The sequence below is a fragment of the Urtica dioica genome, chromosome 12 (assembly GCF_054948205.1).
Source record: "Urtica dioica subsp. dioica isolate 48M chromosome 12, U.dioica_male_clone48M_v1_H2, whole genome shotgun sequence".
NCBI classification, from domain to species: Eukaryota; Viridiplantae; Streptophyta; class Magnoliopsida; order Rosales; family Urticaceae; genus Urtica; species Urtica dioica.
In genome coordinates, this window is record NC_142767.1 from 16,852,835 (window position 1) to 16,974,447 (window position 121,613).

The 121,613-nt window shown below is 36.0% G+C and overlaps 10 protein-coding genes across 12 annotated transcripts in view; 7 read left to right on the plus strand and 3 right to left on the minus strand.

Annotated features, from left to right (window-relative positions):
- LOC149379657 (zinc finger CCCH domain-containing protein 29-like) overlaps positions 1-2,481 on the plus strand; it is a 2,846-nt gene extending 365 nt beyond the window's left edge. The window contains exon 2 of the mRNA XM_089602536.1: positions 287-2,481. Coding sequence (XP_089458662.1) covers positions 299-2,095 — 1,797 coding nt within the window. The 5' untranslated portion in view covers positions 287-298 and the 3' untranslated portion in view covers positions 2,096-2,481. The remainder of the gene's footprint in view (positions 1-286) is intronic.
- A 9,793-nt stretch (positions 2,482-12,274) lies between these two features.
- Positions 12,275-14,779, minus strand: FAD8 (fatty acid desaturase 8). Its single transcript, XM_089604498.1, has 8 exons — positions 14,115-14,779; positions 13,935-14,024; positions 13,774-13,840; positions 13,586-13,678; positions 13,292-13,477; positions 13,128-13,208; positions 12,863-13,000; positions 12,275-12,750 (listed from the first exon to the last, which is right to left on the minus strand). The coding sequence occupies exons 1-8, from the start codon at positions 14,561-14,563 to the stop codon at positions 12,556-12,558; spliced, it is 1,299 nt and encodes a 432-aa protein (XP_089460624.1). The 5' UTR covers positions 14,564-14,779; the 3' UTR covers positions 12,275-12,555.
- Positions 14,780-34,570: 19,791 nt separating this feature from the next.
- LOC149379659 (2-oxoglutarate (2OG) and Fe(II)-dependent oxygenase superfamily protein) lies at positions 34,571-38,399 on the plus strand. 2 transcript variants are annotated; one of them, XM_089602416.1, is made up of 2 exons: positions 34,571-35,449; positions 37,901-38,399. In XM_089602416.1, the coding sequence occupies exons 1-2, from the start codon at positions 34,748-34,750 to the stop codon at positions 38,252-38,254; spliced, it is 1,056 nt and encodes a 351-aa protein (XP_089458542.1). In that variant the 5' UTR covers positions 34,571-34,747; the 3' UTR covers positions 38,255-38,399. The 2 variants fall into 2 exon arrangements, with proteins under 2 accessions (XP_089458542.1, XP_089458543.1); XM_089602417.1 differs by having other exon boundaries at positions 38,047-38,181.
- A 7,835-nt stretch (positions 38,400-46,234) lies between these two features.
- LOC149379660 (xylan O-acetyltransferase 1-like) lies at positions 46,235-49,629 on the plus strand. Of its 2 annotated transcripts, XM_089603287.1 has the most exons (5): positions 46,235-46,573; positions 46,725-47,159; positions 47,241-47,412; positions 48,336-48,700; positions 49,014-49,629. In XM_089603287.1, the coding sequence occupies exons 2-5, from the start codon at positions 46,768-46,770 to the stop codon at positions 49,360-49,362; spliced, it is 1,278 nt and encodes a 425-aa protein (XP_089459413.1). In that variant the 5' UTR covers positions 46,235-46,573; positions 46,725-46,767; the 3' UTR covers positions 49,363-49,629. The 2 variants fall into 2 exon arrangements, with proteins under 2 accessions (XP_089459413.1, XP_089459412.1); XM_089603286.1 differs by lacking the exon at positions 46,235-46,573 and having other exon boundaries at positions 46,597-47,159.
- Positions 49,630-50,080: 451 nt separating this feature from the next.
- EMB2771 (E3 ubiquitin ligase) lies at positions 50,081-64,565 on the minus strand. Its single transcript, XM_089602712.1, has 37 exons — positions 64,247-64,565; positions 63,927-63,990; positions 63,489-63,573; positions 62,565-62,851; positions 62,363-62,468; positions 62,133-62,293; positions 61,799-61,986; positions 61,618-61,687; positions 60,921-61,088; positions 60,221-60,711; positions 59,533-59,992; positions 58,451-58,789; positions 57,886-57,969; positions 57,607-57,699; positions 57,457-57,516; positions 57,178-57,276; positions 56,720-56,860; positions 56,485-56,565; positions 56,242-56,313; positions 55,873-55,944; positions 55,691-55,784; positions 55,511-55,593; positions 55,313-55,369; positions 55,107-55,187; positions 54,872-54,993; positions 54,618-54,778; positions 54,402-54,478; positions 54,208-54,318; positions 54,017-54,118; positions 53,526-53,666; positions 52,944-53,117; positions 52,552-52,615; positions 52,276-52,415; positions 52,047-52,204; positions 51,691-51,769; positions 51,190-51,288; positions 50,081-50,638 (listed from the first exon to the last, which is right to left on the minus strand). The coding sequence occupies exons 1-37, from the start codon at positions 64,468-64,470 to the stop codon at positions 50,246-50,248; spliced, it is 5,481 nt and encodes a 1,826-aa protein (XP_089458838.1). The 5' UTR covers positions 64,471-64,565; the 3' UTR covers positions 50,081-50,245.
- A 2,094-nt stretch (positions 64,566-66,659) lies between these two features.
- GEA6 (Stress induced protein) lies at positions 66,660-67,578 on the minus strand. The gene is made up of 2 exons (XM_089603232.1): positions 67,352-67,578; positions 66,660-66,988 (listed from the first exon to the last, which is right to left on the minus strand). Exons 1-2 carry the CDS (start codon positions 67,479-67,481, stop codon positions 66,825-66,827), a joined length of 294 nt encoding a protein of 97 aa, XP_089459358.1. The 5' UTR covers positions 67,482-67,578; the 3' UTR covers positions 66,660-66,824.
- Positions 67,579-83,876: 16,298 nt separating this feature from the next.
- On the plus strand, positions 83,877-85,858 carry PP2C5 (phosphatase 2C5). Its single transcript, XM_089603503.1, has 4 exons — positions 83,877-84,372; positions 84,500-84,847; positions 85,190-85,369; positions 85,481-85,858. The coding sequence occupies exons 1-4, from the start codon at positions 83,962-83,964 to the stop codon at positions 85,643-85,645; spliced, it is 1,104 nt and encodes a 367-aa protein (XP_089459629.1). The 5' UTR covers positions 83,877-83,961; the 3' UTR covers positions 85,646-85,858.
- A 12,822-nt stretch (positions 85,859-98,680) lies between these two features.
- On the plus strand, positions 98,681-108,982 carry LOC149379664 (Clathrin, heavy chain). Its single transcript, XM_089602971.1, has 30 exons — positions 98,681-98,961; positions 99,379-99,583; positions 99,923-100,011; positions 100,143-100,221; positions 100,404-100,531; positions 100,890-100,988; positions 101,089-101,197; positions 101,583-101,662; positions 101,739-101,966; positions 102,063-102,128; positions 102,225-102,341; positions 102,972-103,169; positions 103,363-103,479; positions 103,588-103,647; positions 103,779-103,865; positions 103,958-104,041; positions 104,142-104,276; positions 104,403-104,465; positions 104,558-104,662; positions 104,748-104,860; positions 104,946-105,198; positions 105,288-105,424; positions 105,508-105,786; positions 105,875-106,877; positions 106,980-107,465; positions 107,543-107,713; positions 107,819-108,004; positions 108,105-108,227; positions 108,311-108,421; positions 108,524-108,982. The coding sequence occupies exons 1-30, from the start codon at positions 98,917-98,919 to the stop codon at positions 108,671-108,673; spliced, it is 5,106 nt and encodes a 1,701-aa protein (XP_089459097.1). The 5' UTR covers positions 98,681-98,916; the 3' UTR covers positions 108,674-108,982.
- Positions 108,983-109,441: 459 nt separating this feature from the next.
- Positions 109,442-112,346, plus strand: LEW3 (UDP-Glycosyltransferase superfamily protein). The gene is made up of 7 exons (XM_089602206.1): positions 109,442-110,084; positions 110,360-110,646; positions 110,718-110,904; positions 111,164-111,232; positions 111,343-111,536; positions 111,771-111,880; positions 111,980-112,346. The coding sequence occupies exons 1-7, from the start codon at positions 109,788-109,790 to the stop codon at positions 112,228-112,230; spliced, it is 1,395 nt and encodes a 464-aa protein (XP_089458332.1). The 5' UTR covers positions 109,442-109,787; the 3' UTR covers positions 112,231-112,346.
- Positions 112,347-112,405: 59 nt separating this feature from the next.
- LOC149379666 (uncharacterized) lies at positions 112,406-113,718 on the plus strand. The gene is made up of 2 exons (XM_089604335.1): positions 112,406-112,697; positions 113,015-113,718. Exons 1-2 carry the CDS (start codon positions 112,653-112,655, stop codon positions 113,567-113,569), a joined length of 600 nt encoding a protein of 199 aa, XP_089460461.1. The 5' UTR covers positions 112,406-112,652; the 3' UTR covers positions 113,570-113,718.
- Positions 113,719-121,613: the final 7,895 nt, after the last annotated feature.

Consider the following 121,613-nt stretch of genomic DNA (forward strand, 5'->3'; position numbering starts at 1 on the left):
TCTTTAAACAAAGCCCTGTGACGTTTTCCTTTCTTCTCTGTTCGTATTTTTAGTGGATTCTTTCATTTGAGGCTTTTGTAACAACAAATGGATAAATTTAGGGTTTGTTTGTATTTTTTAGTATGAATTTAAGCAAATCTACGATTTTGTTAAAATTAAACCCTGATTTCAACGGAAACATGAAATTATTCTGTTGCTATTTCTGATATTTTTAATTCTAGGTTTTTTTTTTTTTTTTTTTAATTCAGAACTTGGAACTCAATTATTTATTTGTACATAATTTCAGGGAAACTAGGGTATGTGCAGTGGTCCGAAGAGGGAAGCTAAGCCTTCAAAGGAAAACATGGAAACCGAAGCTCAGAAGCAAAGCGACGGGTTTCTCAGTAAGTACTCAATTCTCCTCGAATTCTCTGCCTCCGACGATCTCGAATCCTTCAAGGAAACAGTAGAAGAGACCGGCTTGGACGTGGACGAGGCCGGGTTCTGGTACGGCAGAAGAATCGGGTCCCGAAAGATGGGTTTCGAAGAGAGAACCCCTCTCATGATCGCCTCCATGTACGGAAGCAAGAGAGTCATGAAGTACATCATCGACTCTGGAAAAGCACAAGTCAACAGAGCCACCGGGTCAGACAAGTCCACCGCGCTCCACTGCGCCGCCGCCGGAGGATCTCCCGCGTCACTCGACGCCGTTCGGCTCCTTCTCGAGGCCGCGGCGGATCCGAACCTCGCGAACGCCCACGGTAGCCGCCCCGTGGACCTCCTCGCGGCCCCGAAGAAGAAGTCCGTCGAAACCCTACTCAGAGGCGAGAACGAAGAGTTGGAAGAAGAACTCGCGACGGTGGTCTCCGCGAAGAAGGAATACCCGGTGGACGTGTCGTTGCCGGACATAAACAACGGGGTCTACGGGACCGACGATTTCCGTATGTACAGCTTCAAGATCAAGCCGTGCTCGAGGGCTTACTCGCACGACTGGACCGAGTGCCCGTTCGTCCACCCGGGCGAGAACGCTCGTAGACGCGACCCGAGGAAATACCCGTACAGCTGTGTCCCGTGCCCCGAGTTTCGAAAGGGCTCGTGCTTGAAAGGCGACACGTGCGAGTACGCTCACGGGGTGTTCGAGTCGTGGCTCCACCCGGCTCAGTACCGGACCCGCCTCTGCAAAGACGAGACGGGCTGCGCCAGAAAAGTCTGTTTCTTTGCTCACCGCACCGTCGAGCTCAGGCCAGTCTACGCCGCCACCGGCTCAGCTATGCCTTCCCCGAGACCCACCTCCGATTCGACCCCGCCGATGTCCCCAAAGAAGAACGGCGCCATGTGGCAGAACCAGACTCCGCCGATGCTCCAACTTTCCGGTAGCAGACTGAAATCGGCTCTGAGCGCGAGGGACTTCGACTTGGAGATGGAGCTTCTGGGGCTCGAGGCGAGCCAGGCCGCGGGGCAGAACCAAAAGCTCATGGACGAGATAACCCGACTCTCGTCGCCGTACAACCTGAACCCGACCAACCTCGACGACGTTTTCGGGGCCCACCTGAACTCCCCGACCCAGCTCCGGAGCCAGCTCCGGTCGAGCTATCCGTCGGCGGCGACGGGGCTCTCGTCTTCGCCGCCGATACGGAGCTCGTCCCCGTCCGCCAGCGCTCTGATGAGCTCGCGCGCCGCCGCGTTCAAGCAGCGCAGCCAGAGCTTCGTGGACCGCGGGGCCCACAACCACATGAACAACCTGGGGTTCACGGCGGCGGCGAACTCGGCGATGATGTCATCGCCGTCGATGTTCTCCGACTGGAGCTCTTCGCCGGAGCGGAAGGTGGACTGGGCGGTGCAGGGAGACGAGCTGAGTAAGCTCAGAAAGTCGGCCTCTTTCGGCTTCCGAGGCAACAGCAATAACAATGCCGGGGCTCCGAGGATTTTATCGGAGGAACCGGACGTGTCGTGGGTGAATTCGCTGGTGAAAGACGCCCCGGCTCCGGCGGAGAAGCATCAGCAAAACTACCATCCTCTGAATCAGTATAATCAGATGAACAGAGGAAGTGTTCACGAAGTGCTTCCACCGTGGGTGGAACAACTGTACATAGAGCAAGAGCAATTGGTGGCCTAAACAACTCAACTGCTTCTTCTCTCGTCCAGACGAATACTAAGTTTCAATTTTTTTTTTTTTTTAAATATTTTTATTAGTTACTTACTGGTAATTTATTGATTTTAGGCCATGAAGAAGAACATAAAAAAAAATTATTATTATAATTTTTATTCAAAATTGAAAGCCCGAAAATTGTGTTCTGGGCGCAGGAGGAGGAAGAACGGATGATAATGTATTTTTTTATTATATTATATTTGTTTAATTTTTTTTTTTTTTTTAAACATCCCAAACTTGGGCGGTGCTATTTCATAATTATTGTTTCCTTCTTCCCCCCAAGGGGATGATGATTAGTAAAATTGTATTTTATTTTTCTCCAGCTGATCTGATCAAGTCCGATGTTTTCGTTATGGATTTTTTTATTTATTTTCTGCTGTATTACGTTGACATAATTAAAAAACAAATATAAAATAATAAGACTCCACACAAGACCCGGGATTAGTCTCTCCTGATCCAAAAAAGTGGTTTAAAATTCCCCGATTTTATCATTTGCTTGCTAATAATTTTTAATTTGTGCAGAGAAGAAGTCTTGAGGATGACATAATTCTTTTTGTTTGCTTCTTGGTGTGAACGAGACGTTATTTTCAAGCCCACTGAAAAGAAAAATCTTTGTGTACTGTGTGCGGTTCAAATGCGCAAAAGCTTCTCATCCACAATTAGATGAGAATCTATTCCATTTTTAATACAACCAACCACTTGTCTATTATTTTCCCGGGTCTGTTTATTTTATAGATCATGACTTCAGTTTTTTTTTTTTTTTTTTTTCCGGGTACCTGAAAATAAAGTGTGTATAGAAGACCGACTGTTGGGTCGTTAATCACAAACACAAGCAATCTACAGGAGATTCTATCTTATTCTCTTGCTTTTGTTTTTCTTCAGAGAATTTGGCATCGTTAGTTTAGTTGTGATTGTGCTCTACTGAAAACTACATGAATATGACTTGAGTCGATGATCAAAATATATGGGAGTAGAGGCTCTAATTCAATGGCATCACTTTTTAAAAATTTTATTTTCCATATGACTAATGTTAAAGATGTCAATTGTTCATACTATATTTTAATTGTAACTCGCTTAACATGCCGATTGATGATATACTTGTCAATAAAATAGGTTAGAGTTATAAAAGCTTATCTTGATTATATATTAATTGTTTCTATACACTAGAGGTTGAAGGACTTTGAAATTTCAAACTCAAATCTTTAGCATGAAGCAAGAAATAAAGAATAGGCAGTAGGAACTTGGAGAAGTCAAATATGTCGGCAATTCGTAACCTAAATCCAACCCAATTCATTATTTTTTCCAAGCAATCAAACAAGGCAAGAACTAGCAATTTGATGTATAGGGTTAGGACCATTATGAATCTTGATATTCATTGCACTTATCTGTCGAATACTAAGAGCAAAGTGGCACATAAAAACCATATAGTGGACAAAGATATTATTCAAAGCCTTCCTCTTTCGTTAGTTTTTCATATCATGCAAAAAAAAAAAAAAAAAAAGGGTTAAGAACATAAAGTGGGATAGATAGTGGGCAAGTTTACCAAATTTAATGCTGGGACAGCGAACATCATCATGTAACCTAATTAATTATGATCATAGCCTCCAAATATTAATGGTCGCTGCACTAAATTAATAGTCGCACCATTCCATATTGCTACTTTATCATATCCCTATAATGATTCATTATTTATTTGCATTATAATATAACCTATGTTGTGGCTGATCATCCTTTGGTACATAACAACTCGATTGCATACATGGTCTCATTTGAAATTAATTCTTTATTTTTCTAAGTGGGGTTTTGGACCACATTAAACATAAGAGATGGTCTTTAAATCAAACAAAGTGGAAGAGAATATGTATTCCATTTATATGCCGGAGAATGCTCCATGTAACTTATGGGATTTTATTCAATAGTATCAATGGTGTATTGGTTGTTCATAAAAACACGAGAGAATTGTGTTAATTTCCCTAAATAGTGTTTAAAATTATTCTTTGTATGAATCGTCTCACGAGTAAGGACCACAAGAACAATACATGTCAATATTCTTTTTTTTTTTTTTTTTTTTTTTTTTTTTTTGGGAGTGAGGCAATATTCTAGTCAGAGAATGTTTAGTTAATTTAAATTTTAACCCAACAGCGCGTTATGCTTATATGTTTGGAAGAGCTATATGCATGATAGAATAGAAGTAATATTTATAAATAAATAATAAAAAAAAAACCCAAAAAATGGCACGTATATTCCACTCGCTTGACGCGTGCCTTTCTCTCGTTTGTATTGGTCACTTTTTTTATCCAACTTTTTCCTCGATTATTTTTGGGGTTGAGCCGCCCACGAGATTATTTCTTAGCCAGGCAAATCATATCATTATTATCATAATTAACATTATGTTATTTTTCAGAAATAGATACATGTGTAAACTATAAAGTATAACCAAAATAATACACAACAGGTTTGTCTATGAAAAACTACGGTTTTTATTAAGAATATGTTTGTGATCACTTTTCATCTATCATCTGAGTTTTGAAAAAAAAAATTAGCTGTTTGTAATTTAAGTCTTTTAATTATTTTTATTTATATATTTCTGTTTGAGGCGTCTAGATAACCTCGGGTGTACTTCGAATTAGAGATTAAGCCAAGGATCTTATATTGTATACTTATTTTTACAATTTAAATATAGTTTGTCTCTAAAGCCGTACAAAATCAATCTAAAACAGACAATTAATTCCAATATCAAAAGTCAGGATCTCTAATGTCATATATTGTTTACCAAAAAAAGTGCAATTGATTATTAATATTTTTATTTTAATATTGATATCTCTCTCCTTTGTGTATTATTTTTTAAATGTAGCACAAAACGAATTTTTCTTCGTGTAATTAATTGACAAGAAAGAATACTTTGTATACCAAGTCTTGAGGACCCAGCTGTATTATATGATTGATCCTCAGAGTTCTGTACTCATCTTTTTTTTTTTCTTGGTTGAAAAAAAAACTGATCTCTTATTCATATAAAAAAAACAAATAAATAAACTCTATAATTTTTTTCTTTGTTGTAAACTTATAATAAATATAATTACTCATTCCGTTAATGCTTTCCATAATAACAAGAGTACATACAGGTCCATACATGAGTGAAACTAGGGGTGGCAATTTGGGCCGTACACGATACACGACACGGTTACGACACGGTGTAAATGGGTTTGGGTCGACCTAAAATGGATCTGGGTCCATCCGTGTCGAATACGATTAACACAATTAAATAACGGGTAAACACGACACGAACACGACAACCCATTGGGACCCAATTAGACACGAATATTAAATGAGTTGTTAATGGGTAAACACGATAAAGACCCATAATGACCCAATGGATTGTGTTTGAACTTCTCTTTTGTAGTAAAAATATTATGTTGGTGGCTTAGTTGATTATATGGAGTATTTTTATTAATTACTTATTCTGACTAATTTGTTATTTAATTTTATTTAGAGAATTTCAATATTTTGAAGTAAACATGTCTAAGGGCCTAAACCGATTCGTGTGTTCAAATGTGTTTAGTGGTCTAAATGGGTTCATGGGTTACATGGTCCATTGAGACACGATTAATAAATGGGTCTTAGTGGGTTGGGTTTGGGTTTGACAAAAAAATAGTGGGTCGTGTTTGAGTTTTGCTCCTAAACACGATTAATAAATGGGTCGGGTCTGGGTCTGTCAAAAAATACATAAAAACGAATAAGACACGGCACGAACACGACACGTGACCCGAATTGCCACCCCTAGTTAAAACAAATATCATAAATACCATATTAGGTTTATCTTAAAAGAAAATTAAATATCTTCTTAATTCAAACGAAAATAAATACATAATTAATGGACAGACAAATTCTCATTCTAAAAACTTATTTTCAAAGTGACGAGGAGATGTTGCGACCACTTCAACAATGAATATAATTTCTCAATTAAATTAACAAGTGGAATTATAAAAAGTTATTATTTAAATAATAATTCGCCAAAATTTAGTCGGCATTGCAAAAACAAATGGTGAAAATTTATGACTAAACGAAAACAAGAACAAAAATACTAACAAAATTTTGTGGCATTTTTATTTATTATTTTCATAACAAATAGTGATAGTAATTATAATAACATAATTAAAACAAAAAAAAAAGGTTATTGGATGAAGATGGATGACATGTTTAGGAGGAAAGGACAATTTAGGTATATAAAAATAGTGTAAACTATATTATTTTATAATTACGTAAATTAGCAATATGTTTTACGGGGAAATGACATAAATATTGGTTTTGAATCAAAATTTGAAAAATATTGACTAATTTGTGGAATTCTAAAAATACTGGATTTACAAATATTTTAGACGATTTTGTTTTGTTGTCCGTATTTCATTTATCATGAATTGTTTACGTTTACTGATATTGTTTGTATTTTGACATATTTGAATAATTGCACGCTATAATCTAGGAAAATGTAAAAAAAAATAAAAAAATCAAGTAGTGTAAATATTTTCAAAAACACAAAAAATTAAAAGTATAGAAAGATAACGATACAACATATATAATGTAAAAAATTAAAACCAAAATATGCTATAATAAAAATAGGAAAAGCATGATATTCTGCGAATTAAATTGATTTAGACCGTATTATTGAAATTAATGTTCAAAATTCAGAACTAGGGGTTCTTACTTCATGTTTTATGTGCCTATATTAGGCTTAACTTTTTTGGCCCCCTAATAAAATAACAATTTTTTTTTGCTCATTATCTATTTTATTATTTCAATAAACTCTCACATGTTATATATGAATGTTCATTCTCTTTATAATTTTTAAATTTTTTTTACGACATAACAGTGAATCTATATAATTTAAGAGCGATGTTTGAATCTCTTTTAGAATATATAGTCATTAATTTTGAAATTTAATAATTACTTTTCTAATTCTAAGATATTCTCAAGGCCCAATACAACACATATAATGGGCTTTAAGCATTTTGTCTACACTATCCCTTTTACCAAACGGCTAATTGGAAGTAAAGCTCAAGTGCTCGACGAGGGAATAGAATACAGAGAGTGAACCATTACCTATATTAGTGGTTTTTCTACACATATAACCGGATGTTCCGTCACTGCTTTTGAGGCTTAAACAATCGTGAATACTTTGGGGCGGTTCGTTTTATTATCGTCTTTCATCGAATATTCGATGACATCTCGTTTTTTATTTCGTGAGAAATTGGTGTTGTTTTCGATCTTATCTCGTCTTTCTTTTACACTTATTTTTTTTGCATTTCTAAAGATAACTTACTAAGAAGATCAAGAGAAAAAATTTCTTCAGAAAAATATTAAATCTTAAAGTCTGTTTAAAACCCGAAAAATGTGTGGAAAAAAAAAAGAGAATTTATAATGTTTTTTTAATTTTTTTAATTGAAAAAAATAAGAGAGAAACTTAATTTTCACCACTTCCAAACATAACAAAGTGTTTTAATTTTTTCAAGCATTCTCTCTATCATTTTCATTTTTTTGCAAACTTTTATTTTCTACCACATTTTTTGGGTTTCAAACAGACTCTTAATTGAGAGGAAAAATAAACCGGTCTTTGCTAGATTAAAATGAAGGAGATAGAGGACTTTCATTTTTTGTCCATGTGGAGATTAATATATAAAAAAGAAGAAAACGACCAAGGGAGAGAAGTTAAATTAGACAGAGTGTGATTAAAGAGAAATTTTATTTTGTAGACCTCAAAATTGAGAAAATATTAAGATTAGATCCCTTAGTTGAAAAATATCCAAAATTAGACTTTTGGTCCAAATTCGGATAAAAAAACCTCAAATTTTCGATAATTTCGATGAATTTCATCTGAGTTTATAGGAATTCATTGGAACTCATGGAAAATTAGATGAGCTCCAATGAATTGGGCTAATTTTACAATAACAAAAAAAAAAAAAAAACAGGTCTTTAGACGCCTCTCTATAATAAAGCGACGTTAAATCTCTGTAAAACATAAAATATAAAGATATAGTTGACGTCACTTTCTTAAACAGTGACTTCAAAAGTTAATTATGAATAAAAATTCAATACAAACAAAAACTAAAAATATTATTTCTCCAAATAAAAATATACAAACATCTACATTCATTTTTTTAAAACATATTTAAATAAATATTATAAGTTTTAAATTATTAATGTCATGAAAATAATAAATAGACATATATTTATTAATAAAGTAGATACATTACTATTGATAAAGTAGACACATTTGTTTAAATTATTCAGAATTAAATATTGAGAAATTGTCTAATCTGCCACCAATTTCATAACATTTTCTCACTTTCCACCAAAATGCTAATTTTTCCCAAAATGCCACCATCTATGTCAACATTGTTGACATCTATGTTTTCCATTCACTATTAGATGTCAACATTGTTGACATAGATATCAACATTGTTGACATAGAGGTGGCATTTTGGGAAAAATTAGTCTTTTGGTGGAAAGTGGGAAAATGTTACGAAATTAGTGACAAATTAAGCAATTTCTCTTAACTATTTGAAATCACAAATTTTTCACTTTTTACACTGTTTAGAAATAGTTCTATAAGTATTTGTTTAAGATGCAGTCAATTAAAATTTAGATACATATGTAAGATGTATATGCATAACATTTTATGCAAATGCAATTTATGCATCAATGCATCATGACCCCAAATTGGTGGACTCGTTTCTTTATTTTATCTTGGGTTTGTTTCTATATTTCATAAAATCCGGGCTATAAAATACCCATAGATATACTCTTAAGACCCTCTAGAATTTAACCATACCCTTTAAAAATAGATGGGCATAGATAAGGGTCCAGTGACTATCTAGCCATATGAAAAGTTAGAATTTTGAAATAACCAACGTTTCGTTAATTTTTTGTAAATAGCCATATAAATCTATTTACGCTATAAAAATAAAAATAAAACGCAGAGTAAATTTCTAGTAAATATGGTTATTTACGAAATATTTCCAACATTTTTTTGGCTATTTACGAAACATTTACAAAACGTTGGCTAAAATGCAAACACTTATGTTCATGTGGCTTATATCGCTAAATTTTTGTTTATTTTGTCAAATCCTATCCAGATCCTTCTCATTGACGTTCCTAACACCAATTAATCTCATTGTGGCTATTGAACTGCAATGTTTTGAGATCAGACACATTGGTCATTTTCATGATCACTGAGGGAGGGAAGGCAGCTGAAGGGAAGAGGGGAGCTCAAGCCCTCTCAATTTTTTTGCACTTTTGGCCAATTTTTTAAAAAATTATATTTTTTACCATGAAAATTTACAAATTAGCTCCCCTAAATTTTTTTTCTTCAAATAAGCCCTCCTAGTGAACTTCTCTAGCTTCGTCCATGAGACCACCCCTAAAATATATGTACAACAAAGTCACAGACTTTCCTAATAAACAAAAGGTGTTGCCGAGCGTTGTTGAGATAAAGGGTTTTGATTTGGATGATAAACTAATATGAGATGATAGGGAACCCGAAATCATAGAGAGAAGACTGTATATATGTAGGTCCAAAAGACCTAACTGACCTAAGACTTGAGCAGGGCCTGATTATGGCCAAAAAATGATCTTGAGTCATGTCCCAGTTGTAGCTTGATTGGGCTAGGCTATCCCACGCCTGACTCTATCCCAAGCTGTCGAGCTCAGCACGGGACATCATATGGTGAGCTGAGCTCTTTCCATCTCGATCAAAATAGCACCCTTATTTTGAGGATCGCTTCAACGAGCTCCCCAAATTTCAAGAACTGATGCCGTTCAACCGCATCCTTCTCAACGCCGTCTTCAATTTTGGATCGAGCTGAGAGGAGAAGAATCTCTCAACGGTGTGTCCCCCATAGATAACGTAGCTCGACACAAAATTAAGCGCATACATTTTCATACGCCCACTAGTTATTTTTCGAGCACATTGCTTCTTTATTATTAAAATGTTATTCATGATTTCTTCTATTGTTACTCTTCATATGATAATGCTCATCGTTACTTCTTACAATTTGAAATCGTTTACTTTAATTATTTATAATATTTGGAGCGTTATTGACTCGTGACAAAAATTTGAGGTCGATAAATATATATTAAAATTGATTTTTCTCTACTGAAAGACGGCTATTTTAGGTGAATTCTCATGTCAAAAATATTAATTTCAAATTTTGTATCTTAATAATAAGTATATACATACATGTATTAAAACTTATTTTGTATTATTTGTTTTTTTATAATACGGTTCAACTTATCATTCGTTTTACGGTTCACCCATCCGGTAACAATTTACCCACAAATAGGGGTTAACCTTCTCTTCCAAAGTAACAGTGAAAAATCTCTGCGGTACGAAATTCTTCCGTAAAATATGAGTTCGCGATAGGATAATCGATATTTCAATCTTGCTTCCATTTGATGCGAATTCAACTAGTCGGTATTTGCAATAGGACAAACGAGTTATTTTTGAGATTTTTTTGTTTGCTTGTATCCTTAACGACTTGTTGCTGTTTTTTTTTAACTTATCAATTTTAAGAAAACCAAACCTTGGATCGGACACAAAGGTCAAATGTTAATGTTAGGTCCTCTCTGACCCAGATAAGTTTGGCAAAACAAATTGTAACAATTGTTCAAGTCAAAGCTGCAAGAAGTTGTTCAACCAAGTTCAAGACCTAGGTTACTTCAATCACCTTCCTCGCGCACGAATATAATTGGAATATCTTTTAGTTTCATTTTTTACGGACATATAAATATTGGATATTTGAATTATATTCTAACTGATTAGATTTTGTGCGAGATTAGGGATTGTATCTTATAAAACCCACCAAGGGTTTGTTTTGATCAATTCACTTTTCTGTTTGGTCAAATTCACGCCGACTTTAACCTAGAACCAATCTCTCTGCTAGGAGATCTTCATCGGCAATTGGTTCAAAGAACTTGCTGTTGTTGTGCTTTATTTGTACAGAGTTGGTGAGTGCGTGTTTTGCGTTTATACGCTGGGAAGATCTTCGGGAGAGGATCGTGCGATCTTCGAGAGGAAGAGTCGCGTGAAAAAGAGAGATTCTCTGATCCAAGGGGAGTTCAGATTGTTATCTATTGAAAACGTCAAAGAAGCTAGGCGTTTAATAGGGAGTCTGCAAACCTAAATCTTGTACTTTGATTATTGAGATAATGGATCGTTTTTCATCACTGGACGTATCAGTTTCCCTGGGTAAGTCATCGAACATCGAATATGATTACCGATTTCGTATGTCCATTACTACTTTCCGTCTGATTCATTATTCTATTAGTTTAATTAATTCTGTTAAAATTAATCAGTTATTCAATTAGTAGTTTTACCAATACTTGAACAGCCATCTAATATCACGGTAATTAGTTTAAGTTAATATCAGCGAAAATGATTTGCATGACGCGGAATGACCAGAAGCTTTTTCCACCACCAACAAAAAAATATTGTGGTGCATGAAGAAAAAAAAAAAAAAAACTAATATTTTAATTAATATAGCCAGAAGATTTTTACCGAACAGTATGCTTAGTCGGCCACGCTAAAGAGCCTTACATGGTCCCGCTAATGGTCAGTCAGCATTACATGGACAAGCCACGTCATTTGCTTACATTCTATTTTATAATACACACACATTCAGAAAAGGTCGAAAAGTATGACCGATAACACATTCAATCTAGTTTTAATTTTATCAGTCAAATATTATAAAAATATTACTCATCCGTCAAAAAAAAATGTCTGATAAACTAAGAAAACTGTAGATTTAGTCTGTTGTTGATGGCATGCATATGGCTGCGGCTGCAGTTTTTTTTTTTTTTTTTTTTTTGCGTCTGAATATGGCCATATTGAGTAATTTTTATCCATTACCTGTATTTTAATCCAACAAACGAATCATATTTTTCAAATTTTCGACACCTAATTTGACATGTTGTGGATCATATTTTACCAAATTTCTTTTTTGTATATTGAGAGTACGTCCATAACAATAAATATAAACTACTAGCGAGGAAACAAAGTCTAGTTTCCCATCCTATTTTTTTAATATCAACTTTCAGTCCACTATATTAGACCAGTTTTTATGGACCTTTTCATGTTGTTCTGTGGCTCAGATGAGATAGCCAAAGTTTCCTTCAACAATTGAAAACAGTACACTAACTAGCAGTTCTCATATACTAACATTGACAAGAAGAAGAAAGAAACATTTATCTCATCTATATCTATATATAATATCACCCCCTTTTAGTCCAATATAAGAGAGAAAAGAATGAACAATTCTTCAAGGGCAAGGAAAGGAATTGCCTTTCCTCAAATTTTTTCAATACCAAAATCCGTTAGCGAACACTGCCAAAATTAAAGAGTCAAACCCCGATTTTGACTAAACCTAGAGAGAGACTCACTTAGACGACGCGGTGCTGCTCGGTCCGTAGAGTTTGGGGTCAGTTTGGTAATAAACAATGTCTCCGGTGTCGCTCACGTAATGATCCTTCTTCATGCTCGTCACGAGGCTCCCCAACAAATGGAAAGGAATCGCCCCCGATTTCTTTGGCTCCCGGTAATACTCCCCGAGAACTGGCCTAGCTGCCTCGGTCTGTTTTTTTTTTATATATAAAACAGAACGACGAACATAAATTAAGTAAAAAAGAAAAAAAAAAATTGCTCTCAAAGAAGGGTCGCTGGGTCGGCTGTTTTTATCGACTTACAGCTTCGACAAGGTTATAGTGCGGGATTTGCGGGAAGAGATGGTGGATCACGTGGGTCCCGATATCGTGGTGGATGTTGTTGATCCATCCATAGTCTCGGTCGAGGGTCGTTAGTCCTCCTCTTAAGTAACTCCATTCCTGTTCAAAGATCAACAAAGAAACGTTAAAAGATTAAACTCCTCTGTCGTTTCTGCGACTTAAATCACGTGTGTGTATATATATATATATATATATATATATATATATTTGGGTGACTGAAAATTACCTTGCCGCGGTACCACGGAAGCTTATCTTCGTGGCCGTGATGATGCAAGTAAGTGACCAAGTCCAACCACATAACGAAGACCTGAAGAAGGAAAACGAAAAACATTCGGCGATTAATTACTTTTGAAAAAACGAGGAAAAAAGATAGCAGAAACGAAAGCGTACCGCGTATGGAACGCCATAGAGCTTGAGGACTTGAACGGGGCCGATTACGAAGGAGAGACAGCCGAGGAGAGCGACCATGGCGGTCCAAGAGGCTGTCGAGGTTATGATATCTCTCCTCTCACTCGCCTGAAACAAATCGCTGTTCGGGTCGAAATGAGAACCCTTCTTCCCAGGGCTCCGACCCCACTGCAATATCCAAGTTTTTCCGTGTCAAGAAAGCAAGCAATCGATGAAGAATTTGAAGTAACAACAACAGCAACAAGAAGATAAGGTGTTTTGAAACGACTCACTCACCAAATAAATCGGGTAAGCGAGCATAGGGAAAGGCAGCGTGAACCTCAGCATTTTAGTAGCCATGTCCAAGGACTTGTAAATCTTCTCGGACAACTATATATACGCAGACAAAAAAAAAATAGATTAACTAAACTTTCTCTCTTCTATCTCTCTCTCAAAATAGTTCTACGAAATCGACGAGAACTCACTGGGTGCCACGATTCGTCGTTCTCGACGTGACCGTGGTTCTGATGATGAGTCCTGTGGCTTATTCTCCTGTGACAGAGTTGAATTCATGACACAAAGATATTTATTATTTAACCCTAAAAAAATCAAAAGAAAAGGGAAATCAAACAGCACTAAAACTGACCATCCATGGTAAGGAACAAGGATTGAAGAATGAAGAATATGGCCAACCACGCTGTTCAGCTTGGCGTCGTTAGAGAAGCTTCCATGGCCGCTGAAAAACACACAACCCCAATCCACAAATAAGCACAGCCACCATAAAGACTCGATCTTTATTCCAAAAAAAAATTAGTTAGAAAATTACCAGTCGTGGCCAAGAACGAAGAGAGCCCAGAACATGGTCCCCTGGGCAGCCCAGTAGAGAGGCCAGACGAGCCAGCTGTTGAGGCTCGCGGCGGCGGCGGCGAGGCCGAGGACGACGACGACGTCCCTGAGGACGTAGCTCATGGACCTCCACGGGTTCTTGACCCAGCAGTGCTTGGGAATGGCGGCTCTGACGTCAGCGAGGTTGAACGGCGGCGGAGACCCGGGGTCGAACTCGCTCTCTCTCTCCTTCTCGTCGGAGACTCTCAGAGGAGCGCTCACATTGATCTCCCAATTCCTCGGCTTCAGCGAAACCCCACCAAGATTGCGGCTTTTGGGGTTGAACGACAACGAAGAGACTGTCTTCGAGGAGGCGATAGTGTTTCTGGGTTTGGGATAGATTCTGGGGAGAGTTTTTATTCCACACTCTGATAACACCCAGCTCGCCATTCTGATACTCTCTCTCTCTCTCTGAAGCGGAAATGTGGAGATGTGTGTGAGATTAGGTTGTGCTGTATTAAAGGGTATAAGAGAGAGAGAGAGAGAGGCGGTTTTGTGAGGAGATAACGAAAGGGCTTTTCTCCTCCACTACAACAAGAGATGAAATGAATCACAATTCTCAAGTTGTACCTCTGTTTCTCTTCTTGGCCACTTATCTTCTTCCTTCTATTCTATATATAGTATATAGTATATACATATATATACGTGTTTTTTTGTATTAAATCTTTGGTATTTTAATCTCTGGCTGTGCATTACGTCGTTTCAACGAAACGAGTGAGGATTCTATTCTCCGAACAATTTGGCATAGTCGCATCTTTTACCACTAATCTTTTTATTTATTATTGTGATGTGTACTTGGCAGTTGGCAAAACAAGCACTAGATTTTTCCTTGATCGGAAAAATTTACAAATCAAAGAGTCAAACACGTAATTAGACGAAAACAAACATTGTACCTTATACGTAATTGATTTTAAGCAAATTAGGGGGTTTTTTTTATTTTCTTTTTTCTACTTCAAAGTTAAATATCGTTTTTCAATACCGTTTAAGACCTCCAAATTTATGAAAAAACCAACATGATAACGAAAAATTGTACGAAAAGAAAAAAAAAATCGTAAAAAAACGCAAAAGAAAAAGGAAAAATAATGAAAGTCGACGAACAAGGACGGAGAAACAAAAAAAATGATGCTTTCGATGCCGGTAGTTCACGGAAAACAATTTTTCCATGAAAATTCTACGCAAATCGTTGACATTTAAAACTACAAATTTTAAACTCATTGATTTTTAAAATGACGTATATCGGCGATTGAATCTAAGTTTTTTCTCATATTGATAATTATCAATATTTATGAAAAATTATCAAAAATCTTAAATTCTAGCGACTTTTTTTTTTCTTTTATAAAGATTATTTTTCAAAATTCAATGAAATTTTCATTTCAAAGCTCAATAATTTAAACTATCCGTCAATTATCATCAACCAATATTATAATTCTTGCTTCAAGTTCAAACATAAAATATAATTAAAAGAACTGGAAGCACACATTACAACCCTGGTGCCCTTGTTTCCGGGGTTGTACCGCTTTATATATTTTGATTTTTCATTGGACTATTGGACTAATCTCCAAAACTAATATTGAATCTTTCGCCCATATTCATAGCGGAAAGTCATAATGGGCGCCGCGGCAAACATGCATCTTGGCTCTAATCCCAAATTTTTTGTTCCGCTCTAACAAAACATCCGGTCCTTAATTGCGAGAACCTTACATTCCGTTAAAGACCGTAAGGGACGAGCGTTTGATAATAACAGTTTCGATCGAGCACCCAAATTCATATACAATAGGTTTTTCTTCACCATACATTTGTCGGTTTTTGTCGAATCCATTGCCAACTAGAGATTTTTATTATTATTTGAAGCCATTATCAATATATTCCCGTTGATAAGCCTATTGATAAAAGGTTGTTTTCTATTTATTTACCCACATATTGAATTTCAATTTGTGAAATGGTTAACATTTCAACGTCCTTAATTTTGGTAGTCATATGAACTTAATTTTAATATAATGTCATAATAGTACTTTTATAATGATCAAAGTAAAACTGTTTCTTGATTAATGAAAAATACTTTAGAGACTTTAATAATTATTTGGATAATTTTCAAATAAATATCAAATGATGATTATTTTACAATCTTTAAGTACAATATATGTGACTATATAACTTAATTGAAAATAATAACCAAATTACCTATAGTTTATCGTATCCATACTCAGGTTCCCAAAAATAGTTTCAACAACTAACTCGACAAACATATAATTTCGTTTATCGGTGTTTGATTTTACTATATTTAATTTTAAAAAGCTAGCTAAGAAATTTTCTTCCAAATTTTAAGTCTTCTTTCTTCAACAAATAAATAATTTTCTGCATATAAATTATAAAGCGACGAAGAACAATTTTTTATTTGTAATTAATTGATGAGAATCTAAAAGTAAAGCCTTAGATTAAAAAATGAAAAGAAGAAGAAGAAGATAGAGTTGTTGTGTATTTAAAAGTATAATCTTAAGTGTCCGTCCACTTTAGATAGGCTTTTCAGTTTTTTATGATCACTGAATATTAGTTTCCGTCCAAAATGGAAACTCAACAAGTTTTTTATTTTTATTTTTATTTATTAATCTGGTTTCGCAATTAGATTGCACAAATAAATAAAAAAGGAACGCAAAATCAGAATGCAACTAACGAATAAAGAAAAGCGAAAGAATCTATTTATGCAACTTCTTCTTATTTTTTTAAGAGTTCTTTTTTAAAATACGGGTCCTACTATGATTAGTGTGAAATTGAGACAGCCGAAACTACGTGGTCATATGGAAATAACTGAATTTCAATGGAAAACATGATACTATTTTTTAAAGATGAAGATGTGTTCTTTTAAATTCATAATGGCTTTTCCGACCACTTTTAGAGTTAAAAAATCAGCACCAAAAATAAGGGTTTTCACATTTCTCACGAGTGTTGTGAGCCGCAGATTTTGACAAAGGATAACATTTACAACAACATTAACTATATGGTCAATGTGCATTCTTTAACTAAACATTATAGACTAGTCAACACACGCATTTATAGTCAATATATTCTAAAATAAATTACGTTCTTCCCATATGACACATTATAAAGATATGACCGTCATCTGATATTCACTCAAGAGACATAATCATATCTGTGCGTGTTAGGATTTCTATTATCCAAAGGTTAGATATTTAAAAATAAATAAATAATTAATAACATATCATCTTTAGATGTGAGGTACAGTAATCTCTCCTAATTGTGTACCTTATAGAAGTTATATTTTTAATATGTATCGCCAGTTAAATGAAAAAAAAAAAAAAAAACAATTACAGTTGTATAACTATTTAAGTTAAGAAATACCAAAATATGAAATTGAATTTGGTGATACACTGATACTATCACATTGATCACAGACAAATACTTCGTGAGTCATCACTAATTATGGGTGTTCAGACCGAATTGAAATTCTAATTTTCAATATGGACCGAAATTCTCTGTTGAACCGATAAATTAGGAGAGTCGAATGGGATTAGTTTTCCAATTTCAACGGTCCCAACATTATGGCCAAGCTGAAACGGTACATTATGCTCCAATTAAACCTAACACAAAAATCTATGAATAGTAATAGGTACCGAAGCAATTAGATTCTATTTGGTTCCGGCTGCCCAAGATTAGTGTTGAGTGGTATGTGGTGATTGTCAAATGATTGACATTTTGAATAGTCAATGTATTTAAAATAAACCAATTCACACTTATTATATAGAATGTAATTAGAAATAATAGCAGAATTGTTGGTAGGATAAAATAAGTGAATCATTAATGTAGTTGCTTCCCTATGATTAACTGATAATTTCCTCGTATTTTAGAGAAACAATAAATAAAAAAAAATGTTTATTCACGTTGTACACATGTTAACAAAGGTTTTTTTTTTAATTTATTTGATAAAATGCGCAAAACATTTTAATAGTTTGAATGAGAAAATTATTCAATCATTTATTTGATAAACTACGCATGACTATGTATTAGACTTATAATTAGGGTTTGAACGATAGATTTTCGAAGAAATTGTACCAAAATTGCATTTTAAGGCATCGAACGAAAAATGATAAAATATATATTTTTTTCATATTGTCATTCTCCGAATTTATCATTTTTTTTTATCATGGCCACCTAAGTTATGCGGAATAGTCCAAAGTCAATTCCAAGGACAGTGAACTTTTATAGGGTCTTTATGTCTAGGTGCAGCTAGTTCGCTTCTTCACAGACATATCTATTTCACCGAACCTCTCTCCAAAACAGTACTCAAATCGTTATATCTTTCATTCGGGTGGAACTTACCCGATAAAGAATCTCACTACCTTAGGACCGTTGTAGTTACAACTATTGTTCACCGGTCTTCGGTCGCTGGCTACCCTATCATCAAGTTACAAACTTCCATGACCTTCGGACACTTGGCATGCGTCAACCCTCATACATGGCCTTACGACTTTGCGAAGACCTGTGTTTTTAGTAAACAGTCGCTTGGGCCTGCGACCCCATTTGAGAGGGGGTACCCCTTCTACTAAAGTTACGAAGCTATTTTTCGAGTTCCTTATAGAGAGTTGTCTTGCCCCTAGCTATTCTCTACCTACCCACATGTGTCAATTTAGGTACGATTACCCTTTTGTAGCGTTCGAGTTTTTCATGAGAGTATGACGTTGGTTACTTTAGCACAATGTCGCCTTGGTACTCGAACATTGGCTTGAAAGAAGAGGCAGCGTGCGTCCATGAACCGATAACTACATTTCGGCTAACATAGCCTCCTCCGTCCCTTGGGGGACCAACAAGGGATCTTGGGATCGTACATGAATATTCACCCGTGTCCATCGAATACATCTTTCGGCATGACCTTAGGCCCCGACTCACCCTTCATGGACGAACCTTGCAGAGGAGTTATTAGTTTTTTTTAGGCATTTAATTCTCACCAATGTTTGTGTACCTCAAGATGACATTCTCGCTTTTGTTTCGTCTACCACTACTCTCCAAACAAGACACCCCATACCAATGCTTTTTCACATCCCACAACTTTGGCAAATTTCTTAGGGAGTTCATCTTAGGCGCAAGAGCACACGACCAGTGAGCTATATATATATATATATATATATATATATATATATATATATATATATATATATATAGGTTTTATTATGAACCATAATTTCTTTGGTATGTCCTATTAATGCGATTTCTCGGATAACATTCACAGAACACGCGTCGGGGTGCGAGTTTGCGACGTGTCTCGATCTTGTCTTGTCGGGGTCACGTTTCCTCGGGTCTCGAAAGAGCGGTGAAGGCTTGCTTCCTCTTGAGAGTCTTTTGGATTGGGGATTATGCTCTTCTTGCATTCTTCATTGTTTTATTCGGATTACTCGCATTTTCTTCGTTATCTTCTCTTCGTCTTGACTCCTTCTTCTCTTCTTTCCGTCTTCGGCTTTGTGTTTTTCTTGATTTTTTTCTCCGTCTTCCATTATATGTTTCTTGATCTTTTTTCCGTCTTTTGGGCGTATTGAGAGCGTTTAGAGCTTTGTGGTTCTTTTTCTCTTGAATTTTTTTGGGTGTTTGGAAATAAATCTTTTGCTTTTGTATTGGATTTTTCTATATATATATATATATATATATATATATATATATATAGAGAGAGAGAGAGAGAGAGAGAGAGAGAGAGAGAAATAGAAGTTGTATCTCTTTCCTCTCTTAGACTTTGTTCATTTTCTTCTATATCATGGATAACATTTATAGGGGAAATTGAACTTTGAGTTGTCTCAAATTGTGGTTTCACATTTGTGTGAACATTAGGGGCTCAAAGCTGATAGAGACTCTATTTTCAGAGCTGTTAAAGGCTCTGCCTTCAGAGCCATTTGTGGCTCAACCTTTAGAGCGTTTTGCGACTCAGCATTCAGAGCCGCTTGTGGGAACAATAGAGGCTTAGAGCCGTTAGAGGCTCTGCCTTCAGAGCTATTTGTGGCTCAGCCTCCAGATGCATTTTGCAGATCAGCCTTCAAAGCCGCTTGTAGGAATGTTTAGGGCTCAGAGCCGTTAGAGGCTCTGCTTTCATAGCCATTTGCGGCTCAGCCTCCAGAGCCATTTTGTGGTTCAACCTTAAGAGTCGCTTGGGCCTCACTCCTCTGAGCCATTTTGGGGCTCAACCCTTTGAGCTGTTTGAGTCATTGGACATGTTTCTTGTCGTTTTTTCTCTAGAGATGTCATTTTTGTTTTGTAAAAAATGACAGCATAATATGTCAATCGGCGATTGACTTGTTTTGATCAATTATTTCTATCCGAATTTCTATCTGTTATCGACTTTTCTATGTTTTGGCTACGCCAATTAATAAGAGTTCCGCTTCCGTCGATGTACAGCATTAAAGAAAATAATAAAAATAGATTAACTAAAATAATAATAATAATAATAATAATAATAGTGACGAATATAAATAGATTAAAATTATATTTATGTAAAGTGGTCCTAGAATTATATTTCGGGCTAGCCATTTTGTCGAACTTCTGTGATAAAGCGTGGAAAATATGGATTTACCGACCATGAGTAAGAAGTAATCCGTGTGGGTAAGGACGAGGGAAAATTCAAAGAAGTTTCATTTAAGTAACATCCTTAAAAAAAAAAAAGGAGATACTTTCGTTGTTGATTAGTCTTGTATCCAGCGCTATGAGAATTGACTAGCAAAAAGATGTCCACTTTAAAGTTTTGAATGATAAACGCGATCATACACACCCATGACCCATGGGTAGACAAAAGAATACAACTCATATTATAAAGTGTGTGTGTGTGTGTTTTTTTTTGTTAATATCTATTCACAAGTTTTGCGACCTTAAATATATACGAGGACTCATTTTCTCATAATAACTAATACTTGGTAAATAGTGTCTAAAATCTAATCTACAATCCACGTACCATATTTTATACGCATGCATGTTAGCTTAAATTGAAGTATTGCTGTTTCTTCTTTTGTCCCCAATAATTTTTTACAAACATGGTAATGCATAAATTTATTAATTTATAATCAGTCTTTATTTTGTTTTAAACATTTCTTTATTCATACATGCAGTGACGGAGCCAGTATAGGCCTAGCAGGGGCTTAAACCCCCTCTCAAAAAATTTTTTTGCACTTTTTGCCAATTTTTAAAAAATATTACATTTTTTTCCCTTGAAAATTTATACTTTTGGCCCAATTTTTATAAATTTTTTACAATCAAGCTCCCCTGATTTTTTTTTCAAATTAGCCCCCCATGATGGACTTTTCTGGCTCCGTCACTGCATACATGTATGTCCTGAGTTGACCCAACTCTTACTAACGACTTATATATAATGAAAAAAAAAACTCTTACTAACGCGCTGTCTTTGAAATTGAAACTACTACTATTTTGTTTAAGCATAAATTAATCTCCCAACCTACTGCTAATGTTCTGAACACTCATGTTGTTTTTTTTTTCTTTTTCAATATATTCCTCGTAAACATGCTTTTCAAAATAAGTCGGTGTTGTAAGTGCACACTGGAATTAAGGAAGTGGGTAACTAGCTCAAGTGATAAACACTTTCACTTACATCAATTTAAGTTCATGAGTTCAAGTCGAAGATTTAGGGATTCAGATAAAAAGAGAAAGTCTGAATAATGAATTACATAACAAAAAAAATAGAATAGTTTGAGTATATATAACCATAATACAACAAAAAGGGAAATAAAGAAAAAGGGAAATAATCATATATACAATAATAATAATGACTAATATATATATATATATATATATATATATATATATATATATATGCTAATATCATCACTCAAACTCACGATGCTACAACAATAAGCATTATTGAGAGTTTGTCAACTAAGAAGCGGAAGCGCGAAGTGGAATGAGCCTTCGTGAATAAATCGGCAATCCGAAGAGAAGAGGGAACATATGACAATGTGATTGTACCAAGCTGTAGATGATGGCGCGTGTAATGAAAATCAATCTCAATATGTTTGGTTCGCTCATGAAAGACCGAGTTACGAGCAATCTGAATGGAACTCTGATTATCACAGTATAACGACGTAGGATGATGAAGAGTGACACCCAAATCAGCAAGTAACCAGCGTAACCAAACAATCTCACATGTAGTGATGGAGATTTTCTCAACTAAAGAAAAATTCTACACGACGCAAGCGAACGTGTCGTCAAGTAATAGAGTGCAAAAGCACGGATATCGATCCCACAAGGACTCTAGACTATTTTCGAAGCGAACTCACTAGCTTTCTTTTTCGAGTTATGGAAAATGAAAAATGGGGGTTTTTTTTTATTGTTTTGTGAACAAGATGAAATGTAAATAAAAGTGAAAGCACTATTTAAACACAAGTTAAAAGGAAGGGGTACGATTTTGTTATTTCATCGAGTCGGTCGGTCAAGATACGATTCTAAGCTCGGGTTTAGAGTGTTAAAACTTAGTCTCAATCCCTCCTATAACATTCACTAATCTCTCTCGAGTCTTTAGGAATCTAGCTATGTGTCGAACTTACAGCTCTCGGTTTGGGTTCTATTAAAGCACAAAACCGCATTTAGCCCGGGATTTCAAACAACTACATCTACCCCCTAGTCTTTCTATAGCTCTAGGAAGGTTAATGATGGGACGGGTAGAGCTCACTCGTTTATTACCTCTCGGTGTCTAAACTCGTCTAAGATTCACTAACTAGGTAGCTACTCTAATTAGCGCTAACACACGCCCCATACCCATAGAATTCCACTCTCAACCCAACCATGAAGCACCAATCTAATCCAAATGTTTGACCAACCAACTCAACTACTCAACTACATCGCACCCCAAATCTACTTAGCTACTCATGATTAAGAATAAACAAAGTAAAATTGAAATAAGTAAAAGAAGCAAAACAATAAAGAAACAAGACATTGAATGCTAATCTCAACAACCAAATAAATATATCATAAAACTCAAGCACTACTTCAATATTCCACTTAGATAAAACAATAAACTTATCACAATGCTCAAATGACAAAGGTAATCAACAAAACCCAAATAGAATACTTGAAAGCTTAAAATATGTTCAACAAGCAAAAAGTGGAGTAAATAAGTAAAAAACAATAAATAAAAGAGATAGAGTTTAGAGTGAACAAATGGAGGTGATGAGGATGATGGAGGTTGTCACTTCTCCCTCTTCTTCTTCACTCCCAAGCTCAAGAGCAAAATGGGTGTCAAACCCTAGCTTTCTCTCTCTCACTTTCTCTCTCTAAAGTTTCAAAAACCAAAACAAAAGTGTTCTATTCTAAAGCTTCCCTTTTCCTCTTTGAATAAGTGTATATGAGGGTTTAGGAAAGGTTTTCGGAGCAAATAAGGACCCTTGGATGAGATCCAAGGGCCAAAAATGATCTAAAAGACGAGCTCCAAAAAGTGCTGAAAAAGCAACTGGCGCGGTGCTCCACATAACGGCGCGGTGCGCCACTGGTGAATTTTCTGAAGGCGCGGTGCGCCACATAACGGCGCGGCGCGCCACCCGAGAATTTATGAAGGCGCGCCGCGCCTCTCTTGCGCGTTGCCCGCTCGAGCTCTCGGTGTAAATTTTGGCACCAGGGCGCGGCGCGCCATGTTTTAGGCGCGGCGCACCTCTCGAGAAACGTTGACTCCATTGACCGTCGTTGACCATCGTTGACTTTTGTTGACTTGACTTCAAATGACCATAACTTGCTCGATTTAGCTCCGATTCAGCCCGTTTTCGCACCACAACCTTCTCATACTCTCTCAAACCTGAAAATGCAATAAAAAGTACAAAATAATATCAAAAACATTAAGAACAAGCTTCGATTCTTATCTAAGAGTCATAGATAAGTGTGAATGAATCTCACTTATCATGTAGTCGTAGCCATAACGCGATACTCAGCTTCAGTGGAAGAGCGAGAAATAACATCATGCTTCTTGCTCTTCCAAGAGATGAGTGAATCTCAAAGGAAAACACAGAATCCAGTGGTGGACTTGCGATCCGTAAGACCACCAGCCCAATCGACATCAGAGTAAGCGCGCCACTCTAATGAAGACGAGGAGGGAAACAATAGACTCTGAAACTGAGTACCACGAAGATACCTGAGAATGCATAGAACGGCAGCCCAATGAACTGTGGTAGGAGCAGTGACAAACTGACTGAAAATATGATCACATGCGCAATATCAAGACAAGTATTCGTGAGATAAACAAAGCTTCCAACCACCGTGGGTATAGATTGGGATCGGGCAGAAAGCGTGCTCAAAGAGATCTGATATATACCTTGACTGAGATAGAAGGTAGCCCTTCGGAGAAAAAGCCACCTCTATACCCAGAAAGTAACGCAACGAACCCAGCCAGATCTTTCATAGCAAAGCACTGAGCCAAGTCAGACTTCAATGATTCAATCCCATCATAATCATCGCCGGTAATAATCATGTCATAAACATGCAAAGACAAGAGGTTACGACCTGTACTTGTATGCTTGACGAACAAAGCGGAATCGTGCTGACTATGAATGAAACCAAATGAGGTTATCACAGTAGAGAACTTCTCAAACCAAGCTCGGGGAGCTTGTTTGAGACCATAAAGAGCTTTGCGCAACTTGCACACATGACCGGGCTGATGCGCGACACCAGGAGGGGGTGTCATGTAGACCTCCTCGTGAAGATCATCATACAAGAAGGCATTCTTCACATCCATCTAAGATATCTGCCAACGATGTACAGAAGCCACATCGATCAGAGCGCGGATCATCATCATCGTTGCGACTGGTGCAAAAGTCTCTTCATAATCCATACCATACTCCTAAGAATAGCCTTTAGCAACAAGATGGGCCTTGTACCACTCCACGGACCCATCTGATTTAGTTTTGATCTTATAGACCCAACGAGAACCGATGGGCCGATTCCCTGACGACAATGGTACGAAGTCCCAAGTGTGAGTCTGATGTAGAGCAGTAAGTTCCTCAGCCATAGCAGTCTGTCAAAGGGGGTCAACAACAGCCTCTCTATAGGACAAAAGCTTAGACAAAGAGTGAAGAGACACGAGAAATGAAACAAAAGAGGTAGAGTATGAAGAGTAGGCAAAATCGGGAAGTTTAGTGGACTTACGATGACGAGTGGACTGATGCAGATGAGGATGATCCGCAATCTCAAGTGATGGCTGAGCAGTCGTAGCAGGAGGGGTCGGAGGCGTGTGTGTCTCAGGAACCAAAGTATCAGTGTGTACAACCTCATCGGTGTCACTATCAAAAGGATCAATGCGAATAAGATCATTCTGAGTCATGTTATGAGAACTAGCGGGAACAGAGAAGAAATGAATATGTTGTAGAAACACAACATGACGAGAGTAATACAATTTCTAACTGACCGGATCAAAACAACGATATTCCTTTTGACCAATACCATATCCCAAAAAGACACACAAATCAGATTTAAGAGACAATTTATCGCGCTCGAGGTGAGGTCGAAGCACGAAACAAATGGAACCAAAAACACGCAAAAATGCATAATCAGGGACATTTTCAAACAACTTTTCGAAAGGGGACAAACCTGAATTATAAGAGGTTGGGATTCTGTTTATGACATAGGCAGCGGTATGAATAGCTTCCCCCAAAAAAATACTAGGAACCTCGGCAGACAGGAGAAATGAGCTAGCAGTCTCAACAAGATGACGATGTTTCCTTTCAGCTACACCGTTTTGTTGATGTGTGTCAGTACATGAGGTTTGACGGATAGTCCCATCGGAAGCAAGTAACTAACGAAAATCGTTAGAAGTATATTCACTCTCTAAATCACAATGAAAACATTTAATGATAGCAGAATGTTGTGTTTTTACGAGGGCTCTAAAATCACGATAAATACTCAAAAAATCAGATCTACGCTTCATTAAATAAATCCAAGTGTAACGAGTGAAATCATCAACAAATGAAACGTAGTATCTAGAACTACCCTTAGTAGACACGGGAACAGGTCCCCAAACATCATTATGCACAAGATCAAACGGAGCAAGAGAAGACAAAACACTTTTATGAAAAGGTAAAGCTCAAAATTTTGCAAATTTACAACCACTACAATCAGAAATATCATGGGAGTTCAAATTTCCTAAAACTCCCGTAGAAACCAAAAAACGCAAACGAGACACTGAAACATGAGCCAAACGAGAATGCCACAAATAAAAGTCAGACGGAAAATGACTCAAACGAAAAAAAAGGTAAATCCACACTAGAGGCAGCCACATCCGTTACTTTAAGTTCATCCAAGACATAGAGTCCCCTTACTTACGGCATGTCCCAATCACCATCTGAGATCGCGGATCCTGGACACAACAAGATGAAGAAGAAAAAGTGACTACGAAACCAGAATCGGTCAATTGACTAACAGACACAAGATTTAAAGCAAGACTAGGAATATAGTAGACATTAGGAATGGAAATATGAGATGTAGCAACATAACCAAAACTCTGTGATGGCAATAGGGGTGCTATCGGCGGTCATAATGAGTATGGACGAGTGAGGGGACAAAGACACCAAAGATGAAAAATGAGGTGACATATGGTTGGAGGCACCCGAATCAAGTATCCAAATGGAGAATGGTATACCTGGGGGACGATGAGGACAAACCTTTACAAGAAGAGGCTAACATGGCATGAGGCTGAGATGCAATGAACTGTTGGAACTGCTCAAACATATACGGGTCCACAGATGGGGCAGCAACGTCGTTGGAGGGCGAATGTGTCTGACGAGGTGCCCACAGAGCTGGTGCACGAGGGACCCATGGAGCCGTCGGGCGAGACTAAGGCTGTGGTGGGCGTTGTTGCTGCTGCTGTGCTATGTCCCTACCTAACTTCGGACACTGAGTCTTCCAATGTCCATTCTCTTTACAGAAGGCACATTTATCCAGAGGGAGTGATGACATGGGCGTACTTCCAATAGGAGAACGGTACGGGGCAGCACGGCCAGCAGGTCGTTGACCACAAATTCAATAGAAGGAAGAAGGTTGTGGTGAAGAATCGCACCACGCAATCTCTCAAAGTCGTCATGAAGGGCCATCAGTTCTCATTGGGTATATAAGATCAAGACTAAATCAGATGGGTCCGTGGAACGGTACAAAGCTCATCTTGTTGCTCTTCACGCCGAGAGATGTAAGTCACATGTGGGATCAAGTTTTATATATAGGGAAATGAAGCAAAATAATTAACTTAAGTTTTAATCATTACAAAATAATAGCAGTGGTTTCATTTTTATTATATCGCTAGTCATTCTCACGATGTTCGCACTTTTTTTTTCTTTCATATCCAGGAAGGCAATTTTGCTGTAACCATATTCTACACTTTGACTGTTGGTTAACTTCTTCTTTACATTCATTTTTTAGTTTGTTAAGTTTACATACAAAATCAGTTTACCATTTACTATTTAATTCTTTTAAAGCCGAATTTATATTTTAAATAAAAATAGAAATTGCCAAAAATATTATATTCAATATACCAAGTTTACGCTTTGTAAAAGTAAACACTTCCATTTGTAAGCAAGGAAAACAATAACTGTACTCACTGTTTCCGTTTTCGACAAAAAAAATTATCGTGTCTATAAGTATAAACAAACAAACTAGTTTTGATTAAAGTAACTATAATTTGTAAACACAAAAAAATTATAAAGAAATATTTCCTATTATCCTTCTTGAACTCATTTGAATTTGTTGTTTAAAAAAACAGGAAACGACATGAGCTAAAAAAGAGGAACCAAAATTAATTCAAAATTGAAACTACAAAAAAAATTTCTAAACTATTTTTTAAATTATTATTTACAAAAAAAAAAAAAAAATCAACAAAAACCTTTTTAAATTTTTAGTAATGAAATTCTAAAGAATTTAACAATAATAATAATAATAAATAAAGATAAATTAGTAAAATGTAAAGGTTAAACCTCCCCGACAACGTTTGAATGGTTATTCTATTAAAGAATGAAATTGACTATTTCTTAATTTTCGCTTTACATGTCTTAGATCGAGTGATTTCTCAAAACTATACGTTTCATTACTTTTGAAAAAAAAACTATACCTTCAATAAACTACATGTTAATGCGTTTTTCGATTAACATTCAAGGGCACGTGGCGTGAGCGGACTTGGTCATGCGTGTGTCATGTCTTGATGGGCCCGAAGTCACTTTTTTAAGGCTCGGGATGCTCAAAGAAAATTGTGGTAAGAACTCGAATGATCGAGAGTTCCGAAAGACCTTCGAATCATATGATAAATGAGCATAAATCAACTCCTTTTGAAGCCATAAAAGAGAAAACGCTTTGGGGTCTAAATTAGAAATGTCCCCAATCCATGGTTCTCGAAAGAGATTTAAGTGTGGTGGTAGTGGAGGCTCTTCGCTCGACTTAACACCGGAAGTGAGTTTGCTCTTTACTCTACTTCACACCGAAAATGAGTTCGCTCTTTGCTCAACTTCACGCCGGATGTGAGTTTGCTCGCTCAACTTCACGCCGGAAGTGAGTTCGCTCTTCGCTCGACTTCACTCCAGAAGTGAGTTCGCTCTTCACTCGACTTAATGTCGGAAGTTAGTTCGCCTTCGCTTGACTTCACACCGGAAGTGAGTTCACTATTCGCTCGACTTCACACCAGAAGTAAGTTCATCGTCGAGATTTCCTAATAAAAGAGAAAATGTGAAGTGTGTGGTAGGATATTCCTCTTATTAAGTGAAGAACATGACAATCGATTTCTCAAGCTCTTTGACACTTTTAGAAATATAATATAATTTCGCTTAGTTATCTTTTGTTTGCGAGAGAAAGTGTTTGAGAGAGATTGGATATTTCTTCTCTCATTCTAAAGAGAATAAAAGTAGATTATTCATCTTTTGTGTTTTTGGTCTCAAATATTATTGTGGGAGAAGAATCAAAAGAGAGAAGTGAGAGATAAATTTTGCATGAATTTACCTTGGTTGAGAATTTATTGAGAGATGGTGAGGGGTGGTGGTGTTTATAGAATTTTTGAGTTGGGTTGAGAGATATGAGATATACGTGGTTCCAGCCTAGATTAGCTAAAAAAAAAGGGTCAAAATTGTGTCATGGGCGAGTAGAAAATGCTCTTGGGCGAGTAGAAAAGTCATCTGGGCGGCCAAAAGAGCGAGGAGGCTTCAGGCACGTGCACCCCACGCGTGGAAGGAAATGGAGAAGAGTGGGCTATGCGAGTCTGGGCTTTTAATTATATTGTTTTAGTTTACTACCATTGTTTCAAATATATTGGATTTTTAATGGAAATTGTTTTATGTTCTCGTTGTTTGTTGTTCGCTCGGAATCTAATTTTTATAAATGAATTAAAATTGAAAATTTGATAAAAATATACCTTTCTGTTTTTGTAATATATGGTGAAGATCCTTTATTATCTAGTCGTAAATGGTATTGATTTTGATTTTCAGTCTTTATTTGGCAGGAAGAAAAGAAAATGAACGAATTAAAATAGAATGATTAAATTTGTTTGGTAAAGATGAGGGAAAGCATGATATAAAGATAATGAGGGATTGATTTTTCATGGGGCCAATCTATCCTTTGTAATATGGATGGATATGAAAGTATGGAAACAAAAAATTTGAGTAAATTACAAATATAACATTCATTAATATAATTACTATGTATGGATAATGGTAATATAGTATTTTGGTATGTTAAATATCAATCATTTCTCTCCATTTTCTATTTATACCAAACAACAAAGAGATGAATTATAATATTTTTTTTTTACATTATACTAGTCAGCTTATTAAAAATTTATAATCGATCACTTTCGTTTTTTTTTTTTTAATCCATCCCTCCATTTTTCTCTCATCATTTTGGATGATTATTTTTCTCTCATCAAGACTTTGGGTCAACTTCGCTTAGCCCAAAAACTAATCAGTCCCGGCCTGATTTTGGCCCAAGGGCTGCATAGGCCCGAACGTATTGGTCTTGTATATAAATATAAAAATAAAACCCGTGAAATCTGTAACCAGCACTACCTCCATGACGACAAAAAGCAGCGAAGTGCCAATAAACCTGCAAAAAGGCTTCCGAATATTTTGATGAAATCATGGAATAATAAAATATAACAGAATCTCAGTGTCGCCGCCAGAGGAGGGTAATAAATTAATAATAGAATATTTAATTTGCTTTTGTTTTTTCTTTTCATTTTAATATTTTAAATTTTCGTTTATCAGATCGGTAATAAAGATGGTTGATATGTGATATGTGATATGTGATATGTGATATGTGATGACATGCTTTTTGGGATAATATGTGAATGTAACATATATATATTATCTCCAGTATATATGGCATTTCTGTTCAAATTTATTATGTTTCGGAAATATTGGTGTTAATTCTATCATAGGTATTGTTATGCCGTCGTTTTAACAATGTAAAAACGACACCCCGAGAGCAAAAACGACAAGAATTGACCAAGTTCAAGACCTAACTATCGACGTGTTGAAACCATCGTCATTCAAACCACCCGGCCGCCAAGAAAGTGACCAACCACTCGGCCACCAAAGAAAATGACCAACCACCCGGCCGCCAAGAAAAGTGACCAACCACTCGGCCGCCAAGAAAGTGACCAACCACTCGGCCACCAAAGAAAGTGACCAACCACCCGGCCGCCAAAGAAAATGACCAACCACCCGGCCGCCAAGAAAAGTGACCAACCACTCGGCCGCCAAGAAAGTGACCAACCACTCGGCCACCAAAGAAAGTGACCAACCACCCGGCCGCCAAAGAAAATGACCAACCACCCGGCCGTCAAGGAAGTAACCAATCACTCGGCCACCAAAAGTAAGTGACCAACCACTCGGCCATCTACCACCCATCCGTCACCACCAAACTCATTAACTCCTATAAATAGCCCCCACTACTCACTCTCAAGGGAAGTTGGCTCAACTTGCAAAAACTCTACGCAATACGACTCTCTCTCTAGAAAATGTAGAGACGAACACAAATCGTTCACCAAGAACGAAATACAACACGGCTAATGTTGAGCGTCGGAGCGCGCGCCAGGGGAAACCCTTCCGCGTCCCCCTAGTTCACGTTTCTTGTCCTTTTCAGGCGAAGAACGAGATGAACACGAAGAACGTGAAGAACCCGAAGATCACGAAGAACCTGAAGAACACGATGAACCCGAAGGGCTCGAAGAATTCAACAAACGCGAAGAACCCGAAGACCTTGAGGAACCCGAAGAACACGATGAACCCGCAAGATTCGATGACACGAAGAACGCGTAGAACCCGAAGCTCGCGAATAATCCGAAGAACACGATGAACTCGATGAATACGAAGAACGTGAAGAACTTGAAGATCGCGAAGAACCTAAGAACACGACGAACCCAAAGAATTCGATGAACGCGAAGAACGCGAAAAACACGAAGGTGAACTAATCATAGAGTGACGGGAAACCGGAAACCTCTTTCCGACGAGGCAAATACGACGAGACGAGAAGATTTCACCACACCCAACCTACGTGCGGTCATAGGGTCCGGCCCTAGATCGAACCACGGACGGTTCTAAGTGTTGACCCAAAATCGGCGTTAACAGGTATCAATTAGCCATGAAATAAGATTATAAGCATAAGAATAGTGATATATTTTTCTGTTCTGATATAGGATATAATCACGATGATTTATAAATTATATATTATAATACAAGCCTATCAACTTACTTATCTATATTATGGATGACTTACAAATTTCATCTTGAATTGTGTATCTTGTTTCAATTTGCTCCTTAAAAAAAGTGACTAAATTAGCAGTCTTTAAATATAAATATGTGACTTATTAATTACCCCCTCATATATATATATATATATATATATATATATATATATATATATTAATGAAAAATGAAAATATAAACATAATTCTACCATTAATTATACATATACTATTATATACCCATGAGAAAAAAGAGCTTAAAAAAATCTCTACAAAAAATAAAAAACTTAGATTATAAATTTGTACATTTTAATAGTATTTTGGTAAAAGAGACACATAGTTTAAAAAAAATTAACACTATTGACATAGAAACATAATTTGACCACTAATCACAGCTTAATTGGCATTTATGATTTATATATCAAAAGAAGAAGACTTATTTCTTTTTTTTTTAAAACGAAAACTGTATTATTGATGATTTTAACGAAGATTGAATACAGAATTCAAGCGGAGATAAACTCCTACAAATAGTTGAAACTGTTTAGAGAAAGAGCACGAAGTAATCATAAAAGATAACTAAAACTCTTGAGAGACAAACAGTAACAAAAATGTCCGAAAACATCTGACGGGATTTCTCCCTCGCCCTCCGAAAAGAGAACTAGCTTTTTGGCTGGCCCTCGAAAGAGCCATTTCTTTTGGGGGTTTTTAAACCCGGTGATTCAAAAACCATGACTTCGATAAGGTCGTTGCCGTCCTTGAGGTCTCCATGTTTTCCTTTCGCACCTTTGTATTTCCGCTGAGATCGAGCTAGCTTGCCTTGGCCGGGCTGATTGCAAATCATAACCTCCCTGGACAGCAGTCTGCGTTTTTTTGTGGACGAGTCGACGAGCAGTGGCACGGGCCCAAAAATGGGAGTGGGGCGATGCTGGTCAGTTTCAGAAATTTGGGCTTTTTTCCCTTGGGCTTTTTGTTCAGCAGCAGTAGATGAGTCCTGAGCTGACCCATTTGACCCAAAGTCTAACAAGCCCTCAGGGTTTGATATGGGCTTGTCAAAATTAGGCCCAAAGTCTGACTCTGAATAACGATCTAAAGGAATTGTCGAGCGATTTCCTCGTACGACCTCAACGCCTGGAATTGGGGCCGAGATTTGAGGCGATTTCAATCCCGCTTCAATCGGCGAGATATCTCATGGGGATAGGGGGATTGACGCGCGATCTTCGGGGATTTGGATCGAAGATTTGGGGATGTTGCGATTGAGGCGGATCGCGGAAGAATCTACGGGAACGGGACGCGAAATTCTCGGCGGTGAGGCTTTCGCAGAGGTCGACGCGTCGCGATTGCTTGGAGGCTCAGGCGTGGGTGTTGCAGGTCCGTCGAAGCATGAAACACGCGCGGTCTCTGATCGGAGCCAGGGTCCGAGAGCATGGCGTTGAGTTCCTGTCGAGTCGAGGACGGTGATTGCCGGAGCGGAGCAGGAGAAGACTTATTTCTAATATTAACTTTTAAGAAAATAAATATTTTGATCTCATTGCCATTTTCCAATCACTTTGTCTTCCAATTATTTACATCGAGAAAAATAATTCATGATCTTTTGTGTTATAATAAAAGATCATATAATAATGCTATAGCTTATTATTTATTATTCAATAATATTTAATTTCAAGGTTAATTTGATTTCTAATCATATGATCATATCACACTGATCATATCCTTATGAAAAACTGTTTAAATTTATTAATATTTCATTGAATTGAAGATATTCAGGCTACTATTATTGAATTTCTATTCGCATCATTCGTGTTTTAAATACAAGAGAGGATTCCTCTTTTTCCACCACCACAAAAGAGATAAGATTCAATTATTGCCTAGTCACAGACTCACAGTCACATACATGTGTAGCACACATATACTTTTTTTTCCGCATGAAAATAAAATCACTCTGATTTCATCTGTTCCCTTCTGCCCATATTTTCTTTCACTAATTCACTCGTGAAGATTAATCAGCAGTACTATGTGTGTGAGAGAGAGAGAGAGAGAGAGAGAGAGAGAGAGAGATACAATAAAGTAATTATATGATGATTAAATATTGGCTTATGAACAGTAAAAAAAAAAAAAAAAAAAAAAACACTGGCTCTTAGTATTATTAGAAGATATAGTGTGTGCGTGACATTCAAAAAAGGGCGTAGTTAATCATTCCGGTTATTTGAATTTAGGTTAGTCACGACTGTTTTGAGAATTTTCAGTGCTTTAGGTAAGTCATGAGCATGACCGACCCCACGCAAACTAATTCCCAATAATAGACCATTTTCACCCTTTCATGGAAGCAACTAATCCTCTATAACTGTCTAAAATCACTACAATAATCATATCTTTCGAATATATATATATATATATATATATATATATATATATATAATAAGAACTCCGCAGTACTTACACTTATAGTTAGTAATTAATAAATAGAATGAAATTGTGGTAATTAGGTTTGGTTAAATATGAAGGTGTATATATTTAAAAATTACTTGTATTTTATGTGTTCACACAAAAATATTTCTTAAACTAATTTGAAAAGTATATATGCGTTATCAAATTCTAACAATAGATTTCGAGTAGATGCGTAATTTTTTTGAACATTTATAATGTATTAATTATATTCTATAGAACCCATATATGATTCATCAACTTACGTAATTCATCTCTCTCTCTCTCTCTCTCTCTAGCATGCGTGCGAAGGTAATCAAAACCTAAAGCAGGCACATTACACGTGCACCAACATATTCTTCTTCGATCTTATTATTTCTTACTTACATAATAAATAAACAATATTCCATCAAAACATCCATTTCCACACGAAACACACAAAAATAAAAAATATAAAAAAAATGAGCTCCGCAGCCCAAAGCCCACTCCACGGCGGTGCCACGTCAGCTCCACCGCCAACTCCATCATCTCAGCCCGCCTCCCTCCTCTCCACCGCCGCCGCCGCCGACACCCTCACCCGCCTCCTCCACCGCCTCCCTCCGTCCCTCTCTCTCCCTCGCCGCGCCGCCTCTCCTCAGCCCGCCGCGTGTCCCTCCCTCTCCGGAAACTCCCTCCCCCCGAACCACCACGGCTTCTTCCAACTCGCCGCCGCCCACTCGCGGCGACTCGCCGACTCGGCCGAGTCGGAAGCTCTGTCGCTCTTCGACGACCTCTCTCGGGAGCAAAAGGAGTCTCGCTTCCCGAGAAACGTCTTCCCCTTCGGCTACGACGACGAAGCCGAGTCGTTCTGCGTCGACGCCGCGGCCGAGTCGGCTCTGCCGGCGCTGGGCGAGCTGACTCGGGAGCTGGAGCGAGTCGGGCTGGGGATCGTGGAGCTTCTAGGGTTCGAGAATAAGGATAAGGGCGGGCTGTGTACGCTGACGTGGCTGTCGGAGGAGGGGTCTGGAAAGAAGGAGGTGTGTTCGGGTGGGTTGTACCCTTATGTGGTGGGGTTGCAGTACCAAATCCGCGCCCGGAAGTGCTCGCTATTGGCCGACTCGGGTTGGATCACGGCTCAGCCAGAGATTGACTCGATCTTGGTTACCATTGGTGACATTGCACAAGTAAGCCTTATTATATTATCTCTTTTTTCAAATTTATCTTCATGTTTGGCTATATACTATTTTTTTAATTGCTTTTATTTTTTTAGAGGGATAGTTTTTTTAATTGATAATATTAATGATTGAGATTTTTTTAAAAAAATAGTTTTAATGTTACATTATATTATGCATTAATACATCAATTATGTGTATATACAAGCATATTTAAGCATAAATTATAAACAGAGTAGATCCATAAGACGTAAGTGGTTTTATTTTCTGAATCACATTATAAAGATATGTTATATTAGTCATGGATTGAAATGGAAGCCAATAATTTGGATATAAGCTAAAACTATAGCTTTCAAAGAAAAAGAAGAATAAATATATTTTTTTAAAGTCTTGAGTCTATCTTTAATTAAATAATGATAAATTCTAACTAGCGATTAGCTGGCCCAATAGTGCGCGACATCATCTTAAATTCAAGCAAATTATTGAAACACAGCACTTTAAAAAAAACCGCCCAAATAATTTTGCCAGTGAATATTTGCACTTTGTGTTGGTAGCAAATATAATGGACCCGTTTGATAAGCTTGTTAGTGGAAATTATCATCTGTGATTTGAAACGTTGAAATAATTATAGTCATCTAGAAGTTAAATGAACGTGAAATGTAACTTAGGTTCGTCATTAAACGGAGAGAAAGGGAAATGTATTTGGACACGAATATGGAGAATGTGAAATTTCATTAATTGATCATCAAAGATCTATTGATTTCTTACATTATTTTTATACACTGACCTCTACTAGAAATAGGTTAGTTTAAACTTCTGACAACTCTAAACAGATATAACATATTATCGATGCCACATCACCATCTCTATTAGTCACATATAGTTATGTTACCTTTTTAGATCGTGATTGTGCTGAAAAAACTTAAAATACAATAATAATAATAAAAAAAAAGGTATGAAATTGGTTCGAATGTTTTATATTTGAGAAAAAAAAAATGTTATACAGAATGATTTTTATTAATATAGAAGATGGTATTTTTATGATATTATTAATTTATTATCACTTGTTGAACTAGTAAAATCACAACCGGATATACAAAGTCGTACCTAGGAAAGGCCTGCATTGATTAGTAGCTATCTAGAAAGCGTGCTTGGTAGTTGTTATTTTGAGTCAAATAAAAAATGGACACATAGCCCTAATCTATTGGCATAGTATATGTATGGTAAACTCAATAAAACTTTTCTTCTTTTTTATTATTATTATTTATTAGCAAAGTCCACAAATATCTTATTTGAAGATGTCAATTCTCTAAATTTTCTATTTTCAAATATTTCATTTTTTTAAATATTTTCATATGATTACACTATTATTTCAAATAAATCTATGAACAAACCTGAAATAGTAAATAAATCAATCAAATAAAACTAGAAACATCAAAGAAAGAATTATAAAAAGAGATTTTATGAAAATAAGAATGAGAATTAAAATATTTTTTAAGAATATATATTTTTAAAATGACGCAGCTCGGATATTTCTACTTTCTTATTCATATGACCTAAAATAGATAGTTAGCTAATTATTATTTAGTTTGATTTTGCTATATGGTATTTTTGTAATAATAGGACATCATTGTTTTGACCAAAAACCCTATTTTAAGCCAATTTCAATCATGTAAAACCTATCTTAAATTATCTCCTTCCTTAAAATTTTATTGAATATTGTGGATTAAAATAATGTTTGTTTCGTTACGATACATCATCTGAAAAAACATTATGTTAGCTCCCTAAAATAAATTTCTTACTTAGTCTCTTATATTGCAAGTAGAATTGTGTATACAAAATGTAATTAGTACTTAAAAAACATTGAGAAATATAAGACAAACATAAAGCAATTAGGAGAAGTTAAATTAAAAGTCTTTTAAAAACATATAGTTTTAATCCTGAGTTTCTTCCACTTAATATTGATTCTTAAAATAAACTAGTGAGCAAAATAACATCATACATTTCAACCTCATAGTCATATATAGTGTGAAATAAAAATAAATTAATAAAACAAATACATATTATAGTAATGATAATATATATATATATATATATTATATATGCTATAAGGAGAAGAAAATAAAATAGAATTTTATAGATTAGTGAATGTGCATATATATAATAGCTCCATGAATAAACAGATAGATCTGAAGATGCTCATCGAGATAGTCCAATACCACATCTAGTATCAACATCGAGAAAATAGATACTTTCGACGAAAAATTATCATATATTTTGTGTGAGGTTAATCACGACATAAATAAAACAAAAAAGATGAAAATATTCCATCATCGAAATTTATGGCTCCATCCTTCTCTCTCTCTCTCTCTCTCTCTCTCTCTCTCTCTCTCTCTCTCTCTCTATATATATATATATATATATATATATATATATATATATATGTAATGGGTTGTAATATAGGTTTGGAGCAATGGAAAGCTAAAGAAAGTGAGAGGAAGACCAACTGTATGGTCGGAAAATAATGACGACAACTCTCGAAGCGTATCAATTACAGTTTTAATAACTCTTCCTCTTGATAGTGACACCAATGTTTGTCCTCTTCTTAGTAATATTCCTCTACCAAAGCATCAACACGATGAAGGTTCTTTAGAAATGATCATTGAAGAAGAAGAAGAAGATGATGATGATGATTCGATGAGGAAGAGAGAGAAGAGTATGTTCAACTCGTTTTCGTTTGAGGACTACGCTTGGAGAGTTTATCACGACAGACTGTCGCTCAAAGATCCTCTCGATAGACACCGAATCAGAGTGTAGTAGCTATATATGTATATTACGAACGTTTACATGCATGCCTTTTCAAGTCGATCGATCTATCGTCGATTCACGTAAGAGAGTTTCACACCTTGATTTGTTTTTTTTTTCTTTTCTTTTTCATGTTGATTTATTTCATTTATTTTGCTAGAAATTGGAGCTAGTATATATATATATGGTTTATGAGGTGGTTTGTTGTTGAAACATTTTAATCATTTATTCTGATCCAACTATATAAAACTGGAGCTAGTATATTGTCTTGTATACAAACTACATATTACACCGGTATATATATATATATATATATATATATATATATATAACTATTACTTTTCAGTAGCAATTGGGGTACCTCAAGTCACCCACACTAGTTTGAAGTTGTCAGTTCGTATCACATATCTATGGCCGAGTTCTCCTTAAAAAAAAAAAAAAAAAAAAACTTTATTCAAATAATAAGCCGGTATTGTATTGTATGTATTGTATACGTCCACAGATTTGTTAGATAGAGAAGATAAAAGCCCTTGTTCTTTTTGAAGTCATGCACCTCCACCCACACACTAGTTTAAAGTTGTGTTCGCGTCATATATCTATGACAACGTTTTGCTTAGAAAAACTTAGTACTTTTTCAAATTTCAATAAATAAGCAGGTATTTGTATTGTACATTGTACGTTGGTCTAGTTATAAATTTAACGAGCATTATTGGAAGACTTCCCGGACTCTGAAAAGAACCAATTTCCAGCATTGTGTTCCACGAAAATATAACCAAGGATCCACCACAAGAAGAAAAATACTTCCGGGACATCGTAAATGCACTATTGAAAGCTACTTTAAAATATCGTCGATGTTCTTCAACAACAATTTTAGTGATGCCGGAGCCAGAGAAGCTTATCAAAGGCTAATTTGGTAAAAAAAAAAAAAAAAAAAATTAATGTGGGGTTTGAGCCCACCCTCGGCCTATTATAGCTCCGTCCCTGACGCCGGACATCGACGTTGCTTGTCATAGATAGTCCAAAATTCAACAGCGACATCGCTATATACTCAATTTTATTAGCCATAATAGCTCAACTTGTTAAGGAGAAAAGCTTAGAATCTCATAGTTAGCGTATTTATTAAAAAAAACAAATTAATTTTTTGGTATTTATTAATCCCTAGTAGCACTTATGCCTCTATAATCTTTATTATTTACACAAAACTCCCAAATAACTACAATTTTATTTTGCTTCCAATTTTTTGAACACTTTTGATATTATAAATATCTTTAGCACAAAAAAGGACCCTATTAGCATTTATAACCCAACTATCTACATTGTTTACACAAAACCCCTTAATACCTACAATTTTATTTTTCTTCCAATTTTCATCACTCTCAACTGTTAGTTTATCCAGATTTAAAAAATCTTTATTATTTATAAATTTTTTAGCACAAGAAAAAGCATTTATAACTCCATTATTGTCATTGTTTATTCATATTCCTTAAATACCTACAATTTTCTTCTTCCAATTTTTATCATCTCCACTATATTCACTTACTAGTTTATCGTTACCAAAGCAAGTCTTTTAAATTTGAATATATGTGCATTTTTTATTATCATTTTACATTATTTTAGTTTTTTAATTCATCCGTACACATTATATGTTTGGTGAAAGTCCAAAATTATCTTTTACTTTTTTTATTTTAACAATTAATAATAAATTATGCCTCTATCATTGCAAAATAAAGTTATTATACAACATTTTTAGAATTTCAGAATTCGTCGTCAAATTGTAATATTTTTTACTGAATTAAATAATTTAATTATATATTTTGTAATTTTAATTTTGTTCAAATGTTTTTGTGTACCATCTAAATTAAGTTTTTGCCTCCGTCACGTCACTGTATATAATAAGTCTTTAGAACTAACACTATCTACAAATATCTATCTATCTAGCTAGTATTAGTCCATGCCTTCTTTCATTTCGTCCTCGTCTTGTCTTCATTAGCGGCAGGCTGATAATTAAGGCTGAATGTCGCACTGTTACAAAAGTCGGATCCATGTGATGTATATCAGCGATGACTCTCAACTCATGCATGTGGCAATAGCACTATTTTAAAAACTCTATTTTTAATATATTCTCCTAAATATTTTATCCATACATCGGAGAAAGAAACGTCATGTCGTTTACTTTAACCTCCTTTTTTTTTTTTGGCGAAGTCGGAAATCACGGTATACATTAAGCGTTTATATATCATAAGTTGTGGCCAACTTTCCTCGGTGGCTACTCAATGTTTAAAAGAACTAGTCTTTAAAGTTGCCATTATAAAACATGAGAAATGAAATTATTTGATCCCCACTAGTGCAAATATGATATTATACAACGAAGCTGATACACGGTGACGAGATTTAAAAAAAAAATCGCAACAAACATTACACAATGATACGTGTATCGTTGTAGGAGATCTCGCCGCAGCGAAAATTATACATCGTTGCAGCGAGATTTTATTGTTTATGTTGGATATCTCGCAGCGATGATGTATTATTCCCGCCGCGGCGAGATATCCTACAACGAGTAATCTCCTATAACAGTATAGATATCCGTTGTAGAAGATCTCGTCGCGGCGAGAAAAATACATCGCCACGGCAAGTGTTTCAATATTTGCAAAAGTACTATAACGGTATGCTATTCATTGTAGATGCTTCTACAACGATACACATACTGTTGTAGGAGCCTATCCTTCTACAACGGTACGCGTACCGTTGTAGAAGCCCAAAATTGTAGTAGTATTGTCCGTCTTATATTTTGAGGAAAGTGAGGCTACTCTAATCATAAAATAGGGTATCGAAAATCTAGGAATCAAGTATTTTCACGAGTGTCCCAATTTATGGTTTTGGGACGGGTGTCCCAATTTTTTAATTTTTTTTAATATTTCAACCTAAATGTAGCTTATATAAGTAAAACAAAAATTATAAAATAAAAAACACTAAATGATACTAAATAGGAGTAACGGGAATTCATGTTCCGTCCAACTTCACCAATAATATTGAGACAAGAATATCGGTACCATTTTTCATAATATATATATATACACATTTTTCCCCAATATTCATTATGATACCAATGAAACCGGCCAGCGTTACTCGTCTCAACTATTGAGTGCGACAATTTGATTTTATTTTTCTAAATTTTGTTACTCAGTGAAGTGAAGTATTAATTGAGACATTGTGCCATTGGTTATTGGTTGTGAAATTGATTGATGTTAAAGGCTTATAGTTCTAATTTATAATTTATGCCATTCACTATTTTATTTTGTTTTCTATTTTAATTTTAAATATTGAGCAGCCAAACGCAACTAGGCACATGAAATGGGCAGAAATATATTTCATTTTTCCGCGGATATCGAAAATGGGCACATAGTAGATACTTCCTTAACAAAAATTGTGGGTTAATTTGAAGTTTCATGAGCTATCAATTTATGCTCTCAGTAGATCAATTACTATTTATTTTAATTGTCAAATAATTATAGAGCAATTTGTCCATTTTAGTATTTATGAAAATATAAAATATCACAAATAATTAAAATAAAATCTGAAAAATATTTTGTTTCCTTGACTTGGAATGAAAGCAAAGCTAAACCATCACAAAAGGAGCAAAGTACACAGATGAAGATGATTATTGTTGCCTAGCTTGTTGCCCAATATATAAAGCTTTACTTAGTCTCTACTTTTCTCAAACAAAAAGTGACTAATGATTTGGATCTGTTCTGGATCGTAAAACTACCTATTACAACGATTAAGATCATACTTAATGATGCATCAATATTCAATAATTTTGAGAGGATAGTGTTTCTTTTTCGGGCTGGATTTTGAGAGAGTAGTTGAGGACGGAGAAAGATGAGCCTGTATTCTGCGATATCCTTTATCTCGAGAGTTTTAGCAATTCATCAAATTATTACGAATTTTGACCAACGCTTTTTCCTTCTGGAAAAGAATTTTGACTAACTTAATAACTTCGATATTATGCACGGGAGATAGGACCCATTTTTATTTTTGATAAATGGCTCCTCAAATAGATATATTGATAAAAGTCAAACGCTTAGATTACAAAAATAACGCAAAAAAAATTCAAAAATTTCTATAATAAGAAGATGAAAAGTGGACCACAAACAATTATAAATACAACAAAATAACATGTGAGTTACCCGTCTATACAAGTAACCAGTAATATCAGATTATTACAGGAATCACGAGCGAAAATACCGGTCTTTGACTGTCGCAGATTACAGTTTTAGGAGTCTTGTCCAACTGAGATCCACGTCCGAAGAAAACAATATTTTAGATCTGATATTCAGATATGAAGAAATATTCAAAACCGCTCTGATTAAAGATCCGGCATTACAAAAACCAGATCTAATAAATTTGAATTATTGAAACATAATCAAAAGAAAAAACAAAACATGAAAAAGAAAATAAAGATAAAATGTATATTTCTCTAAGTAGGGAATCCTCAATTGGTCAAGATCACCGGAGTCTCTGTATCCTATAGGAGGTAATGATACCAAAGATTGAAAGCTTAAGTTTTGGTAGCTAGGGTTTGGGATAGGGATGACCCATTAACGACACATATACTTATAGTTATTTTACAATTATTTGAAATATCAATACTTATCAAAATTTTAGACACCAGCATAGGTTGTTTATAAAATAATATAATTAAAATTAATATTTATTATATTCAAATAATACTTATTTGTCATGACCGTGATTGACTTAAAAAAAAAACTCAAATAGAAACATAGGCGGCTAGCCTAATAGTCATAATTTGCAAAAATTATGAAAGAATATTGAGATTAAAAGAAAAGAAAAGGGAGCATATTGAAACTCGCGTTTCAATTTTGTGCGTGCTTGTTGATATTGGGATTCAGCGAATGAGAAGAAAAATAACGATCAACAAACCGAGTGAGAAAAAGGAGAGAGAATAGAGAAGAAAGGGAAAAAAAAGTTAGGATCTGGACACCTTACAAGAGACTCAGTAGTTAAATGTTGTTTGTTTTCGCTCAAATTTGGGAGGAAAAATTCATTGCGTCGTGCTCGTCGTTTCTAGTGGTGTTGACCTTTTCGATTTGCTCTCTAATTACCTGATTTTGGTATTGCACTACTTGATGAGATTGTTCCTCTTTTTGTGTCATCTTTTTCATGATGATGATGTTATTGTTGATGATGATGATGATGATGAACCTCTATGTGTTGAAGGTGACATTGGTGAACCTATTATATTGTTAACGAATGTTTCTTAAGCTTCATACGGGTCCCGTGACTTTTTACTCTCATTTTGAGAGTTTTCTACGCTAAAATTGGTTGTGTTGATTGTGTGTTGTTTATTTACTTCACTTGGTGTTTGGTTTTATTGATTTGCCGTATTGAATTTAATTGTGTAGAACAAAATTAGGAAAAATTATATTTCGCATTATTTTAAGTAATTTTTTCCAACAATTTTATAAAAAGGGCAAATTTTTTTAAATACACGAGGAACAATAAATCATTAAAATTTAATAAATTAGATTTGATTGACTATTATTGTAAAATAAAAGATTGACCAATTATAGTTGAAAACTGATGAAATTGGAAAGACATGGCAAAAAAAAAAAAAAAAACTCTTCGATCTGTTCAACATATATTTTGAAACTCTCACTTTACAATACTCTTCTCACTATTCACTTTACAATACTCTTCTCACTATTCTGCTAGAAAGTTCTAGGCAAAGACGAACCAAAAATTCAAGAAAATACCCAAAAGATATAGGTACGATTATTGTATGTTTGTTTGTTAATATATAGCTCTCACGTGACACGACGAATTCTATAAAGCCGACCATCACAGTTCCAAGTATAAGTTATAACCGCTGAACTTAGACAATTTTTATTGAGTTGCCTCAGCGACACACTCACACTCACATATATAAGTCTTCTCTTTACCAACAAAGTGCAATAATTTCCTTTATTGCTTGATTCTCTCTATTTGTCGAATTTCTATTTAATTATTTTGTAGCACCTCTTGGTTGACACTACAATACAAATTTTCCTACTGTTGATATTAATTCAGTAGTTTTTCCATGACCATGTTTGTAGAAATTTATAATTTATTATGTTTATTTACTGTGATAGTGGTATCCATAAATAAATAAATGCCAGACGTGTTAGTGGTATCCATAAATAAATAAAAAGTGACGTAATTAAATAGTCAATTTAAAATTATGAATTTACAAAATAATCAAAGTTTGTCTTAATTTAGTGAAATAGTCAAAATATGCGTTAATCTGATTTCAAAAAAAAAAAATTGACCTAAAGATTTTTTTTTTTAAAGTGATAAATTATTTATAATAATCGTCAAAATTTTTAATTTTGACTGTAAAAAAATGGCTATTTTGACAATTTTTTCCATAAATAAATACATGACTCAATTCAGCTATCTTATCTCTTCACATATTTTTCAGCCATTGAAATTTCCTAATTGTATACCTTCGGCTGATGCATGCCATTTGTAATTTTACGTTAAGCCTAATTAATTTTCCCTTTTCTTATGTCTGAAACTATCTGGTTGTATATCTTATAATTGTAATTAGTTAATTTATAATTGTGTTATTGGTCCAGATTCACTTAATGCTTTAATACCTCATGAACTATAAATATATAATTTTAGTTCTTTTCAAATTTACAAAAAAATGTATAGGCACTTATATAAGGTCAGCATATAAATAAAATGTATGATATATCGTTCTGAACCATTAGTATTTGTTTTAACTAGGGTGTGTAACTATTTTCTGATGCAAAAATAAATAAATAATATATATTTTCATAGAATAAGCATTAATTTCTCATAAGCTCACAAGCCATTTAGTTATGTTCTCATGACACTATATAGTCAATTGAGCACAAAACTGTCGTTAATATAGAGTAAATAAACGTTTTACCGACAATGTAGCGATTAAAAAAATAAAACCAAATCGCCCTTAGTAATTAATATTATAAATCGTTAAATATCCTTCTTTTTTTAGTTATAGGAGCGTCGTTTTATCAAATTTGTCTCATTATATATACACACAAACAAAACACACGCAGTTGCAGTAAAATAATTAATATATTTTAGTTTAGATTAAGAAATATATAAAAATATGTCAAGAAAAATCTAAGTTTGGAAAAATAATAAAATTTTTTTGAAACATTTTTATCTTATTAATAAAATAAAAAATGATACGAATGAGTAGTATTTATGTCTATGGTCCAATCTCTTATTTTTTTATTTTAAAAAATCACTTTTAATTGAACAGTGTCTAGAAATCAATCATTTACATTACATATAATATAAATTTTATATCTACATTATTAGAAAAATTATACTAAAGTGTCAAGGTTTTGATATTCTTAAGTAATATTTATTTAAAGTTTATAATTTAAAATAAAATACCAACGCATCAATCTACTTATTTTTTAACAACATAGCTAGTTATAATTTTCAGTTTTTTTTTTTTTTTTTACAAAATAATGAAAATTATGCAATATAGTTTTAACTCAAGAAACGGTATAAGAAAAAATGTTTCATAGTTTTGAGTTTTGACTAGAAAAGTAATCTAGTTTATCAATAAACAGTCTTTTGTCTAGAAGGTTTTTTTTTTGTTTTTCTTAAGAAATTGAGTAAAGACAAAGTGATAGTAAATACTAAATATTGTACCAAAATCTGACAAGACAAGAGTACATATTTGGGGAATCAGTCAGAAAGAAAATATTCAATCCACCGCATAGCCTGGAAAAGAAAATAAGAAAAAGACAATCAGCAAAACGACATGTCGTTTTGATGAAAAGTAAGAAGAGCCATTTAACTTTTCTGTCACCTTGGATTATCATAATATGTGATAGAAACAACAGATCTTCCAAGATTGGTGACCAACTATAGCCTTTTGACTCTCATTGAAGATTGAACTATTATTTTAACCTCTCTCTCTCTCTCTAAAGAGAACAAAAACCTTATTCACATGTCACTTCTCACCCATTTTTAAACTTCTCCATCTCCAAGCCTTAGGAGTCACTCCTCTCTCTCTCTCTCTCTCACAGCAAAAAGAGAAGAAGAAGAAGAAGAATATAGTTAGTTAGTTAGCTAGCTAGCAATGAAATGTAGAAAAAGAGAATTGGAGAGAAGAATAAAAAAAGAAGAAAAGATATCCAAGAAGAGATAAAGACAACTCTCCGTCCACCAAATCCCAAAACCGAAACTTGAAGAAAAACCCTTCTCACCAAATATCACATACCCAAACCAAACCAACCTAATTCTACTAACTCACCTCTCTCCCCTGTAAGTCTCTTCTCTTCCCTTAAAACGCCTTTCTTTTGGTTTCATTCCCTTATTTCTCCTCTCTCTCTCTCTCACTGACAAACAAAATCCCAGCGATCTTTTTTTTTTCTTTTTTTTTCTTCTAAAATAGTAACATCATGTCTTCTCGCAGAAAGGGCTCTTCTCTGTTCTCGTCGGAAACAGGGGCGATAACAATGAAGAGCGGTCGGAAGAACAACAACCTCTCGATCTTCGTCGTCGTTTTCTCGATCCTTCTATTCGGAGTCTTCATGTACAACGAGGACGTCAAGTCCATCGCCGAATTTCCCTTCTCTCGCCCCAGAGTCCAAGAACTCAAAAACGACAGCGCCGGGGTTTCTCTCGGAGAGAAGATCGAAGAAGACGACGACGGAGAGGATGTCGTTTTGCCGCCCGAAGACTGTGACTTGTTCGACGGCGAGTGGGTTTTCGATAACGTGACTCACCCGTTGTATAAGGAAGACGAATGCGAGTTTTTGACGGCGCAAGTGACTTGCATGAGAAACGGAAGAAAAGATTCCACTTACCAGAATTGGAAATGGCAACCAAGAGACTGTTCTTTGCCCAAGTAAAAAAAAGAAATCTTTTTTTTTTAACTATCTGATGGGTTGTTTTATCGAATTCGATTTTTTTTTTTCTTTTTGGGTAGGTTCAAGCCAAGATTGTTGCTTGAGAAGCTGAGGAACAAGAGGCTAATGTTTGTTGGGGATTCACTGAATAGAAACCAATGGGAATCAATGGTTTGCTTTGCTCAGTCTGTGGTTCCTCAAGGAAGGAAGAGCTTGAATAAAACTGGCTCTCTTAGTATCTTCAGAATTGAGGTACGTATAGGCATTATGAGTAACAATGGAAATTATTTATAATCTTGATTTTTAATTATGATAAGAAGAAGAAGAAGAAAGAAGAAAAAGAAAAAAAAAAGTCGTTAAGCTCTTTGATTCTTGAAGTGATCTTTAGATCATTTTTACGGAGTAATTGGAGACTTCTATTATTTGCAGGCAATAAACAGTAATGCACCAAATTATTGTGTAATAACAAGTTAAAAAAACTCTCTTCAAAAATAAAATAAAAAAGAATAAGTTAAAAAACTGAAATAAAAATATACATATAGAATGTATTAAAAAAATAATGCTATTACAGCACAATTCCAATGTGTCCAAACATTACACTAGTTTTAACTTTTAATACAAGAATTACACTAGCAGCGTAGATGTTTTTTTTATCACTGTTATCTTTGGTGATCATGAAATGTACGGTAAAAAAAATCGAAATGTAGAGGATCATGTCGTATTGCATGATACGATTGGATACGATATCTATTTTTTTTGTTTATTTCATCGATACCGTACTTATTACCTCGTGACACGTAAGGGGATTTTTAATAGTGTCCTTTAAAGGCCAGGGCTTTTTTTTTTCTTCTTTTATAACCTAAACTAAGTAACCATTTCAAACCATTTGTTTACTTGTTTCCAGGGATGCATACAGTGATCTTTGTCCTTACCTTCATTTTACATATATAAATAAATAATATGACATGGATATGTCATGTGTGGTTTGCATTGTGACCAAGTAAATATTATTATTGCAAAAGCATGGGACAGCATGGCCGTTAGATTGCCGCAAATGACGGCAATCTTGCCTCAAGAATCGAAAAAATAGCCACGTGAACGCATTTTATTACATTTATAGGTTGTAAGCAAATATATACACTTCGTGATTTCCGTTGATTTTTTTTTTTTAATAGGACTACAATGCGACAGTGGAATTTTACTGGGCTCCGTTTTTGGTGGAATCGAATTCGGACGACCCAAAAATGCACAGCATATTGAATCGGATAATCATGCCTGAGTCGATAGAGAAACACGGCGTGAATTGGAAGAGCGTTGACTATCTGGTCTTCAACACGTACATTTGGTGGATGAACACTTTCAGCATGAAAGTGCTGAGACCAGGATTATCGTTCGATGAAGGAGACTCCGACTACGACGAGATCGAACGGCCTGTAGCGTACGCGAGGGTCTTGAGAACTTGGGCCAATTGGGTTGACCAAAATATTGACCCTAATCGTACCACGGTCTTCTTCAGTAGCATGTCTCCTCTTCACATCAAGTAATTCTTTCTCAAAACTTTTGCCCTTTTTTACATTTCCAAATTTTGTTACTATTAATAATTACAACAATTAAGTGGTAGTAGAAACACCCTAAATTGAAAAAGAGAAAAGTATTATTATTAAGTTAATTTTAACCTCTCCTCAACTAATATTGGTGGTTGGAAAGTCAGGCACTCAGGCCAACTTTCTTTTTATAGAATATATGGTAACAAACACCCTAAATTGATTTATCTAACTTGATGGGACAAGTAACATTAATTACGACCCAACTAACTTGATGTTCTATTTTTTTTTTTTTTATATTAATTATAGGAGCTTGGATTGGAACAACCCCGAGGGGATAAAGTGTGCTAAAGAGACGATGCCTGTGACGAACGTGACAATGCCGTTGGAAGTCGGGACTGACCGGAGGCTATTTGTGGTGGCACGCAACGTAACGGAGTCGCTCAAAGTGCCTGTCACCTTTCTCAACATCACCAGGCTGTCAGAGTTGCGCAAGGACGCCCACACCTCGGTTCACACCATCAGGCAAGGGAAGATGTTGACTTTGGAGCAGCAGGCTGACCCTGACACGTATGCGGATTGTATCCACTGGTGCTTGCCTGGACTACCTGACACGTGGAACGAGTTCCTCTACACACGTATCATCTCTCGCTCTTGACAGTTTAGGTCCCTCAAAAAAGTCACTACTCCTAGTGACTGATTTTCTTATTTGATTTTTTTTTACTTCTGTTTTGGTGGTTTTGTTTTTCACGTTTTTCCCAAGTTCTCTTTTGTTACGTTAGATTTGTTCATAGATTGGTGGGGGTGGGGGGTGATAGTTTTTTTTTTTTATTGCATAGGCCAAAATATGGGCAATTTTCACAGTTACTTGAATTGTAATGTTACTAAAAGAAAATTAACAATAAAGCGAAAGCATATAATTGTATGTAAAAGTATACATTTCTCGTTCTCTTTAGAATAATTATATTTTCGATACACGTTTAGGTAAAGTTGAAAAAAAAAGTGTTCATAGTTGCTTTAGTTAGAAGCAAATAGTGCAACTTCTGACTAAAAAAAAAAATTTAGAATTATCTCTTTTTTTGCTCGTTTGTGCGTAAGACTGTCGGTACAAGCATATCTCCTTTTTACATTTAAATTATTATTTTATTTTGCGAAGACTTAACTCATGCACGCTTCTGTGCGTATTTTTGTCTCCTTTCTCGTTTGTTGTCTTTATTAATGGCTATAAATCGGCATTGCCATCATCATGGCATGTATTAAAATGAAAAATATTTTATAGCCCCCACTTTTGATTCTTTGATCGATCACGTAGGACTATAGGAGTATAGGACCAGACACAAAAAAAAAAAAAAAAAACACACACACACACACACATTCAATAATTTAACATAAATTGAGGCCAAATTGCTAGTGGGTGTATTATACATACATACATACATACATACAAGCCCTACAGAAGTGCTTAAAAAAAATAAAAAATAAAAACCCTCAACTTGTAACAAATAATCTATCAGCTGGAACATCAACCTCAGAGTAATACCTCATTCCATGTCGTTTGAAGTCAAGAAAGTGTCAATCTCACCAATAACAGTGATGTCCGTGCTTGGAAATACTAAACGCAAGAGCGGAACAAACGACGACGACTTCTTGTTGATATTCGGTTTTATCTTCTGCACGGCCGACTTGATCGCCGATGGGAATGGCGCGCCAAACCAGTGGAGGTACCAAGAAAGAAGGATCGAGTTTTTGTCAGAACTTTTAGGCCATGCCCCGGATCTCAAGTAGTTACGAAAATCGTGCTGTAATCCGTGACAACTGCTCAGAAGCTCTTCGACTCGTTTCCGGATCGATCCCAGAAAATTGGATTGAACAATCCCGCCTCTCGAGGCAGTCAATCTTCCGCGCAGTAGAGCCTCGTTGTAAGCCATCGCTATCTGCGAGAAGGGATCGAAGACGAATGGAATGTTCTATTACTGAGGTAACAGTGTTGAAAATGTAGGATTGGTGTGGCATTGCTGTCACGGGTAAAAAACACCATAGGGTTTTACATATAAAGTCGGCCCAAAGACAGCCTATAGTTTACTTCAATGTATAGATTGATGATCAATAATTGCAGACAAAACAATACCCCCTGTCAGCTGTTTCCGAGCCTAAACCAATTTAACCAATTTCTATTTATTTTTTTCTTTTTACTGTGATTTAATTTCTTGTTATCTTAGAATGCATACAATAAAAATCAAAGGAATAACAATAGACACATCTTAACTGGTGCGGTCACTGTAATCGTCTCAAAACGGAAGGAAAATTTTCAGTGTAGATTGATCTAAATTTCCCAGACAGATTTCTAGTCATGAGAAACCCTCATAGAAGGCAGATTATTGACTTTTTGTAATTGATTTTTTTTTTTTTTTGGGGTTACTTTCACTATTTGACACGTGCCGACCTGATTGGCACTTAGAAATAGAGCAAAGGTGTGAAAAACTACCTTTAAGTTGGAGATAAAAACAGAGTCGCCCAACAGAACTGTATCACTAGTAAATTGATCTGCCATTGACCCAATTGTCGTGTACAATGACAAATATACCTGCTCAGAGTTCAAATAAGAATGAATTGATTAGATGAATGAAACAAACAAAAGAAACATCCATAGGAAGTAAAAGTAAAAAATAAAATAAAAAACCAATGGAAGCTTTATGAAACAAATAACAAAAACAAAACAAACGAGGATTCAGAAGAAATCGTACCACTGAAATGACCTATCAAATGCAGAGTGCAAACCATATTAAATTACTAGGGACTAAGAAATTTATTGAATCGATTCTTTTTAATGAATAGATCCGATCGCAACTTAGAATACGGGATTCAAGGGGATCAAATAGTAAAAGTTCTAGCAAAGCTTAGATTTATTCACGTAACTCGATGCATTTAAGTACTGTTAAAATCTTTTCGTCGGAAAATAAAAATAAGTAAATCAATGCTGAAGTACCTGTAAGAGAGCAGGCCTGTCTTTGCTCACACACTCGAATAGTACTTGCAAGCAAAATTCTTGAAAATCAGCATCAGTTCTGCACATGGTTCATTTACTTGTTAGAACACATAATCCCAAACTTATTAATCAATACAATACCAAAAGTGCAATATGCATTGAGAACATAGAGTCGTACACAACTAAAGCGATCGTCTTTCAAATGCTTATAACTAAAAAATTCTAAAGCCTGCAATCATTATTCTCTCTTCTGTTTATTAAAGATCTGTATACTAAACCACCCTTGTAGCAAATGAGCTATAGACAGGAAATAAAATTTCAGAACACATCTGAGAAGAGAGCGCAGTAAAACTTGCCTGCTAGTCCAAGAAGAATTGCAGCAGAGTTGCGCAAAAGCAATTAAGCTAGGATCAGATGAGAAAGTACTGACTAGCTGGTCAACTGTAACAGAACCAGGTTCACTGACGCCATTGGTGCTAGGACTGCGGGCTTTCAAACTAGTCAAACCAAAGACCTGTATTGAGAAAGATATTAGAGTTACTATCTATCCAAGTTCAAGGAAATCATGAGGTAACAATTTTTAACCTTGTGCATTGCCCGTGACAGTAGTGATTGGCACCCTACGGGGTCATCAACATATGAACAAGCCCCGACCTTCCGCTTTATGTAGAGAACTCCAGAATTGAATGGGTTATTCTTGTCCCCAATAGTCCACCATGGTTTATCTGTTCCATTGCAAGCAGAGAAGCACAGATATCTTAAAAAATTAATAAATAATGAAATAAAAGACGGAGTCAAGTATCGGTAAGAGATTACACTGACATATGAGATATCCATGAGTTACAAAACAAAATATGATACCTTCGGGAACAAATTCTATCACTTGAGGCCAGTACCGAGGACCACAAACACGTATGGTTTTCAACTGCACACAACAATGTATAATCAACTCGTCACTGGGCAAAAATTATCCCAGTTGTCAGAAACTGGCCTGACTCAAATTAGAACAAAATGATATACTTAAAGTTCAAGGAGGAGGCTAAAGCTTTAGCAATTACATGTACAGAAGAGGCTATTTTGAAAGGGAAAAAAAAAAAAAAAAATATATATATATATATATATATATATATATATATATATTACTGGAGTACATATAAGAAAACTTAACAAGTTGAAGCAATTTAATTGTCAACTCTTTTAAGTAATCAGTCAAATATTTTATTAGATGTTCCTAGATAACTTATGAAACTTACCACAGCCCGTTCTGGCAGGAGGCAAGGGGTAACCTCACAAAAACTTGTTTCTGCGTAATTATCAGTTTCCTTAATAGTAACCTCAAGAGGGGCATACACAGGTAGACCCGTATCTACATCAATAGTCTGAATCCATCGAGCTTCTGTTGCAAGTACATATAAATGCCGGAAAGCCTGAAATATAATACATCAAATCATAAATAGGGAAAAATAAATAGAAATTATAATTGAGATAAAAATAAAATAAAAAATAAAAAATAAAAAATAAAAAAAAAAGTTGTGTTTCAGCCTTTAACGGGAGTAATGTATAGCGCATCACCAGCCAGATTTATCCTACAGAGATTCGATTTGTTTTTATATGAAATCTACAAAGTCTTAAAGACATTATTTGTATTTTCAGGTAGATTTTAAATTGCGGTTCGCCATAGAATAATCAGTTCTGTTAGTCTGCGAAGCATTCCCAAAAATTTAAAGAGAAAAAAGTGAATTAGCACACGCCTAATCTGTGATCATCTCCTATCAATTTATGACTAATTTGTGTGGAAAATAATATGTTCACAAGTCTGCCCCTGTGAATGATACCTGCAGGTGACAGCGATTATCATTTGGTCCTGTTGGCAAGCGCGGGTATAGAGTAATCAGTAACGCAGCAATAGAGCCATTGCTTGTCGAAAATGTTTGCATTCCTCCACCAAGAAACAAGAACCCGATTGCTAAGCTTACCTAAAACCACCAATATTAAAATACACACGTACATAGGTAACATAATACATATATATACATATATATATGTGTGTGTGTGTGCGTGTTGGGTTTGAATTCCATTTTGATGAGATTTTTCTATAGTTCATTTCCAAGCTTCAAATTCATTCTGCATCATTTTCCAAAGATTTCTTATTATAAAGCAGCACACTTGTGGAGCATTGATTTATTAGAGATTCTGGCCATCAGACTACCCTACCTTAAGTAGCAAAGATATTAAGCTAAAGTAACAATCCCACTAATGATCTGGAAACATGGAATGTAACTCACGAAACATAGCGAAGAAAAAACAGGATATTAGAAAAACTCACTGCCATTTGAAGACCATAGTTAACATGCCCTTCTGCGGAGCTTCTGCTCCAGAGAAATCTTAATAGCCTAAAGGTCTGTATATGACCAGAACCAGCCATAACCTGCTCTTGTCAAACACAATAACTATTAATCATTCTATGCAATTGGGAAAAGAAAAGGAAAAGCAAAAGAAAGTTGTGTATACACACACCACTGAAAGGGAAAGAACAGTGAGATGAAGGCACATCTCCAATGTCCCCCGGTCCACATAGCGGGACAATCCCTTTGGAAAAGTTCCACTTGTAGCAGAAACTAATTTGATCTGTAAAATAAAATATCGATTAAAATTTCACCTCTACGGTGATTGTATATGTAAGTTCAGAATCACATCAAGATTTATCAAACCTCATTCATAAAATAGAGAGCAAAGTTATATAGCAACTCTTGCGCATTCCCATCCTTCGTACCAGCAAATCTCAATCCTGAGATGATCAGACGAGAAATTGAAACTAGTTATTAACAAAACTATGGAATCTTGTTAACACTTTTTCATACATCATGTTTAACTTAAGGTAGTTTTCTCATTCATCTAGATACATTTTCTCATGAACAGTATCTTACCAAGCGACATACAAGCTCCAGCTACTATATTTACATACGCTTGTACATATACTTCAGCATCCATATCATCCATATCACTAGTTTCATCCCCAAGCCTTTCAACACCATTTTTTACAATATCAGGTATCTGAGATTGAACCCACTCTAGGGACGCATGAACCCTACAGAAAAACAGATTATTAATAAGATTTTTTTTAATATAGCTATAAAGTTGGAGGCCAACAGTTGGACTTGCTGAAACAAACTAACATTACCTGCTCCACATAATCAAATTCCGAGCAATCACACGGAGCATGATAAAATCAGGCCTCACATATTGCAAGTCAAAACGAGTTTGAGGAATTGAGAGTTTAGACACGATTGTCTGCGATTCAGTCTGTTAAACACATGAAGTTACACATGAAACTCATCAAATCTTCCTGACGTATTTGTCATGAGAATTAGGAATAGAGAATACTGTGTAACCAGCCTATTTGATAATAAAATCACCTTCAAGAACATTAAAGCAAGAGCAATGATCGCTCCAGGGGCAGTGACATCAACATTAACAGCATTATTTCCATCCATAATCTGCAACAGAAAATTAGCACAGCGAGGAAGTAATAGTCAGCTATTAAAGAGCATAAATCCAACAACCCAATTTTTTATATTAAATATAGAGATTGCGTAAGACATAGGAAGTAGCAAAATAACACCTGTGCAGCAGTGCGATTCTGATCATCTACCACAAGCGCTGGGGAAAGATATTTTTCCTGGTGAAGAATAAACAAAACAAGGATCCAATTTCAGCAACAGTTGACGTTCAGTGCATATAGTAAGAACTGAAAGGATAGTGTGAATTTCGAGAATGGACAAGAAATCTTATAAAACAAGGTATAAACTAAGAAACATACATTATATACTTCTTTGCTGCCAGTATAATGAAACAACCTATCAACCATTGCATCCATTGAACCAAGAGCTTCATAGCCCCGACCTTCATTTAAAAAAAAAAAAAAAATAAAAAAAAAAGACACAAATTATTAGTCACAATCAACAAAACAAAACAAGATACAAGTATTAGAAGAACATACCCAATGCAACAAGACCCAATGAAAATCCAGCAGAAACAGCATAACCCTCTCTCTCGAGTACATTATCACCTCCGCTTCTTCGTCCAATTTCAGCCTGTAAATTTGATTGTGTAGAAATTATGCACAAGGCGCAATGCTTTAGGAGGATAATCAATCAGTAAAAATGTCATGTCAAAACGTACCAGCAGTATCTGCATGGTTTTAGGGTGTGCGGATCCTTCGTAAAGAAGGCCAACTGACATTAGAGCTGCTGACTGGTAAACAATACAAATGCAACGTTAGAACAAGATCAGATGCTGCACAACTACACAAATCACTCTAATAAACAAAATAATGAGCAGTTGATGAAACCTCACAAACCATGGAAAACAGAATACTAGCAACTAAGTAGCATTTAAGCTGAAGTTGTAACATTGAAAAAAAAAAAAAAAAAAAAAAAAAAAAAGGAAAACTACACAAACAAGCATGTGTCTGTAATAATTTTAGACAATTTATATACCTTTGAAATTTTAAATGATAAAAATCTATTTTGAGAAAGTGATGATAGATACCTGCAGAAGGGTTGGCAACTCCAGCTCAGGAAAAGAAGATGGATGCCGAGCAGGTACGTGAACAAAGAGACTCTGCAAAAGTACAACATAATAAGTTCTGTTTAACAATGTTCAAGTAATACCCAAATGGTTGATATGGACAAATGCGAAGATAAGGATACATGAGAGAATAAAGATATCGCACCAGAAAGCACATCGATATCAGTTAATTAACAGCTGAAGGTCAAGAAAGTCTTAACTTACTTTTGATAACGAGGGATCCATTGTTCCTCGGTATGAAGCAGTGAGGCCAAGCATCAGTCCCACAGTTGTGCTTTCATGTTCCTAGAAGAATCAAACATAGTATAGTTATTATATTCTCATACAAGTGCAGAAGTGGCATGGTACCAGGAAGAACATCAAAAGAACACCACTGTTATCCATTCCTCTCCGTAAGTCATGAAGATAAAGATATGGAAAGATCTAAAATCCACAAAACCTGAGCATAATACAGATAAATATCTGTAAGATTCAGAACACGCAGGTATCCATGCAACCCTAACGCGAGAAGAAGCCCAGCATGAATAGCATTCGGTTCCGCAGGTTTGTTATATATAATCCAGGTTCTTGACATTTTACCCTGCAATCGGAGAGGTTAAATTTCTCGCATCTATGATGATATGTTTTACATGGAAAAAAATCGTGCACTGCCACCAGATAGAAATAAGTCAAACTAAGCATTAACTTGAATTACTAGCGAGCTAACGATTATACTGTGTAAATGGTTCACAGTATTGATTACAATTAATAGTAAATGGTTCAAATTTAAACTAACTTTTTGTTTTTTTTTTTTTACTGAAAACCATATTTTATTTTGAGTCACAATATGCACAAGTGTTCCAATTCCGATGTATCAGATGAGACAAGAACTTTTATCCAAGAGAAGATTATGTCAACCTGAAGTGGAGCCAATCTCAGCCCGGCTGCCACAGCATTGTGAAACTCGGGCCAAGCCTTAAGCTCTTGTATATTCCTCAAGTTTGGGTCCAAATTCACCTTTTGTCATGAAAAGTGTATATATTATCAGTGCATAAATATAGGAACCTTAAAAAAGGCAAAATATACTTCTACATGGTAATCTGCTTGATACTTGAATATGTATGACCAAGTACGTCAAAAATGGATAGAGATAATAAAAAAATATAGCATATACTGATATAAGTTTGATGAACATACAGTTGCATTTTGTTGGGCAGGCAACCGACCTGCTAAAACAAGCTTCGGTACAGCAACGGCCTGTACATAAAAGCTTATCAAGTCCATAACAAACTTTAAGCAATGATTTTAATACAAAGATTTCCAGAGTTTGCACTTGCAAAAGTGTACCTCCGTCAAAAGTGTGTATATTGTTCCAAGTGTGAACGCCCCCCGACCAAGAGGAAGGGAAGTGGTGCGTTGTGCCAGATGCCATAACTGAGCCTTGAGAAGGAAAAAGAAAACATAAGTAATAAAAGTACATAGCTTACTATAACAATGACGTAACTCGAAAACCTTAAACCATAACTTCAATACAAATGCTATTGCTCGTAGGCATTAACCTTGTGTTTAAGGACACAGACAAACTAATTTACAAACTCATAAGAAATGATAAAATTGGGTAAATACCTGTTGCACATCCTGGTCAGAGGCACTAGGATTTACAGATGTCTGAACTGACACGGGTCTTGCTGAGCATAGAAGTCGTCTAACCTGGTAGAAGTCAAATGCTATGGGCCATCAAAGAGTTTGGAAAATGGTAACTTCAGAGCGTAAGAACACAATAGACACGGGTATAAAAATAAAAAAGACAGACTTCGCTTACTATAGATTATAAAATTATCTACTCGTCACTTTTTTTTTAAGGTAACACGAGGTTTTTCACTAAAAGATGGGTATAATACTCTACTTGTCACTTCTTGATGTAGGCACACACCACTCAGCTAGAGTGATTATTCATTTAAATTAACTGAATACCGTACATAGGATATTTCTTCCAGGTAATATTATCTCTGTGGCTTCTAAATTTTGAGCATATCATAACACACACAATTAGTATCATATGCGACTGGGAGGATGGTAAATCCATTTAGACACTATAAGTATCATATGCCAAACCTCATGCAATGAGGTTGTGACATGTCCATTCACTATACATACGCAACGCGCTTTTTATGAAAAGAGAAAAGATTACCTCATTCAACCGTAGATCACGGCCATATTGTAGCTGTGTGCTAGAGTTAAAAATATGTTCCATGCCATCTGTCATAGAACCATCAACAGAATCGGCATCCTCAAACTTCGCACCATCCAATCCAATTGTATCAGAAACTGTAGAAGGGATTGTCACTGGATGCAAATGTAGCATGTATGGTGTAGAAAGTGAGATTAAATTCACGTTAGTTTGGGTTTCAAATTCCTTAGATCTGCATGAACGTGCTGAACGTGACAAAGCCAAATCCTCTCGACCAAGCAAAACATACGCAGCTGCAGGCCAGTCTGTGGGAGGAGATTCCCGACACTTGTCCAATGCCTATAGATTGCAGAGACAAAAACCAGTATAAGTAAATGCAGAACTGAATATTCGACAAATCTTATGATGGCTGGAACACAAAGAAGTGCCTAAGCCATACTTGGTACGGAATATTGAAAAGGGCTCAAATTAGTTCGTATAATGCCCAAACAAATAGATGATATTTTACTAAAACTTCAACGAATATGTACATATTTGTATATGCAAAAATCATGTACTGAGTAAAATTACATTATAGTTGATATGACCGTACACTGTAACCTATGCAATGATATGGTGACCATCATACAGCCTGAGTACGACTTTCAAGCATCGTCCTTGAAAAATCATAACAACTTCCACTAGAATTTTTACTGAATAGTAGTTTTGTGAAACATTCTGGTACGACCTGAGGTAACTCCAAACAACATATTACTAATATTTTTTATAAATTCGGCTCACAATTCGAGATGTGAACCAATCTCTCACATTGCATTATCTACTTCTAATGAAAACAAAATAATAAACATGACAACTCTTTTCCTAGCCCTAATGACCCACCCTAGCAACTTATTTATACTAAAATTTAATTATATAACATAAAAAACGAAATAAACTTATTACTCTTCCGGGGTACTCCCCGCCCAAAAACACCTTGCCAACAAGGTATCATAATTACTATAAAAACAAAATAAAATAAATAAATTACTTATTTACCCTTTAGGGATCTAACACATTGCAAGCATGGTTAGTGGATAACTCACATGGCGCAGGGGAAGAGAGACACCAGAAGGCAACACGTCAAGCTGTCTTAATCCAAATCTTTCTCCAACCATCGCCAAAACTGTAAGTTCCTCGGTCGTGCAATGTGATCCATCAGCAATATTACAACATACGCCAGATGAAAGCTTTTTCCCTATTTGTTGTGCACCACATAACAAACTATAGAAGGAGACTATCTTTCTGGCCCAACTCGCCACGGAACTTCCATTTTGACAGATTAGAAGTGGAAGATCATTACACTTAGCAGAGCTGCATCCATGCAGCAAACAGTTCTCAAGCCATCTGAATAAACTTGGTGGTGTCTTACATGATATGGAGGTTTTGGACACTTGTATGTTTCTGGAAAAACCTGGAAAATCACGAATGTAATGGTCCACATAGCTTTGTTCACCCAGATATTTAGCAATGTCGCACAATAGAACTGCCAGAAGTTCTGAATCTCTGCAGAACAAAGAAATAGGAATATCATATTACAAACATGAAAGGAATATCAGCCTAACTATTACAAAATATCATGGAAAATCCTAGCCTGCTTACACTGCTCATTTCGTGCATATTCCTCAGCTGACTCCGCAAACATTTTATTAGGGGCAATGAATAGTTTAAATATATTTTTTGACAAAAGAATTTCTCAGAATGGAACATAGTAACAAAGAATAACAGACACACCTCTTTCGAAGGGAATTCAGTTTCATACTCTCATATACAGCATGCAAGCAATCAAGAGTCTCCATGATAAGTTCTGAGTAGAATGAGCTTTTTAAGTTTTTGGAATCGTCAAAATTCAATCCAGAATATTTTATTTCTCGCTCGTCATATAATGTCGCCGATGAAATTCCAGTAAAACTGTTATGCTTGCAGAAGTTCTTGTGAAACTTGCTACTGATAAGGAACTCCCAGGAGGTGCCAACAGTAGAATCTAGATGCTTTTGAGTACCCATGGAAGGTCTGCACATTTGCATAATTATCCTACAGAAAGAATCCCATTCAATATTCACACCACTGTTGTCAGACTCTGAGAAGCACGCAGAGTCGCCCTCTTTCCAAAGAAGACTTAGAACGTGGCTATAAAAGCCAGAACTAAGCCCCTCAGCCATTGCTGTGATGCAATCATTTGCCAATGAAGACGAAGGACTACTTCGTAATGCACATCTAAACATCTGGATTAGTAATAGAAGTTACAGACACCAAGGTATCAGAAAAACATCAAAACTACAATAACAAGGGAACAGAAATACTAGAAATATATTCTATGTTGGGAATGGACTCCAGTAATACGATTTAATTATTGTTTGACTTGAAGTCACTAATTAGAAAACTTGAATCAAACTTGAATTATAATTACCATAATAAGCACAAATCAGCACACCTGCCCATTATTTAGTTTGATATTGAGACGCTCCTCGATAGCATCAGCTACTCCTATGATCTTTAGGTCACTGGAAACAGATGTTTCTCGAAATTCCATATTATGAGAAACCCGGCCACTATTCAATGATGAAGGCAGCACATACCTACATAGGCATTGTTTCCCTGACTGTAATGAAAAAATATAGCCGTTTATACATATGAAGCATAATGATGCAGGCTAGAAAGATGAGTAACGAGTTCATATTAATCAAATCGTTGTTATACTTCCTGAAATGAGACTACTATATTCTCTCAATTCTAAAGAGAAACAAGTTTTAAGGGTGCCTAATATTGACTTCTAAGTCTTCTACTACCCTGATCCTTCCCCCAAAAAAAAGGTGATTTAACCAAAACAAAAACAAACGATGGAACTTAATATTATATCATTGTATTCAATTGCTAGCACACAAAGACATATTAGTGGACAAGTTACAACATTTAGAAAACCCCACCTTCTCCCAACTATCTATTTGCGTACATATTGAAATCTGATCGAGCTTTTCAACTGACATGTAAATTCAACATTTGGCCAAATTGATCACTAAGAAGAAAAGCTTATCTAGCTCGTGAAATTCAACATTTTGCCAGCTGGACCACAAGGAAAAAAAAAAGTTATCACGTTTTTGAAAGATCAACCAATAGCAAGTAGTACTTACATAAAGAAGCAAGGAACTATCCGGGGCTAAAACAATTATATCCGAATATGGCAGCAGCCCATTTTCAGCTCTGAAAGGAGAAAAACAAAAGGACAAATTTAGTACGTAAAAGTATATGTCCATTGATAGAAATTAAAAACATAGTGATTCAGTAAAGCACAAAAGAGGTGCAAAACTTTACTTGGGACGTGTGACGATCACAGGAGCAGCTCCAATTGCAGGTAAACTCCAGCTCATGTCAGGTTTGATGTCATATAGAATTTCATTATTAATCTCTGTACTTTGAAGCCGTACTGATAATAGCTTTCTTTGCTCTTGGTGAAGAAAGCATATTACAGGAGCTGCATCCTCATCCGTTGCGAGAAAAACCTAGCAAATAATCCAATGAATTTAACAAAAAGATAAAGACCACGCAGTATGTCTCCAAAAGAAAAATAAATAAATAAATCACAAGTGCTAAGACGAATGGCGGTATGGATATCCACCACAAGCAGACATAGTTCAGAAACTTATACCTTACAAGCAGATGTTTGTGCACCCTTTCCCTGCCATATTCTTCGGAATGAGAACTGTTTTGATATTACTCCAGAAGGAATTAAATCCAATAAATTAGGATTTGCATCTTCGATGTTTGAATTAATGACTTCTACAACCCACACCGAATGTTGCATCTTTCCTGCAAACAAAACAATCTTACAGCGATAAGTATAAGAGCAAACGAGAAAAGAACTTGATATGGAAAAACCTTTGTTATAAGATGCCATAAGCGGGATTTGATCACTCGTCCAAATTGTTGTCTCGTCGAATTCCTTCATTATGTTGTATTTTCCTCTTTCTTCAATATAAGTCAACTGTGAATTTACAGTAGCAAAATCTCATAAAGTTAGTAAAACAACAATAGAGTGGCTGAGGAAAAAAAACATAAAAGATACAGATCAGGAACGTGCCTGTGGTTCTTCTAGTGGATCCTTCAGAATCAAATGTGACGACATTAAGCTCATTTCTCTTTTTACATTATTACCAGCTACACTTGGGACATTGAGATTATGCATTGGACTGTTTCCACTCTGCCTTCTGGGCCGTGATGTTTCATGCATTGAAAATAAAGGGCTTGTAGATGGTGCAGGAACATGAGTTGCTGAATTTGCTTCGGCTTGCTGCTGGAATAATAATCCGAAGGGAAGAGCCCATATTGAGGTAATGGAACGAGGAAGAGGGATGTAAGTTACGTCACCTGCAAAGTGCAGGTTTAATTTCAACAAAAAAAAAAAGCAGCTAAAACTCAAAGGCTATACACATGACAATATAGGTTAGCTTAGTGGTAAACACCTCCACCCACACCAAAAAGCTGTCGGCTGGCTCTAGTCATGAAAATGTCTATTTAAAAAATAATAGATATATTTTGGTACAGGCTCTAATCCTCGTGAGCAAGAAAAACTGACATATGCCAAATTTACAAGACGTCTATAAGCTAGAATCTTGATTTCTCTGTACACTTCTATGTTAAAGTTGGCGTATATCAGTTCTCTGAGTAACATAATTGCATTGCGGCATAAAATACCTGGTTCACATGTGCTCTAAGGGAGAGTCAGGAAAGTTAGGGAGGGTAAGGTAATTGTAGATAAATTATACCACCCTAGAGGTAAGTAGGTGCATTCAGGAATAATCTGGGGCATGAATTAATAAATTGTAAAATCATGGCCTTTTGGGAGTGTCCAGTTCTCTCATAAACCTACTTAATGTGTCTTTCCTTATTCACACTACTAGATTTTCAAGGTGTTTCTTATCATACTACACATAATTCTTTTACAATCACTCTCATTCCTGAGTAACACAAGAAATATTTCCGTGCACTGTACTATTATACTAACCTGATGTATTGTATATCGTCAAAGAGGCAAATTGTAAAATGCAAAGAAGAGCCTCGGCCATATCACCCAGACGACACCAGTGTGCCTAAAATAAGCAAAGTTTTACCACAACACAAGATTATGAAAGGCAAAAAAAAAAAAAAAAAAAAAAAAAAAAAAGAAAAAAGGAGGGGTTAACGAATAGAAAGCGCATATGTTCTTCAAAACTTTCAATGTAGCAAATGACTGATACAAAAAAGGCTAAAGCTTAACATACACAAAGGTAAAGCCTCCGTCAATTATATGATGCTAGTACCCATAAAGGAGGTACCAAAAGGATGGCCACACCTTAACTTCATATGGAAAACAATCAAAAAATTGAATAGGAATGTCACTAAACTAAACTCAAATGACAGAATATTCAGCTCTTGCAAAGACTATATACGATTAATCACAAACCATAACAACAGGCGACGGCAATGTTAATCTCTTGAGCACTCGTGCACCTGATGTCCATATTATCCTACAAGAACAGTGACCAAAAACAAATATCAAAAGCTCAAATTAGTAAAGAATTGAAACACATACAACTTCGTATCAACAATCTCTGTTTCTTTAATTCATTCGTTCAGAGCCGCTAACTCTTGAAGTAGTTCCAGTAACCTAATGGAACGCTTAGGCTTGATTATTCACCAGAATTCTACTGCGAATACTCGCATTGTCCTTTTCACTTTCTTACATTTCCGAAGCAACCGCGCGGGAAATGAAACGAAAATTACCGATTTTTTCTGATGAAGAGCTCGTGATCGCGGCGATCGGTGAGGGCAGGGTCGGACGCGTCGTATCTGTGGCGACCGGCCTCGGGATCGAAGAGGAAGTAGTCGTAGTTCTCCGAGAACCTGTTTCCGTCGTCGTCGGCGAACTTCCCGTCGATAGCTTCGGCGACCAGGCCGAATGGCTTGAACTCGCCGAGCACTGTCAGGCTTCGAACGCCCATAGACATGTTTTCGAACTGTGACGGACTCGGTTTTTTTACCCTTTTTTCTTTTTAAAAAACCAAAGAATGTTTTAGCGCCATTTTGAAACCCTAGGCAAGCAGGTCCCGTTTTTTTGTTCTTTTTTTTTTCTTTTTTAATTTTTTGTTTTCTTGTTCGAGGGAATCAGGGCCTCGTTCGGTCCAGGAAGATGGTAATTCCTTAAATGCCTCGAATTTAGTATTTCATAAGTATCTCATTCGTTTTTATTTTCAAATAATCTTCCCAATGTTTTTCATTAAAATGTAAAGTAATTTTAAAAATTAAAGAAAGCTGTAAATAAAAAAAAATCTAATATAAAAATAAACATGAAGATAAAAAGATAATTAGTTCAATGGTCCATCCTCCTTTTAAAAATATTTAAAATTTTATTTTATTAAAAAAATAACCTATCAGATCTATATATAATACTTTTTAGTTAACTAATTTAATACGGACTCAATAAGCTATTTTTTAATAAAATACAACTTTGATTAGAATCTTAAAACAAATTAAGAAATTGACTGATTGCAACAAATTTTTCAAGATAAAACTATACAAATTTGTTATTTTCACAATAAAATGACGTGTAGTGTGATTTTTGTAGAACTTTGATAAGTTGATTAAAAAAAACACTTACCTTGTGTTGTAAATGGATGAGGTATTTATAGGAGTCAATGGTTTGGTGAAAAAATACTTGGTGATGAAGATGGTTGGGTGGTCGTGGCCGAGTGATGAAGACGGCAAGGTGATCTTCTTATTTTGTTCGGTCGGGTGGTCATTTTTCTTTGGCCGAACGGGTGATCATTTTTATGGCTTTATCTTGAATATTTGTCAAAGAGTAGCTTGAAAACATGATTTGAGAGTTTTTTTTAGAGCTTATTTAAGAGGTATTTTATGAGTGTTTATCCAGAGTTTGACGTGAGTTTGTTTGTGGGCTTGAACTGTGTGTGGACTTTTAAGAACTTATTTAAGAGGCATTTTATGAGTGTGTATCCAGAGTTTGGCGTGAGTTTATTTGTGACCTTGGACTTTGTGTATGAACTTGATATGTCATTTTTTTTACTCTCGGTGTTATTTTATACCATTATTTTCATCTTGGCAATTTGCATGCACCCATACAGCATTCTCTATATGCATATTACGAATCGTGTATATTGATTATTGAGAAGCAAATCTTTCAACGACAGTGCAACAAAAAAATTATAACCAACAATTTCTCAACTATGACACCGCACAATTATTCAGAGCAAAAGGAGACACCGCACAATTAACTTAAAAGTGTTATTTTTTAAGTTATTTAGTTTGTGTTTTTTTTTATCATAACTTCTTCTTTTACTCTTTATCTATTACACCCTTGCTTGAAATTTTTTAGGAGAATAATAACATCAAAGACTTGAACACTGAAGCATATTTATATATAAAAAAGAATATTATTTAAATGCTCTTCCAAAAAAAAAAAAAAAAACGGGGAAGTTTCGTAGTAAATAGAAATATTCTACCTTTTAATATTTGACGTTCCTACCTATTAACTTTCTAAATTCTACTATCAGTCGCAATTGGAATGTTCTTATATATATATGACCAATACAACATCTGTAACTAAAATTCGTACCCAGTATTATTAGTAGTTACCGTTCTTGACATTCGAATTGAACCACCGCTACAGATTAGATCGACGTATTTTTTGCAGTCTCGAATGATGTCCACACGAGTACTACAATAAAATATCATGTCGCGCAAAATCGTTATTTTGTAGCCGCGAGTCTGGGTTAATTCAAGTTGCTTTAGGGGACAAATATAAATATATATGTATATAGCAAAAGAAAAAAGTAAAAAAAAAAAAGCAAAATACCAAATTAAGAAAAACAATCTTAGGTCTCCACCCTCTTATTTACGCACGTTTCGGTTTTTATTTTCACAAAGTTCGAATGTCTCTGCAAACTGCTAAGATAATTAACTCAAGCCGTACGTGGCAACTTTAAATGTGTATATATATATATAGTGCATCTCCATTTTGTAACGTTCACATCGATCGAGTCAAGTTGAAGGAAGCGACTTTTGAAGTGGATCTCATGAGCCTGTTCAAGCTCTCCTTTATGCTCGGAGATTTGCCAGTTCTATCTCATTAATTAGACTTGGACCAAGTAATAATTAGCACGTCTGAGAGGGACCGACATATATATAACGCATTTTATTTGCCTTTCAAAGTGCAACACCACTACATCGAGAGACGCAGAACTTACTCAACTGACCACACTACATAAAGAGAGGACTTAAACTTGGAAGCACGTACATACATAAAAGACTACTACAAACCCTAGCTTGGAAGCTAATGGTTGATTTATTTATCGGAGGTGAATTTGGACTCGTCGATGGGAATGCCCTCACGCTGGGCTCGCTCCTCGCCGGACTCGTCACCGGTGCTCAGACCGCCCTTACGACCCATCTCTTGGTACCCTTCTTTCCCCAGCTGCTCTTTCCGAGTCTGCCCTCCTCGGCTCCTTCCTATTATCACCCAACAACCAATCATAAATAACAACATAAAAGTACTTTAAATTCAAAAAGTCCCAAGTTAAGAAAAATACATACTATTTCTAATATTTTCATATTCGAATACATGCATTAGTAGATAAAATTCATTCCAGAACTTTTTTTTTTATAGACACTGAAATTCTTCCACGTATACTTATATCATGAAGAACACGACTATAATTATAATCATACAAGAGATTAGTTCCCTTGAAAGGAAGAAGAAAAAAAAAAAAAAAAACGTTCGCCATGCACGTATATTACTCCTTTTAAGCCTGTTTTTTTAAATAAATATCCCATGCATGCATGCATGACCAATAACGTGGTACGTAAAAAAACCTTCAGCAAGGTGTTCTTGGGCCTCAAGGCTTTTGCCGCCAGTGCCTCCGGGGATGACCGTCTCTCCCTGACGAGCCCTAGCTTCCATATCCTCCCTATTGGCTTGCCCTTGTTGCTGATTAGAAGCCATTAGTCTATGATCTTAATATTACTTATTAGCTTTAGTCTTATTAGACAGAATGAACTACGTATATTAGGTACGCAAAGGATTGATGATGTAAACAAAAAAAGTTATGATGTGAACTATGGAGTACTTTTGCACACTTATATGGGATGAGAGTTCGGTGGGGGAATTGACACGTGGGAGAATGACGCGTCGAAAGGGCAGTAGAGGTGCTTGACACGTGTGCTCCTACATATTTTTTTTTCCTTCTTCCGCTCACTACTTTCTTTCTCGACACGTTAGCTAGTGGAAATTTTTTGTGTGCTAGCTGTAAAGTGACACACATGAGATATTCTGTTTGGACGACACGTTGTTGTCTTTGCCGTTTATCTATTTTTGTCTGCGCACAATTGGGTGCCTAGGACGTGAAAAAGGAACACGCGGGTAATTTTCCCATATTGGCAGAGGTCATAATTATATATTAGGATTATTAATGGCAAGTTGATTTCTCACACTTGTACAAAATAAAAATGGCAGGTTGATTTTGGTATAATACGTTTTTATGTCCATTATAAGCTTTTTAAGAAATTAAACATTTAAATAATTTCAAAATAATGTAGATGCAAATCCAATGCTAACATATACTACATTAATAATATCACAGTTTTTGTAAATTAAATTAATATCTATTTTCTATCATCACAAAGTGTTAATTATATGTACCAATGCAAATATCTTGATGAAACCAGGGTATATCTTAAATTAATCGTAATTGATAAAGTCTATTATATATTATTGTAAAGAAAAGGGATTTTATGCATTTTCTCACATCTAATTTTAAAAGGACAAAATAGTCCGGCAGAGTGATATATTAATTTAAAACAAAAAAATAGTACGCAAGCAATGGACTGTAAAATGAACATCTTTTAGAGAGAGAAAAAAACCCACATATTGGAGTCTGAAGTCACCCGAGCCAACCCAACCCACCAAACGCGCACACTCTCTAACGAACATGTCTGCCCCGAGGATTCAAATACGTTATCGATCAGATACCAATCTACGAAAATTTTATAGTTAATATTACTAATTCCCAACTGAAAATATAATATATGTATATATATATATATATATGTATTATATAATCAAATTAAAATTTCTTTTACTTACAAGTTAAATTCGACCTGGCCGAAAGATCAATTTTCTTTTATTAAGTTAAAATTTCTGGATATTTGTGCTCTCATTTTTTTTTTTTTATGTTTACAACAAATTGCAGCTAAAATGGTTGAAAAGAGTTGCTGCTATGAAAGACAACGGAAGTGTACAGTTTGACGTTCCTGGTGATATAAAGCCACAAAGTATGGATTTCGGAACTGGTGTAACCAATGAATAATGAGCGAACTGATGATGAATCACAAGCCAGTACATGTACAGTAGAGGTGGAAGAAGACACAGATATTCCTCCGCTGCAAATTGTAATACTCATTGTTGCAACCATTTATCGCTATTGGAAAACGTTTACAGGTAAATAAATTACGAGCGTGCACGAAATACTCTTCAACGGACTTGTCATATAACGTCTGAAATCTATTATGGATATGGTGTGAATAATCTATACCTTTGTTGGAACGCTGCTAATGTCACTGCACCTTATTAAATTCACAAAATCAATCCACATATCACATATGCGCATTCTTGCTGTTTCCAAATGTTTCGACTGCTCAGGATTACTACAAAATAATATTAAAAAAAGAAGGAACATAACTATTAGGTAAATGATACGAAAATTCTTCCTTGCTGACAAGGATTTTCAAATAAAGTAAGTAGGATTACATCTGCAAAAGGGCCAATAAACTACATGTGCTCTGAATTTATTAACTAGCCTGTAGGACGTAAAAATTCGTATATAATTACATATAGCAAGATAGAAAAATGTTATAATGTATCATCATTATTCCTTCTCTTTTTTGCTTTTGTTTTCTGACGAGATATAAACCAAAAAAGATGCCTTACTATCTCTGATCAAAGACAATTTCAGGGCAATGAGATAACTTCATTATACATGAAGGAAAAATCCGAGTCAAATATATCTGTTTAAACACGACTAATGTGTCATAATTTTTAAATTAGCTCTACTCAAAGTTTTCGTTGATCGAGATGAAATGTATATGAAAATCCAGACTCAAGAAGACTTTGAAATCTAAATACATACTCCATCTGTTAGAGGTGTGGAGCCTAAAATAATAGGACCGAAAAAAGTCCCCCATGAGAAAGGGATAGTAACTTTGTGAACTCCAATAGTATAAATAGGGGTCCATATTATTCTATTCATCCAACAATAAACACTTTAAACTAAGTGTATATTATAAACAACTCCCTAAGTAGATGTAGAGTAATTAATCTTGTACCTTCTGAACGAAATCGCTCCTCGACATACTTTCCTAAGCAATATCAATGTCGCAACATTCTTTACCAAGAAGCTGGAAAACAAAACCACAATCGACAACTAAATAAACCAGAAATGTCATTTGTCTTCGCTAGAGACAGAGAGAAAGACCTTGCCGCGGACCCAGCCTCCGGCGACTCGAAGGTTATCTGTGAGCCTGAAGTGTTCGAGAGTTTCAGTGAGGCGATTTAAGATCTTCTTCTCTACATTGGTGAGCTCGACGGTATCTTTGACGTGCAACGGTCGGGGTCCACGCTCGGGGTCACTTGAACCGCTTTGCTCTATGCCGTACATTTCCCGACGGAAATCCGTCGTGGCGGAGAATCGCTCGTTGATGAATCCACTGAGATCTCTGATCTTGTGAATCCCGGTCGATTCTTCACCCGGAGCTGCTACGCAGTTGAAGCGTAGACCTTCGTCATCTTGATAGACGATTTGGTGATGACAGTGGTGACAGCCGAGACCGTTCTGTAGCCTCTGCGACGCAATCAAGCTCATATCCTCCTGACGGCATTTTTTTCCCCAAAAAATGTATATCAATTACAACTCATTGTCCCTAGTTATGTTAAATGATTCACTCGATTTTTTCGTTTATTAATTTTTATTCGATATAAAAGCAGTAATGAATCTGGAATAAAATTTTTTGGTCAAGTGAGTGAGAAAAATAAAGAAGTTGTGCAATACGAGGAAGACGCCAGAAGGAGTTGAACCCCACCAGGTGATGAGGCGGGCCCGGCAACCTGTCGGCGTTCTTCCTAAACATATGGAGCACAAGCAAGTACACGACGCCCATTAACAAGACCATCAAAATCCTGGTCACCCCGGGAACACTCCCATACAAGTCCCCATAGCCCATTTGTTGTTGCCCGAAGTCATCCCCAAGGAGCCTCGGGAAATCGCACGCTACATAGGACGACACGTGGTAAGAGGCGATCAGCTTGTGGAGGTTGATGTTGTTGTCAAACGGCATGCGATTGCCGAGGAAGTTGGTGCAGAGTTTTCATTATGATTTTTTGGCACATTGGTAAGAGGATTAGTGCCATGTTGATTTTCACATTCTCGGCCGCGCCGCGAAGCAGAGTCAATCGCCCATGATTTCGTATGCAGCTCGGTTTATGTATTGGTAGTGCTTCCACGCGAAAAGTTCGAGGTTTAGGACCAACCACAACATCATGATCTATACCGCTTCAAGTTTTCGTAGACGATGTCCTTTGCCGTGCGGAGAGATCGGTTCAAACGGGTCTCGTGTTTCTGAGAGTGCTCGATTTTTTCTCTCGAGGTCATCATTCCCTCGAGTAAAGCTTTCAACTTCCAAATCTGTACTCATAAATTTCCGTTTTTTTTATCAATAATTTTTCAAGAATTTATTTTCTTCAGAATTTCAGCTATCCGACGGCTATTTGTGACCGTAGTTGAAAATTATTTGACAACACAAAATTGGAGGAAAAAGAAAAATCCATTAATTTTCAAAGAATTTGATATGTTGAAAATTTATTGATGACGATGTCAATAAATCTTCAAAGAATTTTCCAGAATCGTTTGAAGATTTATTGATATTTATGTCAATAAAAGACAAAATGTCAATAAATCTTCAAACGAATTTCTTTTTTTTTTGTATTTTTTTCTTTAGATTTTCAAATTTTCCAAATTTTTTTTCTTAACTTCACATACCAGACGAAAAATGATCTATAACTTTGTTTTTTTTACCATTAAGTAAAAAACAAAATTAAATACAAAAGAAAATAAAAAGAATATTTCATTAAGGGTATTTTTTGTACTTACAACATATATGGAAGGTCATACTTTTTGATTAATTTTGATTTATTGGATTTTGGTCCTAAAGTATTGAGGAAGTTATAGTTTAGGAATAATTCCCTATAAATATAGAAACAAGCTCATACGTTTTTAGGCCATATTTTTAATCGCACATTTATAATGGAATTTTTTTCAGTTGAGTTTCGTGCCCCCATTGACCCCACAGATTCGTGTTTTGGTATACTCATAAAATTTTGAGTTTCGACATGGTAACTTTAAACTGGATCTCAAACCTTGACAAGGACCGAACAATGTACCTAATCACAAATAATAATAAAAACTAAAAATACAAATTTGAGACTAGTTATGATTATAGAACTAATAGAGTACACGAATTGTAAAATGTAATAGAACAAATAGTGATAAAACTAATAGATAGACGAATTGTAAAATGTAATAGAACAAAATAGAGTACACGAATGAGCCGAATTCATTTCAAAATTTACAAACTGGCAAATGACAAAAAAGAAAGTTTTTATTTTTCTTCTATATCTTGCAACTATAGAAATTTTGCCTTGGTGGCTTTCATTAAAATGTAACAAAAGTATGAAATTTTTACAAAGTTCAATTTAACTCATATTTTGTTTTTATTTAGAGCTATCTCTCACTTATTATATTATATAGATATAGATATAGAAAAAATAAACTTATTTATGCCACTAAGTAAGTTAGTGGCATAAATAAGTGTTAATCGCCTCGGGTTTTTCTTTATAGCTTTCTTTTTCTTTTGTTTCTTTTTCAATTTTCCTTTTCTAAGCATAATTATTTACCGCAAGAACTCGTTCGCAGGGTAAGAAAGTTGGAAATTTCAAGGAAACGCAACTAACCGAAGGGATTTCTACATCTGACATTATTATGAGGATAGTAATAGATTATAATCAGCATGTGATGCGGAACTTGACCGTGGATACACAAGGAAAGAGCTTGGCGTTAGCTATGTGAAGGTATGATCTAACTTCTTATATGTTGCCAGTTTCGTTTAGAACTTGACCTTGTCTTTTTTACTTCATACTGACAGGAGAAAAGGCTGAGGGTTAACATGAGATTGATGAAGCTACAAGAGAAAGTCAAGGAACAACAAGAAAATGTGAAATCAATCTGCCAAACATGCTTAATACCTTGCACAAATCTCATTCCCTATCTATTATACTTTTTTTATCGAAAAAAAAATCTATAATAAAAAGCATAAATTGAATTGTCTTTAGTTCATCCAATGTTTGATGAGGCATGTAAAAATTTGTGTGGAAAGACACATAAAACCTAAGGTTGCTTAGGCCTATGCATGGGTTCACATCATTTCGGCCCATCACGTATTGTATGTTAGAGGTGTGGAGCTTAATTGGTCGCCGAGCTGATGAGCTGAACACCGGCGCCAAGGTGGCGAGCTCAAGACCTTTTGATGAGGTGGCAAACTAACACTACTACAAAAAATACTTTTAGAAACGACGTCTACTTTTAAAAGCGACATGTCACTTCTAATTAGAATTGATATTTTGATATTAGAAGCGACTTTTCGCTTCCACGATCAGTTACTAAGCGCAATCCTTTAAAATTAAATTTTTTGATGTTAGAAGCGACGTTTGTCGCTTCTAAATATTTTTCTCACTTTTAATTTCATAAAAAAATTTGTAAAAATTGAGCGGGTCAATTTTTCCCTCTATAATTTTGACTTTAACTTTTAGAAGCGGCATTTCGCTTTTAATGTCGCTTATATAGTTAAAGTCAAATTTAAGCGTCATGTTTATACACTTCTTTCTTTCCCTTCTTTCCTACCTCAGGGCATGTTTGGTTTGAGTAATGAGAGAGGCAATGGAATCATGATTCTTTAAATTAGGTCATTCTAATATTTGGTTTTAAAATTAAAATAGGAAGCTTCTAATGTCGATCAGTTATATAGTCAAAGTCAAATTTAAGTGTCATGTTTATACACTTCTTTCTTTCCCTTCTTCTTTCCTACCTCAGGGCATATTTGGTTTAAGGTAACGAGAGGGACACTTTCCTACCTCAGGCATATTTGGTTTGAGGTAATGAGAGACAATGGAATCATGATTCTTTAAACAAATAATTGGCTGCATAAGCCACGGAAAGTGTAGCAATTTAAAATTAGCCAACCTTTCGTTAATTTCCTGTAAATAGCCATCTTGCTTACGTGGCAGCTTATTAATTGAATTAGTTTTACTTTTTTGTCCTTCAGCTATTTTAATTAGGCAATTTTTTTAAAAAAATTCGAATTAAATATTAAACCGAAAATGGAAGTTTCAAATTTGAAATTTGAAATTTGAATTTTGAGCAGATTTTGAAAGATATCAGCCATTAATTGTTATGTATTTGGAAATTTTTAACATTGACTTTAGTTAATTAGTTTCTATTTTCGTTGCAATTCATTAGGTAATTAATTTCGAATTAATTCTTCATTCATTGATATTTTTTTGTCTTCCATATATTCATAATTTCCAGAATTTTCGTGCTCAAAATATTTCCAGAATTTTTCAGTTTATTTACACGATTAACTGTAAATAGGCTTTGTATTTACAATGAATATACTGTAAATAAGCTTCGTTTTTACATGAATATACTGTAAATAGATAGCCTATTTACACGAACATACTGTAAATAGGCTATCTATTTACACGAACATACTGTATATTAAAAAAAAAAAAAACAACATAACCAACCAAACAAAGCGCGCAAACTGAAAACGAAACACCCATCCCCAAATATCAAACCCTAGAAAAAAAAACCCCAAAATAATAAATTGAAGCAGTTGTTCCCACCGCCTCCACCTCCTCCGCGACCACCGCCACCGCTGTAGCATCCTCCGCCATAACCGCCGCCTCAACCGCCGCCGAGCGACCTGCGCTCCGGTGTCCTCGTCCTCGGCGGCCGGGGTCTCCTCGTCCTCACGGTGCTCGGGATCGTTGCTGGCCATGGATGAATTAGGAGAAGAAACTAGAAGCGACGCGAAATGGAAGAGAAGAGCGAAAGAAAACTTAGGGTTTTACAGCGAGATCGGCGATGAGATACAGAAACTTACAGATCGAGGACGGCGTCTTCGTCTTCCTCGCCGGTACTGACAGCGACCTCTTCGAGCTTGACGATCGTAGCGACCTGCGCTTCGGTGTCCTCGTCCTCGGCGGCCGGGTCTCCTCGTCCTCACGGTGCTCGGGATCGTTGCTGGCCATGGATGAATTCGGAGAAGAAACTAGAAGCGACGCGAAATGAAAGAGAAGAGCGAAAGAAAAAAGGCCTGGTTGATTAATGATCTTAATTAATAATCTTAATGACATTAATGGGCGGTTATATCAGAATATTTTGTATTAAATGTTTTATTTTCAGCATGTTAATGGACGGGAACGGTTGGAAGGGTAGTCTCGGCCAATTTTTGTTGTAAATAAATCCTCCTGGCTATTTACCACTTATTTACAGAACGTTGGCTAAAAATAAATTGGCTATTTTCAGGAGGCTACTTAGCTTAATTACCCTTCTTTAAATTGGATCATTCTATTGTTTGGTTTTAAAATTAAAATAGGAATGCTTATTATAGTGTAATCCTAATTCACCCATTTTAGGTGAATAAACTTCAATAGGGGTACCAATAGAATGACAAATCCATTCCAGTTTCATATTTACACTCCCCAAATTATCCTTATTAAACACACACACATATACACAAATACATTCACGATAGTGGTATTGTTTTGTGAATCATATTTTGAGCTGATAGATTTATTTTGGTACACTATGAAATTAAAGTTGGATGGTGTTGTAATATTGTATTCAGGGACGTGTAAAGTATTTAATATTATGTCATAAAATTAGGAATACACATAAACGTTTGACATGTTAAATAGTCAACGTTTGGTAAATCTTAGATAAATAGTCATAAATAATGACGTGGTCTGATATATGGAGGTGACTATTTATCTAAGACTTACGTTTGTAAATACATAAAAATAACTATTAATTTAAGATTTACCAAACGTTGGTTATTTACCAATATCAAATGTTTAAGTATCAGTATATATAGAAAGTAAATTGCTTACTATGTATAAATATGTTTAGTAATAAAAAGGGTAATATTGTCAAAAACATATTTAATTCCATTCTAGTCATAATAAACAAACATGTTATTGTATATTCAATCAGTTATTCAAATATTCTTCCCAACCAAATAATCAAGTTTTGATTCTCATTCGTTCATGTTTTATTCCATTCTCATTCCTATTCACATTCTGGTTCCCAGGGTTTGTGATGATTGTTGCTCGATTTTGTTGTTTGCTTGGTTTTTGATTTATTGATGCGTGTTTGTGTCCAAAAATATGCCTCTGGTTTATTGTCACAGATCATGAGAAACAGCAAGAAAACAGGGTTCGGTGGAAGTGGAGATGAGATTAAGGGTTTACATGACTCAGTGTGAGTAAGGTTGCTGACATGGTTGTAAGGTAATTTCTAACAGACTTTCATCTATGGATTTTTTTTTCTATATCGAGTTATGATGGTGTATCAGCTAAGAGTTTTAACTAATTTCAAAAAAATATATATTTAAATTTGCGCGCGCACACACATGTATGAAAATAATATATATTTCATGGGTTTAAGTTTCCGATTCATTTCCTTTTTTTGAACTGTGGGCATTATATGTGATTCGATTACTTTGTGCATGTACAGAGATTCTCGGAAATGTGCTGCTCTGCTGTTTCCCAACTGTTTTTTTTTTTTTTGAATAATACGGATTTTCCATTAAAATTGGGTAAAAAACCCATCAATACAGGAGAATAGCACCTTAGTACATGGATTACCAAAACCTAAGTCGAGGTGAATCTAACACTAACTTCCGGTAAAAGTACGATATGTGCAAACTTCCGACAACGGAAAGAATTACAAGCACCAATAGAGCACACACGAGGCTCGTTAAAAAACCCAAAGAATGGCGATGGAAAAATCCAACCAAACTTGGTCCGATAACCACGACTAAGGTGGCTCTTCAACCTGCATAGATAAAAACCTAACTAGGAAATCCACTACGGGAGATGAGACTACGGCTAATCCGAGTCCAAAACAAACCAAAACAAAACAAGCATAATAAAAATAATTAAAAGGATCCATACTCCAATCACCTAAACTGAAAACCAGTAAACCAACCCCAAAAACTCAGATCTACTACCACCTCAGATCCAACCAACCCCAATCTGCGACCCTTCGTCAGTCGCACAACGATCGGAGAGCAAAGCCCGGCGGCGCACACCGACGGCGGTCGCACTACGGTCGGAGAGCGGTAGCTCGGACACGGACGCGCACAAAGACAACACGCTGAGAGCCACACTCCGATGGTCAGACGACGCGGACGGCGGTCGCACCGTATGAGTCCGACGCGGACGGCGGTCGCACCGTAGGAGTCCGGAGCCACCTTCACGCCGGAGCTCTCCAGCAACTCACGCCGCAGAGATCTTCCGCCAAGCACGTCGAAGGACACGCTAGAGTCGGTAAAGAAACTCTGCGGGGGTGGACGCAGAGGCCCGAGCGGGCAAGAGACCAACGGAACGAGGTGGAGGAGAACCACGTAGCAGATCTGGTGGAGGCGTACGAGCACGGCGGCGCAGGCAGGGCAGAACAGAGGAGGTCCAGGACAACGCCAAAACGGAGAAAAGAAGGGTCGCCGGAATCGCTGAGGCGAGACGCCCTCCCCCCCGGGACGGAGCCGAGTCGCTGGGTAGCCCAGAGACGCGTCCTGACCCAGAGGGGCAGCGGCGAAATTTTTTTAGGGTTTCTCTGTAGAGAACCGATTTGGGGGTTTTACGGTTTCCCAACTGTTGATGCTCGGTAAGTTCAAGAGCCGCCGTGGTATTTCTCATCTAAATAACTTAAAAATATATTAAAATAAAGGTCAAAAAAAAAAAAAAAGACTTGTCACGTATCAAGTAGCCTTTTTTTTTAGTGCAAGTAAATATAGATTGAGCTTCAAAAAATGTCCCTTTTTATGGATCAGAGACTCTTAGCAAAATTTGTGCGTATGTTAAGGTAGATACGTACAAAGAATGTAATTGGATTGGTGGTTGGGTTACTTGGGTATTTGCATAATTGGTGTTTAATTGTTTGACTGGAGTAACTTGGCGTGGATATTTTTCAGACGCCATATTTGTGTTTTCATTCGGGTTCTAATATAGGACCCACTTGGAATACTAGAGCACCAAAATTGTACTTTTTGATCATTTTTGTTTTTCATGTCAAAGCATAGTCAATAATAATGTTTACAGATCAAATCAAAGATATATGGCGGAAGAAATTTATGTTAACTGTATTTTTTAAAACGAAAATTGACAAGAGAGGTCTAAGTTTGGTCAAAACTTATTGGCAAACACAATATATATTTATTATATATACATATTTTTTTTACAAATGAAAAAATGATTAATAAAATATTATAGTATCATTCTTCTCGTAATTTGCAAATACACTTTGGTCAAAAATCAGTTGTCTAGATTAGCATAGTTGGAAAAGTGTTTTTTTTTTCGATTATGGTAAGTAATATAAGCTAATAAGCAGTCAAGTCAACAATATGAACCCTAAAAACACAATCGAGATGCTAGAATACTGTAATGTAAGTCAAATACTGAAAGGATATAGTATAAAATCGTGCATCGTTAATTTTTAATCAGAGCTAAAATAGCTCAAAGAACAATGGTCTAAAAATAATATAAGCCAATTTTTAAATGACTGAGCCGAATTATAATTTTGACATTGAATAATTAATATCATGCTCTCGAAAGATGACTATTTTTATTGCAACGAGAAATTAATTATCTTGACATGTTAAAATATGGTCTCACCATGACCGAAAAAAATATTGTCGCCGCAAACATTCGCCAAGTCATACCGTCCCACGAGACTATAATTAAACTGTTTTAAAACCGTTTTCTCGTGACACGAAATTTCTCATTGCGATTGGACTGTAAATAAAATGTGTTCACACTATCTCGTTGTGATGCGTATTTTCGCACTGGGACGAGGTGTCACTATCTTGCATCGTGGAATTATTTTTCGTCGCTACGTGAAATATTCTCATCACGCGGCCGAGGCTAGAGGGAATTTCGAAACATATTTTTGAATTTTCTTATATCAGTACAACAAATAGAACCATTGCTGACGATTTTTTTCGTCGGTAATAACCCCATAATCGTCGCTAAATCTATTTAGCGACGATTATTATCGTTGCTAAAAGTCCGTGCCTAAATATATTTACCGACGAAATAGTCGTCGCTAAATATTTACCGACGAGAGTAGCGACGATAATGTCGTCCCTAAATGTTTAAACGAAGAGTTTTTTTTTAATTTTGTGAAATATATTTAGTCGCTAATTCGCGCGGGAAAATTTCGCGTGCGAATTAGCGACGATAAAATCGTCGCTAATAACTTCAGTTTTTTAATAATTAGCGACGACTTTGTCGTCGCTAATTAATAATTTTTTAATTTTTTTTCGTTTTTGAAATTTTTAATTTTTTTCGTCGTTAATTATTAAGTTTTTATTTTTTTTTCGTTTATGAAATTCTAAAAGGAAAAATCAAATAAAAACCAAATTATATTATCGAAATCAACTTATATATAAAATCCGGTTACGATTTCGATTATCGAGAAATATGTAAATAATAATCTACTATACACAAAATATCTAATAAAACACTAGTCGCGACCTTTGCTTCGTCGTCCCGCTGCTCGTTTTCCCCCTCCTTGACGTGAAACGCTCTTCTGCTGGCACTGAAACTCTGCAAGCTGCGGCAGAACAATGTGCTAATCAGCAGACTGACTTGGGCAGTCGGGCGTCGTCTGCTGGCTAGCGTCGGGAGTCCTCTGTTGGCCACTCGTCGGAGTGTGGACGTCGGAGTGTGGACGCCGGCCGTCGGAGTCTGCTAGCTGTTGGTCGACGAAGCTTGTTGCGAACTCTGCGGAAATTGGGGCATAAACGAGCTCAGGTTGAGCCCGGGCACCTGACTCTGTATTGCCTCGGCAAACGAGGCGAGGGTCGACGTGAACACCTCCTGTGAGATATATCCTGGTTGCGACATCCCAGCCTCCGAACCGTAGACTTCGGTGATTTCAGCCGCCATCCGTGCTCCATGTGGCACCAAACGTCCGACGCCGGTCAAGTGATCACTTCACGAACCCATAATATCGCGGATCGCCTGCTGCTCTAGAACAGAAATATCAACGTCCGCTCATTGTTGTTCAACCTCCGCTCGCAACGTGTTGAAGCTATCGATCAGTCGATCCTGATATAATTAACTAGTTAGTATATAGAGATGATTCTCTATATCATAAATTTTTTGCATCAACACGTTGTTACACCTCTTGCATGGACACTTAACTCGTCTTTCAATGTTTACGTGTTGTCGGGCCATTGCCATGAACTCTGTCATGCCAGCCGCAAACTCAACGCTTAAACGTTTGTCCTCAATTATCCAATTCCTATTTGGATAACTCATTTTACCTAAAGATTAAACATTTAAAAAATTAGTAGTTTTCGGATTTTATTTTATAATTTCACGATCCTATCGAAATTTCGGTAGAACCTCCCCTATAAACTGAACAACCCGGCATCAAGCCTTTAACTTTAAAACCTGCATAGAAACATCATAAAACTAACAATAAATCGAACCTCAGTGGTTCGATTATTAAAATACATAATCCATAACCAACTAATTAATTTCACATTTTTATTCATTTTTAATTCCGTAACAAACTAATTAATTTCACATTTTTATTCATTTCTAAATCCATAACCAACTAATTAATTTCACATTTTTATTCATTTTTAAATCCATAACCAACTAATTAATTTATTCATTTGTAACAAAAATTAAATACAATTTCAATTAATCCTAACAAAATTAAATTTCTTAATTTAGTAATCTTTAATTTACTAATCCAAACAAAATTTAATTTCATAATATAAATATTAATATCTCTAATCCTAATTTATATATATATATATATATATAAATAATTATACTTATACATAATTTAAATATTTATGTAAATATAAGTATTTATATATATACATATATACATACCTGTATATGTCGTGACCGAAGGACTTCGGCGTCGTCGGCGGAACGGCGGACATCGGCGTCGTCGGCGGAACGGCGGAGGACGGCGGTGGGACTCGGGTGACCTGCAAATGGGGATAGAGAGACGTGAGGACCGGAGGAGAGAGAGCAGTGAAAGGGAGAGAGAGAGCAGTGAAAGTGAGAGAGAGAGAGGGATAAGGAGAGAAACTTACAGAAAATGGCGGAGGAGCGGCGGAGGACGGCAAAGCTTTAGACGCGCGGCCGGAGAGAGAAAGCCGTGAGGAGAGAGAGAGAGAGAGAGACGTGAAGAGAGGATCGGCAGAGGACATCGGCGGCGGAGGACAGCGGCAGCGGAGGACGGCGGAGGGGATAAATCGGTTTTTAATTTGGGGATTTAGGTCGAACTGAAATGGGGAAACTGAACGGGCGATCTGGTATTTAAAGACATTTACCGACGATTTTATCATCACTAAATGTTTAGCTTTCGTACCTAAATGAACTTAGTTTTTCAGTTCATAACCAGTCATTTAGCGACGATTATATCGTCGCTAATAGTTTTCCTATACATTTAGCGACGATATTATCGTCGCTAAATCATTTCGTTTTAATTAAATTGGAGGGATTTTTCCCTCTTTAAAATTCGTTAAAATTCGAAATTAATTCGACGACACAAAATAATTAGCGACGATAGTATCGTCGCTAAATGATTTTGTTTTAATTAAATTGGAGGGATTTTTCCCTCTTTAAAATTCGAAATTAATTCGAAATTATTAGCGACGATATTATCGTTGCTAAATAAATTCAAAACCATTTAGCGACGATAATATCGTCGCTAAATATTTTCCGGCGAACTTAGCGACGACAAGAAATAATTAGCGACGATATTATCGTCGCTAATTATCTTTGCCGCCAAACTTTAAAAGTTTTGACACCAAATAATTAGCGACGACAATATCGTCGCTAAAAGTGTATTTAGCGACGATATATTAACGATGATTAAGTCGTCGCTAATAGTTTCGTAGCTAAATGTCATATTTCTTGTAGTGTATACACCAAGACGGGATCAATTTTTGTCATGGAAAACTTCCACGTTACATAGCGAAATGTTCTCATCGCGCCGAGATCTTAGGTTTACAACAATGAGAATCTCTTCCATCGTCAATATACTCGTCATCACGGCGATAAATATTCTTGTCGCGCCGAGATATTGGGTATATTACAACGAGAATCATTTTTCCGTCGTGGAAAGAAAACATTTTTTTTTGTCGCGGCAAACCTTGTCATGGTGCACTTGCGTAAGGAGCGCTTTCCTATAGGCACCTACAACAAACTTCTGGGCTTGAAATAAATTGTCCCTTACCCAATTATCCAAATGCTCATATCATTGATCTACCACCGATCTCCTCACCATCTTTCAAAGTTGCTAATATATATGAATAACCTTAGAGGTTGTTTCAGGGAAGAATTCTTTTGAAGACACAAAACACAGTTAACATAGTGACGTCTCTTATGTGGGCTATTTTTAAAAAAATTTGGGTGACGTAAATAAATAGTCAATTTGAAGTTATGAATTTGCAAAATGGTCGAGGTTTGTCTAAATTTAGTGAAATAGTCAAAATGTGCAGTAATCTAATTTCAAAAACAAATTTGACCACACGATTAGTTTTTTTGAAAGTGATAAATTGCTTATAATAATCGTAAAAAAAATTTAATCTTGACTGTCAAAATTTTTTTGAAAACATAAATGTGACTATTTTGCTTAAAAGTTGAAACTTTGACTATTTTGTTAATCAATAAGTTTCAAATGACTATTTTGTATAATTTTTTTTTGTTATTTTAAAAATTATGTTTAAATAACTGAGTACTCATTTATAAAAATTTGTCAAAATGTTAAAAATTAACTAAAGGTAGACCATTTGGAACTCTCAGATTTTGATTAGTCTAATTAGTTATAGACATACAAAATATAATTTGGTTAAACTCCAACATATTTTGTTTTTGTGTCATTATTGTTATCTAAAGATTATCAATAAATTTTGTGAAAGGATAATACTACCATGCCCATGCAACTAGTCATGCTAAGTCAACAATCACAAAACACTTCTAATTATAAAGCTCACACGTTTCTTAATTTTGTTTACTATGTCTTCATAACTATATTGGAGACACAAAACACACGTTGACATCTATAATCTATTCATTGCTTACTAAAAAAAAATCTGAAGTATAGCTACAATAAGTCATCATGCAGGCAGTTTTTTTTATGATAAAAAAATTGTATCTCCTTGTATTCCCCAATAATTTAATCAACCACGTATATTTCAAATTAAGTTGGCGTAATAAAGTTCGTTTCAAACCAGGTTAGAAATATTTTGAAGTTTTTACTGTCTTTTTTTCGATAGTATAATAAACCATTTTGAATAAATGATAGAAAGAATAAGTGTGCTTTAAATAGTAAGAGTCGCAGTGTTGTTGGCGGTGTTTACTTTAGTCACATGCAACACCGACCGAAGACTCTGCGTGTTTTATAGCTGGAAAAATTAAAATATTAAAAAAAAAATCAGCAAACAATCGAGTACTATGACCACCGACTATATCCAATTATTTTATGCCACGTGTAAATACCATGCTGCAACAGGTGGAATAAGTTTTTTCGATGAACCAATAGTAACGCAAAAGAATATATATTAGACACTATTTCCAGTCCTATGGAAGAAGAAAAAAGAAAATAAATAAATAGATAAGTAAGACTGGACGACGAAAAGAGACCGAGTCATAAAAGAAACAATGTTAGAATTTGGATTTGGAGCTGGCCACACTTATTTTAACGTGTTTGACCGTTGAACAAATATCTCATTTTTTCTTCTTCTACTTCTTCGAGACTCGGTAATAACTTTTCATAATCCAATTTAATTATCTTTAAAAACTTCACTAGTAGCGCGTGTGACACACTGTGACAAGGGATTCAAGTCAAAGCGTCCCGTATTCATTGAACCAAACTGCCACGTTGCCGCCAAAAAGCGCGTTAAGAAAGCTAAACGCCGTCGTTTTGCATCTGCCTTTCATTATAAATACCCATCGTCAATCCCGCAAAGTACATAGATAGAAGAAGAAGAAATAGAAGGCAGAAAACGAAGAGGAAAAGGAAAACGGAAACGAAAGAGAAAAAATAGAACTAGAAATAGAAATGCCGTGTGCGGTGGCAGTGATACCTAACTCGCCGATATTTTCTCCGACGAAGAAAGTTCCGTCGATCTTCTACAAATCTCCGGCGACGAGCTCGCCGAGAATCGTCCACGCCGTTAATGGCGGTCGGTTTCAGAGGAACGCGACGCCTCTGAGCAACAGAGATTCGTCGGAGACGCAATTCCCTTCGTGTTCCGGCGCGGCGTTGAAGAGGAAAAGACCAGCGAGGATCGATATTCCCATGGCGGCGATGAGCTTCGTCGCCACCGGATCGCCGATTCGCGGCGGCGAGAGAATCGACGAGGTCGAGATCGAGGAAGAAGGATATTCGGTTTATTGCAAGAGAGGAAGAAGAGGCGTCATGGAGGATCGTTACTCAGCTTTCGTTGACCTCCAATCCGAGTCCAGACAGGTAATTTAAAATCGAATTACTGTAATTAGGAATTATAAAATCGATAATCATTTCAGATAAAATCTGAGTTTTTTTTTTAAATTAGAGCCTGTGAACTGATTATAAACCACATTATGCTGCGAAACAGGGGTTTTTCGGGGTTTTCGACGGCCACGGAGGTTCGAAAGCCGCGGAATTCGCGGCCAAGAACTTGAACGCAAACATAGCGCTTGGACTGAAAAGAGGAAATAGCCAGGATGAGGAAATCGCCGAGGCTGTGAAATCCGGATACCTACGAACCGACTCCGATTTCTTGAACGGAGAAGCCAATTTTGGCGGAACTTGCTGCGTCACAGCGTTGATCCGCAACAAAAGCCTCGCGGTTTCAAACGCCGGTGACTGTCGGGCCGTGATGAGCCGGGCCGGGATCGCCGAGCCTCTCACCTCGGATCATCGTCCCTCCAGGCCTGACGAGAAGGAGAGAGTCGAATCTCTGGTGAGTTTTTTTATTTTATTTTATGTCTTAAACCAAATAAACATTTGAAATTGATGAATTTAGAAAATAGTGAATGTTTGTCTAAAATCAATGAAATAGTCGGAATATGCTTCAATGACTCTATGCTTAAATATTTCAAAATTGATATAACGCTTACATAAATCGTCAACAAATTTAATCATAGTATCAAAAACACTTTGACGATTTAATGAAATTTGAAACTTTCGCGATTTTGTTTACCAATTAATTAGGTTTCTAAAAAAAAATTCCTTTTTGCTTATAAACTATTTGATGAATAATTCTAGTTTAGCTGATTATAATTGTGACTTTTTTTTTTATCAGGGAGGTTATGTGGATTGTCGCAATGGGGTTTGGCGGATTCAGGGCTCGTTGGCTGTGTCGAGAGGGATCGGAGACCGGAGTCTCAAACAGTGGGTCACAGCCGAGCCTGAGACAAAAGTTTTCAAAATCGATCCCGACTGCGAGTTCTTGATCATGGCCTCGGACGGCTTGTGGGACAAGGTAACCCCAAAAGACCATTAATAACCATGCCTTTGGCACATAAGAAATGCTGTTTTTTTTTTCTTTTTCTTTAGGTTCTAACCAAGATGTTCATTGATTCTTCTTTTTCAGGTCGAAAATCAAGAGGCTGTCGATACGGTTCGGTCTCTATTCGTGGGCGTGGATAAGCCAGAGCCGGTCTCGGCTTGCAAGAAGTTAGTTGAGATGTCCGTAAGAAGAGGCTCGAGTGATGATATAAGTGTCGTGATAGTCCAATTAAGTCACTTCATTTCATGACATTGATTCACAAGCTAAGTGCTTTCTACTGCAAGTGCTTTTTTGTCAAGAAACTTGCGGCCCAAGAAGAAGCTTGAGACCCAACGGCATATTTTATTAAGGCTGTACCAAAAATACAGAACTTGTAAATGACAACCCTTTTCAGTTACGTTCACAGATGATAGGCTCAAGATGTAGGAGTAGATTGATTCAATATAGTGATTCTAATTTTAATTGGTTTCCTAGTTATTATTAATTCGAGATAGAAAGAGAGAATAAATACTCAGTTTTGTCAAAGCTATAACTTGGACAAATGGTTTGGAGTTTGGACAATGGCCATGAAGTCGATTGCTTTTAATGCATGTCCGAAATTAATGGATTAATATATAGAAACCCATTCACATATCAATACTAATTTACCAATTTGACTAGCTGACGTGTATTTCAATACTTTCTCAGTTTCTCTCTCTCCTATTTTAAGTCAACCCGTGAAGCACGTGTTCTATATCTGCCGTTGGACCAAGTTAGTCTTGTTTGGCAACTTGTCTAAATTAAACCATTTTTTGCAAATTGATTTTTTCGTTTTTGGCAGTCTTAATTAATTCAGTTTCTAGATGCTTTAATTGGTTCGTGCTTGACACGTCGATTAGTCTATGTTCAAAACACGTGATATTCTGTTCATATATTTACTTCTTGGCTTTCTTGAAGTCAAATCTCTCACTTAACTCTCTGCTGCCTACTTTATTACAAAATCATGGTTGGAAATATATATTAAAGAAAAATTATATGCACTAAACCACTTTAAACATGAAAATTGCAATCTAACCAACTTTTCAGCTAAGTTTTAAACATAGTCATAATTGATGACGTGATTTTTATTAGTCATTTAACAATTTACATGTTTATCATTTGTTTAAAAGTCGGCTGAATATCTCGCCTATTTATTTTGATTTCTTTTCTTTTATTTATTACACGCATAAATAAAAATTAACGAAAGTTTATTGACGATTCATAAGTTACTTATTTTAATCAATATTTAATTTGTTTCTTACATTATATTCATTAATGATTTTCCTTTTAAATATTCAAATTTGAATCCAATCGTATACTAAGCCTGATGATGTTGTTGACTTTCTTATTAGTAGGACTCAAACGTTGGCTATTGTTTTATTTTCACTCATTTAAACCACACAATGGTATATTCGATATTTCATAGTCGTAAATTTCTGTAAATGGCTATATTACAAAATTTATCAAATGTGGGCTAGATCTTAAATACCACGTTTCAAAAAAGCTATGTTGCCAGTTTGCCCTTAAAATAAGACCAATAATACTTAACATTATATATATATATATATATATATATATCTTTATATTTATTTATATCTTTGATGTGAATTCGTCGGAAGAATTCGTCGGAGTTCAAATTTGAACGGATCGCCTATCAGAAGGTTTTGTGCTCGAAACTTTCGAATTATGATGGATCGAATGATGTTGTAGAATTTCCATCGATAAATCATACGAACACCACAAAAACTCGAGCACAAGTTCTTAATTAGTTTTAAAATTAAGAGCATCTTCTCTAAACACACAAACACACATTTTTTATATTTTCAAAATCTGCCCCAAACAAAAACTTACAAACCTCTATATATAGAGAAGTTACATATTTTCCTAAGGAGAAGAAAAGCAACCGTACAATCCTATTGACATAATGCCAAGAATTAATTACAAATAAAATATAATCACTACTAGACCTGTGCACGGTCCAAAACCGGCCAAAAAATCGGACCGGACCGCTCAAAACGGTCCCAAAAAATTCAAACCGGACCGGATAAAAAAACTGTAAAAATCAGACCAGACCGTTTTGAATCGTTTAGACCGGATCGGACCGTTTTGAACCGTTTAGACCGGACCGGACCGTTTTGGACCGTTTGGACCGTTTTGAACTGTTTTACATAATTAAAAAAAAACCATTAATTTTCCACCAAAACAAAAACATGTAGTCATGTATAGGAGGAAAATACATACACAAATGCCTAATTTAGCTAATTGGACATTAATTTTTTTTATTTTTTTATAAATAAACCGGTCCGGTCCGGTCTAACGGGTTTTTTTTTAAACCGGACCGTTTGTAATGAATAGATCGGACCGGACCGGATAAAGAAAATCGTTTTAAATCGGATCGACGGTCTAAAAATTACCGACCCGGTCCGATTTACAGTTTTTACGATTTTTTTTTCGCTGCTAATTAAATAGTAAAAAAGAAACCTCCAAGTAATGGTATAAAAGCATAGATGTTAGACATACGAAATCTAGAATGAATATCTATTTTTAAGATAAAGTTGTAAAGGACAACAAAAAAAAAAAAAAAGTGGTCATAAGTCACTTTAGTTCGAAGAAAATAGAGCAGCTTCTGACTATCCGAAATCTAGAATGAATATCTATTTTTTTTCTTATTAAGTCTGCCGGTACAAGCAAGTCTTTTACATCTAGATTTTTATTATTTTATTTTGCGAAGACTTAATTCATGCACGTTTCTGTGCGTATTTTTATCTCCTTTCTCGTTTGTCGTATTTCTTCAATAACGAGTTCATCACCATGTAGTTACGCCTTCCTTTAATGCCGATTTAATTAATTAACCTATATATGTATATATATGTTCGTACGGGTATTGTTAATTAGGTTAGGCTGCCTATGGGCTAACCGGCCCTTTTCTCTTTTTTTGGATGAGTATAATTGTGATACTGTTATCCATTTCATAGTATAATTGCGTTATTTTAGTTAAACAGAAGGTATAATTTCGTCATTTTAGTTAAACAGATGGTATAATTTTGACATTTTCGAAAACCAAATGTTAAATTCGACATTTCACTAAAATACAAGGTATATTTGTATCATTTTCCCATTTGATTTTCATGACAAACTAAAACAACACGGTGGAAGACATGGTGTGCAACTTGTTTTTCATTTTATTTTAGATTTTTTTAAGTACATTAAGAGGGTTTGATATTTTCAATGGTATTTCAGTCATTTAAAATATTTTTAAATCTTAAAGTAAACTAAAAGGCAATTAAAAGATTGTATTTGATTCGATATAAAAAAAAAAAAAAAAAATTGGGGTATAAACATGCTATTAATAATAATGATGTTTTCATTCTCTCTCTATTTCTTTATCCTTATATTCTTTATCCCAATTTCAAACTCATGTGAAAGATTCTTTTTTCTTCCTCATATTATTTTTAAACAATTAATTGAATAATTAAACCATTCAACCTTTTGTAAATTTTAAGTAAATAGCTATTATGGTGATGTGGCGTTGTTTGGACCTTTTTAGTATTTCATCTATGCCATTGGAATACGATAGTTATTTACAATTATTAACGAATATTTAAAACTATAAATATTTTTTTTGTTCTGTTAATAAACTCTCGTGGCTATTTACTTCAGATTTACCAAAAGTTGCTATATGACAAAACTTGAGTTTTCATGTGAATATATATCTAGAAAGTCCAATTTAAATTAGAATGTTGTAATAATTAAATAAAAAAAATAAATTTAAAAGCAACTAAGCCACATCAAACATTTATTTTGTTAAATAGACAACGTTTGATTAATTATAGTTAATTAGCCACTGATTCTATTAACGATAATTATTTGATAGAAATTATTGTAAATAGATGAAAATTATTCAGGCAAAATTGTCAATTTAATTATTGTTAATAGAATCAGTGGCTAATCAATTATAATAAACCAAAAGTTGTCTATTATGCAAACTTAAAATTTCTATATGACTATATCTATATCTATAACATAGATAATAAAGAGGAGAGTATTCTCAACTTTCACCCACACGCCGCCACGTGGCGTCGCCAGGCGGCGACACGTGGCGGTTTTTTTTTTTTTTTTTTTTTTGCCTGCCTTTTAGCTTTTTTTTTTTTTTTTTTTTCTTTTCTTTGCCTTTTCTGGTGGGTTTTTTTTTTTTTCCTTTTTTTTTTTCTTTTTTACCCTGCCAGCCTCCTTCTTTTTTTTTTTCTTTTTTTTTTTCTTTTTTCTATTTTCTTTGCCTTTTCCGGTTTTTTTTTTTTTTTCTTTTTGCCTTTGCCTTTTTGGGGTTTTTTTTTTCCAATCTATTTTGTAAAAAAAAATTTATGTATATTGTTTTTTTCCTCCCTCTCTCATCAATATATTTTGTATAATTTTTTTAATTTTATAATCATAATTACTGATGCTATATTATACTATATCAATAACATACATTATTTTGAGTGTATATTAGTATATTGTTTTTTTTCTCCCTCTCTCATCAATATATTTTGTATAATTTTTCTTTATTTTATAATCATAATTACTGATGCTATATTATACTATATCAATAACATACATTATTTTGAGTGTATATTAGTTTTATATTTTCTTTATTAGATTATCTTTCTTTTTCTCTTTGATATTTATTTCCATTCACCTTATATGTGTCTCCATATTTCATTAGTTCGTTTTTTTTTTGTTTTTTTCCAATCTATTTTGTAATTTTTTTTATATATATTGTTTTTTTCCTCCCTCTCTCATCAATATATTTTGTGTAATTCTTTTTATGTATTTTATAATCATAATGTATGTTATATTATACTATATCAATAACATACATTATTTTGAGTGTATATAAGTTTTATATTTTCTTTATTAGATTATCTTTCTTTTTCTCTTTGATATTTATTTCCCTTCACCTTATATGTGTCTACATATTTCATTGGTTCGTTTTTTTTTTTTTTATCCAATCTATTTTGTATTTTTTTATACATATATTTTTTTTCCTCTCTCTCTCATCAATATATTTTGTGTAATTTTTTTATGTTATTTTATAATCATAATCAAGTCATAATTACTAATGCTATATTATAATATGGCCCCGTTTAACGTAGCTTTGTTTTTTAAAAAAATTGATTTTATAAAAAACTTTTTTTTTTTAAATGACAAAGTGTTTGGTAAACTGTTTATAAAACAGTTGTTTCTGGTAACAAAAACTGATTTATCGTTTGGTAAAATAAATATATTATAGTAAAAAAACTAAAATAGTAATGTTCTTGATAATTAAATAATAATTATTGATATGCTTATTTATATACATATATATAAATAATATTTTTTACGATGATATTACAGTAATTTATATAGCAAACTTAAAAACACTTTTTCTAAAAGTTAAGAATCCTAGCTTTTCTTTTTTCAAAAAAAAAAAAAAAAAATCCTAGCTTTTCTATCTCATGTACAAAATCTAAAAACGTTTTTGAAATTTTTTGTAAAAACAGTTTTGCCAATCACCGGATAAACAGTTTTGTTTTTCCTAAAAACAAAAACAAGGCTTTTTAATCCCAAACAAACGTAGCCTATATCAATAACATACATTCTTTTGAGTGTATGTTAGTTTTTGTTGTCAGTCCATTCCGGGTCGACGGCGCCCGCGGGCGCCCGCGTGGTCCCATGGCCGAGGGGCCAAAGACCGGTCTCATGAGCTCGACCTCGGCCTCAGCTCGACCTCGACCTCATGAGTTCGGCCTCAGCCTCAGCTCGACCTCGGCCTCATGAGCTCGGCCTCGGCCTCAGCTCGACCTCGGCCTCACGAGCTCGACCTCGACCTCAGCTCGACCTCGGCCTCACGAGCTCGACATCGGCCTCACGAGCTCGACCTCGGCCTCTTGAGTTCCGCCTTGGCCTCATGAGCTCGACTTCGGTCTCATTAGCTCGGCCTCGGCCTCAGCTCGACCTCGGCCTCAGCTCGACCTCGGCCTCATGAGCTCGGCCTCAGCCTCAGCTCGACCTCGTCCTCATGAGCTCGACCTCGGCCTCAGCTCGACCTCGGCCTCATGAGCTCGACTTCGGCCTCATGAGCTCGACCTCGGCCTCACGAGCTCGACCTCGGCCTCAGCTCGACCTCGGCCTCATGAGCTCGACCGCGGTCTCAGCTCGACATCGGCCTCATGAGCTCGACCTCGGCCTCAGCTCGACCTCCGCTTCATGAGTTCGGCCTCGGCCTCATGAGCTCGACTTCGGTCTCATGAGCTCGGCCTCGGCCTCAGCTCGACCTCGGCCTCATGAGCTCGACCTCGGCCTTAGCTCGACCTCGGCCTCACGAGCTCGACCTCGGCCTCACGAGCTCGACCTCGTCCTCACGAGCTCGACCTCGGCCATCCTATGCTATCCTCGGCCAAGCCTATGTTATCCTCGGCCACCCTATGCTATCCTCGGCCAATGGCCGAGCCTATGTTATCCTCGGCCAAGGGGCCCACCAATGACCCCTTGGTCGCCTATAAATACAAGAAGCCCACCCTCTTCAAAAGGTAACCCATTTTTGAGTCCCGAAGCACTGTAGAACTCATACTTCTCTCGTTTCACTCATCTTTGGCCTCTCACCCTCTAAATCCTCTATACTCCACCTCAATCCCACTAATGTTGAGCGTCGGAGAGGTAAACAGATGCACCCCCTCTGTTTTCCCTTCTTAGCTCACGGTTCTCTCATCTTTTCCAAGTGGGCCGACGAGCTCAAACACCACTGACAGCTAAGGGAAGACTCGGGACACCGAGTCCGACACGCTCGAGTCGAGGCGAGACCACTTGGTCCGGCCTCGGGTCTAACCGCCTGCGATTCCTAAATCGTTGTCCAAAAAACAGCGACAACAGTTTTATATTTTCTTTATTAGTTTCTCTTTGATATTTATTTTCCTTCGCCTTATATGTGTCTCCATATTTCATTGGAAAGCGAACGCAAGTCTTATTTACCCATAAAAGTCTAATCAATGTACAAAATAAATTTTTTTTATTTTATTATTCGTTTATTATTTTTAAGAATTTTTTCTTAATTGCCGGTTTCTTTGGTGTCCATTGTTTACAAATCTTGATAACACAAATTAACCTCTACAAATTTTACTTGTTATTATCATTATAATATGCTAAAATCATTCGCGCGTAGCGCGATGCTAAAAAACTAGTAATCATAGAAACCATAAAAAAAAATTGGTAAGACCAGTTGATTTTATAAATGACAAGATTGCCTCATATACATACTTGTCACGAAAGTTTTAACGTAATAATCGAAGTAAAAAAAATAATGTGGAATAAAAACAAATTAATTCAAAAGCAAACTAAGAATAAGAAAAATGCCGCTTATCAGATATCATGTGCTTTTTTTGTTTCATTGAAATTGTTAAGGGAAAATGACACAAAGATACCTTCTGTTTTAGTGAAATGTCGAGTTTAATATTTGGTTTTCAAAAATGTCGAGTTTATACTATCTGTTTAACTAAAATGATGAAATTATACCATCTGTTTAACTAAAATGACGCAATTATACCCTGAAATAGACAATAACACCACGAATCTTCTTTTTATTGAATTTTCATTGACGTTGACTATAATATTTATATATAAACACCAATTATCTTTATTCATTCACGCCATATATGTAATTTATTTAAAAACTACAAAATAAACAACAGTTTCTTAGTCGTGAAAAACACAAAAAGATGCAAATGGGTAAAAATCGACAGTTGATAGTCATCAAAGTCACAAATTCGAACATATAATCAAGGATTTAGAGTTGCAATTCGAACACGGAATGAAATAATCTATTAGCAGATATGAATTTTATTATTTAATTTAAATTTAAGGCTAATTTTATTTCAAAATTAGGAATTTGAAAATTAGGGTACTGGTTTCGATTTGATTCGCTTTTTCTTATATAAGAGTTAATATTAATGAAAGAGAGATTTGTGATACTGTTATCCATTTCAGAGTATAATTGCGTCATTTTAGTTAAACAGATGATATAATTTCGTCATTTTAATTAAACAGAAAGTATGAACTCGACATTTTTGAAAACCAAAGATTAAACTCGACATTTCACTAAAACACATAGTATATATGTGTCATTTTCCCAAATCAATATCTAAGCTTAATGTATAAAAAGACACACAAAAGAGGGCAGATTTAGCTTGAATGAAACTGAAGAAAAATAAAAATATTACACAGATAAATATGACACTTTATATGCCCATAACTGATACACTATATATGTGATTTGAACAAAGCCTCGTGGCTTGCTTATATGTTTGAACTTGAAGTTGAATAATAATTCATTCAAGAGCAACAAAAATTCTCAGATTCCTCGAACAAGTGTCCATTGAAATCGTAGAGCTTCAACCTCTCGAGTTCAAATTTATGGTCCAAAATCATGAATTCAATCACATTATTTCATCAACACCAACCCCAATCTCCAATCCGAAGCCCAATATCAACAACCCTAGAAAATCGAACGCTTCCACGTCGAACCACCGCGCTGTCTCTTGATCGTGGTACTCGTTGTGGTCCGGTCGGTCTTCGTCGAGCATGTGAATTGCCGACGTGGTGATGGTCACCGAAGCCTTGCTCGGTGTCATGGTGAAACTTGTTGGGCACATAGGAGATGTCTAATTCTTGAGATTTCGTGTTGTGTGTGTGTTTTATATTTTATTTTTAATAATTAAGTATTTACGTGTTCGTGCATGATCTGTTCATCAAATGCTGTGTTATATCTTATAATTAAATATTAGCTTGCGGACAATAACAATAGGGAAGATAGGATGAGCAACTTAATTATTTATTTATTTATTTTAAGTAAAAAAAAAAATACAAGGTCTAATTTTTTGTTTTATATCAATGGTATATTAGTCCTTTTAATTTTTTTTTAAATGATAAAGTTAGCTAAAAGTCGGTTAGAAGTCTTTTCTTTATCAATAGTAGTGTTATAAGATATATTTGATATTTATATAAAGTTTATAAACTATGAGAGTAGTCGCTGAATTTTGATACACAAAGATACATATATTATATTTCTCTAAAATTTAATTTGATTTTCTAATTTTTGTATAAATTTTTTTTTTGGGGTATTAAATCACTATCAAACATATAATCCTACACATCACACTCTCCCGTACGTTTATTTTATAAACTATTACTTTTTAAACTCAATGGAAAACAGCTCAAGCTTGCGTTAAACACGTCACAACTTACGACAAGGTGCAAAAGAACAAGTGGGTATTTATTCCTATTTATTTTTGCTGTGACTTTAATTTGTAGATTGTCTCTTGTAGATATGCATTTTTTTTCGTTGTCCCGCAACCAAATTCATTTATAAACTTATCCTATGGTCTAAATTAAAATGCGGTGGTTCGTAATAAAAAAGTAAAAAAAAAAAATTGTTAAGTAGACGAACAATAAAATATAAGGAAGAACTACATGGCTTACATGTGGGCTATTATATGCCAATTTTGAAGCCAAAATGTAGGAACCGGTTTGGGTTTTTTGTATGAACCCAAATGCATCAATTCAAATGCTAAGCCCATTTAGTGATTTTTAAGAAAATAGTTATTAAAAATCGAGTACAAAATCCGTCAATTTTTTAAGAAAAATAGTTGAGATATTACAAAATTAAAAATACAACCAGTAAAAATATAGTTATTATTATTATTATTATTATTATTATTATAATAATATGAAGTAAATATATATTTTACATGTCTAAACAATCACCTTTAGATTAATAGATCAACAACAATTGATTTGGTAACCATATATATGCCCTTGTTTTCAAGGCTAAGTAATTCCGCGATACGTCAATTTCGGAGCTTCGGAGTAAGGGCCACCTCTTTTATTTATGTGAGTTTTCATTAGGGTTTGAAGTTGGTTTCCAATTGTGTTAGGTGGCAGATCAATATGAGAATACTAATGTGTTTTCAGAGTCGTGGGTTCCAAGGCCGAGTGGCTTCAAACTTGTCCTAAATTCCATTTTAGGGATGGGTCGTGATGGTCTCAGATTTCATGGAGGATGACCGATGGGATCTAACAAATCTCGAGGTATCTCTCTACGAATAGAGATTAATGTTATTGTATGCATTCCAATTGGCGAGGAAATGTGATATGATGTGTTGGTTTGACTTTAAGAGGATAATGATATTTATTCTCACTACTACAAAATACCTATTAGAAGTCGCTATATCTGCGTCATGTACATTATTAAGCGACGCACGAAATGAATTTTTCGAACTCGGTTGACGTGACATCTTGTGAGAGGTCCAGCTGGATTAGAATGTGTGTCACTTTAACAGAAAGCGACGCTAGATTGATAAATTCGCGGGTAAACGGAATTGAGCGTCGCTTACTGCACATAAGTTAAGAATTTTGTTTATTTAGGAGACATTTGATACTTTTGGCTATGGACGGAGATGTCAATATGTATCATTTTGATCCTCTTCATTATGCTATTCCGAGTGACCTAAAATTGGTCCTTTCAGCGTAAGTAGTAAATTTTTATCGTATTTGACATCATACAACTACATATTACATTGTGCATTTATACTTATGAAGCTTATCTTATGTATAGCGTGCGGAAGATATTTTAACGTACCGTTGAAGGTCACTTGCCATGAAGAAAAGGTACTACAAAACTTACATAATTTTAATATAAATATGTTCGAATAAAATTGTTGTATTTTATCATAGGGCCCAAAACAACCTTTAACTACGGAGTGCGAATATTTTCTCTTATTCACGGTGAGAGATTTTTTTAAAGGGAGATCATGGAAATGATACCCTCGAACATGTAAGTATCTTAATAAAGTTTCTTAATATGTTGTGTATGTTTATTAATATGTTAATTTGTTTTTATTTCAGTTGCGATCGTTGGCAACTTACAATAATGCCGAGATGGACGAACTTTGACAAGACTATGCTAGTATTATTGTGGATGATATGTGTCTTTATATTAAACTATATATGCGGATATGGTTGAAATAATTATTATGAATGAAAATGTAAGATATAAAACAAGGTTACCTGATTGTAAAACTACGTTAATACTATTATTTTGTTATGTTCAAATGCTTGATTATGAAAATTTGCATGAAATTTTTTTGCTGTTTTTATCTGTTTTTTGGTTGGTTTTGAGTACTGTTTTATCTATTTTGTTACAGGAAAAATATAACGGAAAACGTATTTTTAAATATTAAAAAAAAACATTGGAGTCGCTCAAAAGAAAGCGACGCCTTCCAATTTGGTGTCGCTTTCTCAGTGAGCGACACCAAACTTAAAACACAAGCGGCACTAGTTTAATAAGAGTCATTCTCTGCAAAAGTGACGTCCAAGTAACAACAAACTCCAAATCCTACGTGGCGCTTACGTGGAGCGTCGCTCGGCCATAAGCGACGCCCAAACCTTTTGACGTCACTAGCATACGCATCGCTAAAAAAATGACGCCCATACTATAGCGCGTCGCTTTTTGAGCGACTCTAAACGGGTATTTTTTGTAATAGTGTCTATGATATGGTAATTGTTTTGCGCAATGTTGGCCTTCATCCACTTCCCTCGTTTTCTTGTCATGGTGGAAAAAGCTTTAGGATTTAGATATATTGCAAAACATAAAACTCTTAGTTTAGAAGGGATTCTTTGATATTCTTCCGACGTGCGAAAATCTTCGAAGATGAGACGTGAAATGTCCTTTATTATGCTCATTTTGCGATTCTTTCATTGGAATAGACTGGCATTCGTTGTGATAGGGCTCAAGGTATCTGGTTAGGGTCATCGATGCATTGCTAGGTGGAGAGGTCAATGTCTCTTCCCTTCGATGAGATCTATTAATGAGTCCATAGAGATTGTAATAAAGTGGTCACTTGTCGAAGGAAATATGGCAAAAGTCGTCAGCCCACCCCTTCACGAGTGAATCACGCCATTCCTCCGGTTTTAGCAACTCCAAATCCGCGAGACAAAGACAAAGACTTCGAAAACTATAGCGGAGATACGATTTTTGCATGTATAAGAAAACTAATAATATCAACCTTGAATGAAGACTTAATAAGTTTTCACCACCTTGTATATTTTGACCGATTTCATCAACGCATAACCATATATATATATATATATATATATATATATATATATATATATATACTATATTATTTTTTGTTTAGAAATCTCAAATTATATATAATTCTTAGTGTGTTTTTTCATATGCACTTGGATGTTTGTAGCAGAATCTGAACCATTGCTAAAATTAATATAAAAAATTAAATGATATATCATATATCCACCAAAAATAGAGATATACTTCCTACTCTATACATGTGAAAAGTGATGAATTGGTTAACAAACACCAATTTACACAGCAGGAAACAAATGTATTGCTGCGAATATAAAGTATAAACCATGAATTGTTGCTTACATTTCACGTCGTCACTTGTTTCAGAACAGTAAAACATATGAATAAATGAACTGACTCTTATATAACAATCTTATCTTGTTATGTTTTATTTATTTATTTATTTTATCAATGCATTCCCCTAATAAACTAAAATTAACTACTACAGATAATCTTATTTTGTTATCACAACGAATTTTTATAACAATCTTTATTTGACTTGGCATACAATCAAATAAATTTACGCAAAACTTGAGCTTTACCATAACGAGTTCGAGCTAAAACGCATTTTTTTCTTCTTCTAAAATCTATCTTAGATATCGCGTTATATATCTAGCCGAACTAAAATTACAAAAATTGGCTCTACTCAATTTATTTACAATTCTATCACTAAGTCACAACGATATTAAAAAGTGATATAAATGATAAGAAATTCTTATAATAGAGTTTCCATAATAATCCTAATATGTTACCGATTTATTTTGTGGAGCATAATCCATTTATACTTTTTTTAATCCAAAAAGGATGGCTCATTAAAAAAATTTCCTTTCAGACAAATCCCTGTAAAAAAAAATTGAATCTGGGACTTGTTTTTCGGGTCAGATCGTACAAAATTGAACCCGGAGTCTTAAATAAAAAAAATATTATGAAATTTAACGATTTTGTACTACGAGCGAGGCACATTTCTTTTTACGCGTCTATTTTTTCCAAAAGATTTTTCTTTATTTCCCTAAATAAAGAAAATAAAGAATATATATTTCATCGGACAAATTTCTCCAACTTTTTGTTTCTCTCTCGTCGTTTAACTGGAATTTTCATTTCATTTTATCCTCCGACTATAAATATTGGAACCATCAATCTTGCTCCACCTTTTCTCTCTCTTTCTCCTCTGTCTCTGTAGATCTCTCTCCCTCTCTCTCATCTTTCCCTGGTGAGAGAAATTTTCGAAACACTGATTTAGATCTCGAAGCGAATCGAATCCCGTCGCAAGGGTTTCGAAACGCCTACACAGGCTTTGTCGCATATCCGATCGCTCGTCTAGATCCGAGCTTTCTCGATCCGACCAACCATGGCGGCGGCGAGCGCTCCGATCGCCATGAGGGAAGCCTTAACGGTAAGTTCTCTCTGATTCGCCGATTCTTTCCATCGAGTTTGTTGGATTTGATTCACTGATAGTTCAATTTTCGGAATTCACGATCTTTTTTTAATGAAATTCCGCAAGATTGTGGTTATTTGCACTCTTAGATTCACTCCAATCTTGAAATTTTGAATTTTTTTAGCTCGAGTACAAGCTGTGATTTTGTGACTAATTTATAAGTGTGTTGAATTTCGCACAGATCTGATGGTCTTATCGTGTGAAATGTAATAGCAGATCTGTTTGATCTATTTTGTTGTGTCTATGATGTATTTCTATATACTATACGGTGATAAGAGTGATAATGTTTGGGGCAAGTTTGTAAAGTTGCGATTGTTCCAATGCCTGAATTAGTAATTGAATGATCGGGATTTTGTGATCTGATGTTTGTCGCAGCTTCCGAGCATTGGGATTAGTCCGCAATTCATCACATTTACACACGTAACTATGGAATCGGATAAGTATATCTGTGTGAGAGAGACCTCTCCACAGAATAGCATTGTTATCATAGACATGAGCATGCCAAATCAGCCTTTAAGGAGGCCCATTACTGCCGACTCGGCTCTCATGAATCCGAATTCCAAAATCCTTGCACTGAAAGGTAATTTGTGTTTGTTCATACATTTGTGATTAGTATACAGGAACGTATATCGTGCATGGCACATTCGATTAGAATATTCGAGATTATTATTATTTCGAATTTGCAGTATAATATAGAATTGGAATATATTTCACATTATAATTGTCATTTAAGATACTATGATCATGAATTTATCACTACCCTGTTATTCATTATTTACATGTTTCTGCTATTAGGTTATGGATTCTGTGGAGTACTAAATTTGAACATCTGAATGGAATTGCATCAATTTTTAAAACTTCTATATGTTTCTCCTTTATTCCTTTAACCGGTTCATTGGTTGATCTGCCGTTTTTACAGCCCAAGTCCAGGGAACGAATCAGGATCACCTTCAAATATTTAACATCGAGTTAAAAGCTAAATTGAAATCACATTTAATGCCCGAGCAGGTCTGATTTTTTTTCTTTTTTGATGATGATATTTTATTTTCATTAGCACTCATTATTGTCTACTATATATTGGCATAAATGTAAGGTGATTTTTATTACTTGGTTTTAAAGTGGCTGTGACACATGTTTAGGTCGTGTTTTGGAAATGGATTTCTCCAAAGCTGCTGGGATTAGTCACACAAACCTCAGTATATCATTGGTCTATTGAAGGTAAATACCACTACTTCTACTTAAATAAAAAATAAAAATACACTACTTCTACAGTTCTACTTATTCCTGTACTTGTTTTTGTTTCTCTTTCCTTCATTCTCATTACACCTTTTGTTTTTTGAATGTCATGGTATTCTGGGTTTATTCGATGCAGGAATTCTAAATGCTTTTTTACTTTGTAGGTGAGACTGAACCAGTGAAGGTATTTGAAAGAACAGCAAATCTGGCGAACAATCAGATAATTAACTACAGGTGTGATCCTTCTGAAAAGTGGCTGGTGCTGATTGGAATCGCCCCTGGTGCTGCCGAGGCATGTTCTTACACCCTGTAAAATTATTCTGTTGAGTTTTCTTGTATGCCCTTGCCCTTGTGTGCTCTGATGGTTGATAGTAGAACCATCCGTCGGATAATTAAATACGATGTATCAGCTTGCGAAAATCGTGTTATTGGAGCGTAAGCAGCTGTTATAAGTTGATTGATAGCAAAAGAGTATTACTATGTTAGTTTGAATGGGCTTTGCAGAGTTTTCTATACCCATTAAGTCTTAATTCCTTAGTAGTTGTTTTACAGTTGAACATTCGAATGTCATTGTTGTGCTTTAATTTTTTTGTTATGCAATTTGTTTTCCATTTTCGCTCCTGACTTTATCTTTTCTGTTCTGTCTGCAGAGGCCTCAATTGGTAAAAGGGAATATGCAATTGTTCTCTGTGGATCAACAACGCAGTCAGGCACTGGAAGCACATGCTGCTGCATTTGCCCAGTTTAAAGTGCGCAAGTCTCCTTACCCCACTTGCTCTCATACTTGCATAATAAGCATAGGAACCTAAGCTCTGTATTGAGTGTTGATTATAATTTTGTTTCATTCAGATTCCGGGAAATGAAAATCCTTCCATTCTTATTGCTTTTGCTACAAAGACACTTAATGCTGGGCAGATCACATCTAAGTTACACGTAATCGAGCTTGGTGCACAACCAGGTTAGTTTTGAGTAATAAATCTGATCTGTTCTACTCTTTAGAAGAATAATTTGGTGGAAGTTATTGTGACTTTGTGATCTTTAAGTCTATTAAGACTGTCTGTGAAATGGCCCTTATGTTTTTTTTATTTATGTATTGGAATTGAATTTAGACAGAGTGATTATAAACTAAGATGAATAACGGGATCAGGTAAAAAAAAACATTGGGAAAAATGTAGGATATATGGTAAATGTTGTATTAAATACGTTTTCGTGTACATGTGGATGGAATAATTTTCCATTTGAAGGTTGGCCAGAACGTAGGTTGGAGTAGCTTTGATTAGGTCATTGCTGACTTTTCAATTGAGTGATTATCAAAAAATTTATACTCGGTAACTTTTTGGCAGGAAAACCCTCTTTTACAAAGAAGCAAGCAGATCTTTTCTTCCCGCCAGATTTTGCCGATGACTTTCCTGTTGCGATGCAGGTAGGGGTCTTCTAATACTGCTTTCATGGACGGGTAATTAGTGGTAGGAAGCTCATGTTAAGTTTTGAAAGTGCAGATATCCCACAAATACAGTTTGATATATGTGATCACCAAGCTCGGGCTGCTATTTGTTTATGATCTGGAGACCGCTACTGCAGTTTACAGAAACAGAATTAGTCCAGATCCCATCTTTCTGACATCAGAAGCTTCATCAGTAGGAGGCTTCTATGCAATTAACAGACGTGGCCAGGTGTTAGTGGCAACTGTTAATGAACAGACAATTGTGCCCTTTGTTAGTGGTCAGGTATGTATAACAAGTTGCTGATTTTACTTATTTATCTGCTGTTACAGGACATGAAGATTGGATAGTTATTCACTTTTAACTTGTAATTCATTCTAGTTAAACAATCTGGAGCTTGCTGTCAATCTGGCGAAAAGAGGAAATCTTCCTGGTGCTGAGAACCTGGTATTTTTATATGACCATCAAAATAATAAATCGGATATGAGTTTCTACTGCCTCCGTTTGATTCTGAGAAATTGCTGTGGCTGTTAAAATTTTCAGGTTGTCCAGAGATTTCAAGAATTGTTCGCTCAAACAAAGTACAAAGAAGCTGCCGAACTTGCCGCTGAGTCACCCCAAGGAATATTGCGTACCCCTGATACAGTTGCCAAGTTCCAGGTTATTATTTTTTTTCCGTTAAAGTTGGAGATATTTCATTCTTGCGTGCAAGTGTAAATATTCCTCAATGCACCGCAATCTACAAAAGATCACTGCAGAAAATATAGCTAATGAAAACAGGAATAGATATACATAGTATGAGCTCAGGACTATCTATTATATTAGTCAGCTTGTTAAAAGAATTTGTTTTTCTCAATCTTAAAGCACTTGTAAATTACCTAGTCAAATAAAAGTTACTAAACATTTATGTCTTTTTCCGCAAATGAATTGAATCCCTTGCAAAAATTAAGTCTGTGAAGGTACAAAGAGCACCTGAGAAGGCATCATCGAAGGGGTATTTCACTTTTTACCAGTATCAGTAGCATTAATCTTATAGCTGCTTGGAGGCATACCTTTGTTTTCTTACTTTCTTTCGTAAACAGTTCTTGTTTACTAAATTAAACAGAATATATGTAGCCGAGATACAAAAAAACAGTTGGGTTTAGCTATGATTTGAAACTGGCTCAGTTTAGCTGTGTTGCTATTGACATATCTAAGTTCCTATTCTTTTTCTGAGCTTTGCTGTTGTATTTGATAGTTGATCTATTACGATTGACTAATAGCTTATGTGGTTTGTGTTCGGCATTGCAGAGTGTTCCTGTCCAAGCTGGGCAAACACCGCCTTTGTTACAATACTTTGGGACACTATTGACTAGGGGAAAGCTCAATGCTTTCGAGTCCTTGGAGTTATCACGTCTTGTTGTGAACCAAAACAAGAAGAATTTATTGGAAAATTGGCTGGCTGAAGATAAATTGGAATGCAGTGAGGAGTTGGGAGATCTTGTGAAGGTAGGGTTTTTGATGATTAGCTAAGTACCACCTTTTTCGTTTCACGTGAGTTATTAAATTTTTTAACCTGTCTTATAGTAGCTTCAGGGTTGTAATCCAGTGCTTATTTGGTTTTTACAGAGAAAATTTACCATGCTGCTGGTTGTTGCATTGCGCTACTTATGCTGACACTTTTAATGATGTATTTATGCAGACTGTGGATAATGACCTTGCTTTGAAAATATACATAAAAGCCAGAGCAACTCCAAAAGTCGTAGCAGCTTTTGCCGAAAGAAGGGAGTTTGATAAGATTCTGATATACTCGAAGCAGGTGATGGAAATGTGCTCTGCATCCATGATTTATGTTCAGATATTGCTCTTATGATTAGTTTAATGGTCCTAACATGGATCCTCTTTTCTTAAATATTTTCTTCCATAGGTTGGATACACGCCAGACTACTTGTTCCTTTTGCAAACAATCCTGCGGACCGACCCTCAGGTATGCCCAAGATGTTGACATGATATTAAGCCATTATGGTTGAAACTATCATAGAATTGTTCCAGGATTATGTGTGAACCTTTTCGTTTATCAGATCAGAAATTAATTAAGTAATGTGTTTGGTGATGCAGGGTGCTGTCAATTTTGCATTAATGATGTCCCAAATGGAGGGAGGTTGTCCAGTTGATTACAACACCATAACGGATCTATTTCTTCAGGTTTTTTTTTGTTCTCCTTAAGTTCGTTTAACATTATGAAGTCAAAGAAAAGAATACTAAGGCCTCTCTCTGCATGGGTGTGTTTTTCCCAGAGGAACTTGATTCGTGAGGCCACAGCTTTTCTTTTGGATGTTTTGAAGTCGAATCAACCTGAACATGGCTTCCTGCAAACTAAGGTTACATTCATTCTGCATGAATTCTTATTCGGTTTCTCTCTATTGTATATCCGATTTCACATTGCTTACATTACACCTTCTATTTTCTTTATCCAAACAGGTTCTTGAAATCAATTTGGTAACTTTCCCAAATGTAGCTGATGCAATTTTGGCTAATGGAATGTTCAGCCACTATGATCGCCCTAGGATAGCGCAGCTTTGTGAAAAAGCCGCTTTGTATGTGCGGGCACTTCAGGTAATATTTCTCTAAATCCTTTAAAATAACATTTTTACGGGATTTGGTCTGTATTAGAGCAATTGGGTTTTCCAGTTTATATAGTATAGTAGTCATTGATTTCTGAGCAAAATTCTTTGGATGCAGCACTACACAGAGTTGCCTGATATTAAACGGGTCATTGTAAACACACATGCAATTGAGCCACAGGTAATTAAACTAGATTTTTTATTTTCTATTTTCGTTGTCTTCTTACGTAGGGAAGTTACATAACATAACACTCTTCTTGCTGTGGTTTGCAGTCTCTTGTTGAATTCTTTGGTACTCTTTCACGAGAATGGGCATTGGAGTGTATGAAGGACCTTTTACTGGTCAATTTAAGAGCCAACCTTCAGATCATTGTGCAGGTGCGTTGCTTTCTCCTTTCTGGGTGTTTTAGGATAACTTATTTTTTGTGGCATCCACTCATACTTTCCATTCCTTAACATCCAGGTTGCCAAGGAATACTGTGAACAGTTGGGAATTGATGCGTGCATGAAGATTTTTGAGCAATTTAAGTCTTATGAAGGACTTTACTTCTTCTTGGGATCTTTTTTGAGCTCGAGGTGATATTTTTGTTTGAGTTGTTCATACTTGTTTCTTATTTGGTTGAATACTAACGTTATTTTTAATATTTCTTAATATGGATAGTGAGGACCCTGAAATTCACTTCAAGTATGTTGAAGCGGCTGCTAGAACTGGACAAATCAAAGAGGTTGAGCGTGTTACAAGGGAATCAAACTTCTATGACCCTGAGAAAACTAAGAACTTCTTGATGGAAGCCAAGCTCCCTGATGCACGCCCACTGATTAACGTGTGTGACCGTTTTGGATTTGTTCCGGATCTCACCCACTACTTGTATTCAAACAACATGCTTCGCTACATTGAAGGTTACGTTCAGAAGGTACCTATTTATTCACTATTAACAGTTTGAGGTGGCAGCTGTATAGTTGTTGCTTATTTAAAGTAACTGGAAACATTGTGTTTTCATAGGTGAACCCTAGCAATGCCCCTTTAGTTGTGGGTCAGCTTCTAGATGACGAGTGTCCTGAAGATTTTATCAAAGGTTTGATATTGTCTGTCCGCTCGTTGCTTCCGGTGGAGCCCCTTGTGGAGGAGTGTGAGAAAAGGTGATATTCTTTACCTTCCTTATTTGTGATATTGTTACCTTTCCTTGTAAAGGTTTTTTCATTTTATTATTGTGTTTTTTCAGGAATCGACTTCGATTGCTCACCCAGTTTTTGGAGCATCTTGTGAGTGAGGGAAGCCAGGATGTGCATGTTCACAATGCTCTTGGGAAAATCATCATCGATAGTAACAATAACCCAGAGCACTTCCTTACCACCAACCCGTATTATGATTCTCGCGTCGTGGGTAAATATTGTGAAAAACGTGATCCTACCTTGGCGGTTGTTGCGTACCGACGAGGACAGTGCGATGAGGAGCTCATCAACGTGACTAACAAGAATTCATTATTTAAACTACAAGCAAGGTGTGTGACCCAAACAGATGTTTTTAACTTCTCATCTATCTATTCTTTGGCCGTTTTGAAGGCGTATTAATTTGTTACTGCTCTGCAGATATGTCGTCGAGAGGATGGATGGTGATCTCTGGGAGAAGGTTCTTACTCCTGAGAATGAATATAGGAGACAGCTCATCGATCAAGTCGTGTCTACAGCTTTGCCCGAAAGCAAGAGTCCGGAGCAGGTTTCTGCGGCCGTGAAGGCTTTTATGACCGCTGATTTGCCCCATGAGTTGATTGAGCTTCTCGAGAAGATAGTGCTTCAGAACTCCGCGTTCAGTGGGAACTTCAACCTCCAAAATTTGCTTATACTGACAGCCATCAAGGCAGACCCGTCAAGAGTCATGGACTACATCAACAGACTGGACAACTTCGACGGACCTGCAGTTGGAGAAGTAGCCGTGGAAGCCCAGCTTTACGAAGAAGCGTTCGCGATATTCAAGAAGTTCAACTTGAACGTCCAAGCTGTCAATGTCCTGCTGGACAAAATTCAAAGCATCGAACGGGCCGTGGAGTTTGCATTCCGCGTCGAAGAAGATGCTGTTTGGAGCGAAGTTGCAAAGGCTCAACTAAGGGCAGGACTAGTGAGTGACGCGATCGAGTCGTTTATTCGCGCTGAGGACGTGACTCAGTTCCTGGATGTTATCAAGGCCGCCGAGGACGGTGATGTGTACCACGACTTGGTGAAGTATCTTCTGATGGTGAGGCAGAAGGCAAAGGAGCCAAAGGTCGACAGCGAGCTCATTTACGCATACGCAAAGATTGACCGGCTGGCCGACATTGAAGAGTTCATCCTCATGCCTAACGTGGCCAATCTTCAGAACGTGGGTGACCGTTTGTATGATGAAGCGTTGTACGAGGCAGCGAAGATCATATTTGCCTTCATTTCCAACTGGGCCAAGTTAGCCGTCACACTTGTGAAGCTGAAACAGTTCCAAGGTGCTGTTGATGCCGCAAGGAAAGCAAACAGCGCCAAGACGTGGAAGGAGGTTTGCTTTGCTTGTGTCGACGCAGAGGAGTTCCGTTTGGCTCAAATTTGTGGGCTCAACATTATTGTTCAGGTAAGCATACTTTTTTCCCCCCCCTCAGTTTCACTTCCTAATTACCGCAAGTTTTAACATTACGATTCTTAAAAATTTTCTTTTTGATTTGACTATTTATAGGTCGACGATTTGGAAGAGGTGAGCGAATATTATCAGAACAGAGGCTGCTTCAATGAGCTGATCTCTCTCATGGAGAGTGGTCTAGGTTTGGAACGAGCTCACATGGGCATCTTTACAGAGTTGGGGGTTCTGTACGCTAGATATCGTCCGGAGAAGCTTATGGAACATATCAAACTGTTCTCAACCCGTCTCAACATTCCCAAGCTTATCAGAGCTTGCGATGAACAACAGCATTGGAAGGAACTCACCTACCTGTACATCCAATATGACGAGTTTGATAATGCTGCGACCACCATCATGAACCATTCTCCGGAAGCATGGGATCACATGCAGTTCAAGGACGTCTCAGTCAAAGTTGCTAATGTGGAGTTATACTACAAGGCTGTGCACTTCTACTTGCAAGAGCACCCGGATCTTATTAATGATCTCCTAAATGTCCTCGCCCTTCGTGTTGACCATACTCGTGTTGTTGACATTATGCGAAAGGTAGTTTCATTTGAGATCTAGATATTTTTTTTTCTCTGATTGGACACGACTAACGATTGTCTTTTATGTTAAATTAGGCTGGTCATCTGCGCCTCGTGAAACCATACATGGTTGCTGTCCAGAGTAACAACGTCTCAGCTGTAAATGAAGCATTGAATGAGATATACGTCGAGGAAGAAGATTACGATAGATTACGTGAATCGATTGATTTACATGATAACTTTGATCAAATTGGCCTTGCACAGAGGGTTAGATACAGTTTTATTTATTTATTTTTTAATAACTCAAGTGTTATCTTACTGATTCTACCTGAATTGAATGATCAAAATCTAAAAACTCGTGCTGTTTTACAGATTGAGAAACATGAGCTTCTTGAAATGAGGCGCGTGGCTGCGTATATATACAAGAAGGCTGGCAGATGGAAGCAATCTATCGCGTTGTCTAAGAAGGACAATCTTTACAAAGACGCCATGGAGACCGCCTCGCAATCTGGCGACCGTGAGCTCGCTGAAGAATTGCTTGTTTACTTCATTGAGAAGGTATACCCGATTTAACCGCTTACCATTTCCTGGTTCGCTGTATTCACTGGAAATCGCTTGTTGAGCGAGTCAAACTAACATTTCCCTCTCAAAATTGCAGGGAAAGAAGGAGTGCTTTGCATCATGTCTCTTTGTCTGCTACGATCTTCTCCGAGCGGATATCGTCCTTGAGCTTGCCTGGATGAACAACATGATTGACTTTGCATTCCCGTATCTGTTGCAGGTATTAAAGCAAAAAACACTGTATTTCCGTTTTGTTTGTAGTTTTTTTTTTATTGTTGTTAACGTCTATCTTTGTTTCTGCAGTTCATCCGTGAATACACAGGTAAAGTTGACGAACTCATCAAGGACAAAATCGAAGCTCAAATCGAGGTCAAGGCTAAAGAAAGGGAAGAGAAGGACGTCATTGCCCAGCAGGTACAAAACTAATAATCCACTCTTCTTCTGCTTCCTCTGAGAGAGGATACATGATATTTCCCGGGTATTTTACGATATTAACGTCTGTCATATTTTCAACAGAACATGTATGCACAGTTATTGCCACTCGCATTGCCGGCCCCACCGATGCCGGGAATGGGCGGCGGCTACGCTCCGCCACAAGGAATGGGCGGAATGGGAATGCCTCCAATGCCGCCATATGGCATGCCTCCGATGGGAAGCTCCTACTGAGCATATTCATTCGCGTAACATAGAGTATATTTCTTATTTGATTTTGTGGTAATTTCTGTTGTTTTTCTATTTCCGATGGGTTGAAAGGTGTATTAGTCCAAATAATTCTTTTTTGTTCGGCATAGGGGCGGTGTGGATAAGTCACATTTCATGTAATATTCTTTTGGTAGGAGAGGCATTTTTTTTTCATTGGGCTACTGATGAGAGCTAGCTCTGGGATTTTCTTCACTGTACTGTTTTTGTACCCCGTTTTAGAACTTCTGGATTATAATTTGAAACACGACATGGTTGGTCGTGTGGTTTGTTTAACCGTTAAATTTGCACTTTCGCGCCAAGTTTTGTTGTGGTATACCGTATAATTCGAACTTGAGGCTCTGTTTTGAATTTGATTGACGATATTTGTAGAAAGATTGATGGTTACTTTAAAGTCATTTTTTTAGTGCGTGGGGTAAATATATATGACAAAATGTAGTCAAATATCAAACGACAATAAGTTGCATGCTCTTTCTTTCTCAGTCAAAAGACAATAAGTTACATGCTCTTTCTTTCTGTGTCATTATTGGTGTGCAATTTTTTTATTTTTTAGACCGGCAGGGACAAAATCACCCGAATTCGTATTAACACGATAACATTGTTGAGTTTCTTTCTTTTTTTTTTTTTTTTTTTTGAAGTTACGTTGTTGAGCTTCTTGTATAAGCACACATCCGAGTTCCGTACTATGTTAATACTATGAAATTCAAATTATTTTCCCAATACTAGCAAGAGAAAACAAGTTTAAGGCGAGTTATCTCAGCGTCTCGTTTGTTTCAGAGCCTCATTTTGATCATAGGAGTTATGGCGGCTATGCTTTCGCTTGCCGTTCAAGAGTCCCATTCTTTATTCCTACTGATCTAAATTTTTAAGAGAAGTAAAGCGACTCAATTTTGAGTGTGTTAGGCATAGTAGTACAGTGAACTATCAAATTTTACCGAACGACATCAACTTTTGAACCGTTCCAATCCAACACGAGGGCTCTTACCGGAAACGAAACGACTAATCAAATAAGAAAAAAAAAAAAAATTACTCTTTCCTTTTCAAATCTTCAGCGACTTTCGCAAACCCTAGCTCCGCTTCAATGGCGATCGGATATTTATTTCTTTGTGCTGTGATCTCCCTTGTTTCATTTCTGCATTTAGCTTGGGACGTAATAAATGCAAGACGAAACAGGAAACGAGCCGTGGCTTTCTTCCACCCTTACACGAACGACGGAGGCGGAGGCGAGAGAGTCCTCTGGTGCGCCGTCAAAGCGATCCAGGAAGAAAGCCCCGACCTTGACTGCGTCGTCTACACCGGTGACCACGACGCCTCGCCGGAGAGCTTGGCCGCTCGTGCCGTCGATCGCTTCGGTGTCGAGTTGATTAGTCAACCTAAGGTAATCAATTTCGATGATCCATCGTCTTCTAAGATTTAGGGATTCACTATCTGCTTTCATTGTTCACTTATTTTTGCTGCGTCAAAGAGAGTTTAGTCATCACTAATTTGTAATTCAATTCAGAACTTAGCGAATTTCCAGGTTTGTCTATGTTTTGTTCTTCAGAGCCAAGGAAAATGTAGTATGGTCGCTCAATTGTGTACTAAATGTCAGATACCTTATGAATTTGATAATTAGATGACTGAACTGTATCATTGTTCGTGTTTAATGATCAGGTTGTGCATTTGTATAAAAGGAAGTGGATTGAAGAAACTACTTACCCTCGGTTCACTATGATCGGGCAAAGCCTCGGCTCTGTGTATCTCGGCTGGGAAGCTCTACGCAGTTTCACGCCATTATATTATTTTGATACGAGCGGATACGCTTTCACGTATCCACTCGCCAGATTATTTGGATGCAAAGTCATCTGCTACACACATTACCCCACAATCAGTTTGGATATGTTATCACGGGTCCGAGATCGAAATTCCATGTATAATAATGACGCCTCAATTGCTCGAAGGTCTGTTTCTATTCAGTTTTATGGTATCACGTGGAATGTATTAAAGTCTCACAGATTTGTTCTTGGGGCAGTGTTTGGCAATCGCGAGTGAAAATCATATATTACACTATATTCAGCTATATGTATGGATTTGTTGGATCGTGCGCTCATCTTGCAATGGTTAACTCTTCATGGACCCGGTCTCACATCGAGAAGCTTTGGAAGATTCCGAATCGGATTAAGCGAGTCTATCCTCCTTGTGATACTTCTGGACTTCAGGTTTGGCTCATTTAAATTCCTTTGGATATTCGTCCGATTTCCGAAATTATGTTAATGTATGAAAGATTTGCATGATATTTTTAAAGAAATTAGTTTTGACGCTCCAAGAGAAATCTAATACTGTTTGCGGTGTTTTCCTAACAATTTTGGCAACCATTTTACAGACATTATCCATCTGCTTTAATATAATATTTAATTCGTGGAATTTACAATATGATGTTCCGATATATGGTTCTTAAAATTTGTCCTTTTGAAACAGGGGCTTCCTCTTGAAAGGCCATGGAATCCTCTCAAAATAATATCCGTTGCTCAGTTTCGTCCAGAAAAGGTGGGCATATAAACCTTAATACGCCATAAGGTACAAGAAAAAAAAAACAGTGGCCTTCCCTAGACATTGTATTGAAAATAATTTTTAATCCAGTATGAGTGGTTTCTCAGGCACACTCTCTCCAGCTTGAAGCCTTTTCGGTTGCGCTGGGAAGACTAGACCCAGCTTTGCCAAGGCCCAAACTCCAGTTTGTGGGTAGTTGTCGCAATAGCTCGGACGAAGGAAGGCTGCAAAATTTGAAAAACAGAGCAGCCGAACTGATGGTCGAGAATGACGTGGAATTCCACCAGAATGTCGCCTACAGGTCTGAAAATATTATTTTTTTCTTCAATTCAGTTGCATTGCTTTACGACGTGATATGAAATCGAATGGTGCAATTTTGACCAATACGATGCATGCTTGATGTTGGATCTTGACAATGTTTTTTTATTTTTTTCCATTTGGAATGATTGTTCGACAGTTTTGATTCATAAGAGAAAATATCCCGGGTGTTGGATATTGGTTTATTTTATTTTATATTTATTTTTGACATATTCAGAGATTTGGTGGGACTTTTGGGTTGCGCGGTCGCAGGAATCCATTCAATGACTGACGAACACTTTGGCATCAGCGTCGTTGAGTATATGGCTGCCGGCGCAATCCCAATCGGTTTGGCTTCTCGAATCTTTTTATCACAGCGAAACTCATTTCCCTTTTATGTAACTGTTACTTGATATTAATATGTATGTTTTTTTGTTGCGTACTCAGCTCATAACTCTGCTGGTCCAAAGATGGACATTGTTTTGGTAGACGAGGGCGGAAGGAAAACTGGGTTTCTCTGCAAAAGCGTTGACGAATATGCAGACGCGATCCTCGCTATCGTCGGAATGTCGGAAGCCGAGAGGCTCGATATGGCTTCGGCGGCCAGGAAACGAGCCACCATGTTCTCTGAGCAGAGATTTTATGAGGATTTTAAAGCTGCGATTCGGCCAATTCTAAACCATACATCATCCCAATGATAAGCTGACAAACAAGAAAGATATAGATTTTTTTTGTCCCTAACCTATAACTTCAACTCATGTAATAGACCAAGTATATGATGGATAATTAGTTTTGAAGGATAGAACTATAATTTTATAAAAAAAAAATTTCTTTTCATTTTATGCTGTCTTTCCTATCTCAGAAACTACAGAATAATAAGAAGATAAATTCCGAGCAATAAAGAAAAAGGATAAAAAAATTATTCATATATATTTTTTAAGATTTGGAAAACGACAAATAATGTGTTTGAAAAGCACGCGCTGATATGGCAAATTCCTCATCGTTAGTTTGGGTATGGTGACCCCACCTTATCGCCACGATATTACTTTCTCAGGAAACTCCTTCAATGCTCTCTCTCTCTGCTTCTCTAATGGCTGGGCCTTAAAACGACGACCACAAAATGGCGGTCTCACTAAACCCCCTCGCGGGTTTCACTTCTACGACGGTAATAATTACCCTCTTTTTTTCTTTATTTATTTATTTATTCTGTACCTTGTCCATCAAGACGAACATTGTCCGAATATCAAACAGTGGCTTTAGATATAATTCTTAACTACCTCTAGGGGATGATGATATGATAGTGAATACATGGAAGTTCTCATCATCAGAACATGGGGGTGATGAAGGGAATTAAAATACAATTTATTTCTTCACGCTCATCATGTATTGCCAAATAAAATTAAAAAAAACGACGATTACTGGGTTAGCTTATGTATTTATCAGTGTCTAGGTTGATATTCTTATTGGCCGTTTCTTCTTCAGAAGCTGGGAGTGAAATACCAGAGTAGCGCCTCAAAACCTTCCTTGAGAGCTTCGATACCAAATCTCTCCCCGGATAAATCTTCCTTTGTCGGGTCAAGAACACAAGCCCCGAACCAAAGAAACCGGAAATTCACTCCTCTAGTCGCAGAAAGCGACAACGGAGTAACCACCGAAACCACCGCCGATGGCGAGCCGGAACCAACCCCAGCAGAGACGCCCAAGAGGTCTCCGCTGACGGCCCGCGAGAGGCTGAGGGCGGCGCGGGTGCTGGGGCGGTACAACGCTGAGTCAGCGCCGCGGAAACCCGACTTGGGGAGCAAGGTACTGGCGGCCCTGAAGGAGAGCGACAAGGGCAAGAAGACGGGTCTCCCTGAGGCCCCCGGGAACATGCTTGACGACAGCAAGAGAGGAATGCCTCCGAAAGGACTCACCTTTGACTTTCCGGGCGGAGCCGATCTCTTCTTCATCGGAGTCTCATTCGTGACCATCACCACCATCATGTTCGGGACCACCTTCCTCGTATGGAAACTCGGCGCCATCCATTTCAACGACTAGGAATCCTCAGTTTTGTAAGTCTTGGTATTTATAGGGAAAGAAAGGAAATTGTTTGCTTCTTCTTCATGACACTTAACCTGCTTGGAAATTACGAGGTTTCTTTATATCATCATCATATCATTTATATATTCAACTAAACGATTATGCTTGTGGTAATTGCTGAAGAGCAAATTTAAGAACAAATGAAAATCACCACCTCTATAGTGAGATCGTGGGATCAAACTCACCAAGCCTCAGATGCCACTAAAAATATGCAGTGTACACAAGTCATTTGCGAGGAATGCGAAGACGGGTCGATAAAAAAATTGTGAATATATGAGATGGGTTGTATAGGCTTACCGACTCTCGTACTCGAAATCAAAATAAAAACCAAAATCAAAAGCAAAACAATCTCTTGTTGTAATCATGTGGTTGACATGGAAATAAAGGCTAGAGTGTAACCAGCAATACTATGTTTGACAGGTGCAGGGGAGTAAAATAGGTTTAGAATCAAAGTAAAGAGATTAATCAATCATACCGCAAGACTTAAAGTCTTGGTTGAGCCCAAAAAAAAAAATAGAGCTTTATCACTTATTCCCTTGACTCGATTGCCATCCTAATAAACTTTATCTTTCTTTCTTTTCTGTAATGACGTCCAAAAGTAAACATGTAAAGTTGATGTAAAAAGAATGCAACAAAGAGGCTACAGTCTTTATTGCGGGAGTTTTCATGTTACATTAAAACAAAAGAACTTGATTAATAAAATATTAAAGGCTAATTTGATGCATGTTGATACATGGAGGCTTATTCCATGTATCCAAGATAATGTTTATGATGTCATGGAACATGTTGTAATTACACAATAAACTATAAAAAAAAACGGTCAATAAACTTTGAGTGATAGGTTGAACATGAAAAAGGTTATGATTTGAGAAATTTCATTTTCTAGACCTAAAAACAATGAAAATATCAAGATTAGACCCATTAGTTTAATAATATCTGAAATTGGACTTTTGGACACTTTTCGGACAAAAATGCCCTTGAAATTCAAATAACCCATATTCCTCTCATTTTTAAATTCTCTTCATCATAATTATTGTCACATTCGAATTCTCTCATTTTTTTTTTAGGAATTTGGGTATATGTTTAGCTTCGATTTTGAGGGTTTCGCATCGTTTTTGAAAAAAATTCCATAGTTTTTGAGGGTGTCGGAAACTCGTCGGAACGTGTCGGAATCTATCGGAACTCGTCGGAACGTGTTTGCATCCATCTTTGGAGGTGTTTTTTTTTTTTTTTTTTTTTTTTTTTAAATCTGGATTTCCGATGAAGACCATCGGAATCCATCGGATTCGGTCGGATCCGACCAAATCCGATGGATTCCGATGGTCTTCGTCGGAATCCATCGGAAATTTCCGATGAAGACCATCGGAATCCATCGGATTCGGTCGGATCCGATCGAATCCGATGGATTCCGATGGTCTTCATCGGAAATCCAGATTTTTTTTTAAAAAAAAGAAAAATTTCATCTCCAAATCTCATTCAAATCAACCTTAAAAAAATAAAAAAAATTCACTTCCAATTCGGTCGAATTTGGTGTGGTGGGCATTGAAACTCGTCGGATTTGATGTGGTTGGACGTTGGAATGAGGCTCACGTCGGATTTGGTGTTCTTTGGTGTGGAGAGAAGGAGAGAAAGTGAGAGTGAGAATGAAAGAGATGAAAATAGATGGAGAGATGGTTTATTTTGAATTAAGGGTATTTTCGTCCAAAATTGGTACAAAAGTCCAATTTTGGATATTTTTTAACTAGCGGGTCTAATTGAGATATTTTCATAACTTTTGAGTCTAGAAAATGAAATTTCTCTATGATTTTGGGTCTACAACATATCCAGTTAAAGTTCTTGAAGTCTAGTTTCTATTGGTGAAGATTTTAGACCGTTGAAATTTTCTACAATAAGTTATGAAAGTTATAGTAACCACTTTTATTTAAGATCTGTTAGAAAGATTCCTCAAAGTTTGTTTCGAAAACATACTTTTATTCTCAAATTGGTATGAGAGCCAAGATTAGATTTAGGAATACATCGATGAGGCAAATACCGCTACAATGACCTATCAAGTAAAATTACGATAATTATATGGGTTAAAGTAAGCGCCTCGAGCATATGGAACACTCAGATCGATGCCTCAAAAAAAGAGTGTTTACAATGTCCCTACGAGTATGAATTTTATACAAAGAACAAAAATTGGTAACTTATTGTTCGACGCTCTCTATGTTAACCATTCTTCTATATCTATAGGGAACAATGATGAGTTGATAAAAGATTTTAAACAGGCTATGACTCGAGAGTTCAAACAGAAAGATTTGGACCAGATGTAATACTTCCCTTGACCCGACGCTTGAGTTTCCACAAGGAAAGTCTAGAACGTTTGTATCACAAGACATATGAAAAAGACATCTCGAAGAAGACTAAGATGGGTACATACAACCCAATAGCAATATCAATGGAAATGGGTACAAAACTGTATAAGTTTGAGTACTATTAAGAGAATTCTTTGATATCTCAGAAGAACGTTGTCAATGGGGTTGCTCTACTCAGAGACAAATGATGAATACAAGTTTGTGGGTTACTCTAATATGATTGGTGCGGAGACGTAGATGATCGTACAAGCAAGTCGGGATACGTGTTTAATATGGGAGAGACAAATTTCACATGGATCTAGAAAATGGAGTCTATAGTGGCATCGACAATTTGTGAGGTGGGGTATGTGGCAGTATCTTGTTGTGTACCATATAATATGACTAGGAATTTCATTGATCCAGTTACAACTTCAAGAACATGGAGAAACTAAAATATGAGTCGACAACGAATCAACAATCAAGTTGGAAAAGGATCACGTGCACCATGAGAAGATCAACCATATAGACGTTTGCTTTCATTTTATTCTAGAGCATGTGAATGAAGGTGATGTGAAGATGCTTCACGTTGCGAGTCGTGATCAAGTTACATATATCTTACAAAGCCCCTACCGATAGTGTTATTTAAAAATTTAAAAGAGGATGGTTGGAATGAATAAAGGTGGAAAATAGTTGAGTTCGTGGGAAGAATTTGTTACATAATAAACTTAAAAAATGGTCATTAAACTTCAAGTGATAAGTTGAACATGCAAACGGTTATAGTTTTGGACCTATATAACCTATCCATTTTAAAGCTTTTAAAGTATAGTTCTAATGGTGAAAGTTTTAGACTGTTAAAATTTTCTACAGTAAGTTATGGCAACTTTAGTAACTACTGATCAACATTAAACATTGATGTTATAAATTTTGAAGAGTTTAGTTTAGTGTGAATAGAGTTGTATGTGCAGAGAATGTAAGTAAGAAACAAAAATAATATATATATATATATATATATATATAATATAATATATTTTTTTTCCAAAAATGTTTGAAAGATTCCTAAAATTTGCTCCTCCTAAGAAAATATACTCTTTATTCTCAGTTGTACATCTTGGCCAGGTCTAAACGTGGCTTAGCGGTATCTCTCGCCACTCCCGTTACCGCCCCCGCCTGGACTCCCGTTATTTGATCAAACGGGAGTCCCGTCCCGTTAAGTAACGGGACGGTAACGGGCCCACTTAACGGGACGGTAACGGGCCCCCGCCTAACGGGATTTGGACCCTGTTAGGTTAAAAAAAAATAAAAAAAGGTTATAAAAGATTTTAAATAATTATTTAGAATGATTTAATTGAAAGGATTTTAAACTAAATGAGTAGAAAAAAATAATAAAGACGAATGTCAATTTAAAAATGGGCCTCCTAAAAAACCTCACCGACCCCTAAAAAGGTGCGACGGCGAGGAAAAAGAGCACTCCTTACCTCATTAATTATTTAAAAAATTATCCCGGACAAGGGCCGGGATATCCCTTAGTTATACAAGTAAGACTAAGCATTGATGTTTACATTTGCGAAATCAACTTCAAAATCGTCAAGAATACCAAAGCACATGAATGATTCTTGTGCTCGATTTCTATGTTGAATCCAATCCTTATCACATGTCAATGCTTCGACCATCTCCGGTTTCAAGCTACATCTTCTATCGTCGATGATGCGCCCCGCGCTACTAAAAGCTGCATCAGATGACACAGTTGAAATAGGGACGGTGAGGATGTCTTGCCATGGATGACAAGACCGGGAACCTCCTTGCGTTCTGTCTCCACCAAACTAAGAGGTCGATGGCTTCGTCATCCGGTTTGACCCACTCGTTCGGTCGTACTCTTGTATCTCGGGATGAGAACGTATGTCAGTTGGACTCAACCTCTGTTGACTTGTCCCACCTTCTTGTTGTTGAGGAGATGGGCTATAAACAGGCGCGTTGACGAACACATTCGTGTATTGGTGTCTTCTTGGATACTGCGTCTGTGATTGATATGGTTGTGTTCGATATTGCGGTAGGAGTTTCGCTTCGTAAACCCTGAAAAGATTATAAAAAGCTTGCACGATCCTCGCAAGATCAAGTGCAACGTAATCTTGGTCCTCGATATGATTTCTAATATACTTAAGAAACTTTTTCAATCCACCAATTTTACATCGGCAGTCTAGAATGGCGCTCCAAAACTGTGTAATAATGGAACATTTCCAGCCCCCCAATATTTTAGAAACTTGGCTCTCATTACTTGAATACAATCTTCAAAAATTGTTTCGTTTTTATACTTATCAAAATGCACAGCAATTGCGGTCATAGTATGAAGACCGAGAAAAGAAGTAGGAGTGTAAACAACGGAAAGATAACAAGTTTCTTTGTAAAAAACGTCAAGAAAAGAAACAAATGATTCAGCCATTTTAATATCATTTTCGGTAATAGCGTCATCGCCATGTTCACTGTTAATGTAATAAACAATAACATTGACATAATGCTCGGATAAAAAGTTGGTCAACATAAGAAAGGTAGAATTTCACCTTATTTTGTTATCTAGATGAAAGGTCCGCTCTTGGAGAGCGTTGTGTCTAAGACGTCTCTTAAGCTTGTCTACAATAGAGGTTGAACTATTGATCCGACTAATGTAATACCTAATTTTGTTGATGGAAGAGTCATAACTAGTGGCTCCAGCTTGAACTATAAGGTAAATATAGGTAGCGCATCGTTGATGCAAAAGGGTATCGTCACAATGAAGTCTATCTTTTAACTCTCTAACCATGGCGCTGTTGCTTGTGGCATTATCTAAGGTTACGGAGATAATCCTATTGGTCAAACCCCACTCAGCTATAACACTAACTATGATATCTAAGATGTTTTGACTAGTATGAGAACCTTCTATCCTCTTAAAGGTTATGATACGTTTGTTGAGGTTCTAATCATCGTCTATGTTATGCACTACAACACTCATGAAATCCATCTTTGATTGACCAGTCCATATATCCGAGGTTAAGGTTACATTATACCTACCAGATGATATTGTGTCTTTCATTTGTTCATTTTCTCCTAAAAACCATTTTAGAATATCGGATCTCAAGGTTTTTCTAGACATGATTTGAACGTTTGGAATTATAAAACTCATGAATCTAATAAAGCCTCGAGATTTGATATGACTAAAAGATTGATCGGTGGAAACAAAATATTCTACTAAATCACGTCTAAAGACTACATGATCGATATTACTTACAGCGCTTGACGAGGCTCCAGATTGCGTCCCCTGGCAGTGCCTGTGATGACTCCACAAGAGCGACGTTCCGACTCTTGTGTTGTGAGCGCTGAAGATTTTACCACAATTGTGACATTTTTTTGGCTTTTTCGCCGTTCGCAATCACCTCTTCAAAGATCATCCACACAACGGACCTACTTCGACGTGGTGGTGGTTGCTGTTGTTGTTGAGGTGGTTGTTGTTGTTGTTATTGTCGTGCTCGTCGTTGTCGTCTTTGTTGTGTCTCCTCTTGTTCTTCACATTGTCAAGGTCGTGTCACACTAAAGGCAGGATCGCTTTGACTTTGACTTCGACGTTGAGGTGTAGGTGATTGTGGGTCTTCTTATTCCTCCTCCTCCTCTTCTTCATTGGGATTTTGGGTTTCATCGTCATCTTATTCTTCATTTGGATTTTGAGATTCACGCATATGTTGTTCGTATTCTTGAAATGCTTCATAAGCCACTTCGGATGGCGGAATTTGAGCTTGATAGGCTTGCTCGGGATCCATTTGAGGGTAGTATGGCACTTGGGTGTTTGGAATTTCGGTGAATTCAGAATGGACGAAAGTATGAGCAATATAAAATTGAGACAAGTGAGGTTGGGGGTGTTTTGAGATAAGTGCAACCAGTTTTCTTCAAATCGGTGCATTTGTTGACCTCGGGAAACTCTTCCCCTTCAACCTCCTCGGTTGTGGGATGAAGAAGCCATGAAAAATTGAGAGAGTTTGCTTGAGAGTTTGAGATTGAGATTGAGAGAGTTTGAGAGAAATGTGTGAAAAAAATGAATGAAATGAAAGGGGGGGGGGGGGGGGGGGGGTAATTTATAGATTTTAGAAATAAATGGGTTAAAAAAAATAATTCGTCCGATATAGCCACCAAAGGTCATATTCCAACGTTAAAAAAAATGGCTCTTTTTCGTCCGATATAGATTTTACCATGAATTTTTTTAATTAGCCCCCCCCCCCCCCCCCAAAATATTTTTTATTTACATTTTTTGCCCATTTTTAAAAAGTTTTACATTTTTTACCCTAAAAATTTACACTTTTGACGCCCCTCTAAATATTTTTTTTCAAATAAGCCCCCTTATTGAGCTTTTCTGGCTCGGTCCATGAACGAGACACACAAATGTGATCCCCTCATAGACAAATTTTGAGAGATTCTCATTTTCCATTTGATTTTCGATGGAAAATGAAATCCTCATTTTAGTTATACATTTTCCCTCGCATTTTCCATTATATTTTTTTCCACCATATTTTCCTCAATCCAAACAACCTAAGTAAAATATGAGAGATTTCTATTTTTTTTCCCTCCTATTTTCCAGATTTCAAACGGAGCCTAAGTATACCGTGAGAGTTGAGAATTCTATGTTCTTTTGCATGCATGAATATGTCTTATGTGTTTCACTTATTTGTGGAGCGATAAAGATTAAATTTGTAATTGTAATAGTGATCGTTCACGGACCGTTACATACAAGTGTCAAATAGTACATAAAGTGTTTCACTTTAAAGTGAAAGTGAGGGAATCTCAAAATTAAGGAAAAATTTAAGTTAAAATTAAGAGTAGTTTAAAGGAAAATGGCTTTGAAAAATTATTCTTTCACATAAGACACGCATCCACATTGTATACTATTAATTTTTCCTTTCCACCGAGCAAGTTTACATTTTGTGTTCATTACTATGGTCTTTCTATAAAATTTTTAATTATATCTTTGTCTGATTTATCTTGTCACACAACTTGTTCCAACAAAATGTGTTACTAAAATAGATTATACAATTTTAATCCTATTAGACCAAACATTCAACGAGATGCTCATTTAGATGTGTCAAAACAATCGAGTCTAGCAAGTCCAACCCATTTTTAGACCGGGATAAAACCAAGGAGACAAAGCCGACCCTAATAAAAAGCTTCATTTTGGACCTTAACAATTTTTTAATTTAATTTATAACTATATTTTCTTTATATTAGTGATAAGATATAGGGATAATGACGGCAAAAATACCTAATGTTTACCCAATGATGGTTATATATTCATTCTTTTTTGCGTCAGCATAAATACCTAATGTTATATTTTAGTTGTGCCTTGGATGGAGAAATATGAGGCAGCCTCTGATTCAATGAAAAATTAATATTTTTTTTATAATCAATTGAACATTAAATGTATCATTTTATAATACAAAATGATAAAAATAAGAAAAAATCGTTCTCTGCATTATGATCCAAAGTTCTTAATTTTGTAAAAAAACTAAGTAAATATTTATTACATTATTTTATGATACAAAAAACATTTAATAGAAAAAATATTTATCTTCACTTTAATAAAATTATGGTCGTTTTGAAACAAAGCCAAGCGAGTGACGACCATTCTTTTATAGGAATAGCCTGAAAAAATTATT

Bases quoted from the DNA above. Each gene is read 5' to 3' on its own strand.
- FAD8 (XM_089604498.1), bottom strand. From the start codon at position 14,563: ATGGCGAGCTGGGTGTTATCAGAGTGTGGAATAAAAACTCTCCCCAGA. The intron at 13,841-13,934 runs GTCAGTTTTAGT...ACTCTGTCACAG, and splicing joins CTTGTTCCTTACCATGGATG to GAGAATAAGCCACAGGACTC. The intron at 13,679-13,773 runs GTGAGTTCTCGT...GCGTATATATAG, and splicing joins ACGACGAATCGTGGCACCCA to TTGTCCGAGAAGATTTACAA.
- LOC149379664 (XM_089602971.1), top strand. From the start codon at position 98,917: ATGGCGGCGGCGAGCGCTCCGATCGCCATGAGGGAAGCCTTAACG. The intron at 104,277-104,402 runs GTAATATTTCTC...CTTTGGATGCAG, and splicing joins TGTATGTGCGGGCACTTCAG to CACTACACAGAGTTGCCTGA. The intron at 105,199-105,287 runs GTACCTATTTAT...GTGTTTTCATAG, and splicing joins TTGAAGGTTACGTTCAGAAG to GTGAACCCTAGCAATGCCCC.
- LOC149379660 (XM_089603286.1), top strand. From the start codon at position 46,711: ATGTCTTCTCGCAGAAAGGGCTCTTCTCTGTTCTCGTCGGAAACAGGG. The intron at 47,160-47,240 runs GTAAAAAAAAGA...CTTTTTGGGTAG, and splicing joins AGAGACTGTTCTTTGCCCAA to GTTCAAGCCAAGATTGTTGC. The intron at 47,413-48,335 runs GTACGTATAGGC...TTTTTTTAATAG, and splicing joins TTAGTATCTTCAGAATTGAG to GACTACAATGCGACAGTGGA.
- EMB2771 (XM_089602712.1), bottom strand. From the start codon at position 64,470: ATGTCTATGGGCGTTCGAAGCCTGACAGTGCTCGGCGAGTTCAAGCCA. The intron at 55,188-55,312 runs GTGTTATTTTGC...TTTCTGTTGCAG, and splicing joins AGAATCGCACTGCTGCACAG to ATTATGGATGGAAATAATGC. The intron at 50,639-51,189 runs GTAGTTTTTCAC...CCCTTCTCGCAG, and splicing joins TTTTTATCTCCAACTTAAAG to ATAGCGATGGCTTACAACGA.
- LEW3 (XM_089602206.1), top strand. From the start codon at position 109,788: ATGGCGATCGGATATTTATTTCTTTGTGCTGTGATCTCCCTTGTTTCA. The intron at 110,085-110,359 runs GTAATCAATTTC...TTTAATGATCAG, and splicing joins AGTTGATTAGTCAACCTAAG to GTTGTGCATTTGTATAAAAG. The intron at 110,905-111,163 runs GTTTGGCTCATT...CTTTTGAAACAG, and splicing joins GTGATACTTCTGGACTTCAG to GGGCTTCCTCTTGAAAGGCC.
- LOC149379666 (XM_089604335.1), top strand. From the start codon at position 112,653: ATGGCGGTCTCACTAAACCCCCTCGCGGGTTTCACTTCTACGACG. The intron at 112,698-113,014 runs GTAATAATTACC...TTTCTTCTTCAG, and splicing joins CGGGTTTCACTTCTACGACG to AAGCTGGGAGTGAAATACCA.
- GEA6 (XM_089603232.1), bottom strand. From the start codon at position 67,481: ATGGCTTCTAATCAGCAACAAGGGCAAGCCAATAGGGAGGATATGGAA. The intron at 66,989-67,351 runs GTTTTTTTACGT...GGGTGATAATAG, and splicing joins CCAAGAACACCTTGCTGAAG to GAAGGAGCCGAGGAGGGCAG.
- PP2C5 (XM_089603503.1), top strand. From the start codon at position 83,962: ATGCCGTGTGCGGTGGCAGTGATACCTAACTCGCCGATATTTTCTCCG. The intron at 84,373-84,499 runs GTAATTTAAAAT...GCTGCGAAACAG, and splicing joins TCCAATCCGAGTCCAGACAG to GGGTTTTTCGGGGTTTTCGA. The intron at 85,370-85,480 runs GTAACCCCAAAA...CTTCTTTTTCAG, and splicing joins CGGACGGCTTGTGGGACAAG to GTCGAAAATCAAGAGGCTGT.
- LOC149379659 (XM_089602416.1), top strand. From the start codon at position 34,748: ATGAGCTCCGCAGCCCAAAGCCCACTCCACGGCGGTGCCACGTCAGCT. The intron at 35,450-37,900 runs GTAAGCCTTATT...GTTGTAATATAG, and splicing joins CCATTGGTGACATTGCACAA to GTTTGGAGCAATGGAAAGCT.